Source organism: Schistosoma haematobium, chromosome 4, assembly GCF_000699445.3.
Source record: "Schistosoma haematobium chromosome 4, whole genome shotgun sequence".
NCBI classification, from domain to species: Eukaryota; Metazoa; Platyhelminthes; class Trematoda; order Strigeidida; family Schistosomatidae; genus Schistosoma; species Schistosoma haematobium.
This window is the reverse complement of record NC_067199.1, coordinates 39,421,918-39,552,578: the sequence shown is the minus strand read 5'-3', so window position 1 is coordinate 39,552,578 and position 130,661 is coordinate 39,421,918. Positions and strand designations below refer to the sequence as shown.

At 36.7% G+C, this 130,661-nt stretch overlaps 6 protein-coding genes across 9 annotated transcripts; 4 read left to right on the top strand and 2 right to left on the bottom strand.

The window, feature by feature from the left end:
* The first annotated feature begins 15,479 nt into the window (after window positions 1-15,479).
* On the top strand, window positions 15,480-23,959 carry ELMOD1 (ELMO domain-containing protein 1). 2 transcript variants are annotated; one of them, XM_051216379.1, is made up of 7 exons: window positions 15,480-15,669; window positions 15,703-15,790; window positions 15,831-16,119; window positions 16,155-16,288; window positions 17,400-17,468; window positions 17,520-18,468; window positions 21,183-23,959. In XM_051216379.1, exons 1-3 carry the CDS (start codon window positions 15,631-15,633, stop codon window positions 16,043-16,045), a joined length of 342 nt encoding a protein of 113 aa, XP_051066967.1. In that variant the 5' UTR covers window positions 15,480-15,630; the 3' UTR covers window positions 16,046-16,119; window positions 16,155-16,288; window positions 17,400-17,468; window positions 17,520-18,468; window positions 21,183-23,959. The 2 variants fall into 2 exon arrangements, with proteins under 2 accessions (XP_051066967.1, XP_051066966.1); XM_051216378.1 differs by having other exon boundaries at window positions 15,480-15,790; window positions 15,831-15,960; window positions 15,990-16,119; window positions 17,520-17,650.
* A 6,298-nt stretch (window positions 23,960-30,257) lies between these two features.
* On the top strand, window positions 30,258-31,043 carry SNX13_2 (sorting nexin 13; the record flags this gene model as incomplete). The annotated part of the gene is made up of 4 exons (XM_051219390.1): window positions 30,258-30,367; window positions 30,408-30,570; window positions 30,902-30,991; window positions 31,026-31,043. The coding sequence occupies 4 exons, from the start codon at window positions 30,258-30,260 to the stop codon at window positions 31,041-31,043; spliced, it is 381 nt and encodes a 126-aa protein (XP_051066965.1).
* A 124-nt stretch (window positions 31,044-31,167) lies between these two features.
* On the top strand, window positions 31,168-66,093 carry SNX13_1 (sorting nexin 13; the record flags this gene model as incomplete). Its single annotated transcript, XM_051219389.1, has 16 exons — window positions 31,168-31,227; window positions 33,893-34,034; window positions 35,839-35,933; window positions 36,024-36,126; window positions 43,607-43,662; window positions 45,569-46,129; window positions 49,345-49,663; window positions 51,353-51,393; window positions 53,283-53,355; window positions 54,464-54,600; window positions 57,339-57,443; window positions 59,352-59,459; window positions 60,718-60,948; window positions 62,647-62,811; window positions 64,056-64,230; window positions 65,864-66,093. The coding sequence occupies 16 exons, from the start codon at window positions 31,168-31,170 to the stop codon at window positions 66,091-66,093; spliced, it is 2,601 nt and encodes an 866-aa protein (XP_051066964.1).
* A 4,119-nt stretch (window positions 66,094-70,212) lies between these two features.
* On the bottom strand, window positions 70,213-80,295 carry SSRP1 (FACT complex subunit ssrp1; the record flags this gene model as incomplete). Its single annotated transcript, XM_012941721.3, has 6 exons — window positions 70,213-71,355; window positions 72,629-72,847; window positions 75,816-76,193; window positions 76,229-76,461; window positions 76,494-76,886; window positions 80,232-80,295. 6 exons carry the CDS (start codon window positions 80,293-80,295, stop codon window positions 70,480-70,482), a joined length of 2,163 nt encoding a protein of 720 aa, XP_012797175.2. The 3' UTR covers window positions 70,213-70,479.
* Window positions 80,296-91,719: 11,424 nt separating this feature from the next.
* Window positions 91,720-104,542, top strand: GPN3_1 (GPN-loop GTPase 3; the record flags this gene model as incomplete). 2 transcript variants are annotated; one of them, XM_012941720.3, is made up of 7 exons in its annotated part: window positions 91,720-91,944; window positions 94,687-94,900; window positions 94,940-95,607; window positions 95,905-96,148; window positions 97,522-97,866; window positions 102,155-102,673; window positions 103,945-104,169. In XM_012941720.3, coding segments are annotated over exons 1-7 (2,217 nt in total). In that variant the 5' UTR covers window positions 91,720-91,942. The 2 variants fall into 2 exon arrangements, with proteins under 2 accessions (XP_012797174.3, XP_051066963.1); XM_051216377.1 differs by having other exon boundaries at window positions 91,720-94,900; window positions 94,940-95,856; window positions 97,522-101,492; window positions 103,945-104,542.
* A 2,845-nt stretch (window positions 104,543-107,387) lies between these two features.
* Window positions 107,388-124,631, bottom strand: CUX1 (Protein CASP). Of its 2 annotated transcripts, XM_035732502.2 has the most exons (14): window positions 124,541-124,631; window positions 124,396-124,506; window positions 124,236-124,362; window positions 124,064-124,201; window positions 123,834-124,034; window positions 123,256-123,322; window positions 123,165-123,213; window positions 121,961-122,101; window positions 120,326-120,677; window positions 117,588-117,788; window positions 113,792-113,865; window positions 111,082-111,426; window positions 110,580-110,725; window positions 107,388-108,158 (listed from the first exon to the last, which is right to left on the bottom strand). In XM_035732502.2, the coding sequence occupies exons 1-14, from the start codon at window positions 124,601-124,603 to the stop codon at window positions 108,107-108,109; spliced, it is 2,067 nt and encodes a 688-aa protein (XP_035587190.2). In that variant the 5' UTR covers window positions 124,604-124,631; the 3' UTR covers window positions 107,388-108,106. The 2 variants fall into 2 exon arrangements, with proteins under 2 accessions (XP_035587190.2, XP_051066962.1); XM_051216376.1 differs by lacking the exons at window positions 123,165-123,213; window positions 123,256-123,322 and having other exon boundaries at window positions 110,580-111,426; window positions 113,792-117,788; window positions 123,834-124,201.
* Window positions 124,632-130,661: the final 6,030 nt, after the last annotated feature.

The following is a 130,661-nucleotide window of genomic DNA, read 5'->3' as shown; positions in this document are numbered from 1 at the left end:
TCGATCATACAACAAGCAACCTTATATATGTGACAATCGTTTACCTCTAATCGCCTTTTTTGCACTGACTTTCCGAACCAATTCACTTATTCACATTGTCCAATATGATTTGTAAGAGAGTTTCTCACCCTAAACACGGTATACTTGAATTCATTTCATCATTACCGCTTAGGGATATGAACCATTCACAGGTGGTAACTAATGTGTCCTGTCAGTGCGATATTTTTTTACTTTTACGACTAAAAACAATCTGGACAGGCGTTCTACTCTTCTCGAGAATTTAGGGAGTTTGATTCAGTCTAACGATTAGAAGTAACAGCTGAACTGACAGCCCTAGAAATGAAACTCGTGCCTCCTACTTCGTCTGATGTCAAACTTACTAGGGGCGCATCGTAACTTGACAATTTTTCACCATATTAAAGAAGAACAAGGCTTAATCTAGGAGAATCGCTTCAGTGAAACATCAATCTCTACAAACTATTACGAAGCCGGTTTGGAATGTCGGGTTTCAGGTTCATGAGTTCCTAACTTTTAGCGTATTAAGATAATCATCAATGTCGCGTATTACTTCAGCCAGACAGCGATGAATGAATGGTATCGGTCGGCAATACCAAAAGCCCGAAACGTGATTTCATTCGAAATTGTTTCGGAATTAAATCAAAGGAACTTGAATACCTCACACAAGTAAAATAAACCATTAGAATGCTCTCAGTCGCCCTTGTCGCATATAAGTAATTCAAATGAACAACGCCAAAAATTTCATCACAATACATGACGTTGGCCTACTACAGAAGCGATGTCTACACGCGCCCAGTGATAAGTTGTCACCCATCTTACGGAACCATCTCTTACAGCCATCACATGGCATGCCATCTTCAATAAGGCAGACATAATTGTCGTCATCATCGTCAACCGTAAGCAATCATTTTATCTAGTATGCTATATATAAAAAATTAAGGAGATGCGAATAGCAAAAAGCATAACTATGAAAACGTTACAACATAACTTCCTTTAAAGTCATGAACTGATCAATAGCAGACCACCATTAAAAGTCTGTGGGCACTGAGCAACCGTTTCGTCACAGGTAGGACTCATCAGCGGTGCTCATTCACGACTCTTCACGCAGGACTCGAATAGATGTCATATGACCGCGCGCGATCTCTAAGCCTCTAGACCACTGAGCACAACTTCAATTAATCCCCTATATTGTAGCGTTCTCGAACGTTCCAGAATCCCAAGGCTAGTTAAAACGCCATAAGCACTTTTTCATTTGTCCATAACTAACTAATCAAATCGTTGTGTTGAGCGCCCACGACGATGATCTGTTCTGATGTGTCTGTAAACTATCCCTGTTGCATGTGACCTACCAATTGAAAGACATTATTATCCTATTATATTAGTGTGACGCATAATTTTATTCTTTTTCAATAAGACACGCAATACTGGTCGGTATGTTTGTTCGTTTCACGTAATAACTGTAATTCCCTCAATTATTGTACTTATCTAATTGTTTTTACGTTTAGAAACAGATAAAATATAAGTCCGAGTTTTTCTTAATTTGGCTATAGCTTTCACATAGACTCTCTGATCGCCAGTATCGCGTTTACGATTCTATTATTATATATGAAGGACAAATTAAATCTTACGAGTACAACAGATTTTCTGTGCACAAACTAATCTTGGAGTAAAGCGTTCTCCCGGCAGCAATTAAACGCAACTCAATTTCGTAAATGTGCCCTTAAGCTTAGCAACCAATCAGAATGAGGAGGGAATTATTACATCCGCCATCTTTGTAAGCAATGGCGGTCGGCTTTCTTCGTTCTATGCTTCCTTCAGCTACTTCTTTTGTGTAGCTATGTAATTTAATGTCTCAGTGTGCTAAAATGCCGCAGTTAGTGTAATGTTTTGTATGTTGGTGTGAAGTTTATTTCGAATCAGCGATGTTTTCTGGGTTTTTGCTGCTTCTACTCAAGTTAATGTATTTCTTCAGGCAATCTAGCTAGTCTTGTGTTATAAAATGTCGACCGGCTTTCTTCGTTCTGTGTTTTTTACGCTATTTCTTTTGTGTAACTACAGAATTTAATGTTTCAGTGTGCTAAAATCCAGAAGTTAGTGTAATACTCTAAACGTTGGAGCAAACTTTTTCCTGATTTTGCTTTGTTTTCTGGGTTTTATCTGCTGCTACTGAAGTCACTGTGTTTATTCAGCTAAGCTGGCTAGTACTAACATAAGACCTTATGTTTTTAAACGACAATCGGTTATGTTTTACCTTGTTTTCTAGATATCCAAAGCCGAAGTTCGTTTTTATTTAGCTAAAATAATTGTTGCTGCCGTCTGTGACTCTAGCTGTTCGCATGTTCGTTCCTAACTGTCCTTTATGATGTTATCGGCAAAATGAAAGGGAACAATCTGCGTTTTTTAATTTTCAGTTTTATGGACAACACTATCCCACCAACGAGTCAAACTAATACAGAGTGCCCAGCAGTAGCGTATATCGGTATTGATTTCGAAAGGACCCAGACTTCCGACAACTATAGATGAAGTCACAGATGCTACCAATCTATTGCAGAGGGTTTCTTATGAAAAATATGCCATATAACAGTAATGGAGGGGTTGTACTCATTACTCAGTGCGTTAAAGCAAGCTTAACATTGAAAAGCCGGAAATCTGCTACCAGCGTGTAGCGTATGTTTGCTGTTTTGGCCATAAAAGGAAGCCGAAGTGTCATGATCAGGGAGTAATAAGGTTATTAACTGTTATTAAGCTCACTGTTTTATAGATCATATTTCACCACTCGCAAATTTGTGTTTTCTTACGGTATGATGTCAACTGGTACCTAATGTGTTCACCCTTACGATGAAAAGTACCTGCAAATTTTCACCTTCATATTCGAATTATTTTTGGACAACTGTCTTACAGTCTGAGTGCTTCGTACGACCCGAGAAACTCTATTTCTACAACATTCGTAGTTCTAGTATAACTTTCTCACGCAGTAAGTTCAAATTAGACACTAGTCTTTCTAAATAAGCCTGTTAAGCTAATATCCGTATTCTCTATTTCAGATAATCGATGAAGACATGTACCACGTGCATCTGCTGTATACTGCCATTTTATTCTAATTCTAACTGTTATATCTTACTTTTGAATAATAAAATTGCTATATGCAACAGATACAGAATTATTTGTTTTGAGGTAGGTAGGGGAGTCCATGGGATTTTCAGCAGGACCGTATTAATATTCTCATTAAAGAGCTAAGCGAGTGCGTAAACCAGTGTAAGGTACCATACGGGGTGCATTTGAGTTACTAGTGTTCCACTAGTGCGGGCAGGGGCATTACTTGCTTGTCATATGACATTTGAATTAGAAGCTATAAGATAAGAAGCTGGTACGGTTAGGATGTGTAACGCGTGTTCATCCATCAGCTGCCGTGACAACCCATGGTGGTTAGAATAAGCTATGAGAGGACCCGAGTCTGTAGGTCTCGCAAGAAAAGGATGAAGATATGCACCAAATCACCTTATGAAGAGCGCCTACAATCACTTAACCTCTACTCATTAGAGTATAGACGTCTTAGAGGTGACCTAATGGCTTACAATAACCTTAACACTTCTGGACATCCCCTAAAACAACTACTTAACTTAGTCCCAAAAACTAGAGACACAACATAGCAGAACGGACTGTAGACGCAACTTCTACTCCTTAAGAGTTGTCAAATGCTGGAGTCCGCTGCCCGCCGAGCTAATCCAAGCGACTCTCCAGGAGTCCTTCAAGAGGCAAGTGGGTCTATTCTTAAGGATTAAGGGTAGTATCATACTGTGATTTATCAATTTCTTTCTCCTCTTTCATTGTTGACATACCTAGGTTCCTGCCTGGAGGCTTTGGTGACCCCCTGCTACTAGACATGGAAGCCTGTTAAGCGAAAGCTCCTTCCATTCCGTCCACAACCATTTGAACACATGAACTAAGTGTTGAGAGGCTCGCTTATCACAAGTCTCTTGCAACGATTAGGTAGATAAAACTAAGTAGCATTAGATTCAAAAATTTATTCAAGAACTTCCATTAAGAATCGAATATCAAACAAAGGTTTAAACCAAGTTCCCGTTTAAATGTTGTATTGGTAATGTTAAGCTGCAGTTTTTGTTGTTTTTTCCCAAATGAAAGAGTAAAAGAAGTCAAAAAATACTGGGAGTGGTTGCGAGACTAAAATGGACGTCCAGAATCCTTTTTATCATCTGCTGTTCGTTGGGTCTCCCGTAAACAGTTCCATAGGGCCATAGTTCCAAGGGCGAAACAGTTTTTAGGATCTGTGAAGACTCACTCCTGTTGCATTCTAAATGAAAAAATAGTGATGGATTTAGTCAGAAATGTGGAATAGATAAATAACCAAATTACATGTTTTTTAGCAAAGAATTTATGCAGTTGTGATTTACCTTGAGTTCATCAATATTAGATAAGGTCAGCTACTATTACTTGCGCAAAGCATAACACGGGCTTAGTACCGTATTGCAATGCTTTTATTATTTTGCTCCCATTTAAGTATTCCCATGCATCTGTGTCTAGTTTAACAGGAAAGCATACGAACAGAGTAAGTGTCTGATAAACTCAAAGTCCCAGTTGTCAAAAAGATTCTTAACATTTGTCCACAGCCAGCTGCATTTAATGGAGACACAGAACACTCATCTTCTAAGACTGTGTAGTGTCGATTATTATGCCAAGCCCAAATACCTTATTCTAGCTTTCGGACATCCCATTTTATTTGTTCTACTCGAGCCATACTTTGACCTTGTTATTTATTCGCTTATCAATCTAGACTGTTTTTATATGAGCGTATATGTGTGTGACCTTCTTATTCCATTAATCACATGTCTGTAGCTTTATTTTGTCTGACTATAAATATTGAGTAACGCTTGACAAAGATGGGGTTGGCTTCCCAGCCACCTTCCCTGCGTGTCATTTTGTTCTAATCTTTTATTCGCTTCATATTCAAAATATATGTATTCTCAAGTGAATTCTCGTTATTCGACTTATTTAATTCCGTTATTGACTAACTCGATTTAAGTCGACGATTATATACGAGAATAGGCGATAACAAACATTCGTACGCTCTAAAATGGAGACAGATCACGGGCCACTAAAACCATATACTGCTGTTTTGCGGGCAGCTAAAAGCTCAGACACTTAGCTATCTTGCTACCGATGTTATTGTTGGGGAAATTGTTTAATGACAGTGATCATAAAATATGGTCAGTGATAGATGTACAGATTAGAAATAAACACCAAACATACTTATCGCTATCTTATAATGTATGACAGCGACAGCATCAAAAGCACGTCTTTTCCTATTTTTAATCAGACTGATCTGAATCCGTATACACATTAGAAACAGGCAACTCTACTTACTAAACTGATCTGTTTCGTTGCAGGCTTCAAGCACTATACATAAGTATATCATAATTCTTTCAACTAAACTGAATTATACGACAACCAAGAACACTAAACTAAGCAAGTGTCATAATTATTGTTTCATTTGCACAGACATGTTGCTCTAAGTATTTAAATGGACATAATTAAGCCGATAAAACCAAAACACGAAATATAGACCAGTTGAACTTAAGTAAGAAAAAAAAGAAGGATACATATAGACTGCTTTCATACTGAAGACAACAGGCAGTTGTTCATAGAAACATAGTCTACAGTACAACAAACCTGTATTCAGTAAAATCATGCACTGACAGTCTATCTGGAAACAATCAACTATGTGAATAAACTCACCATGACTTGAGATATCATCCCAGCGTGCAATGGACGTACAGTGTAACGCAGTCGGACGTGGCGAATAAAAATTAAAAACAGAGCAAAATTAACTACATAATCTAGTTATTTAATTAAAAATACATTATGAAATGACAAAATCTGTGGTTACTTGAACGCACAGATGACCCTGTGCGATACATTAAGCTTACATGGTTGCGTTGCGGATAAGTTCACTCCGTTCTCCCAGTATTTTGCGCCTTTCCTCTCATTTTCAAGTTGCCAAGTAGATTTAGCCTGGGTTTACTAGAAGAGCTTAGAAAGCGAAGTCAATCAGGAGATTCATGGGAATGTGACGAATTCTTGATGTGGTTTCAACTGTGATAATGTCAAAATGTTAAATGAAAAGAAATTCAAGTCCTTTTTAGATGCCTTAAACTCATCCTATCCCATAAACATTGAATATACGTCCATTCAGTCGTCATAAACACACAAAAAATAAAAGGAAGTGAAATCACGTTGGGAGATCAAATCAGGAAAAAAGGCAAGCCATATAACAGGACAAATAGTGACAGGCAGAACAATAGTGGACATCGAAAATCCAATTTGTATAGAAGTATCTGTATACATAACTTATGGAGAAATCTAAGACATAACTAATAAATATAATTCACTAATAGCAAATTGGAGTGAATGGAGGTGTAGGAAATTAATGATCTAATAAAATCCCCACATGCTGCATTTTGATCAAAAGAATCCATTTAACTGATTAGATTTCAATTAATAAATTATCACTATCAAATGGTCTATGGAAACTGGAAGCAGTCATTTGAAATAATTGACTGAAAGGTCATCAGTGCTAAAAGAATAAAAATTTTGAATGGGCAAAACCAGTGTTGTACAACAAAAGCATGGATCTAGAATGAATTATGAGGTGAAAATTTAAAATCTTGAATTTCATGAAACACCATACTTACCAATGTGTTAAATAAGTGTGCAATGCTCAATCAATAATAAATCATCATACACAAGGGAATAACACTTTTTTGTAACAACTAAAGTAATAAATATCGTTACTTCTGTATTGAGCTGCAATGAGTTGTATCCCAAGAGAATTATAGTCAGATTAATACTTTATGCCAATAACTGAAATTCATTGTCCCACGCGGTAGTAATCAAAAAAGTGAAAATACAACTTACACAAAATTTTGCAAAAAATAGATTTTCAGTGATGTTAAAATGAACCACCAAATCAAACATGATATAAATCCGTAATTAGATTTCAATGCACAAGTTCAATGAAATTGTGTTATTATGCGAATGAATAGCAAATGTCATTAGTGTTATATATCAAATAATTCATTAAGGAATATCTGTCTTAGTACTTTAACACAGTTGCATCATTTTCGTCGTATTTTCAGTTTGGGGTTGTAAAGATTATTGAAATTGAGGTTTTCAGTGGTGGTCTAACATTCAACGATTCATTATTTCAGTGAATTTCAATGAATTATGGGAAGTGTGGAGATAGGCACGACAAACTTATTTTGTAAATAGTTTTTGATATTGTTTGCATTTCTTTAATTTGTACATTTCAGTTTGTACATTTACCGCAAAATGATTGTACCTGTAACTTGAGTGCATGACCTCGAACTCACATTCGTCCGTTTTGTATCACTCATAGTATGACACGCGTTAACTGCCCGTTAATGCATTACTATACACACGTCTCTCGTCCTGCATTACCTGTGCTTATGATAACAGAACTCTGAAATATCTGTCATCTATATTTATAAACTGCAGCTACATTTCCATTTTATTCTACGTCTGGCTTTATTACTAGAACCATAAAAACCTCAATGGAATTATTAATTAATTATAATTGTGGATTCTGGTGCCAAACGCAACTCGAACACGCACAAGTCTGCCGATTTAAGTAACGTCCCTTAAATTTAATTTGTGTTTAAATCTTATAACTGATATATTATTGCATTAACATTTGGAGGTAATAACTTTATTGCCATTTAGAGTTAATATAATCTTTAGTCCACCACAAAAGCCGGTGCTTTTTTAAAATTCATATTTTTTAAAATTCATATCTTCAAGTAAATTAAAAATCATACTAATAGTAACCAAATATGTGCCAGTTCTGACTGGGACCATCTAATAAAAAGATAAACCATGTATTTTTTACCATTAAAGTGATAATAAAATTAGTGATATACCCTATGAAATGGAAGTTTGAAAAAGAAAAAAACAACAAAATCTGCAATCAATTGATTTTTGTTCGTTCAGATTAACACTAACTTTGTTATAATAATGGCTGAAAGTAAGGCTGCAAGTAAACTCAACCCGATCGTGTCAGCCTATTGAGTAACCGATGGAAATGAAGCTGGAATTATCATATCCACAATTTTTGTAGGCAATTGCATTTGGATTTCCTCGTTCACTTTTTTTCGCTGTTTCTACTGCGTAGCTGTCCAATTTGATGTTTTAATGTGCTGAAATTCTGCGGTTAATGTAATAATCGAAAAGATGCCTCTAACAGAACACTTCCACAATCCGTTCTTCGGTCTCAGTAAGCAGGTTACAGACCCAGAATAGTGGTCTTATAAATGACTTGTCACAACCATTAAAACTTATGAGCTGGTTGAACATGTGGATGACGCCAAGAGACAAGGTGATAACGAAAAATCTTTCAAATTAAACCATTTGCAAATAGATGACAAACCTCTAATCAAATATGTCAATCTCCACACAGATAGGGTGTAGTGACCACATCACAGTGATATTTAACGTGATCAAAAACGAGGTGAAATAGATGAACGAGGATGTTCCTTACGTTTACCACAGTAGGGCAAACTACGTGGCCATGAGGACGCACCCTCAACAGGCTTCATTGTCACAAGACTGTTGAGGGCTAACAGTCGATGACCACTGATAGATGCTCCTCTATTGTATAGTAATTTATGGGCGAGGGTATTGTCTACGAAATTCAGATGACGAAAAGAGAATGCCCGGAGCTTTAACCGGGCCGGTGGACATGAAGAATCCACCTAGGGGAGTTGGAAAAAACTGATTACAAACCAATAGTGTACATGGGCTCCAGTATACTGAAAGAACTGATGGCGTATGAACCATTCGTTGGTCATTGGCAAACATGGGATTGCATTTCTTTACGATGCTCCACTGTCTTGCGGGTCAGACCTTTAGGTCAAAGGCTCTGGGTGTGGCCCTCCAAGAAAACTACCTGCTTAGGTTTAGTCTCCAGAGTAATATCACAGCCCTCACACAAATTTAATAAGATGACAATCATTTCACAAAATGCTATGCTCGCTCCGATTCAGAACTCAGACATTTCATTTTCACTTGATAACATTCATCTTCATTATTACAATTATTATTACTAGTTCTTATATATTACATAGCTTGTCAACGTCTATTCTTACTTCATAAATTCCCATTTTTCAACTTATACAGCAGCTCGCCCATGGTGGTAACTCTGTTTTATCTAGACGATCTCGAGTCACTAACTGGTCGAAAGTTGAATGCTTCCACCGAATACGAATACTGAAGCAGTCTTTCTGGAATCACGTATACCATTCAAACTGGCTTCCTTCAACATTCACACAATAATCCAGATCGGACAACAGATAGGGCTGGCTATGTCTTTAGAAAGACGTAATATCGACGTCTGTTGTCTATACGAGACCCGTATTGAAGACTCTGGTGAAATACTACAAATTCGCTCTCCATCTGTCGCTTCGAAAAGCTTATTTCACGTGCGTTTATCTGGGGACCCTGTGGCATCTTCGTTTGGTTTTGTTGGTGTCACACTAAGAGTTGAAGCTGAGGCAGCACTAACCTATTTGATCCCCATTAACAGTCTGTTATGTGCTGTTAGATTAGAATCCCACTAAAGTGAGAAGAAATCTGCGTAAGCGACGATGTCTTTTCGTCATCTCCGCCTGTGCCCCGACAGATTGCATCCCGGATGCAATCAAGGATGAATTCTACCACCAGTTAACTGTTCTTCAGAAAATGCGTTCGACAGATATTGTAGTACTAGCCGGAGACCTGGATGCTCAGGCCGGACGTTAAGGCACAGAATAGAGTTGTTTAGATGGCCGACGTGGACTTGTTCGTCGCATGACCTATTTGGACTCTGATCATGCCGTTGTTTGCGTTAATCTTACCTTACTTTTCAGCGGCCAAGAAATCCATCGCCCTAAACAAATTGATGTCAGTTGCAACTTCTGCTGCAACAAAATATCAAACCGAGCTAGGTTCAAGGCTAGCTAACATCCCACCGAAAAGTATAGATGGGCATTGGTTCCAGTTGCAAGACGCCATGGAAACGGCGAGTAAAGTCTCTTGCGGCTTCGCGAAACGTCTCGCTTATAAACAGTGTTTCTTTAGGATCCTTACAACTCATCGGGACACATCGGTCTACTCTGGGTGACCATGAGTTTGACCACAAATGAAGGCTGTTACGTAATGAAATTGGACAAAGCTTGTGTAAGGATCGAGAAGCCTGGTTGTTGGAACGTGCCAATGATTTGGAAGCAGCAACTGCATCTGTTAACTGCCGGACGTCCTTTCAACTTATTCGAGGCACTGGCAACAAGAAATCTGGTGTGAGCGAAACAATCTGTGGAGATGACGGGACACAAATCACCAACATCCATCGACGTCTTGGACGATGGGCAGAATTCTTCAAAGTGCAGTTCAACTGACTTGCTGCTCCGGCAACATCGGTCAAACTGTCCTGCCCTTCATGGCCAGTGACGACTGATCCACCAAATGAGGCGGAAATCCGCAAGGAACTCCATCTCTTAAGGTGCTACAAATCACCGGGTTCAGATGACTTACCTCCGGCCCTTTTTAGAGATCGTAGTGACTTACTGGCTAAGGAACTGACTGTATTGTTTACAAAGGTCTGGAAGCTAGAGAGTGTATCTGTAGTGGCATTGGACAATAACCATACAATCTCCAAAGCTGAATACGAGATTGCTCGGAAAATAGATATTCAATATTTAACGTGGAGAAATACCTAACGATGGAGAAGGCGCAGGCAAGGAATTGAATGAGTTGGAGTCGATCGAATGGCATGGCTCGGCCATGCAGGCGTGATCCCTGTTATCTTATATCTTTTAGCCATATTAAATATATTGTCCTATCTCTAGCCTAAGCTTATTCTCCATCATGTATTGGTAATTGTTATGATGCAATGAGTTGGTGTAGACGTTGATGTAACTTCCACGTAAGATTTTATAGATTATGCGGTTATATCATGACAAGTCTATAATTTTAGGATTAGGTCTATTATTAGAGCAGTACTAATATCATAGTAGACCATAATTATACATACCAACGTCATGGAGTGTGTTAATAGTTGTCCCTATCTTTAAAAAGGGTTCACGTCATTTCTGTAACAACTATCGATGGATAGGTCACTTCAGACTGCGTCCAAACCATTGGCTTCTGTCATACTTCGTACACTGTTCAAAACCGGAGAAAAATTGACTCGCGAGGAGCAGGCTAGTTTTCGTTCTGGTCGATGATGTATTGATCATATCTTTACCCTCTGCCAAATGTCCTCTGGGATTGTCTATTGAAAAAGGGTTTGCGTGGAAAGTTTTTTAACATCCTAAAGACCGTATATACAAACACTTCAGGCAGAATGAGGGCATACAACTACATTTCTCCATTGTTCCACTCAAGCAGTGGGGTTAGACAGGGTTTCCCAATCTCACCATTCCTCTTCAACTATGCCATCGATGAAATTCTGGAAACAGCTCTGATGGATGTAAGTAATGGCGGTGTGGATCTGTTGCCTGGAGAAAGACTTCTCAACCTTGAATATGCAGATGATATTGTCTTACTGTGTGATAATACCCAAGCCATACAATCCGCACTTAATCAGTTGGCAATCAGTGTCCGTAAGTATGGTATGTGCTATGCACTTTCGAAGTTCAAAGTACTTCTACAAGGCTGGCAGGATTCTAATCCTGTGCTCACCCTGGATGGTGAGCGGATAGAAGTAGTCGAGAAGTTCTTGTATCTGGGTAGCTGCATAAGTGCTGGTGGTGGCGTGAGTCATGGGATCAATACACGTATAGTGAAAGCCAGAGCGGCTTATACCAATCTGGGCCATCGTTGGCGCCTTCGTGATGCTAGTCTGGCTGTAAAAGGCCGGGTCTACAACGCGTCGGTGAGAACAGTTTTGCTCTATGCTTGTGAAACCTGGCCTCTCCGAGTTCAGGATATTAGACGACTCTCTGTGTTCGATCATCGCTGTCTCCGAAGGATTGCTGACATCCATTGGCAACATCATGTTAGTAATGCAGAGGTTCGGCATCGTGTGTTCGGGCACAGAGATGATAATCCAGTTGGTGTCACCATCTTGAAACACCGACTTCGGTGGCTTGGACACGTTCTACGAATGTCTTCCCAGAGAATTCCACGTCGTGCATTGTTTGCTAACTCTGGGTCTGGCTGGAAGAAGCGGAGAGGTGGTCAGTGTATGACATGGTGTCGTGGGATGAAGAAGAGCTGCAAAAGACTGGCTTGTGTTAGTCCTTCTCGACTCCCTGGCTAAGGTCCGAGAGATGGTGCGACGCAGTGGCTAGAGACGTTATCAGATATGGCTCAGAATAGAAGCCAGTGGCAATCCTGCTGTAACTTTCTTTTACTTTCTTCATAAAAAATGGTTGTTTCTTCCTTAACTGAAAGAATTCTTCCGATTGTACTTTTCCATTTCCCCCATTATTACTATTATTATTACACTACCTTACACTGATCTGTAGTCGTTATTGTTCTTTTTTCTTTCTACACGCACCTTGTATTTTTTTTATCTCTTCCTATTCTTATTATTATCACGTGGCGCATATGTATCTGGTGCCTTCTTATAACAGTATTTGTGTTCAAATAAATAAATAAGCTGATGGATAGTGAAGGATGTTATTAAGAGTGCTATCCTTCACAACGTACCTCGAGCAAAACTCACATCTGGAAGGGGAAAGCTTTAGCTTAAGCAAGGAACAAAATGACTGTTACGTGTAGAAAAGATAGTGTGGAACATTGAAGGTTTCAATGGAGGATTCTGACTGTATCGTTTACTTGGTATTAAAAGACATTTGCAACGCCACAGATAGAAAAGACAAGAGATATTTCTGAAATAAACCACCAGCTTAAGTACAAATTTATTCAAAATTTATAGGTTCATGACTCAACGAAAAAACACAACAGGTGACTTGTGCTGCTGAGTAGGATAGAGGTTTCGGACTTACCAACCTAGAGATGGGAGAAATCTTTCATGTCAACTCCACCGACTAAGTAAGCCAGGAAACCACTGGTGCGGAATACTTCTTAAGTGTAGTCCTAGCTGATGATGCGGGGAATACTTATATAACTCCTAAGCTAGCTACGAATAAAATAAAGTACCTCTTGTAACCCTGAGACAGTGCACATAAGTCGCCAGTAACCCGGTGTGTGAAAAGTACATGTTCACAGGAACTTTCGGAAGAATGAAGTCAGGAGATTCCTTCCGATATTCAAACGAGGAGAAATAAAAAACTGGTGTGGATGATTCACCAAATTACCAACACTTTCGAAGATAATGGATGAATGCACCAATCACAGAATGCGGTAACAGATTGACAAATCTGTTCCTTTCAGGTAAGCTAAAAAGTGATTCTGGAAGGTATTTTCAAGAGTTCGAAATCTCTTCACAGCATGATAGAGCTGGACAACCTTTTGGTTTCAAAAACACCGGTTCGCGTAATATTCTTCGACCTCTCTGGAGCCTTTGATGCATATAGGAAAATTTGAACAGATGGGTTACGCTGACATTAAACTTCTCGGGCACGATAATCACACAGAAAACCGTGTGTTGAACACTAATTTGTGCAGAATTCCAAACAGCTTGAAGATCTTAACTTTAGGAGTCACAAAAGAAACCATTTTAATCGCATTTTTCTTCTTGATCTTCATAAATGATCTCACAGACACATTTAGCTCGTCGATTCCCGTACATTCTGACAATACTTAAATGTGAAGGTCTATAAGGTGGTAAACATATCTTCAAAAGGACTATTAGTTGAAATTTAGTCCATCAGAATGTCATGTAGCGAACATTCAGCCACGTGGTGGACTAACAACTAAAGTTTTTAATAAAATTCGCGCGCACTAGTCTCCTCAGAGCGTGATCTTGTTCCAGCAACCACAAAGATCAAGGACACTATTTTAAAATATATTGTGGTTGCAGTCGATGGAAATGCAACACTACAATTTATGAGAAGACATCTTGGTGCAATCACCCCAAAATAGTTTCTCATATTGATTAAAATGTGCTCAAGACCTCAACTCAATTTCCATAAAGTCGCTTCCTCCATCTCTTCGAAACAGACATCAATCTCTTAGGTCAAGTACAGAGATGAGCAACCAAGTGGGTGATAGGGCTAAAGAATAATTATTGCGAAGACCAATTCCGACACAGCATTATTCCCAGTGAGGTGTGGGAGAATTATAGGTAATCTTATGATGGCATCGAACATACTATGTACATCAAGCAACTCTATCACGAACAGTCTACTAAAACACCACTATAATGCTCCCCGACACAACCTTTGAAAAATTGCACATCGAAAGGCAAAATTTCAGATAGCTCCCACTTTCTCAATGAGAGCTGCTTTCACTTGAAACGCTCTTCGGGTCAAAATAACTATAACCCCTTCAGTGAATTGGTTGAAATGGAGACTTGAAAAACTCGTGCTCACCCACGGATCACCATTTCCGCTTGGGTAAGCTGTCTGATGAGTTTTTCGTAACTTACCTACTGTTATCATTATCACATATTATTGACGACTTTCTGTCTCGCCTATTATCAACTCTTGCTATTATCCCCATCTCTATTCCTTCACCTCGGCCTGCTCATACTGTCTGCATTGGCGATCGATCAGCTTATTTATTTAGTTAGTTCTTGAGACAACGGTCTCCTCTTAGTATTGGAGTTTTTATTTTCCACTGCAACGAACCAACCTCTTGACTCGTAAGGTGATACTTATTGCTTACAGAAACCCTGCTACCGTGACACAAACCCACTTGTTCAGATTCGAGGGTACGTAAATCCACAAATAATTACCAAACTAACTAGAACTTGTGAATTCAAGTAGCTTGACTACCCACCACGGGGAAATGTATGCGCATCAATTTAGCAAGATGAGAACGAAAACGTATAAATCCGTTTAAATAGGCTCGTCATGAAGATTTTGGATATGCTTGCTATTCCTTTTGGAGTGTTTGTTTGAGAGTCATCGTCTTTTCTCCTCAAGGTATTGTAGCGGTAAATAAATCCCCAAAATAAATGTGTCATCTTCAGTAGCTTGTTGTCTTTTGAAGCTCGTCGTACTACTTGTTTCAGACGATATGCCCAATTTTCCGTCATACGATAAAGCATATTTCTCGACCTCATGTAAAAATCAAACGAAGGCTGTGAGTTTCACTAGAGCAAATCGAATCACAGATCAAGTTACGAAGCAACAATAGAGCTAAAGTATACACTACAAAACAGAGAAGGCTAAATTAATGCTTTGGGCAGTTGCTTTGTGCTTTTTAACACAGCAAAAAACCACTTCAACATGAGAGAATTTAGTACTCATACAAACCTACAAACCAACGATAATTGAAAAATGGAATGATCACCTCTTGTAAGGTTGTTCAAGGTCGTTGAAACAACGGCGGGCGACTTCGAAAGGATTTGACGTTTTTACTCTGACATCCACTGACTAGTGTATTTCAACTCAAACGTTCATCTAACTTGCTGACCAGATACATATAAATCATACTGAACCGGTTATCACCATCAAACAACTCCTACAAATGAATTTTTTAACATACATATTTGTCTACTTGTTTCAGGTGATATATTCAATTTTCCGTCCTATGATAAAGTATATTTCTCGATTAGTAACAGGGAGGTGTGAACTAAGTCGCATAATTGCTGATTGTCCGAAAGGAGCACCCAGAACTGTCAGAATAGGTTGGTTTAGCTTGAGTGTTGTGTTGATTGTATATAAAAGAAAACTCGCTGAGGAATTCAAAAAATAAATCTATTCAAAATGGATTGCTTTTGGGAAAATGTACAGATGCTAAGTCACATGTGCAGCTTGTCATTAGTGCTAAGCGTATCGATCTAAAAGATCAACCAAAGTATTATCATATACACAAACTTATGCCAGTTTTCCTACCGATTATTTGTACTGCATCAGTCAAATCAACTCTTATCGGGAACTAATAAATACATTGGATGCCTCGAAGTGTACTGCGTTTAATTCAGATGATCACTATCACTCCGAATTACTTTCAAGGGTAGTTTTTCTCATAAGTGACTTGAAGTTTTGTAGTTATGGATTTGTCTTGATTCTCAAAACGAATTGTCATCCCGTAATGGAGAGAAATGGACTCTTCTTGGATTTCAGACGGAGAACCCCGAGACGGATTTCCGCGGAATGGGTATACTGTCTCTTGAAAATCTTGTGTAAGTCGTACTTAGTTGGTCAAAACTAGTCATAAATTTAGTGATTATATTTTTTCAAAACTCATCTTAATGACGTTTAAAGGTTCTTCGTGTAAAGTAACTGATTTGCTCATGTGACACTGATATATGTGAAAGCGATCAACGTATGACGATTTTCAGTCTTATCATTCAGCATTACTAATCCCTTATTTTTATGTAAAATCTACACTTATGTAGTCCACATTAGATTCGACAAGTTAGTCATAGGTATCCAGAGTCACAAGGTCACGTTCAAGTGTATGGCAGGTTCTACGCTGATAATAATAGACTAAATCTTTATGGTCACCCACTTTTTCATTAGGGTTAGAACTCTTAATTAACATAGTAAGATTAGCATTCGCTATCTCCATCTATGGGGTGAATAAGTTTTTTTCTGTCGTTTCTGCACGTAGTGATTGTGTTTTTTAAACCCGTACTACAAGGTTTAAAATGACGAAAGTAAACAATTGTTAAAACTGAATTGGGTTGGTGGACATGAGAGATCCATCTAGGGGAGTTGGAAAGCCCTAATTCCAAACTAATAGTGCATATGGACTCCCGAATCCTGAGGAAACAAAAGCGTATACACCTATTGTTGGTCACCGACTACCACGGGCCTTGTGGATTAGACCTCTAGTTAAAAGGCTCGGGGAGTGGTTCTCCAAGAGAACCAACTGCTTCGGTCTGGGAGTTCGAGCAGTACCCTAGCCCTCACACAAATCAAATGATTTGTGTGGTGCATACATATTTGGTGCCTTCTTGTACCAATGTTTACGTGTTCTAATAAATATTGAAGATATGGTTGATAGAATCTTTTCCAAATTTATTTCCATATACCATTTAGGACCTATAGTATGGTTAGAAGGCTTTGTGTTATGTTCTTGTTCAGTCCAGTTATATTCCTCATCATGAATATATATCCTAGGAAACTTGCTACATCATTGGCTTCATTTGTTATTACTGTTTCATGTTTCAAGTAAAAACACATACCATAGAGCTTAAATCAGTGTAATAACACTGCCTAAATCCTTACTATTAATTGTGCTGTACTTTTCTTTGTATAGTATTTTCTTTTGAATTTATACCTACATAGGTACTTCGCAGAATCACACACAAAATTAGCGCGAAGTATGTTATCGGCATCACATCGTCCTAACAAATGGTAAATTCTAAGAAGTTATTTGATTACACTAACTCCTTTCCAACCAATCAGGTATCCATTTGCTGTAACTGGTATCCACTTGACGAAGTTGTCGTACAACTTAATGCTGAAGGGTTATCTAAAATATCAATTCTATAATATGTCTTCATCAGCCAGCATACAAGACTTCAACGAGTTTTACTGTAGGTGCTACCATTTTAGTTTTCGTAATTTCCCTACATTTATTTGTTTATTTATTTGAACACATAAATATTGGTACAAGCAAGAGGGCACCAAATACATATGCGCCACAAAAAACAATGAGAATTCGAAGAGAAAAAAGGTTAGGAGCGTGAAAAAAAGAACAATAACGACTACAGATCAGTGTAAGGTAGTGTAATAATAATAGTAATAATGGGGGAAATGGAAAAGTACAATCGGAAGAATTCTTTCAGTTAAGGAAGAAACAACCATTTTTTATGAAGAAAGTAAAAGAAAGTTACAGCAGGATTGCCACTGGCTTCTATTCTGAGCCATATCTGATAACGTCTCTAGCCACTGCGTCGCACCATCTCTCGGACCTTAGCCAGGGAGTCGAGAAGGACTAACACAAGCCAGTCTTTTGCAGCTCTTCTTCATCCCACGACACCATGTCATACACTGACCACCTCTCCGCTTCTTCCAGCCAGACCCAGAGTTAGCAAACAATGCACGACGTGGAATTCTCTGGGAAGACATTCGTAGAACGTGTCCAAGCCACCGAAGTCGGTGTTTCAAGATGGTGACACCAACTGGATTATCATCTCTGTGCCCGAACACACGATGCCGAACCTCCGCATTACTAACATGGTGTTGCCAATGGATGTCAGCAATCCTTCGGAGACAGCGATGATCGAACACAGAGAGTCGTCTAACATCCTCAATTTCCTTATGAGAAGAATGGTAGTCACTCCTAAAATATCTAAGTACAAAGGCAACCATGTACTTAACGTAGCACAAAGTACTGCAACCTATTAATAAAGTACGTGTTTATTTACTTGGCGTTAGTTTGAAATTTTTCGGAGTAGGGATATAACTTTACCACTCAAAATAAAATAGCACAAGTGGGGCTTGAGTCTTTGGTACAGGTTAAAAATAATGTATTCTAACATATAGGGTTCCACTCTAAAACTTACGCCTGTTACTCCTCGTGGAGTGGGATATATATATAATTTACACTTTCGATGCCGCTCATTTTTAGTTTACTTTTAGTCGACTGAATAAAACCTGATATGGTTTTTTTAATTTATTTTCTCAATGAAAGCGTTAGATATGTGACAATATGTTAGTAAACGTAATTTTGGCAGTTTTCAGACCGGGTGACATTGATAAATTCTGAGCAAAAAAACCTTTATCTACCTAAGTTCTTCATATTTTGTGACTTAGTAATCACTTATAGATTCGCAGAGTTGCGTGCATTAACTTCACTTTTCAAAAGCTGATATTATTAGTTTGTTGTTCAACTCTTGGTTATTGAAATAAGTCCAAGACCGTTTATGTATTAGTTATCAGTTGAGTTCCTAAACTACGTTTGTACAGTAACTCATTGTCCCACGGCTTAGCACCCACCCAGAAAATCTACGTTTCCAAGTTCGATTATTACGCTTATATGTTTATGGAAAATGTCTGATGACTCATGAAATACCATTAAGGAGCAGTTACTGACATCTTGAACTTTAATGATTATTTGTTTTAGGACATCTGGTTGTTAGTTAACTATTGATCACTCGTTTGCTACTTAATTACATTAGCGAATTAGTAAGTCCGGCACATGCTACTCATAATTCCGAATTTATTAAGACTACATTTGATTAGGTATGGTAGCAAATATTTTTCGTACTTCAAGCAGGTTTTATAGTAACATACACATTCAGCAATTATATTCGATCTATGTGATAGTTTCAAAACTCATGCTGCAACGTATAGTCTTAGTTAACGGGATACCAAGGTATTTTATACGGAGTCAAAGCAGATAAGGAAAATGAATACTTCACAAAGCTAAGCGACAATACTCCTCTCTTTAGTAATCATTTAAAGGCTAATTTAAAAGAGCACAACACTGCACATAACCAAATCTTCTTACACTGATTAGCACATATGAAAATGGTAATGCTAGTCAGTCTGTTTAAAATGAGGTTTGATAGACTAATAGATTCGGTTCCTAAAATCATCGTTGGAAAATCTGGAATTAATAATTACTTAAGTTGAATAAGATTTGTATGTCTAGGGAATATTGCAGCAGTCGAATTAGCGGTTTGAAGTCATTCTATCCACATGCTTTAGTTTTCATTTTTAAAAAAGCATTACACTATGCAATTTTGTCTTGTGTGCTCAATATTCATCGATTATCCTCTAAACAACATATGATACTTCGTGTAAGAAGTGTATATTGTTGATTATTTTAGCTTTATATTACTAGTAAGAACCTCAAAATCCTCATTCTCATGAGATCGTAGTTTTCACCAATGTGACTATATATTGCTAATAAATAGATATCCCTATGAAAAGGCATAACAATGTAATCAAGTATTATAAAAGAGTATCCCTAAGGCTTTTTGACCTAAAGCATACGTAATTTCATCTGTGTATAAATTCTGCAATTTCTTCACAATAATATTATGAAGAAAATATTTAGTGTATTTGGTTACGAAATAACACGAATAATCAATTTAACGTCCTATTGTTTACAGTTCGTACTGTGTAGAGTTTAATTATCCTTGTTTTGGAATAAAGTACTCGGTGATCACTTAGCTTAATTGGTAAAAAAAAGAAAAGCTCTCAATAAGTTATAGCTGTCTAAATATATCGTTTTGAAATTATTTTTGTTCACCATTAATAGTTTTACTAAAAATGGATTGACAGTTAATGTTAAAAGTTTCTGCTTTCACAAAAAAACCGAAGTCAAATCTTCAACTGATAGAAATGAAAAACTACCAAAATATCAAGCAACTTTCTTTAGCTCATTAAAGCTACCTCATTAGTTTTCCTTTCAAAAGTTTTACATCGACCCGTTTGAGCTCACTCTTAATGTTAAGTAATTAGAAATGATTTGGCATATATATATATGTTCAAACCAAGTTTTTGTTCGAAAATCCGGTGTATCTCTCATTGTCACAGTGTTTTTTTTCATACTGTAAGACAACATTGCACAACGCTTGTGTGTGTTGATAGATTTCTTATGTAACATGAAGCTTGATTGTTGTTTGTTCGAGTAGCTATTTTCATCCACTATTTGTTAAAATTTAAAAGGTGAAAATGTTTCACAACAAATCTGATGACATAAAGGTATTCAACTTATCACATCATTGTATTGTATAGTGGTAACAGAATCATTTGATTATGACAACAAGAATTTCGTTTTATATGATCCGTCTATAATAAGTTTTGACGGTTCAAACTAACAAAGTGACTTTATAGATTAATCCTATGATTTGGATAAGTAGTTTTGTACATTTTTCTACAATTGACCTATTCATCAACTGATTTGTTTTTTATTTAAAATCCTTCTTGCTGTAAGTGATAGGTATGTAATGTTTTTGGTATAAATTAATAGAAATGCTTTTACTGGTCACTCTGACACCCTGATTATTGTGCTAAATCCATGAAAATTGTAAGAAGTAGAATCCTTTTATGTTTAATTACAAACCAGCTCATTCTACTATACATACATTCTTTTTCCTATCGTTTTTGAAACAGGCTATACATTTTATTCTTTCCACAAATTCTGGACGAAACACCCTCGTGATATAATGCAATTCAACAAATATTGTGACGATTTCGCGAATAAATTGAAATGTCTTTTATTGGATGTAAACTGTAGATTATGTTTACCGGAAGATAAAATTTAAATGGTTCATGCGTAGCTATTTTCCCGGCATTAGTAAGTAAACCACAAGTTATACGGGGAACTACATGTAATTAATGTGGTGCTAACTATAGTTAATTGTACCACAATATTTGTAATATTCACAAGCGTGATATATGCTATTTTCTTTTCAATATTTTAGTATAATGATACTTTGTAATCCTTTAAAATGTGAAATCGACGAAATGAAATCTGTATTTATTCTGCTCCCATTTCCGTTCCTGTTTTATTCGAAGGCATAATGAAATCCGGTTATCCGAAAGCTTACAGTTACATCTGTTAAGTATTGTCTTTCTTCCTTCAATAGCTAATATTTTATGTTTATTTCTGTTCATATTGATAAAGCACATTTTATTTTCTAACTTTTATGAGTTGTTTTAAATGCTTAAAACAGAGTTGCTACCCATTTTCGACTAGTAAATACAAGTGAACAAGAAGCTACATAATTAGGAATCACAGTGCACTCAGTCTAGAAGACCGATTGGCTATTTAAGCTTTCACTGACCACAGCTCCGATGTTGAAAAAAAGCGAGTTTTATAGAAGGTCCAATAAGCTTCAAAAAGCTAAGCTCTCTGACAGATCAATCATAGAATGGATGGCAAGACTATAATTTATGGACGGACAAATGAGATTTAGAATAACAGGTCTTGGATTTCAGCGCGACATCCATTTAGCTCGAAAGCGTTTTGGCATTTAAGCTGATGTCAGTTCTGGATGAAAACCCTAAGTCTAGTTCTTAACCCTCACTATCAACTGTCAATCATAATCTTAATTCCCCACACTGGCCTATAACCCCCACTCAGCCCTATTAAATAAGTGAACGTCCTCAATGTGACTTTAGTGTCGTTCATCAATTATAGTTTCACTGAATAGGGTTTTCACGTCCAAGTAGAAAATGAAAACCAAGTTGAGCAACAATTGGGCGAGTTCATCAGTGAGGGCCCAAGAAATGGACAGAAGTGACCATCTGTTCCAACTATCGGATACAATACTCTCTACAAATCTGGAATGTTACTTCAGGATTGGCTCGCGTCATCGCCTAAACCAACGATAGGAAGTGTAGTTGAAAGCATCTGCCGCTTCACTTAGCTGCGAGGCGGCTCGGTTAGAAAGAGTACTAGATAAGTGCGGTAGATCGATCGACGAAGTAGTCAATTTTTATCAATTTATGTGGTTGGGATGTGTTACGTATACCTAGCCACCGCCTACCTCGACGGGCGAAGTTCTCTGGTGCAAGGTTGCCTGCAAGAAGGCTAGGGGCGGTCAAGTCAAAACATTGCATCAGTCCGTGAAGTCACTGACAACTGGATTGAACTGCGTTGATAGGTACAGACTACCTGGTTGGGGTTCACGTGATTGTCGTAACCAGTAGTTAGAGACCTTGAATGATATGGCTCGAAATCGTTTGCAATGGCTCAGATGCATCCATTCTTCGTCTTTCCCAAATCCTGAGCTTTTAACTTCCTCATAACTTTTTGCTTTCATTTCATTAATTTATGTTTCCTTTTCGTGAATTCCTATTACCACTGATATTGTAACTACCTCTACTATTCTGAGATTTGGTCTGACTTCACTTTTCTGTGCTAATCGGGTATCGGAACCTGGACTGATGTACATGCGTATAGGTTCTATGTTGTGATTGAATAACCATACACAAAGGACCACTCAGTTTTAGAAAATGAAAATTGTAATCATAAGGAAGGATAATTTCCGATGACCCCCAACATCGACTCAACACAGACCTCGTCTTTAAAACTCGATTCACGACTACTGCTTCTCCAACGCACATGTTCTCACACTCCATCCTGAAGTGTAAACACGCGTTTGTCTGTGACTTGCCGGGCCCATAAAAGTCACAGAAGGAAGACCCTTTAAAACTAATTCTGAAAAAATGGTCAGAAGTACAGTTTACGAACAATAAACTAAGCACTTAGTCGACCGTGTGGGTTAAGTTTATTCTGAGAGGCTTGATGTAATATCCAAACAGTTGTAACAACAGCACTGTTGTGTACTTGTGACTCAAACTAGAAGCTTAGGAAAGATCAATGGAGTTCAGGGGTTTCAAATAAATCAACGGATTCTCGACATCTCATACTAACCGGCACCGAAACACGAGGATGAGAAACAGTTTGAATGCAGACTGACAAATATTTTAAGCAACGATACCCAGTAGTGATGGGGAACGAAAGTCACATAGGCGAAAGGGTAATGCCAATACGTCGCACTAAATTACTGTTCCAAATCGTCGAGAATACGTTTAGTGGAATTCAGCTACGAGCTAGACTATTTCGGAACCATAGTTCACTCATTCCAGGAGGTTAGGTCGGTTAGCAGAACACTTAGTAACAGTTTAACCGGGTGCCAGTTATCCATAATCTTCAAGCAGTGTGGATGGGAAATTGGCACAAGTCCCATAACTGAGATCGAGGCCATTTCCAATTAGAAGGGAGGAAGAGTGGCAAAACTAGATAGGTTGGTTCTGGAAGTCCTTAAGAATGATTATACAGTCTTATATGTTAAGTTGACTGATATATCAGTTAGAGCGCGATCTATGAAATTGGGAGGTACGTGTAGGTTGGAGATCCATGATGTCATCGCAATCAGTTGTTTGCGTACCGTGAGACAGAAGGGTGAGCGACGGTGCAGTTAGCAACTGTGGGGTTGTTATGGTTAATAGCGTTGTCAAAATGCGACCTAAAATATCGTTTTGTAAACTTCGATCGTTAGGTTTGGTGGAGCGTAAAATTCGAAAATATCAGACAAGTGTGGGTGGTCTAATTCGAATTACCTTTCAGCGATTAAGATGCGCTTTGCTTGTCGATTGGATAGCCTGATATGTTGTAGATATTCCTCGTTTCCCTATATGCTATAAGGATATTTCTTGAGGGATATGAAAAAGAGAAAATGAATCGGTAGTAGTCTTTTCAACCTGAAAACGTGATTCCAAGCTGAATAAACAAGCGTTTGAGGCCCGTCATGCTACATTTACGTGACAAGTCTTTGTCGAGTTAATTATAAGATTCTAAAGACCTCTTCGCTTATGATCGGTATCGTTGGATAAGGCAAGGTGAATTAGGACTGAAATTTTTTAACATCTACTTTCCTCTGTAAAAATACTGTCCAGATAGATGTTGGTTATTTGAGAAAAGCTTTAATACTATCATCACCTTGTATTGACAACGGTATACTTTCACCCATGGACCTTCAGCTATGCTTTTAGTTTTACCGACCTATTTGACACGCTAGTATCTAAAGTAACAAGTGTTACAGCATATATAATTCCCTTGGTTCATCATGATTTGGAATCCCTTCTTTAAGTCAAAATCGTTACGGGAGTATCATCAAGTGCATTCAATAATTCATAGTAATGAATAGAAGACTGTGGATAAACTCTAAGTCATCTAAATGTATCATAATAAGTAATTGTGCTTGTTTTCGTTTATCTAGTCAAGCGATTGCATACATTTTGGAATAATTTCTACCATAGAATTAATTGGTAGTATGACTTTCGCTAAGTTGTGACTGTCCTTTCTTTGTCGATGACTGCGCTACGCTTGACACGTCCGTAGCACGACCGAGTGATATTTTCGTCGTAGAAAAAGGTTAAACTTTCCATATGAGCCAGAAAAAGACGATAGAGAACGAAACGGCCTACATCTTGGGTCACGATAGTGTAAACGATGATTCTCAAATCCTTTTGCTTGATCGACATATAAAAGGTCAAACTTCAGAACGATAGTGGGGTTTGTTCTAACCCGGATATCGTGTCACGTATATTTAAAATTTCCACAAAAGGTCGAGCTTAATTCAACTGTCTCAAAAAACAAGGGCCACTAATTCATGTCACATATACTTCCAGAAAAATAAAGTCTACAAAAGTTCATGAGGGAAAATCCTGATTATTTCCACCCGTCTTTCAATGCTACAAAATAATCAAATTCAAGGAAATGTGGAAACTTCTTCACCCATGATTAATGATTGCTAGATTAGAGAAATTCATTGTTGCCAAATTTCCAATATTTCCTATGATATAATATGATGGAAAACATTTGTGGGCCACTGTCTCATTTACTATATTTATACAGTACTCTAGATCTTACAGTCAAAGATCACATGGAACTTAGAAGAACTGTCCACTAATATCAAAGTCAAAAATCTACAATACGAACGTCAAAATAGTTCTACAGTACGGAAATGAAACGTGGAGAACTACTACACCCATCATCAAGAAGGTACAAGTATTTGTAGACAACTGTCTAATTAAGATACTCAGTGTCCGCTGATCAGATTCCATCAGCACCAACCTACTGTGAGAGAGAGAGAGAGCAACCCATCCTCCAGTTGAAGAGGAAATTATGAAGATATTGGAGGTGGATGGGACAAATATTGGGGAAATCACCAAACTGCATCACGAGACAAGCGCTTACTTGGAATCCTGATAGGAAACAGAAAAGAGGTAGGCCGAAGAACACACTACTCAGAAGACATGAAAAGGATGAATGGCAACTGAACACAACTGGAAAGAATTGCCCAGAACATGGTTTCATGTAGAGTACTGGTGGGCGCCCTATGCTTCTTCACGTGGGGTAACAGGAGCAAGTATTCAAGTCTAGATCTACGTTTGATTGGGAGGATCATTCAGTTTTGACACAGAAAATCAGCCTGTGTCCAAAAAATACTATTTTCTACAATCAGAACATTATATTTCTTAGCGTGGGAGGTGGGGTGGCGACATATATTCACAACCACTTTGAGGCTGTAAAACCAAACAGTACTGAACTAACCAAGGTGAAAGAATCCTGCTGATATTGCTCCAATGTTAGCGGAAAGATGTTCTTAATTGGAGGAACACACCAACGACTCACCAGCCCTAAAACCCAATAATTTAAGATGATACTGAGATACTAGAGTTATCACACCTGGTTTTTGACCAAACACTACTTGCCGGAGACCTCAATACTTCCTCTGAACTACAGCAAGTAGGAACAACGTGTTTAGGGCGGTTGCGTAAGTGTCTCTGGAAGTTCAAGACTAACTGAACATGTTGATGGGACTACGAGGTGGGATTTGGATGGAAAACCTTCGAGCTTAGGTTTTTAACTGACAACTGATCTTTTTCTGGCGAGTATGTCCACTTCCCTTCCCCAGTAGGATGTTCTGACCAAGGTATAGTCATTTTCGATGTGATTACAAACTAAATACCTTGGCAAACCGAGAATGTTCCCTAGCTTAGCTAAACTACAGAAGACTACGTGGCGGCTTGGGAGCATCTTTATTACCTCACATGGCTACAAGAATGGTGTGGGCAAACAGTGTGTAACTACTGGGAGGTAGAAAGGTACATCGTTCAGAATCCTATACAACACAATCTAACTCAGGTTAAGCATAAATCCGGGAAGCGAAGATCCTGGATCAAGTGAGGCATGGAACGCTTGCTTCAGGCCAAACGGAGAGCCGGGCACAAGTCAAAGGTTTATTCGATGGAATCTGATCATCACTCTTAAATAGGAACGAGAAACCGATGTGAGACTGTTTCCGTCCTTGCTAGCAGACAAGATGCAAGCTTGCTTAAAATATCACTGTAGATTCATGACCCGGAGAAGGCCCACAAACCGAGTGATACGAGCCCTTAAATGCGAAATGGCGAGGTTCTCACTAACTTAGAGATCGCAAACCAACTTAACTAGGAGCCCTCACATTCAGATTATCTCTCCGTTTTACTACCAGTTGAAGGAGTACTGTAGATACGTTCAGGGACGTGTCTTCATTCCAAATAAAGATCATAGTTCCGACTGAAACCTGGCTCTCTCTTGACATCACGGACGAGGAAATGAATGTACAAAGCATGACAGACTTAAGGAGTAATGAGGGGAACTAATTAGGTGTGATGATCATATTTACTTAGATCCCATAAAGCATAATAATCTTTTCAATGACTGACTCTTAGAAGCCTAGCCAATTTTGCATTGGCACGAATAATCCTAAGTAGCTGGTCAGATGAAAACACGACTCTTCCACAGGCGCTGATAAGCAAAAGGGACACAATGTAGGATAGACCATAGACACACATACTCTTGTAGCGTGGCGTCGAATTGAGATTAACTATGAACACCGCTACCAAGAAACACGTGCCAAATAAATCAGAAGGCGTAAGTTGAACGTAACCAAAGAAACCCATAAAATCTCCGAGAAGCCAAATACCAGAAGGCAATTAATGGACCAAGTCGAGATATTTATTTGCTGGCGATCTCGTGGCATCGAAAGGATACCGAGATCGTGCCAGGATACAACCTTGGTTACAGAAGGTAACCGAATTCGCGCGAAGTTACAATTGAAGTGTAAGTAAAAGAAAGGAAGCAAAATATAGCTGTCATTAGCACAGCCAAACAAAAGCACGTTAAAACAAACACTGGTACAGTTGGTTATAATAATAATTGTTTTTATTAAACCAGTCGTGTTCTCGTGATAAACGTGAGTCACTACAGGAGCCCCCCGCTAGAAAGGGTTTACACTTTCGATAAATAGCGGTTTGAATCGTGGGACTGATCGGCTGACGAGCGATTGTAGGACGGAAGAATTGGCGAACAGGAAAGCGATCGTTGATCGTCGAGTTGCCAACGGAGGTCGTTTTCGGAGAACAGTACCAGGAGCGATGTGTTGTATTTATTGCTCGAGTTGGCATGCTACACCAGAGTGGTTTGTATCCAGAATCTGAAGAGGGCGTTCGTAGAGGTGCGCACCAGAAACGCTGCAGACGTAGGACGAAACCACGTTGAGCCAAAAGACCAGAAGCGAACGTAACGACCAAGTTCGAGACCAAGCGTATGCCAAGCATTCGAAACCAATATATCGACTGAGTACGTTGACAAGAGCATGGGTGGCCAGTCCAGCTTTCGCCAAAGTTGACTGAAGTCGACGGAACCAAACGGAGGTGGTCGAAGGCGTGGGCTCAGGAAACAAAACGAAAATCAAAAAAGAGAAGAGTGTAGCATGCATGTAGCATAGGAATAACACTACACCGTATCGGTTGTTGACTGTGCGACTAGTCGCGGAAGCGTACGGGCAACCGTACTCGGCGACCGGAACGTGAGACGGCAGTCTCGTTCGTATCGCGTGAGCCTGTAATCTCATCCGAGGTCAGAGGCGGCGTGGTCTGCTGACCTGGACGTGAGACTATCGTCTCGTCCGTAGACGGTGCAGATAACGCGTGCTGTTGACCGGGACATGAGAATGAGGTCTCAGATGTATCTAGCGTGGGACCTGAAGATGGTTTGAGGATCCCGCTAGTAGGTTTGCTAGGTCTAGCATTGAATCTCAGGTTACCAGATAGGGCACTGTCATCGACGTGTGCTGGTTTGAGACGATCAATGCTGACGATCTCGACGCGTCCATATCGATCAACCTTGAAGGTGTTTTCGTGACGAGCGATCACGTGAAAAGGGCCTTCGTAAGGTTGTTGCCAAGGTTTGCGTACCGAATCTACTCGTACAAAAACATGTGAACAGGTAGATAACTCTCGAGAGAGAGCGACCTGTCGATGTTGTATTCGAGTTGACACCGGAGACAGCGTTCACATAAATGCAGACAGTCGACGGACGTTGTCTGATTTACCGAAATTAGGTCTGCTCCGTGGTGCGAAGAATTCTCCGGGCAGACGCAATGTCGTGCCGTATACCAGTTCAGCGGCGGGACATTGGATATCTGCCTTCAAGCTCGTTCGAATACCTAAGGGGACGAGCGATAAGGTTTCGTACCAGTTGTCGTTCTCGTGTGCTCGTAGAGCACTTTTAAGTTGGCAATGAAACCGTTCAACTTAACCATTTGGTGCTGAGTGGTAGACGGATATGCTTATGCGTGTGCATTCCGTACCAAGCAGCCGGGTCAGCGAGGAGAATCGTTAATAGGGTAACATTTCTAGAATAAAGCGTGGAATTCATCATCACGCGAATAAAAAGTGACAAGGATTCGGTACACATACGTGTGAGTCTATTATATTAATACTATTCTTATCGTTATCCGTCATGTCACGTATATTATATATTAAATAGTAATACGAAAATATACGACAGACGTGGATAGATAAATCATAGACTCACCGAATTGGCTTCTTTGGAAGATTTGACCAGAAGCTGAGGCGTGTTCCAAAAATACGGGTGACCAATTGTAGCGTGGAGTCGAGTTGAGGTTAACTATGAACACCGCTACCAAGAAACACGTGCCAAATAAATCAGAAGGCGTAAGTTGAACGTAACCAAAGAAACCCATAAAATCTCCGAGAAGCCAAATACCAGAAGGCAATTAATGGACCAAGTCGAGATATTTATTTGCTGGCGATCTCGTGGCATCGAAAGGATACCGAGATCGTGCCAGGATACAACCTTGGTTACAGAAGGTAACCGAATTCGCGCGAAGTTACAATTGAAGTGTAAGTAAAAGAAAGGAAGCAAAATATAGCTGTCATTAGCACAGCCAAACAAAAGCACGTTAAAACAAACACTGGTACAGTTGGTTATAATAATAATTGTTTTTATTAAACCAGTCGTGTTCTCGTGATAAACGTGAGTCACTACACTCTTTACTAGTAATCAAATACAGGAATTCTCTGCAGACTTAAATGGTGTAAGCGATTTTCCAAGAGTTATGGAAGAGGAGACGTAACATTTTCTAAAGTGCTCAGGACAGCATCTAGCCATAATTTACCAATATCTCCTCTTTTGCTCATTATATATACCCAAGTTACTATTAGGAGACAACGAAAATCAATTACTACTAGATACGGAATTCCGTTAATCGAAAGCTTATGTAATAACGTTCATAACTTTTTTATTCATTTGAATATTAAACTGCTTACATTCTTACTGGATATTTTCCCGGAGTTTTGATTACTGGCGTTACGGTTTTAGTTATGCTAAGGTTCAATGTTGTTCTGGGTATAACAGTTATCTGTTTTCTACTGCATCATGGCTTCACATTTATATTTTATGTCGTCATTGCGACTCTTTCCTTTGCTGCTGGGTATTACACATTCGTTTTGATATTTACAACTTGTTCCTAGTTTCTTTTTAATGAATGAACAGCCTGTTGTGCATTTCCGCAAGAGAGATCTTTTATTCTCCAAAGGGATTCCAAAGGTGACGGCTATCATGGATGCTGAGGGTGTCACGAGACCGAATATACGTGTATCTCCTCATCAGGACCTGGACTACGTGCTTAACCAGGTAGTTTTGTAAATGTTTCTATCACCGCAGATTGTAAGCTACATTATCAGAGACTACATAACTCCTTGGTACAACTCTCTCACACCGGACGATTCATTTCCAATGGAACTCCATAAGCTCCTTTTACGGGTTGTTGCGAATGTGGTTAGAAGGTAAACGCCTCTGTAGTTAGTAATTTCACCAGAGTTTCCGACGTTGATTGGGTGCCTTTTTTTACTGAAACGCTTCCTTCTTTCATGTCTGCTCATGTTCGTGTCTACCGAAATATGCTGGACAGAAAGGCAACCTATCCTGACAGAGGTATTTGTCGTATTACCTAGTAAAACTGAAGATTATGCGAAATTATTTTTTGATGTTGAGGCTGAGACAGAGAAAAGTATATGTCACGAAGAAATCTGTAATTCTGAAGATCGGGAAAAAGGCTAGTATAAGGATTGCTCTAACCTTTCCAATAGACCATCTTCGTTTGCTAAGTGATATGTTTTTATTCTTTGTTACCCCTGCTGAGGAATATGGTGTGCCTGGTATACGATATATAACCCGGGTAAGGTACTTACTTTTCTAATGTTGTAGGAGTTGCTGGTTAATTCTGTCCTGATGCCAATGATCAACTTGTTATCGGATCCCGATTTCGTTAACAGAACCATAGCTTGGTTTGTGAGTACACTTTCCTATGCGTTTTGTTAGTAACTAGTGGTTTGATTTCTTCATGTTGTTTATTTCCTCTGTTAATATTTCCTTCATACCAAATATATGTAGTCTTAGGTTGATTCAAATAAAATAAGCAGATTTGTCTATCGTATCTTTCCCCACCTATCATGAATCTCCAACCTACACGTACCTCCCAATTTCATAGATCGCGCTCTAACTGATATATCAGTCAACTTAACATATAAGACTGTATAATCATTCTTAAGGACTTCCAGAACCAACCTATCTAGTTTTGCCACTCTTCCTCCCTTCTAATTGGAAATGGCCTCGATCTCAGTTATGGGACTTGTGCCAATTTCCCATCCACACTGCTTGAAGATTATGGATAACTGGCACCCGGTTAAACTGTTACTAAGTGTTCTGCTAACCGACCTAACCTCCTGGAATGAGTGAACTATGGTTCCGAAATAGTCTAGCTCGTAGCTGAATTCCACTAAACGTATTCTCGACGATTTGGAACAGTAATTTAGTGCGACGTATTGGCATTACCCTTTCGCCTATGTGACTTTCGTTCCCCATCACTACTGGGTATCGTTGCTTAAAATATTTGTCAGTCTGCATTCAAACTGTTTCTCATCCTCGTGTTTCGGTGCCGGTTAGTATGAGATGTCGAGAATCCGTTGATTTATTTGAAACCCCTGAACTCCATTGATCTTTCCTAAGCTTCTAGTTTGAGTCACAAGTACACAACAGTGCTGTTGTTACAACTGTTTGGATATTACATCAAGCCTCTCAGAATAAACTTAACCCACACGGTCGACTAAGTGCTTAGTTTATTGTTCGTAAACTGTACTTCTGACCATTTTTTCAGAATTAGTTTTAAAGGGTCTTCCTTCTGTGACTTTTATGGGCCCGGCAAGTCACAGACAAACGCGTGTTTACACTTCAGGATGGAGTGTGAGAACATGTGCGTTGGAGAAGCAGTAGTCGTGAATCGAGTTTTAAAGACGAGGTCTGTGTTGAGTCGATGTTGGGGTCATCGGAAATTATCCTTCCTTATGATTACAATTTTCATTTTCTAAAACTGAGTGGTCCTTTGTGTATGGTTATTCAATCACAACATAGAACCTATACGCATGTACATCAGTCCAGGTTCCGATACCCGATTAGCACAGAAAAGTGAAGTCAGACCAAATCTCAGAATAGTAGAGGTAGTTACAATATCAGTGGTAATAGGAATTCACGAAAAGGAAACATAAATTAATGAAATGAAAGCAAAAAGTTATGAGGAAGTTAAAAGCTCAGGATTTGGGAAAGACGAAGAATGGATGCATCTGAGCCATTGCAAACGATTTCGAGCCATATCATTCAAGGTCTCTAACTACTGGTTACGACAATCACGTGAACCCCAACCAGGTAGTCTGTACCTATCAACGCAGTTCAATCCAGTTGTCAGTGACTTCACGGACTGATGCAATGTTTTGACTTGACCGCCCCTAGCCTTCTTGCAGGCAACCTTGCACCAGAGAACTTCGCCCGTCGAGGTAGGCGGTGGCTAGGTATACGTAACACATCCCAACCACATAAATTGATAAAAATTGACTACTTCGTCGATCGATCTACCGCACTTATCTAGTACTCTTTCTAACCGAGCCGCCTCGCAGCTAAGTGAAGCGGCAGATGCTTTCAACTACACTTCCTATCGTTGGTTTAGGCGATGACGCGAGCCAATCCTGAAGTAACATTCCAGATTTGTAGAGAGTATTGTATCCGATAGTTGGAACAGATGGTCACTTCTGTCCATTTCTTGGGCCCTCACTGATGAACTCGCCCAATTGTTGCTCAACTTGGTTTTCATTTTCTACTTGGACGTGAAAACCCTATTCAGTGAAACTATAATTGATGAACGACACTAAAGTCACATTGAGGACGTTCACTTATTTAATAGGGCTGAGTGGGGGTTATAGGCCAGTGTGGGGAATTAAGATTATGATTGACAGTTGATAGTGAGGGTTAAGAACTAGACTTAGGGTTTTCATCCAGAACTGACATCAGCTTAAATGCCAAAACGCTTTCGAGCTAAATGGATGTCGCGCTGAAATCCAAGACCTGTTATTCTAAATCTCATTTGTCCGTCCATAAATTATAGTCTTGCCATCCATTCTATGATTGATCTGTCAGAGAGCTTAGCTTTTTGAAGCTTATTGGACCTTCTATAAAACTCGCTTTTTTTCAACATCGGAACTGTGGTCAGTGCTAGCATAAACCGAATCGATGTATAAACTTATCTATTATAAAACTATCGGATGAAATATTTTTATAGTGTGATATTTAAGGTATTTGCGATAAGTTAGCACACTTTAAACGTTATACTTATTGTATGTACATAACTGAAATATATGGTTTCTTACACGTTTGTGTGGTAAATTTTGATTGTCAATTTTTGCCCTTCACAAAGCGTTTTGCTACACCTCTAAAGACCTATGAAGTTTCTAACGGCTTTCGCTATACAGATAAAAAAGTGCAGGTTTAGTTTTAGTCACTTGACCATCGGAAGGCTTTTTGCTGTCTTTACTAGTAACAAAATCGTGTTTCATCTGTCAAATTTTGTACGTCTGATCCCATAATACCTACATTTTATGCTTTGCTTTCAATTTTTTTTTCTAAATAGGCATCAGATAGTGCCTATACGAGTGAGTATTTCTGCCAAGCACTACGCATGTCTGAAAGCACTGAAGAGATAGATGTTGTCATTCGTCAGCTAAATAGTTTCATGGATAAACTTCGGGGTCACGACACTGGTGGTGATGATGGTAAACAGATTTATTTTCGGTTTCTCTACATATTTGTTTTACGTTGTCTAGTTTTTGAATAAATAAAGTACATCTATCAATGCTTAGAAGCAAGAAAAATTGGTTCAGCGATTGTATATCTTCAAAAATGAATTTGCTAAAAAGAGAACTTTCCGTTGAACCAACCTTTCTTGTTTTTAAATGAATACACTACAGTTTTGGTAAATTACTGGGAACATACTCTACGCAAGTTAAATGATTATATTGTCCAATACGGAAGATGGAAGAGATTTACAATCGAGAAATAAATGTATGAAAATAATTTGTTTAAGGTTAAAACGAAAATTTTTGAATTCCATTTGGGGTGAACTATCTTACTATTTGTGATAGAATGTAATTAAAAACTACACCAGGGTCACCACTGCCTTCTATTCTGAGCCATATTTGATAACGTTTTAAGCCGCTGATTTGTACTATCTAAAGGAATACAACAGGAGAATTGTGAGTGATCAACAGATTTCAGTCCTATATAACTGTCTTTCTTAACATGAGGATTTATCAAAATCTTGTCACTATCTGAGCTGTTCTTATTACAGGTCCTTGAACATGTTAATAGGCTTCTGTGATATCTTCCTCTAATAAAAAAATCCGGAATTTCCTGTGCATAAAAAAAGAGTGTTTCTTAGGTTAGATATATAGAGTTGTTTATAATAACATGCAATATCGGAGTGTTAATAGTCGTGTCGAAATTACAATGACAGATTACGTCAAAATGATGACGAAGGACACCAAAGTATGCGAACTGTTACAATAAAACAAGCTTTCAACGAACACACTATAATTGAAACTGCCTTTCGCAAGTATTCAGAAGATACGGTTGCCATAAAAGATATAAATTGAATATCATCAGCTTCTGTAAGTACTCAAGAACATTATTTGACAACATATGTAGGTCAAATTATATCCTCGAAAGTTATTAGAAATGAAACGGGTTACTGAATATTGATAAGTAGTGTAGACTGATACACGAAAGGGAGTGAAGTTCGAAAATAAGGATAGAGAATGTAACTGAGCTTAACATTAATTCCGAAGGTTTTCCAACATTTGACGGCGTTGGAAGACTCAATCAATGCATCCGTAACGCGGACTAAAACCATTCTTCCATAGTTTGTAGTGTATGGCCGGTACTGTACAATTGTCTCATAAATTACGTAGATTCCTTTCAACAATCGCATTTTTCTGATGGTTATTAAGCACACACAAAAGTACATCGTTTCCCACTCCAGCCTCTCGCTTTGTAGCAGTCTCCTAACCTAATATCACACAAACGGCTATTAATTGGAATCTAGTTGATTAATGCTTCAGTGAAGTGGAGCGACATCAGAAGCTGCAAACTTATGATAGCTGGTCATCAAAATGGGTTCGTATACCATTCGTTTCTGCAGATTTCTGCAATCCACATACACCAATGGTTTGAAATCATGACTTTTCAAATTCTCTAAGTGATACTTCCGTATTCACCAACACGGTTTAAACTCGGAACATACACTTTCGTTCTTTTTACTTTTAAAAATCCCTCTGTTTTGAAAAGGCGATGAAACAGTCAAATACGACAATGTTAATTCTACAACTATCTAACTCAGAGAAAACAACACTACGAAAAGTGATTTTCTCTTGATATAAATTTTAAAGTTCTTCAATTTGCCTTGTAGATAAACAGCTTGGTAATCTCAGTAGCATCATTTAATCAATAAAATTGTTATGTTATTTTCATTAATTTGTTCATTTCAATAAATAAGCAGTAGTCTTCTTATTGATTTTTTAGATGCTCTTATTAAAGCGCAACTTGGAAGTCTCGATTATGTCAGAAAAATATGTTTAATTCGTCGAAGGCAAATTCAAGAAGGTGTAGCTGAAAAAGTAAGCTTTTACAATTCTATATTGTATTGTCTACGTATTCATCCTTTGTCAAATATTTTTCTTTCAACTCCTCCTATGTTCTGTTTATAGCCCGGACGTGTATTAGCTTATCACTTACAACCGGATGCACGAATTTATGATATGTCATTTCAAGAATTAATGACTAAAAGTGTTGCAGTTGTTAGCTTTTTAGGTAAGTGTACTTTCTGTATTATGATTCTTTTTATTCTTTTGGACTGTATACTGTCATTTAATTGCTAGAGTTCATCTACTTATACCTATAACATGGGAATATCTGTGCCATATTTCTTTATTTTGACTATCAAGTCTCGGCACGGATTCAGAAAATTCAGTGGGAGTTTGTCAACTTACCTCACTTACGGCGTAATTTAGACATCCGTCTTCCAACTAACTGGTATGTATGGTGCACAGCAGTCCGCTCTGTTTTACTTTATGGCTATGAGATATGATCTATGAAATTAGAAGACATGCGTAGGCTGAAGGTTTCTGATCATAGATGTCCTCGAAGCATTTTTCGCGTTTCGTGGAGCGGCTGAATAAGCAATTTTGAGGTTTTGCGCCATTGAATGTTTAGCAAACGTGGCAAGTCAGTTAATGAGATTGTTAATCTCCATCGACTGAGGTAGTCGACTTAGAATAAGCGAATGACATAGTCCTGTTTGGTGAAGACGCTGACAAAATTCAGTGTCTTTTGGTAGCACTGAGTAATAATGCCAGAATGTTTGGAATGCGCTTCTCTCCCTCTAAATGCAAGTTGTCGCTTCAGGACTGGTCTGCGTCAACACCTGAATTAAGGATAGGAAGTGAAATAATCGAACGCGTTGACAACTTCACTTATCTTGGAAGTCTGATCAGCCCTAATGGGTTGGTGTCTGACGAAATCTCTGCACGGATTCAAAAAGCTCGTTTGGCCTTTGCCAACTTACGTCACCTATGGCGAAGGCGAGATATCCATCTATCAATAAAAGGACGAGTATACTGCGCGGCAGTCCGTTCTGTTCTACTTTACGGCAGCGAAACATGGCCTTTAAGAGTAGAAGACACCCGTAAGCTACTAGTATTTGACCACAGATGCCTTAGAAATATTGCTGGCGTCCGTTGGGATCACCGGGTAAGTAATAGTGAGGTTAGACGCAGGGTATTAGGGAATGATGGTGAATCAGTTGATGAGGTTGTGAATCTTCATCGACTGAGATGGTTGGGCCACGTGTTACGTATGCCCGAACACCGATTACCACGTCGTGCAATGCTAACGGGTGTTAGAGATGGTTGGAAGAGAATTAGGGGCGGCCAAACCAAAACGTGGCATCAGTGCTTGAAGACACTAACCTCTAGTCTGAGCCATGCTGGTAGATGCAGACTAATTGGTTGGGGTCCGCGTGACTATCGTAACTAATGATTGGAGACTCTTGGTGACATGGCTCATAATCGATCACAATGGCGCCGGTGTATACACTCTCTATCTTCCCTTAAACTAAGAGATTAAAATCACTTCATATCTTTCTTTCTACTAACTAATTCTTTCTTCCTGTACTGTATCGTTATATGCAATCTTTCTCCTATATATTACCACCTTTGACCTAACCACTCCTATGAATCCGGTGTCCATCTTTTTGTGCTAATGAGGTATGGCAACCTGGACCGATGCATATATGTGCCTGGTCCTACGTTGTGGCTGACTGACTGACTGATCAACATGGAGCCTGGTACAGATGTGCTTTGTCTCAAGTTAGCATACCAGATTAACAGGACATGAAAATAACAAAAGTGATCGAAATAATATAGTAGCGATGAAAAACTACACTTTCGGAAAATAGGTTTCAATACTAAGGTTGGATTTGATAGCTTTAAATGAATCGAGAGTTAGGTGGAGAGTTAATAATAAATATATTTTTTGCTATATCCCAATGAGTAGAAAAATTGTATCTCGGTTATTTATTTACACTGAAAAAGTGGCTTACATAAAGTCACGAAAAGTCAGAAATGCAATTTTCCTACTCATTAAAATATAACAAAAAATATGTTTAATGTTTGTAATATAGTTTGAAAAGGTAGGACGGAAAAGTATGTACGATAGGGTAGTGGAATTAAACATCGAGAGAAAGATAAAGAATGAACGCATATGAGCTGTTGCGAACATTTCTACGCTACGTTACGTAGTCTTCAACTCCTGACTGTAGTTGTCACGTGGACCTTAACCAGGTAGTCTGTATCTAGCGACATAGCCCAGACCAACAGATAGTGAATTTACGAACTGAATCCACGTCACAGTATAGCCACCTCTAGCTTTCTTTCAACCTACTTCTTGCACTAGCAACCATTGGTCGTCGAGGTAAGTAGAGGTTAGGTATGAGTAATACATGCCCCGACTACCTCAGTCAGTCAGTCAGCCACAACGTAGGACCAGGCACATTTATGCATCGGTCCAAGTTGCCATACCTCATTAACACAAAAAGATGGACACCGGATTCATAAAAGTAGTGAATTCAGGAGGTGGTAATATATAAAAGAAAGATTGCATATAACGATACAGTACAGGAAGAAAGAATTAGTTAGTAGAAAGAAAGATATGAAGTGATTTTAATCTCTTAGTTTAAGGGAAGATAGAGAGTGTATACACCGGCGCCATTGTGATCGATTATGAGCCATGTCACCAAGAGTCTCCAATCATTAGTTACGATAGTCACGCGGACCCCAACCAATTAGTCTGCATCTACCAGCATGGCTCAGACTAGAGGTTAGTGTCTTCAAGCACTGATGCCACGTTTTGGTTTGGCCGCCCCTAATTCTCTTCCAACCATCTCTAACACCCGTTAGCATTGCACGACGTGGTAATCGGTGTTCGGGCATACGTAACACGTGGCCCAACCATCTCAGTCGATGAAGATTCACAACCTCATCAACTGATTCACCATCATTCCCTAATACCCTGCGTCTAACCTCACTATTACTTACCCGGTGATCCCAACGGACGCCAGCAATATTTCTAAGGCATCTGTGGTCAAATACTAGTAGCTTACGGGTGTCTTCTACTCTTAAAGGCCATGTTTCGCTGCCGTAAAGTAGAACAGAACGGACTGCCGCGCAGTATACTCGTCCTTTTATTGATAGATGGATATCTCGCCTTCGCCATAGGTGACGTAAGTTGGCAAAGGCCAAACGAGCTTTTTGAATCCGTGCAGAGATTTCGTCAGACACCAACCCATTAGGGCTGATCAGACTTCCAAGATAAGTGAAGTTGTCAACGCGTTCGATTATTTCACTTCCTATCCTTAATTCAGGTGTTGACGCAGACCAGTCCTGAAGCGACAACTTGCATTTAGAGGGAGAGAAGCGCATTCCAAACATTCTGGCATTATTACTCAGTGCTACCAAAAGACACTGAATTTTGTCAGCGTCTTCACCAAACAGGATTATATCATCTGCGTATTTTAAGTCGATGAGTGGACCTCCTGGAACGAGATCAATACCCGAGAATTCAGTCGACGAGAATGTTATTTCCATCAGTAGGTCTATGATGAGGTTAAACACAAATGGAGAAAGTGGACAGCCTTGACGGACACCACTTGAGGTTGCAAAAGCAGATGACAGTTCGCCATAAGCTCTGACTCGACTAGTAGTGTTCGAGTAAAGAGCCTTTACACGGTTTATATACTTCTGGGGTACGCCTTTCAATGACAGACACTGCCACAGAATCTCGCGGTCTACCGAGTCAAATGCTGCTTTTAAGTCAAGAAAGACCACCATTGTCGGACGTCGATAAGTATGTCTGTGTTCTAGAACCTGACGAATGATGAATATGTGGTCGATGCAGCCACGACCAGGTCTGAAGCCAGCTTGGTTCTCTCGTGTTTGCAGTTCACGAGTTTTAGTTAGGCGTCTGATGATTATCAAGGCTAGTATTTTAGATACTATATTAGTTAAACTAATCCCTCTGTGGTTGTCACAAGATGATTTTGACCCTTTCTTATATATTGGGACGATAAGTGATTGCGACCAGTTAGATGGGATAACGTCTAACTCCCAGATCTTAGCTAAAATATTAGTCAACCTAACCGCTAAAATTGGACCACCATCCTTAAAGACTTCTGGAGCCAATCGATCTGGACCAGCTGTCCTTCCTCGTTTCAGATTAACTATAGCCTTTTGAACTTCTGCTAGTGTTGGGGGATCTACTTCAATGTTCCATTCACACTGTCTGGGAATGGAGGGTAGTTGTAGAGTCGCTGAAGGCCAGCTGAACTGTTCTCTGAAATGTTCCGCCCATCGTTCTAAACGTCTGGACTGGGAACAGATGAGAGTATCGTCTTTTTCCGATATAATCTCACTTACACTTGACTTATTAATTCCAGTTTCTTTCATTAGTCTGTAAAGCTGTCTTGTGTTCCCTATAGTCGCCGCCTTTTCCATCTCTTTTGCTTTCATTGCCCACCACTGCTCACGGTCGTTTCTTAGACTTTTTCTTAACCTAGATCTGATTTGTTGTCGCTCTTCATCATGTTCGGAACCTGATGGGACGAGTCTGCGAGAATCCATCAGTGTGATAGACTTTGAAGAAATCCACTGCTTCTTTGTAACTCTGTGGTTTAAGTCACTAATAGATTTCATTGCTGTTTCCATAGCTGTTTGTATATCTTTCCAAGCAACATCTGGGTCAGCCTCGTTTTCAGAACTACCTAAGTGTGACCTCAGTTGTTCCTGGAACCTACTTTTGGTTTTCTCGTTACTCAACTCAGTTCTAATGGGTCTTTTTAATGTGGCTTTTTTGCGCCCAGTGAGGCGCAAGCAGATGCGTGCCCGTATTAGGGCGTGGTCGAAGTCCAAGCAGGTACTCCAGAATGAGCGACAATCTTGTACCGACCCTCTCCAACGATGACTGATGGCAATATGGTCTATTTGAGTCCATCGTTGGCTTGGTGCAGGCGGTCGCCACGTTAGACGATGTCTCTCCTTATGCTTAAAATTTGTTTGCTAAAAATAAACGATTGTCTGAGCATAGTTGCAGCAGACGATCACCATTATCTGTTCGTTGTGCCGGTATACTAAAGTACCCACCTAAATGCCTTTCTGTTTGGTTTAAACTACCTATCTGGGCATTAAAGTCACCTGCTACGAGTGCTATGTCTGAACGTTTAGCTTTCTGAAGAAGTTCAGAAAGCTTTCTGTAAAATTCATCTTTCACATCATCTGAGCTGCAGTCAGTGGGAGCGTAAGCAGAAACGACAAAAAGGCAACGACATGTGTCCCTATCCTTCCGAGTTCTTACGGAGCCGTTTAGCCGAACAGCACATAGACGACTGTTGACGGGGATCCACTCTAACAGTGCTTGTTCCGCCCTTATGCTTAGTGCTATGCCTACACCTGCCAGTCCACGAGAGCTGGCCATCGGGTCACCAGATACACGGAGGGTGTGTCTCGTTGGCTCTCCGTTTTGCCGAGGTGAGGTCAAGTGAATGACCACACTGGGATCCTGTATGCGTGTTCCGGAGACACAGCATACATCAATGGTACGAGATTCTAGGGTTTTAGCCAAGGAAGCCTGCTGACCGATTTGACATAGGGTGCGTACATTGAAGGCTCCAATGTGTAGTGTGGAGCGAGGTTTCAGTAGACCTGGGACACTGTTTTGAGCACTAGAATCATTGGCTATGGTGACACTTGAGGGGGAGGCCGAAAAAAGAAGTTTAGAGTTTGAATTTGATGTATGAGGAATAATAAGAATTGAAGAGGGAGGTTGATTATGAATACAGTGGTCTTGAGTGCTGTTAGAGGTATGAGGGCGGTTATCACTTCCCGGTTGCCCACACCGTGGAAGGGTTGTTCTGGAGGTACCTGAAAAGGAAATCGGATTAGAAGTGGTCTTAGTGACCTGGGAGCGTGACCGCAGTGCCCAAGGGACAACTGCTTGAGGTCGGTCACACACGACCTTTTTATGGGCAATTTTTGTGTTAGCTCCGTACTTGTTGAGACCTTACCGCCGGAGACGGATATCCGTGGGATAGGGCGAGGTGTGCATTTTCAGGGTCGACCTTTTCTAACCACACCCCTCCTTGTGGAAAGGCAGCATCGCTGTCATACTGGTTGTCTGAAGGAAACACCTTACTGCTGTCACACCTCTGTACAGTCAGCAGTATGACTTCGCCTTCGGACCTTGGGTTTGTTGCATTTAGTCTTACCGCTCATCAACCGACCTGTCTGACATGGTAGGTCCTTGAGGAACAGTTGTTCCAGCCAGTATAGCTCGGTTGCTTCATCACGATAGGCAAGCCCGACCACCACGTCAAGGTAGCAACAACGGTTGATGTCTGTCTGTCTATATTTTTTATTACAGTTATAGTTAAAAAACTGTAGATTTCTAAACGCCTTTATTTAATTATTCAACACCCTATAAATCACTGGTATTTTGTTTTAAGTGGATATTGATCACCAATAAAAGCATATACTAGAATATTGTAGATTTATGAAACTTCTATATGTGAACCAGTAGTTTCGTAACTTGTCTAAGCAAAAACTTCAAGTTGTCAACGAGTAGCCACCGTGTAATAGTAAAATATAGCTTTTAACCGCAATAGAAACGGAAGACATTTTAAGTGGTGAAAGTTAATGCGCAAATACAGAAAACAGACATTTTTGAGATACTACGAACAAGAGAACTGTATGTTTGTATCATTGTTTCACACTCTTGGTTAGTGTATATACCTGTTCATATTTCCAGTCCCTAGCAGAACCTATAATTTTCATCCACCAAGTTGGAACCCTGTATTTTCCATATTTTATGTTCAAACGTATTGAAGTAGTACTGAGAAACTATCATCCAGTGTGATAGAAAACAATGTATTGTGGCTGTGCTAAACTTAATTGTGGCCATGAATTAGGTCTGTCTGTTGATTGTGTGATGGCCAAGAATTAAGCCTACTATCCATCTTTTATTTTATCGAAGAGTGAAGGATGTATAAAATCGTTGGCGTCATTTAATCACTATTTTTGTAGTAAGATTTTGTAAATAAGTATGTTCTTTAGATAGAGAATCTATTCTTATAGCTGGTAGTCTTGTCTTTAATATAATTTTTAATGAGCGGGCATGATTAGTTCAATAACCCACTGTCGGCAACATCGCTGTATTCTATTGATCTGCATTGTATTCGTTCACTTTAACTACCCAGATCTCTTTAATCAAATCTTAACTCAAAAGTGCGGCGAAAGTTTAAAACCAACTTGTATTTTTAGCCTTTGTGAAATGAATATGACTCAAGCTCTGGGGCCTGTAATTTTCAATACTCAACTTCACGTCACCCAACTCCACATCAATTCCTCTTTCGTGTTTAATATATTTGCTATACATTCTTCGATTCAAGCTTCACTTGTCAGTTGAAAATGTGCTTCAAATTACATGTTAATGTTTGTTAGTGTTCGAGTTTTATGTTAATTTAAACCTTAAGCTTCACTGGCTGAAACTCTAAATTCTGATACTATGGATAAGTCCTTAACACGCTTGCAGTTTGAAATAAAACTGACTATTCATTACTGTTGTAAACAGTGACCAAGATGCTTCACTGACATATATATATATTTCGTGTGTTTTTCTTGGAGTTACTTATTATTCTATTGTTATTATCTATTTGTTTGTTGTCTGCTTCTTTCTGTAATTTCAGATTTTCTGGCTTCCATTAATAAACATTCATTACTTCGATTGTATTTAAATTGTGTGGTAAGCAAGCTCTTATTAATGCATTTTTTATTCAATTTAATATATATATATATATATATATCAAGTCAATCGAAGCGTCCATATCACTCAATTGAGATACGCGCAACATTGAAGTTCACGAAGCAACGATTTGTCTAAAATAGCGATTATTTATTGAACAATATACAAAAATTAGTTACAAACCTCAAAGTATAAGGTGTCTACGGCGTTTGCCGCGTCCTACTGTCTGAAATAAAAGCAGCTTGCTGTAATAGTAACATAAAGAGTAATTGCAGTATACGATAGTGCAAAAGACAGTTGTTAGTTGTGCCTAAGTTGGTAACTGTTTATCAACGAGGAAAAACCGAACTAAGAGCGAAAAATGTGAAAACCGTTGCGTTTAAACAAGGGTTAGAAAAATACACAAAATTGTGAATAACTGCTAGAATGATTGGAATAACCTAATTATGATGATAAATACAATAAATGTTATAAGTATACGTGAATATTTCAGAATATTACACAACAAACTTGCGCCACAACATAAGCTCAGAGATTGCGAGGAATACAACTTTTTACTGAATATTAATAAGTAGTATAAAACAATATGCAAAAGAGTGTAGGGGAAGTGTAAAACAGACTTAACAATATATAATACGATAATTCAAGAATACGGGCTGACAATCCTGGTTACTAGATTATCCATTCACAATTATAGATAGGGCATACATATTCACAATGTCCAACTAACACGCTTGAGAACGGAATTTAACTAGACAACAATTTGTTGACACAATTACTAGGAATTTACGCACAATGAATTACAAAGTAGAGATCGATAATTATATGAATTCACAACATAATATGTTCTTTATGCACTTCCTATAAACGACTGTTTGTCTTCGCTGAATAACTACACTTCAGAAATAGATATAGACAAATTTTTTGGGACATTTTATATTTGAAAAAGGTTGTTTATTGACGTATGTTACCAAAACAAATTCATACCCCCATGTCCTCACAAAGAATGGTTTCACTTAGACATGAAAATTTATGTTGATTTCTTTTGATTAACTAAACTGATTTTCGTATCATAAAATTGTTTTATCACGTTAACTTTGATACAAGTTAGTGAACAATAGTAGGTAGGTGGCTAAGCATTCCTCTTTCAATCATTTTATTGCAGGTTGAAACTCCGCTGCATCTATTTCGGTTTATTCGATGTAGTTATATCATAAACGTTTACACATAAAGTGTGGTCCAGTACCAAATACAGAAACATGTACTTAGTCATTCAGTCGCATTTTAATGCAATTTGAAAAAATTTGCTCCAAGATGCTTACTATGGTGAATAATTAACGACTGATTACTTATTCTCTTTCGTACAGAGATGTGTTTTAACGGGAAAATAATTGAATTATTTAGACTGCTAACATTAGACACTAGATTATGATAGTTAATTGGATGAAACAGTTTACTCAACGATCCGACCGTTCCATTGAGAAAAAAAACAGACTGGAACAAAAAATTGTTGACACAGCTAGTAGGTAGTCTGTAATTCGAGTGAATTTTACAATATAACATAATCTATTGTATATTTAGTATAGATGAATATGTCTTTTATCACTCCTTAATAAGTAACAGGTCACTTAATTTGAATACATATTTATTTGTGCAAGAGGTTCATTTATCTAACCGATTATAGAACCACAAGATTATATCGTATGCATATAAAAATGTATATTTACAGTGTTCTTGTTAAATCCGATAAATAGATAATCGGATCATTTCAAAATACACATTAAAATGTACGAATTTTCACAAAAAGAGTAATATAATAAGACACTTAATAGGGTTGTAACAAGTCATTTTCTAGATAAAAACCGTGTTGTATGATAAATTGCACAATCCTTCTTTATTCTTTCAGAGTTTCCGTGAAGGCGTCAGTAAATTAATACCCAACGCAACTCTTAATCAAAATATTGACCCTTCAGTGTTGGCTCTTGCCGAAGCTTCACGAATGGAGGCTATTACTTCTGATATGTCAACTAGCACTATAACTGAAGATTTATGCTTAAATCCTACAAATCCAATTGACATTATTAATACCGATGAAGAATCTCTATCAGTCTCAGATTCTCCTAATTTTGAAGGCACACAAACTGAAGTTGCATCCAGTTTGTGTGACAATGAGAAAGATCTGATTGAAAAAGCAGATTCAATAACAACATCTTTAGATGAAGGTGAACAGCAAAACACAATGGTCATAAATGAAGATGTTAAGAAAAATATACTAGAAAAAAGTGGAGAAGATGAGATTGTTGATGATTCTATTGAACAGTTGCGTGCATTTGGCATAACAATATGCAGTAATTTATTGCACTTTATGCCTTTATCAGCTGAACCACTAATCCAACGTACATTAAAGGCACTTACTGGTGAACCGAATTCATTAAATCCTAATGCATTCACTGAAATTGAGGCACATGTAAGTAATAAGAATATTAATACCGAAAATTTGAATATTTTAGTCGTCTGATAAAGACTAACTTCTAAATTTTTCTTGTTAATTGATAACAATATCTGACACTAGGTGATACGAATTGCGAATCCCTTGTGGAATATACGTCAACTTTAGCTCGCAGCTAGTCTGTATGGGGCCGCGCTAACTAAGGATTCCTCGATGTTTTGTCGAACGGTATCTTTCAATGTGGTCTCTCGCATAAAATCTGGAATCAAACAGGCGATCTGTAAAAATATAGGACTACCTTCAATGACATTTAAGTAAAAATACAATCTACGCAATTGATATCACTAGGTTAATTTTATCTTTACTGTCCAGTGTTTTTCATATACATCAAGTAGAGGCAGTGATATGTGCTAACATTGAAGACGTCTCCACCTTCGTTTACTGAAGTCTATAAATTTACACTATGAAATTTAATACGATTATTCTATCGGTTCATATTTTAATTAACAAAATTACAAATTCGTATATGCACTGCATTTGATGAAATTTGCGAAATGCGTCCGACTTTAAATCCATCTCATTATCATGACTGATCACGAACATTCGCCTTTAATTACTTTCCAAGTAGATTATTCAGATGCGTTACAAAATAGTTACTTATTCAATCCAACTCAATATATGTGACGAAGGCTAAGGCAAACAAGTTGTTAGAGTTAACCTAGTCAATAACCCACATTCTTAACACGTCTCAAATTCGGAAAGTTGTACAGTTTTTCAGATTTTTTTAAACCTTTGTTTTCCTTTTTTTGTCTTTGTTTTTTTGTAAAAGAAACTTGTTGAAATACCTTGTGCTGAGAATTCTAAATTGTACCAAAATATAATAAAGCCATTAATAATAATAATAATAATAATAATAATAATCAGCAAACCTTTAGCAACGTTATACGACAGATGGAAGTTTCGCTTTACAGATTTATCATTCGGAAGCATTAATTCTGATGCTGGTCACGGATATTATAACTCCATTTGACTGTCACCATTCTGCATAGAGATTGGAGAAAATAAAAGTACTAACAAATTGTTTTGATGACAGGTGCATCTAGAGACCTACAGGATCCGGAGACAATAGTGATCCGATTTTCTAAATTATGTGGTGGGACATTCATAGTTTCATTGTAGATGTCCTAAGAAAATCATATTGTCATTCAATTTTCGTTAATAAACGTTAAACTATTACTGATAACAATAACCGCCAATATTTCTTTCTAGCTCGAATCTTCTCATGATCTTCGCTCTCCTCCGCTTAATTACCACTACTTTTCGTTTGCTAATTTTCTGTGTTCAAAGTTTCTGTTTTTATAACTATATATGTGAAGTTGTACTATTTTAATGTACGTGCTTGAGTACTACGTTTTCCCACACTCTCGCCTTCTTTGTATGTTCCTTCTCAACCTCGTTTATTGTTGAGGGTTATCGTCAGTTTTTATTCTATGGAATCCGTCATAGGACACGTTCGTATTAAAATGAACTCAGTCGTTCCTCAGTTACCAAGATCCGTGGGTCAAAACGAATCTCAATCAAAACAGACAACACTATCTTCCTAAAACGAACACTGTGGTGGGAAAGTGATATAGAGGCTTTAACCAATCCATTGGTCCTGTTCATCTGAGTTGGATCCTTAAATACTGTTACTACCTCTACTACTTGGGACTTGCCCTGACAATTCCATCTCACTGTGCTAATCAGGTTTGACAACTCGAACTAATGTACCTATATGCCAGTTTCTACTTTGTATATGACTGACCGACTGTTTAGTTAACAAATAACAATAACCTAGTTTTGTTAAAGTAACAATCAAAGTGTATCAAGATTTTAACTCATTCTTCATGTTATAGTGTGTGATGGTTGAACAGCCACTAATAATAATTGCCATTTAAAGAAGATGTAGTACATTGATTAAGTGTATATATTCATATTTATTTTTGTATTTACTACTTCGTAAATAAACGTTTAGTGGATAAAACTTACCTCCCTGCTATTTATCTCTTGCCTTTCAGCATTAGTTCATTTTAACCGTTACATCGATAGTTCGATGTCGTTAGAAATTATCGCTCTGCTACACCGTATCATTGCACATCATCGTCTATTGATCATCATTCGTCTTATTCCCTTATTAACAGACATAAACCGTCCATTGTCAAAAATCATAGAATTTGTTTCCATAAAATAAATACTGATTTCAACTATAGGATGGGGAATTTAAATCCGGATTTCAGATACTCTCTTTCTGGTCAAACCAAAATATTTGAAATGGTGGCTGCATTTGTTACAATATGGTTGAAAATGATATGGTTTTGGGTATCCTGCCATTCAGTACTCGTGCGATTTATTATAATAATCAATAACTTGCCTTAGACTCTGGTCATAAATTTGACTTTGCAAAGCAAGATCGTGGAGCTTGGATTGTTAAGCAAATGAATCTAAGTAGAAAAAAGATTATAATAATGATTCAGTAGTTTAGTGTATCTCAATCTGATGTTACAAGCATAACGTCACTTGGTTAGCACGTTCATACCTATGCATTTTAGCTTAGGCCTCTTGTGATCAAGGCTAGTGATACCGTAGTATCTAGTACTATATCAAGCCCACATGGGTTATTCTAGCTTCCTGACGGACCAATTTGTTGATTGTTCTTGAATCACATTTTGACCTCAATTGTTGGCTTATTAACCTTGACTGTTTTTACATGAGCGTATGTGTGTGTATCGCGTACCCTATTCATTACATATCTAGTTTATTTTTGTTTGGGTATAAATATTGAATCATGCTTTATCAAATAGAATCAGCAAACTGGCCTCCGCTCTTCATTCTTAATGTCTGTTTGGATAAACGGTCTCTTGAAATAAATCTATCCAACGCAACCCGTATTTGACTTCTTATTACCACCGTCACACAATCGGGGTTAGCCTAGGCAATATACGAAGTTAAATGGCAGTTTTATGATCATAACATATTAATACGTCCATCCAAATCGTTGTCAGATCAAGGATCATAGAACACCACCCAAATACCCTGACTAAACTCGCTAAATATACCGTCTACACCTTAATAGCTGAGAACTCCCACGTCTAGCTAATGAGTTCCTAATGAAGCGAAACATGTTTTCTTTTACATTACTTTATCCTTATTTGGCTTCAATCAAGGTTTCTAACCAAACGTTTTACATTTAACAGATTGTTAACATTCTCTCAGGTCCCGATTGTTTTGGTGCATTTAAACGTAGTAGTCAGTATATTCATCTTTTGGCTGAGTTAGATTTACTCAAGGAACCATTAGAACAATCTTCATCGTCTAATTTTATATCTGTCCCTTCCATTTCAAATGATACATTACCTCAAAGTCAATCTCAATCATTATCTCAACCTGACAAAATGACTGTTTCAAGCGATTCTGTAATTCACAATGCTTCTTCCTTATCTCAAATGTCATGTTCTGCGAATTCTGTTGAAGATTGTACAGATTGGAAATGTATAGAAAATGACTGTTCTAAAGGTAATATTTTACATTTTTCTCAATAAGTGGAATAATCATAAATAAGCATTTACAACAACGACAAAAAATCGACTCATGAATTAAACTATTAAATTAGCACAATCCCCCATTCTGATAACAATTATCGTGTACTCACTAGTGACTGGCTTCAAGATGCATTTCCTGAAGTTCTAGTAGAGTTCAACCGTGTCTGTCATGAGGCGGTTACTCACTAAAGACAATAGCGACCTGTCGCGCAATATCGTAGATCGGTTTAAGTCTGGCCTTAACTCCGTTGGATGCCGGCTGAATAGTCTAGAGGTTAAACATTTGTGCTCGAAACTAAAGGTCCTGGGTTCGAGTCCCATGTGCGGAATCGTAGACCCGCTTTTGAGGAGTCCCGTACTAAGACGAAACGGCAGTCCAGTGCTTCCAGGTTTTCAATGGTGATTTGGCTTAAATCGACTCATGAATTCAACTATTAAACAAAAAGGAGATAAAATTATACTATTTATTCAAGAATCTGTCTGATGTTTATCATATTTATGAACGTTAGGTGTTTAATTCACTACTGATAAATTAATAATGTCATGGTGAGAATTCCTCATATTATAATCTCTCAACTGGAAAAAGATTCAATTAAAAGTACTACTATTTGTAATATTTGAATGGTTGGTCGATTTTTACAAATGTTTTTTTAGGTTAGGAAATAAAATATACTAGGGGGTTACATTATATATTGTAATGTATTAACTAGTTTCATAGTATTAGATTCTCTTCAATAATTCTTATGTTTGAACTATTTACCTCCAATAATGCAACATCGCTGAAATCCCGATTTACGACTTTTTTTCTTATCTGAACATATAGCAACCAAGTTATATTGTTGAATCTATTGAATTGTGTATTAACACCACAATTTTTACCAATTTAAAATTTATGAATCCAGTGAATATTAATACACTAAGTTGGACATCTGTCCCCTCACCATTGAATTCTATACTTTCCGCAAGATAGATTCATTAGAGATGTTCATTAAAGCTTCTGAATAAACAGAGTTTTGTCATCAAATCCCAATACATGTCTCACCAACTATATCGTATCTTGGCTTACGTTTATTCTCACTGTGTGAACTACTCTATTTAGTCAAACAATCTGAGATGATGATTAGTAATTAGTTGATTGAAGAGCTATGAACCAACTTAGCCGGTTTCTCTAATCAACTATAGAACTTAATCATGCCGGTTTTTCTGTTAATAATTTGCGTTTAAGTATGCTCGTTTACTCAAAGATAAACTTATTTTTCAGATTAGTGGTCTTGTATTTGATTTCATATACAGTCTCGTGAGCAACCATCACTCAGCTATATCGTATTATTCCATAGAATTTAACGACCAGAATTCATTTACTTCATTTTAACAATCGAAGATTTATCACTGATATTCAAAGAGTGTGAAAGCATTATTCTCTAATGAATGAGTTTTTACCGTATTTCTTTTATTCTTTGGAGGGATATATAAACTTTAATAGTTTTGTTCCTCAGTTCCTCACTTTGTAATGTAAACAACGAAACTCAACAATCTCCTCGATCTCACATACTAATAATATTATAGCTTTATTTATCAGTTAAATTACTATATATTTTCCCCTAAACAATTTACCCGTATGAATTATTCATTTGACGAATATTTACTGACTTTTTTTCTTCAGAAACGAAACAATCAGGGCTGCCAAGATTATCGGAACCTCCTGTACGTGAATGTGTTTTGCTTAATTACATTTCGACTTTTCTGTTATTCATAATCAATCAAATTTTTATTTAATATGCTTTTCTAATATCTGATTACTTCGTAATCATAGGATCAGGACGGTATCAATGACATTTTGCATAACTAAATGGGTTACAAACTTTTCGTCAAGTGCTCCCATCGATTTTGTAGATCTATTAAGAACTAGGTGGCATTGGATAATAATCTTGTCCCAGTTTGAAACTTCTCGACAGTGAGAGCACTCATGACTCTATGAAGACGATCAAATTAACAACTGTCAGATCTTGTTACGGATTCGACCTTATTAGACCACTGTATCGTAGTTCAGTGTTTACATTTTCAAATTTAGTCACGATTTTTATCCCAGTGTCATCGGTTAGTTGCTAAGGTGCTTTCAAATTGGTTAACTCCGCTTGTCATGTGTTCATTAATTACTTACTGCTAACGGCTACTGAGCTTCAGAACTTGATTTTTGGTTGTCAATGGCTGCACCTCTATGATGCCAATCAATAATAAAGATGATCTTTAAAAATTATTTCTTTTGGATACTAGATCCCCGGAAATCACTTGCTTAACGTTTTATTTTCGTAATTTTATTTTTGAAATTTGAATTTCTCGTCGTCGCGCCAAAAGCGCTCAATTTTTTCCTCCAGATTGTATTTTTCACTTGAAAGGACCCTACATGTCATTGGTTGGTTGCCTCTTTTAGTATATATATATAGCACACACAACAAGTATATATATATATATATATATATATATATATATATACTTGTTGTGTGCTTGTTGTTGTTCGTGCTTCTAGTTGCTTGTGGAATATACTTTCCTTTATCTAAACCTGGACTTCTCCCTCTAGTTAGCGGAGCTGGAACGCATTGTAATAGTTTGGCTTGTCTTGTCGTTGTGTCGCTGATCCATCGTTTCGTTCACTGATTTAGAGTGATCTATTCAAACGTTGAATTATTGTTGTTTTGTTTGCGGAGCATAATGTTTAATAAAGAAATAAATGCAGTTTTAACCAATGTGTTTACCATATTATATTCTCCATGGTTGAAATAGAAAAATGACATAATTCGCTGAATTCAAACTACAGAATTGATCATTCATTCGATTACTAATTCTTTCTCAGTTTTACTTCACTATGTCAGTCATGAAGTTTACTGTGATTTCGTCGATTTATGTGTATAGGTTGTTGCCGTAAAACGTTTTTAATTTATAAATCACTTTCCAGTATAAATACTCTGAAGTTTCGTATACTAACTTAATAACACAATACACGTTAGTTGAAATAAAAGTTTTAAACTTTGTCTCTGCTTCAAATCAAGCTCATCGTTAGTCCATATCAAGTGGTTTTAATTGTTTATGAAATCATATTTTAAATGTTTGTATAGTCGTTAGACAGATAGCTTGGGTAAAAAAATTTAATCATTGCGTGTGACATTGTAATTTTCAACCTAGTACATAGATAAATACCTGGTTATCATCTTATCTTTCTTCAGTATCGTGTATCATTTAAAAGTATTTTTTGGGTTAAATGATTTACTGGTTAGCAATGTTAGAAGCCCTCAAATGCCTTGGTACGGCCGAGGGTGGGGAGAGTCAGCTCTCCCTCTTGAAATGCTCTCACATGACCACGCGTATACAGCCACTGACGGGGAAGTACTACTCACGGCTTTCTCGCGGCATTACTGTTATTTACGAAATTAAGAGGACAAAACAATTATAATGTACAAGGTGGTGGGATTTTTGGCAGTAAAAATATATACTTTAATGAGTTCTGATATATTTTCATTATTTGGAAACTAAACATGATTCTTGTAAAACTTGCTAACTTTTCTGCTACATTTCGTTTTCCTTCTTTGAAAAAAAAGATCATTTCAACAACAAATAATACTGGATGTGGGGTTTTTGATGATGCTTACACAGCTGTCATAACTCGGGCAGGTAATTTATATGTTTCTATTGACTAAACTAGATTATTTAAGCCTAAAATTTCATGTATATGGTAGTCTTTGTCTCGGTTATACGTAGTGTTTGTTCATTAGCAGTTATGTGTTATACCGTGCTACTTTTTACGCAGCTGTTGATTCAATTGTGTTATAATAATTATTATTTACCTCATACTACAGTCATCCATAACTAACTGTAGCTGCTACATGGATGTGGTTATCGCGATGCCATATCGCTATGACTTAATTTAGTTGTATTGGCTAAAATACATGTTCATTTAAGTCTTATCATGTCAGGCAAGTTGGTTAGAGAACAGTTAGGCCAAAAGCAGCAACTTAAGGTCCAATCGTGCTACCGACTGTACCGGCAATAAGATGTTTTCCTCAAACAACCAGCATCTGCAGCGATCATCCTTCCTCACAACGAAAGGATAGGGTTAGAAAATGTTAACCCTAAAATTAGTCCATCTCATCTTCCTCCAATGATTTTCTTTATAGTTAGTAAGAATTGCAGGTACATGGTTAACACATCATAAACAACCCATAAAAATCCTGTTTGATCGGCCCTAAAGAGTTTATCCTTGTGTATTGTAGTGAAGCTACCAGGTTGCTAAGACCACTACTAATCCAACTCAAGAAACGTCTTTCCATGATGTATGCAACCTGGAAGTGACAACTGCTTTTAACAGCACTCGAGTGTTCTTTATTTACAATTTGAACCCTTCAGTTATTACATTTAGATGTATATTTAAGATTTTGATTGTTGAATCTTTGCGCAAAATTCAAGATGCAATGAAGATTAGCTTGTATTTAATCAAGAGCTAAATAAGAATTAAGTTATGATAACATTTAAAACTAATAGACATAGGAAAACTAAAGAATAGCGGACATGATTCATGAAGCCTTAAAGGTAAATTAAAGGCTCTTTATTTTTAAAACCAAAGAATTAGCTGAATAAATATTCATCTATATCCCTACAATCATCATGAATAAAGCATATTTCTACCGAAATTTTTAATTAAAATACATTTTACATTTATAAACCAATTTAACTTAATAAACATCAAACTAACAAAGTTATTTGCATTCATTTTTTTCTCTAGAAATAATGCATGATTCTTATGTAATTTATACTATAAAAGTTACACGTACTATACTATCTAATGCTCAGTCAGAATGTTGGAATACTTTACGTCGTTTCAGACATTTTGTTGAACTGCACTCGTTTCTTACAAATAGAGTAAGTTATAATAGAAAAATAAAGAAATTAATGAATTTATTGTTTTATTGAAATCATGAGTCCATTGAAGCTAGACCATCATGGAGAACCTGGAAACACTGGACGGCCGTTTCGTCCTAGCATGGGACTCCTCGGCAGTGCGCACCCACGATCCCGCCTCCCGCAAGATTCGAAACCAGGACATATCAGTCTCGTGCGCGAGCGCTTAACCTCTAGACCACTGAGCCTGCCAGTATCCAACGCTGTTAATGTGTAACTTCAATCAATCCACGAAATCGTGCCACCGTACACCATTGTCTTCAGTGAGCTGATATATCACAGCAGACGTGGTTGAACTTCACTAGATTGGTTGAAGTTAGATATTAACACCGTTGGCTGCCGGCTTAGTGGTCTAATGATTAAGCGTTTGCGCGCCAGACTGGTAGGTCCTGGGTTCGGATCCTGCGAGGCGGGGTCGTATATGCGCACTACTGAGGAGTCCCATACTAGGACGAAACGGTCGTCCAGTGTTTCCAGGTTTTCCATGATGGTCTAGCTTCAAATGACTCGTGATTTCAAATATTGAAATTACTAAAATCTTCACAAAACCCCTTCTGATTATTGTTTTATTGTTTGTTTTTGTGATTGGTGACTAAAGTCATAATTCAAATACGTTATACATTCAATAATGATTTGTGTTCCTTAATATCTATTAATATGTAATCACATTTTCAATTAGTAAACATAGCCATATATCTTTTGGTAAACAACAATGAATATTTATTCATACATATAGTTCCCTTTATTATCTTAAAGAGAGCAAGAATGAAGATTAGTGCAGAATAATATGAATGCATTTTATTTCGTTAGGTTCCCATCATTCATCATATTATTCTGCACCAATCTTTGTTCTTGCTCTCTTTAATATTTATTCAATAAATTATACATTAATTAATGTTATACACTACTCATTTTAATCTAATACAAACCTGACTATGAATTACTTTATTCAAATATAATTTTTAATTTATTTTTGAAGTCAAATATATCCTCATCAATCATCTTCATGTTTTTGCTTAAGTAATCGAATTCTTGATATTCAGGAGTATGTATCAAGTCAGTTAAGTATTCACTCGAAACAACATTTATTGTTTATGCACTCTAAGTGTACCACCTAAAGTTGAGCAGATATTTCATTTCAATTTGACAGTTCATGAATAATAACTAACTTCGTTTATTCTTCACTTATCTTGGGAGTCTATCAGCCCTTGTGGTCTGGTTTGTGACGAAATCTCAGCACGGATACAGAAGGCTCGACTAGCTTTTGCCAACTTACGTCATTTATGGTGTAGGCGAGATATCCGTCTACCAACCAAAGGACGTGTTTACTGCGCAGCAGTTCGTTCCGTCCTACTTTATAGCTGTGAAACATGGTCGGTAAGAGTAGAGGATATTCGTAGGTTACTAGTATTTGATCATAGGTGTCTTCGAAATACTACTCGTATATCCTGGGACCATGGAGTAAGTAATGCAGTTGTTAGGAGACGGGTACTAGGTAAGGATGCCAAATCAATTGATGAAGTAGTGAAACTTCATCAGTTGAGATGGCTCGGACACGTGTTACGTATGCCCAACCACCGACTGCCTTGACGTGCGATGTTCAGTGGTATAGGAGTAGGATGGAAAAAAGCTAGGGGCGGCCAAACCAAAACATGGCACAAGTTCATGAAGTCACTGACAAGTGGTCTGAGTCATGTTGGTAGGTGTAGACTACCTGGTTGGGGACCGTGAGATGATAGCAACCGATGGTTAGAGACCTTGAATGATATGACTCGTTTGTATTGGCGCAGGTGCATCCACTCTTTGTGTACTCCCAAATTATAATCTTCTGAATTCTTCATGTCTTTCTTTTTTCTCTTTCCAAATTTGTTTCACTGGATTATACTCTTTAAATAACATCTTCAAACCCGAATCTTTCCGATTACTGCTGATACTCTAACTACCTCGACCACTACGGGATTTGAATCGACGACTGCATCTCTGTACTAATGTGGTGTGGCATCTCGAACTGATATACATACGTACGAAGTTCTACGTTGTTACTGACTGACTGACTGAAAATTGTGTATTGAGGTAGGTATATGATTCGTGTTTAGATCTGAAACCCAATGGTTGAAATTCGAATGATTTAGCTATTGAGTTGCCACTTGTCGATGGTTGTTATTAAAACTTGGGATTTTTCTTTCCAAATTTACAAAATTGATATGTGGGAGAGGATGATAATCATTGATTGTTTGTTTAGTCAGACTAGTAGTCTGGCAGGTACTAGATTAGTTATATATTCCCTCACCCTTATAATTACTGTGATTGTTGTCGGTTTTTGGGTGTGGAATTATATTTACGTTCTAGTCAGGCTAATTACGCGTTCTTCATCTGAGTTGTATTGAAGTCCTATAGAGCAGACACTGGGACCGAGCGTTATAACAAAAACTAAATTGTTTATCGTTGATTTATGGAGCGATAATGCAATGGTTCAGTTTTTTAACTTTCAGAAACTTGTTCTGTCTACTTCTGTTTAAGGCACCGATTAATAGTATCATTATATCTTACGTACTCCGAGTATGACTCAAAGTTAAGTATACGAACCTGTACACCTATTAAATGGATTAATATAATTTAAACATTGTTCTCTATATCATTGTTAAACATTATGTAAGGAAAACGTATACTCTTACCATAACATTTTATCAATTTTTTAGTGTGGTCGTATCACTGAACTCAAATTACCATCGAAAATTGCATTTAATAACATGAGCCCTGAATTTTTAGCACAACGTCGACGTGGACTTAATGTTTATTTGAATGTAAGTTTAGCTTTATGTAATCCCAATAAATTTTAACTGCTATGAGTTGGGTGTTTTGAACTAATGCACTAGAAAAGCAAATCAAATACATTAATTACAATTCTACAATCAAATGTAAAATCCAGTATTACGATTATGGATGACCACTCAAATATTTAAGGTAAAAGATCGAAATAGTTCAATTCCAATTTAGTAACGTAGTACACATACATTATTAACTAGTTTTTATCCTTTTGTAAAATGGAAAACATCGTTTTATCAAGAGAACCAAACATAGTTATAGTGGTACTTTATAGTTTTATACATTTTTGATATATTTGCCAATCAAAATAAAGAGAATTCAGAAAAGAAAATCTTTGTTTTCAACGAAATCATTGACTTAAACTGTACATCTATATATAGTTATATGGATAATATATGTCATAAATTTATTCGAGACTAAATATCAAATGAGGTTACGCACTAATCAAGGGGTAAGAAAAGAATCTAAGGATGATTGACAGATGTAAAGAAAAACTACAAACATGAAGTTCATGATAATAAAAACCGTATAATAATGAAGAAAACTTGTGGTAGGATGGAGGTTAGGGGTAGTCAACAGGATACCCTGAACCTATGTTTCGTGCTATTAAGTATTCGTTCAAGTACCGAATCTACTAATAGTATGGCGGTGTTGGATAGCCAGAAGTAAATGGTGATTGGTTGTTGTTTCCAGACAATTTGAAAGATGGTTAGGCAGATATCTGATTTGTCATTTATATTTTTCTACTCACTGTATTTGTCATGTTGATCAATAATGTATGTGCTAGTTAGGTGGATAACATATCCTTGATTTGAGTTGCATTGATATTTAATTGATTAGTCACTGGCTGAGTATCTAGTGGTGTGAGTTAATCGTATACCTATTAGAATCGTCCGATTGTTCGTTCCAGAAAATACATAAATGACAAATTTACTGCCTTAGATACAATTCAGTTAGTCGTCCACTGTTTATGTCTCCTATAATATTTATTTCCAATTTCTAAATCTGTTTCATCGTTACATTTCGACCTCCCCAGCCACTCCAATTATTTATTCTTCAATTGAGTTGTGATAACAGTTAGATAATCCTTAATTTACTAAATGAATACTTTTGTATATAATGACCTTTTATTGATATCACAGTTGGATATTAAGTCGATTTACTTGTTTGCCTAGTTCATGTTAGTCATAAGCAGTGTAAAACCTGACACATATCCTTTGGTGTAAGTCGCCCCATTGTATATAGACATAAATTATCAAAACAAATATCAGAGTAATAGAACTAGTAAGAGTATCAATAGTAGTGGTAAAATTTCGACATAGGCACTATGAGTCGAAAGGAGATAATAAATTAATACGATTTTGAAACTCAAGAATTAAGAAATGACAAAAAAGTGAATGCATTCACGCTATTCCGACTGATTCTGAGCCATTTCATTTGTAGTCTCCAACAATTAGTGAAGTTATTAATGCGAATCCCAACCGGGTAGCCTACAGCTACTAACTTGTATTAGGCCAAAATTCACTAACTTTATAGGCTGATGCTACGTTTTAATTTAACCGCCTCAAACTTTCTTCCAATTTACTACACCAGCCAGCATCCCACACTGATGTAGACGATTGTTAAACATACATGACATCTGTTTGTGCAATGAATGACCAGACTGTAGCAATAGTCTGGTTAGATAGTTTCGTTCAAAGTACTCATTTTTATTTTTTAGATTTATCCATTTCGATAATGCTTAAGCTGATTCACATTAGGAAACCCTGCTATTTGTAAGGATACGGTGAACACTAAAGCTAAAATGGCACGCAGTGTTTAAAAAAATATAACACTATATTGCTAATTTTCTGTTATTTTTATTATTATTTATTTATTAATAATAGACATTATGTAGCAGTGAATTTCAGAATAATCATCCAGGTAGTCGTCCTTTGTGCGTTGAATTTCTACAGCCTGATAGCTGGGAAAGAGGTCATGTTGAAGCACGTATTGTAAGTTCTTAAAATTTATTGTAATTACTTTGCATGGTATATATATATATCTGTAAATATATTAGGTTGGTTGTTAACACGCTAAATAAATTTGTCTTACACAGTAAGATTAGAAGCAAAATCTTCCGTGTTACCAGTTATGCAACTCACCACTTTATAAACTTCTAAACTAATAGATTACAAACTGTTTATACAAATTATACCACGATAGTGGCTTAGAACTTAGCTATGGTGTTTGTATGAACCAATGATTCCCTTGTACTTGATGAATGCTTGATTTCGAATTCCAAATACAATACGTTCGTTAGTACTCACCTAGTTCTGTCTACATAGATTGCGGTATTTCAGGAATTCCTAATTTCAGAATGGGTTTTGTGGAGATCTTTTTTTAGAAATTTCATAGGTTGAAATCATGAGTCAATTGAAGCTAGACCATCATGGAGAACCTGGAAACACTGGACGGCCGTTTCGTCCTAGTATGGGACTCCTCAGCAGTGCGCATCCACGATACCGCACCCACGCGGGATTCGAACTCAGGACCTATTTCGGGAATTCCTAATTTGTACAATAATTCAAATACTTTTAATCATCACATTAACCCCATAGTTCACTTCTTAGAGTAACCTTATTTGAACAACCATTGCAAACTAGGAAGCACTGGACTTTTCCCAGCAAGGGAATTCCTTACTGTTTGAATCCGCAATCCGACTGGGATCGAACCTAGGACCTTCATATCGCAGCTAGCGCTTAACCTCTAGACCATTAAATCGGCTCCCAGTAATTTGCATTTCTAACTTTATGGTTTTCAATGGTTGCTTAACTAAGGTCGGTATTAAAACAAACAAACTCATTATACTGGTAAATAATAAGCGCCAACAGAAATGAATGAATACTTTGGAAACAGGATTAATAGTTTAGCAGTTGAAACACTTCGGTTTTGTTTGCTTAATCTGCAGGTACAACTTAGCTCCACCTTCCGTTTAGGCAGGCGGTTTTTATTATTAGTAATCACATATAAAAATCTAATTCACAAACTTCTACTAGGTTATCACTGAGTTGTATTATTTTCTTAAGAGAGAATCAAACTGATTAGCGATGATAATGGTTATAATAGCATCTTGAAATCATACATTCCGTTATTATTATTAAAAATTTGAATTATATGTATGTATACTTCCTTCAATGTTCAGATAAACATTATTTTCTCATTTTATCTTGCGATACAAGAAAATAAATTCTGTTTCATTATTTGTCATAGGTCTCTGCAATTTTAACACCTTTTCGTACAGTTAGCAATGCTATGATGTCTGTTCCAGATACATTAGCTGATGGTTTAAATAAGATATTCGCAAATAAAAATTTTCCAACATCTAATTCACCTATTCTTTCTCGTAATGATGAAATGATGAAAAAATCCAGTGAATTTGAATTACAAGAATCATTGGATATGTCATTAGAATCATCAAAGAGTTCTGATTCATATGATTATGTAAGTATAGAGTTTGTTTATACTAATTTTCTATAATTTTCCATATATATATATATATATATATATATATATATATATATATATATATATGTTTGTGTTATGTCGCCGCGAGTTTCGAACTATAAGTCGTCATCAGATTTCTAGTCTACCACTCTACAGTTATGTTAATGGGCTTTTCAACTAGTATTCAGTTTCATTTCATTCACAAATGTGTTTGACCTGATTGTTACGTGAATGAAAGTGATTTAATTAACTGTACTTCACACTAATTATCGAATGAGATGTTTTCTTCTCAATCAAAAATTGAACAGAACTATTTAAAATAGAGTGAATGTTTGATTCATAATTAAAGTGTCCCCATTTGTCCTAGTTGTAAGATTCCGTTATTCGTTTAGAATCTATACAAGAATTCTAATTCAAATATTAAGCTACCTAAAAACTAAAAGGCAATTTGTCTAGAACTACGTTATTATCATAAAAATAATAATTGAATAAACAATCGACTTGGAGAAGTCTGACAATGAAGTGTCATAGTTTTAAATCACATTTCCGAACGATAACTCCAATCCCTGATCTGTGCCTTTTAAATTAATGATTAACAGTAACATCATAACATTACTGCAAAGTCGAAAATAGCACATGACTTTATCAGATAGAAAAACGTCAACAGTTAAATATGTAATAAAGAGTCTAAGTATTCCTACCGTTAGTGAGATGGTGGAGAAGATTTGTAGCTCAGGTGGATGATTTTGATGGAGTTTTGTTTTCTGATTTGGATATTTTGGTCGTGGAGCTTTCATCGTTCTTACTGTTAATCTTAAGAACTGTATTTGATGAGTCTTCGTTGAAGCGAAACATATTGGGTTCACGTCCATGTGTGAACACTGGGATTTAATAGATGTGTCCTAAATAGAACAGAATACATATCATGTATTTTACTGCTAACCAGAATTCAATTGTACTAAATCAATGAGTTAACAAAACGTACGTAGGAACTGTGTTTGAAAAAATAGATGGACTAAAAGTGGACAATAAGATTTCAAAAGAAATGCGACTGTCTTAGGATTGATATTCCCTTCTCCCTCATTGACATAAGCCATCATTTAGAATAGCTGTGTTTTGTAAACCTAGATCAAGTACACAACATTCGATTAGTGAATTATGACGGTAACTAGTTCAATAATTTTTCTCAAAATAATTTATCAACCATTTTAATTTGTCATATGTTATGTGTTGATCGAAGTAAACCATGACTGGCTAATATGTCCAAGGACACTAAATATAATAGAATAACTTATGTATAAAGCTGATTCCAGTTTTGTTCCATTTTGAGTCCATTTTTTGACTGCTCCGTACTGTGTTTTCACGTACTCCTATATTCTGACCTATATCTAACTCTTGATCATTTGATTAAACATTAGATTTAAGTGTCGACTGTCCTACTTAGATAGTGATGTATATATCATATGCTTCATCAAGTGATAATAGGATTAGAAATATAAATCTGCATTTTTTTATCGTGACAATATGTTGTGCAGTTTGTATTCTATGTATGATTATAAATCATCCTAACTTTGTTCCGTTTCGACAAAAATATCCATTTCCGTATCATTGACTCATGTTTACCCCACATATTCGCATTCACTGAACTTCTTGAAATTTTATTGTTTGGTTATTTTGTTTTAATACTTTTTGTAGAATGTTCGAGATGAAACACCAATTCGAATTTTATTCTTATTAGTTGATGAAATATTTGATTTACATAGAGAAAGTCAATTTACTAGACAAGGAAATTTCGCTATTTTACGCAAAATATTCCAAACATTTTTTGGTATTCGAGTCAATAAAATGATCATTGCTAAAGTGAGTTGTAACATACGCATGTGCTCTCGTTCCGGGACTGATCTTTATCGTACTGTTTAAATATCTTATCGTATTACTTATGCATAATGGCTGTTATATTTTAGGCTGGTGAATAATCAGCTATGAGATATCGTTATTACGTGTGTATACTGATAAACAATGCACACTGCAGCAGATAGGCTCTTTATAGTTAGTATAAGATTTAAAACAAAAAAATTTTATTGAAGCTCAGTTATTTATTGTTTGAACACATAAAAATTGGTACAAGAAGGCATCAAATATATATGCGCTACACAAATCTCATTTGATTTGTGTATGGGCTATGATACTGCCCGGGTGCCCAAAACGAAGCGATTGGTTTTCTTCGGGGGCCACATCCGGAGCCTTCGACCTGAAGGTCTGATCCACAAGGCAATGGAGTATCATGAAGAGATGCAGTCCCATGGTAGCCGGTGACCAACAATTGGTTCATACGCCATTTGTTTCCATAGGATACTGGAGCCCATGTGCACCATTGGTTTGGAATCAGGGTTTTCCGACTACCCTAAGTTGACTCTCCGTGTCCACCAACCGGATTAAAGCACCTAAGTTTCGCTTTTCGTAAATAACAGTAATGCCGCGAGAAAGCCGTGAGTAGGACTTCCCTGTCAGTGGCTGTATACGCGTGGCCATGTGAGAGCATTTCGAGAGGGAGAGCTGTCTCTCCCCACCCTCGGCCGTACCAGGGCATTTGGGGGCGTACATATTCGAATATTTTGCTTTATGTTTCACTTTATATGAGTTATTGTTAAGCATTACCCTAATAAGTGTTCTAATCAATGTAGAGTAGTGAATGAGTCTCAAATATACGACTCAGTGATCAAAAGTCGTGTACTTTCAGCACTGAACTGATTTCTGTACAAATAAAGGCTCAAGAAATAAGAAAAGTAGACTTGTTGAAATACTTTGTGCTAATAATTCTATATTGTACCAAAAATATAATATTGAATAAAGCCATTAATAATAATAACAATTGATTACATCATTATTGGTATGGGTTTTGATAATTCCTTTGTCGACACATGAGTATCGATACATCCAGTTAACGAGTTATAGATAGGACGAAACAGGCGTCTTTGATTCCACTGTTAGCCATTATTCATCTTTTAAGAATACTGATCTGAATGATTTTTATGTCAATTTATACAGGAAAACAAAGTTGCTTATCTTTTCCAATACTCAATATTTTTGTTGTTTTAAAAAAGGCTTGTGAATGGACAAGTGCACCAAAAATCACCCAACTGATTACTTATTTACGTGATTATTTTTGGCCTCCCAAAAATAAATCATTAAATTCTACAGCTTTAACTGAACGTGACAAAGAGATGAAATTACGTACTCGTGTTCTTTGTAGAACTGTACTACTGGGGAGTGTTTCTGGTAGGTGAAATGTCTGTTGTCTTTTTGTTCTGAGTATTCACATAGTTGTAAATGTACGGCCAATATTTCTCTACTTTGTTCAACCTTCGAACTTACGCATTAAAATATCCCTCTAGTGTGACTGACTGCATCTGAACGTTCTACTTTTTGGGGCATTATTAATAATTTTAGACCGCTTAATTGTTCTTAGTTCAAGATGGAGACCATAAATCAACGTCGAAATTTGTTGTAATTCTGATGCAAAGGTTAAAGTTACAGCCCATATTTACACTATCTATATAAATTTATAGATAGGTATTGCTAACTGTTAATGACAAGTATTCAATGATGATTGTTGCTGTGAGGTGCGGTGTTCGAATTCTGACACCGATACACTGTGTGCTGTATTAACCCCCTAACTTAACGGGTTTTTTAATATAACTTTATTATCAGGCTCTACAGTTATAATAATCAAAATCAAAGCATGCCAGCGACCCTCTCAATGAAACATGTACCTAGACAACAAATCAGGGATAGAATATTAATGATGAGATTTTACAGGTGTGTATACTAAGCCACCTGCTCCTGTGTAGTGGTTTACGTAGCCCTACTCAGGTTTCAACCTTGAGTGCTCTATAACATTTACTAGTATGGTTTACGTAAAGGATTTACAAAATCTATTAACAAAACCAACCTTTCTCATTTGATAGATAACAAATATCACGTTAAATGGTTGAAGCTTTCTCAACTTTGTATTGAGTCCTGAACAGGCTACTTAGAGAAGCGAGATTACGACTTATCTTACGTAATGTAAGCCATTGCAATCAAGTCCAAAAGATCTAACTTCAGTTTCCAAAAGAGGTATTTTCAACCACTGTGTTTACTTTGGTTCACTATTGAATCACTAACCAGATGTTGTAAACCCTTACCTTTCCCACTGTGATTCACTTTACGTTTATCTTCTTATTGTCCCATTCTTGATTCACATATGATTTTATTTTAATTACCCTGGTAATGTTATTTTAAAAAAGTTGTTTTCAAATATTTTACGAGGACCTTCAAATATTTTCATATCCTTCCCATTTATATCTCTTATGTTATCTATTTTTCCATCTGTTGCCGATTTTTTCTAAATCACTATAGATTGAGTACTTCGGTCACGCTCCTATGTCACGTAGACCACTACTACTAACGTAATTTCTTTTTAGGCACTTGAAGAAAGAGTATTCTTTCTCAGTGTTTGCAACAGAGAAGTAGAGATTGCCCATACATCACCATTAACAAGGTTCGTGATAACCTTATTCATGATTAAAAACCGCTTCTGTTTATCAGCCTTCAGGTATAAATATCCAACATTCTCTAATGTACATTATCATGTGTTAAATCTCACATTTTGAATTGTTCTATAAAATTTCAAAATCCACTAGCATCATCTGTAGAATCATTGAAGACTGGAGTATGCTAAATAGTCTGTTGTGTTTACATTCTCAACTTCATGCATAATCTAACTTAAGATATTTAAGCTTTATCTCAAGCATAATACTATTGATTTAGTTAGATTTCAATTACAGTTGATTTGTGACTTGATGTAATTTTCATTCGCAATCATTTTACTACTGTATTTCTAATTCATTAATATTATAAAATTTTCTAGAGGAATTTGCACAATTTCTTGGTAATGAAACTACTCGTCGTGGTGTATCCTGTGTATTTAATATGCTTCAGGAAGAACGTTTCAATCGTAGATTCGTGCATACAGTATTAGAAACATTTCTTTGTCAATTATTTCGACCATATCATGCACATTGGGAAGCTATTTATGAAAAAGATTTATGCCCATTAAAATGTGGACGAATATGTCGTTTGCATAAATCATCTGTTTAGATAAAATGTATGCTTTACTAACGAAAAGAATATTTGCTTAGAAAAATTGTTTTTCTTAAAGATTCTACTTCTTGTTTATGTCAAGAAAATATGAAATTCATCCAGTGTACATGTGTTTAGTGATACAGTCTTATTATATAAATTTATATTAATTAGAGGAATATTTAAAATCTGTTCACAGTTTTGCTGTTGAGTGTATGGATTAATTCTCCAGTTACTTACTTACTCCTGTTACTCCTAATGGAGCATATGCCGCCGACCAGCATTCTCCAACCCACTCTGTCCTAAGCCTTCTTTTCTAGTCCCATCCAATTCTTGTTCACTTTTCTCATGTCTATCCCCATTTCCCGGCGTAATGTGTTCTTTGGTCTTCCTTTTTTCCTTTGACCTTGAGGATTCAATATGAGGGCTTGTCTTGTGATGCAGTTGGGTGCTTTCCTCAATATATGTCCTATCCACTTGCAGCGCTTCTTCCTAATTTCTTCCTCCGTTGGGATCTGGTTTGTTTTTCCTCACAGTTGGTTGTTGCTAATAGTGTCCAGCCAACGGATCCGAAGTATTTTGCGTAGACAACTGTTAATAAACACCTGTATTTTCTGGATGATGGCTTTCGTAGTTCTCCAGATACAGTCTCATTATCTGTTTATTCTGCTTGCTCTCTTCACTGTCATTCCCTGATTTGACTTTGTCTAGTATTTATTATAATATATTACTTACTAATATTCTATTATGGAAAGAACTTCCTTGGACTACATTATGACATGTATAAACCTTATAGATAACTTAAGAACTAAATGATATGAAATGTATTACTTACGTGTTCATGAATAACTCTCAGGGTCTATTTGCAATCGAATCGTTTTGATCTGATTTCTTGGATTGTATTGTTATATACAATTAAACTTATCATTAGTTTAACAAATAATAGTCTATATTAACTGTGATCAATATGATTTTATATATTCTGTTATAACTTACTCCCTAAATAACTCATATTATAGATCCATTGTATAGAGTGACTTATATGTTTGTTTTTATTTTAATCTTCTTTCAATATTACTTATTATGTTGTATACGTTATAAGTCAATTTAGCCTATTTAACATCATTATCAATCGGTCAATTAATTCTTTTCACAATCCATCTTATTTCAATTATCTATTCAATATATGAAAAGTATTGTTTGTAATATGTTCTTCTTTATATATGACAATTTATTATTCACAATGTATGATCTTAAATCATTTGTACAGTGTGTTGAATATTTCCCGCGTTTTTTCTTTTGGTTTCAATGACCAATCTGATTTTTGTTGACTTTGTGTATATGACTGCGGGGGGTGGTGGTGAAAGGAAAGATGTTACGTCATCTGTTGTTTTAATTTTGGTACATGTTATTTATTTGAATATGTTAGTATTAGTTAGTATTCAATGGTTATTTTACCATAAAGACAACTGTGTTATTTTTCTTCTATTTTCAATATTATTTAGTTATCTGACTGATTTATTCTTGAAGTATCTTTCAGTCGGTTGAATTAATTTTTGACTACATGTGCAATAATAAAAATGTATTTTCAAAGATAAGCTAAACATATCAAGACTTTTTTTATTGAGTAATCAGAAATCCAGGATGGAATTATTTAGTTCCTGTTATATTTCTCTCTTACAGTTATAACCCAGCTATTCCTATTGCTTAGTATTTTTGGACACCGGTTCACTCGACAAGTCCCCAAATCAGAACACGGTTGAACAGGAAGAAGATTATATTCCAAATAACAAGGTTAGATGGAAGCAAGTCAGAATCACAATAGGGAAAAACGTCAGTATATTTATAGTTTTTACCTGAGAAGATTCTAGAGTATTCTCCATGTATCGACTAGTGCTGATTGGATAAAAGATTGGCCAATCAGCGTGCACCAAAGCAATCGTGCATTGAGCATGCTTTAATCCAGTCTATGCCCACTAACAGTTCCTTTGAGTAGTGGGTAACTTTTGCTAAGTTTAAAATATTGATACCTTAGTGTTATACATAATCTTTTGAAATGTGAAAGTTAATCTGCACGACGATTTAATCGTAAAAATTAACGTTTTAGTTTGTTTTGTTTTTTTTCCACAGAAAATATAAACTGTACAAACCACTGATTTTACTGCTGTTGATTAATGAATAATATGTTGCTTGTTTATGTTATCATCTCTTGATTAGAAAGTTATAAATTGTACACCACTGAGATCAATTTTGATCCATCTCATCTATAGCTTTCAACCATTGATCAAGCTTGGCATATAATTTACATTTCATATGTCTACCCTACTATCGACCATATCAACTATATAGAAACTGAAATTCTTTTACAAATACTTAGTTCTACACAAAAGCTCTAAAAAAAATGTTATTTCGAAGCTAGATTGACAAACCCTCTAAATAGAAACTACTTCGACAATGAATTTTTTCGTAAAGTTGATTTATGTGGAAATATTTAGTTATCTACAGATTTTTACCCATCAATAAAATATCCATTACCTAGATTTATATTCTTAACGATAACAGTTATTCATATTCAACATAGGGTCTGGCATAAATATGCGCCAGCTCAAGTTGCCTTACCATATCACTACAGCGAGAAGAAACTAACAAGGTGAATAGAAATGGAGTCAAGATAATCACCTGAATGCTTTAGTTTTCTTAAATGAATTATAGATACCATTTATTGTTCTGAATCTGGATGGCCAAAGACGCCTTGATTGAGTGATTAACCTTGGGCTGTGGCCGAGATAATTTAACTCGTCCCGGTCCAAGTATTCAGTCCACAAAAGAACATAGCAACAGACAAGCTCCTATCCTTGTTAAGTCAATCAGTCATTAACCTAAGCACTCATGAATAATCAGAGCACCATACAAATCAAATGGGAAGTTGTAGTTTATACATAACTGGCGGAGAACGGAACAAAAGGTAAATAATTAACTCACAGTAATTAAGGGATAGTAAAATGTATAGCAATAAGTGATGAGTCCAACGGGAGTTTACGATACGGGGAGTGCAGAAATAAAATGACAGTTATTTAATAATTGTAAAATAAAAATCTAGATAAAAATTATCCGGGAAGTAGTTCCAAAAGTCACCACTTTCCTAACATTCTCTGAGTTACAACAATAGTAGGAGTATCAATTAAAGGGAGCAAGTGAAGAACACGGTCTGAGAAGTAATAATGAAAACGTATGTAGGAACGGATACCGACACTATCCAGAGGAAGATAAAGAATGAATGCATCTACAACGAGCTCTGTGCCATTTCACTCACCCACTAATCGCAAGGTATGGGAATAAGATATAGGCCAAAAGAACTTGAATAAACACGAAAATAGGAGTTTGTTCAGTTTTTACAAGAGATAATTCTATTATTTTTTTATAAGTCTACCAGCGTATGGTAGATCGACTGGTGAGGTTGTGAGTCACTGCGTGTTACGTACACTCAACTAAATCCTACCTTGAGGAACGTTATTAACCGGGGTAGGAGTAGGGTAAAAAGAAACTGGGAATGGCCAAACTGAGACGTAGCATCAATCCATGCACTCATTAACTATTGAAGTTATGTTAGTAGATGTAGACCAGCTGGTTTGGGCGGAGTCGGTAGTTGGAAACGTCGTATGACATTGTTCAGTGCAATAGATGCATTTACTTCTATGTCCCTCTAAATATTAAGTCCCAGTATTCCTTCATGCACACGTTTTTATTGTTAGTTTTTGGACTCTATTCTTTACTATTTAGTCCTGCTCACTATTATTGGTGGTATATTATTTCGACTACTTCGCTATTCATCTTGGTAATTTGTTTTTACTATGCTGATCTTATTTGGTGTTTTTGGGAGACGTACGATTTTTACCTGATGTGTGACCAGCGAAAGTAAGATGTGACTGGGCACTAAATGAAAACAAAAGCCACCGACTTTTTCTAAATGTTGTGATACTATCAAGTGTTGTGGATTCCTTTCTATGATTTAGTTCTACTGACTTAACTGTGGACTAAACTCTGTGTGAATTGCTAGCATCTATTTTAAAAAGATGATTTTCTGGTCTGTTAGCTAATTTTCAGTTATTGATCGTGAATTCTATAGTTGGATATAACGTTTCAAGTCATAGTATTATCCTATTGTATGCTGAGTATACAAAAAAAAAAATTTTCCGAAACAACAGTATCAGGCTCTGTATCTAATATAACCAAATGATTGTCAATTCTTTTATGGACAGTACCGAGATATCTCTACATAAAACATAATTCAGTCTAATAACAAAATAATAAGAAATGGTGAATATATATATAGTGTACATAGTATATTAAAACAATAATAAGTTGATATTTTATTTCACAAGAATTAATTAATTATTTCTGGACTTAACTACTAGAATCTGGTGATAAATCTGGTTCTTTAGAAGACGCTAAATTTGATTGATATATACGTAAATCTTCTTGATATTTCTTTTTTAATTCATCAACTCTTGATTGATAACCTGATTTTTCTGTACTATCCATATTTCGCCAAATCTCTCCAGCAGCTTTAGCTACTTCAGCAACAGAATTTTGTCCATCTAAAGTTTTTGCAATTTTCTCTCTATTCTCATTAAACCATAAGAAATAAGCAGAAAGTGGACGAGTTGGTGCATTAGGATCTTTAGGTTTTTTTTGCTTTTTTGTTGTTTGTCGTTTTGTTTCATCTTTACGGGGTTTAGTTGTTGATTTCTTTGGTTCTTCTTTCAATTTTTTTTGTTTTGGTTTAGGTTCACTAGTACTGCTTACACTTGACAAGCTGTCTTCATATCCATCACTATCATTGTCTCGTTTATCTTTTTTCTTGTGTGTAGTAGTATTCTTACTACTAGTGTTACTTTTGTTCTCCTCCGAATCATCATCATCATCGTTGTCTCCAGATTCATCTTCACTTGTTGTTGTTTGAACATTACTATCATATTCTTCTGCAAGTTCAGAACCATCAGATTCCGGTGGTTTGAAATCTTCATCATCTTCATCGTCGTCATCTTCATCATCCATTTCAGTTGTTCGTTCTCGAGCTTCTGTCTTTACCTTCTCCATGTAAGCATCATGTGATTCATCAGATGATGACCAAACGTCATCACCAGGATTAGTAGTTTTGTTTTCTGAACTGATATTTTTAACACGAAGTTTTTTAGCAGTTACAAAATCGTACAAATGATGATATTCATCTCTTTCGATAGAAGTGAATGTATGCGTTAAACCATTACGAGTTTCCACCTATATATGGAAAAAGTATATCAAGACCTTTGATTTTTTTGGAGAAACATAAAAATTAAACACTAGTGAAATATCTTGATTAAATCGATTCTTTTAATGAGACGCGTTTTCGAAGAATGGATCAAAACCAACTTTCGGATAAACTACTTGGTTGATTGTACGGATAATTTTCACAAACTAATCATTTTCTTTCCTAAAACGTTCGATTGGGTTTAGTGATATACTCGAAGTTTAGTAATCATAGATAATAAAGTCAACACAGCAGAATATAAAAGCATTTTTATATCTTTAGATTGAATTCGTTAAGGGTCTACGGTAATTGCTAGTTAAGGAACAATTAGGCCTATGAGATTTATGATGGACTCGATAGAATCTCGACCGACACACAATATTATGACAATAATACTCACTAATGTAACCCAGGAAGATTAGTGTTGGGGACAGTTGGGAGAAAATTAGGTGCAACCAAACCAAAACGTGGCATTAGTGCTTGAAGTCACTAACTTCTAGTCTGAGCCATGTTGGTAGATGCAGACTACTTGGTTGGGGTCCGCGTGACTATCATAACCAATGGTTGGAAACTAGGTGACATGGCCTAGAACCGATCACAATCGAGTAGGTGTATACACTTTGTTTTCCTTTAAACTATGAGATTAAAATCGCTTCGTATCTTTCTTTCTACGAACTAATTCTTTCTTCCCGTACTATGTCCTTATACGCAATCTTTCTTTTACACATTACCGCTATTGAAGTGACTACTTCTATCAATTTGGTGTTCATCTTGTGCTACTGAGGTATGGCAACGTGGACCGATGCACATATGTGCCTGTTTCTACGTTGTAACTGACTGACTGACCGAATGACAGGTTACTTTTAGCATTCAAATAAGGGAACTATTTTGAGGTTAGTAAATTATTGACTGTCGAAAAGTATGGTGGTGTAATGATATAATGACAACTGAATTAGCTATGTATGTTTGGATACCTATGGAAGGTATCTCGTGTTTTGTGCATGTTGATAACAACCCGCCCTGAGAAGTTTGCGCATTAGGTTGACCAAGTGTTTTTCAAGTAAAAAATAATTCCTACATTTTAATTCTGTCATATATATATATATATATATATATATATATATATATATATATATATATATATATATATATATATATATATATATATATATATATATATATCTAACAAATATCGAAGCAGACTATCTGTTGTGTTTTTTTAACTGGCCAAACAAATGGATTTGAATATGATAGTCAACGTACCTCAAAATCAAAAGACCTTTGAGCACCCGTCCCGCGGGAAAATTGTACAGCTACTATTTCATCGAAACGTATAGAAATTGGAGGACGAGGAACGAATGTAAAACCTCTCTCTAATGGATACAACAAACCAACAGACGCTTTATAACTGCATGCAACTGCACAACCACCGCCTTTTGCAGAGAAGCTTCCTGGGACTGTAACTTTCTGATCAAATAGAACCTGTGTATAATGAGATAATCAAAAGAAAAAAACATGAGGTAAAACGCTGAGATAGAAAGCTACAACTCAAAAATATGTGTACTATACGTGACGTGTATCAAACATTCCACCAAACTTCGTAAAACTATGTTGGCTTTATACATCATTGTTTTACATTTTTAACGCTAACAAATGGTTGTCTGAATTAATATGAGACCCACTCCAATATTGGGCTAACTGATAATATAATCACTTACTATTAACTGTAACTGTTTGGAACTAAGTCACTGGTTCTCTATACAGCACCACACTCTACATTTGACTTAATTACCATATAGCTCCTTCCTTTTGAGTCTGAGATGCGTCGATTTCAAAGACTATAATAATGGAACTTTAGGTGAAATCAGTTAACTGTTCAAAAAGTTAGCAGAAAAGCAGGGGGACAATTCAGTAAAACTACAGGGCGAAAAGTGGGGAAAATCAAACCAGAGTAACCACAAACATCCAAGCGCTTAAGAAACTAAGAAATGCTGACTGGTTAATGGAGAAAAATATCCATCCTACTAAATTTGAGTAAAGTAGAATCTAAAGACATAATTTTAAAGCCGATAGTTGAGTTACTACATCATTGCCATTGTTTTCATTTGTTTATTTACAGCGTAAAAATCCTGATAAATAGGGCAGTAAAAAGGTATGGGCCACATAAATAGTGATAATATCGCGAAGAAATAAAGGGAATGCTAGTAAAATCAATGTCAATGGTATGAAACAAATTACCATTTATTACGAGGTATAGTTCAATTAAAAATACAACTAAGAAAGACTTCTTTTATTTAGGGGAATTCCTCATATTTTTATGAACCCAAAAGGAAATTACAGCTGGATCCCAAGTGGATTTTGCACTGAGTAGTGTCTGATAACGTCTCAGGCCACTGAGTAAAATTGTGTCTAAGATCCCAACTAAGAAGTCGTGATGGACTGGCAGACACCAGTCCTGTTTAGCTGCCTCGTACAATAACGCTACCATAAGCCGACTACCACTTTGCCTTTGTCAACCAATCTCAGCGTCAACGAATAATGTATAATGTGTGAACCGCTGAGATGACATTCATAAACTATTACTAAACTCCCGAAGTTGATGTTTCAAGATGTCAAAATTGATTGAACTACTGACACTTTAGTGAACATACATTGTCAAACCCTAAGGTCATTAACATGATATTGTCACTGAATGTTAGCAATCCTTCGGAAATATTGACAACCGTTGCATATTTGCAACTCGGAGTTAGATTTCACAAGCACATATTAGAACTGTCCTCACTCAACCTTTTACAACTAAAGTAGTATTGTGAAGGTATCAAAGATGGCTCGGATTGGAACCAATCGCTCTGGCTTACAAAATACATAGAGTGGTCTCATCTGAAATTCCATTACTAGCACTTAGGCAAACTATTTTACTATTACTAACGGTTGGCCACAGTTATTGAACATATACACAAGCACTTGGCATTCTTGGAGCGGTACCTTGAACTTCAAAGGGGCGAGGTACATGATTTACTTGCGGAAATTAGTTGTCAACTGATCAAGTTCGATCTGGATAGCCCTAGTACCACTGCACAGTAAGCCACTGTCATTATTTACTTTTTTCATAGGTAAATAAAGAATTTCATTGATGGAACAGTTAAGGAAAAATGGTGAGATTAGGCAATCCTTTCTAACCCCACTGTTGCAACAGAAAAATGGAAAGTTGGTTGTATGTCCTTGATTTCCCTGAGGTGTTTAGTACAGACCCTTTAGGAGTTATCAAACTAATTAATCACAACATCCTCTAGCAAACAATCCAAGGGCACAGTCGTCTCACTGAACAGAGCCAGGTTAAGACTGATCTAAATTACTAGGAATGACATCATGGAGAAGGGAATTAAGGGCGAGGAAGGATGGGAGGTAGGACGTGTAACTTTTGCACACAGAGATCGAGCTTGAATTGGTGGATCGCCAAAGCCTTGACAGTGCATGCGTTTTTGATTCAAACTTCCTGAGATCCAATTCTTTTGACTATATAGATTACACTAAAGGACGGCTCCTGTGAAGCAACGTGTCCAGAGTTAGTTAGGTGCTGCTGTACTGAGATTAGATGGTGGTTGGAGGTAGTCAACAGGAAACCCTGGACCCGGGTTTCGTGCTACTTGGCACTCGTCAGCAAGGTGGCCACATTGCAACATGATCGATAGCATTCGATCTGCACTAATAGGGACTAGACAAGCATGAGATTGATCACCACCCAGTGATCAATCAATTGTGGCTGCTGTACTGAGTTAGTGACAGCTCTGGACTCCCCTTTTAAGTTACATCTGGAAAGTGATTGCTTTGTGCGACCAATGTAACCTGCCTCACAAGAGCATAGATACACATCGATGTGGTTAGAAGCGGAGGGTTAGCTTTAAAACATCCGTAAATGATAGGTCGGTTTGAAAAGACAGCACAAGGCCTAGCTGGATAGGCTTTATTCATGGGTTTTGAAATCCGTTTACTTAGGATTTTGGCAACCGTATTGCCTTTAAATTCGACATTCGCAGTTTTATCTTGAACAATCTGTGCTTTTCCAGGATCCAATCTGTGTCAACGGATTTGTGTGGATAGCCATTCCTCATGAGTAGCAATAGAAGTTGAAGTAGTTCGTCATCTGTGTCATAAGGACATATTCGGCTAACCCACGTGTATAAAGGCTTTTCCCAGCAAAGAATTCAGTACGACGGAACTTGGGTTGATTTTACGCAAATTGATATCAATTTCAAATCCTCACATAAATTCTCGCTACCTAAGTGTTTCAATTCATAAGCATGTACTCCAGATACCTAGGAAAACCAGTAATCATATTCAAGAACTGTTAGTTTAAGAATATTTTCAAGCAGAACCTAATAATGCCACGGGACTTTCCGATGGCAGTGAAAGAGATTTCTAGAAATTGAGAACATCAAGGCAAACTCACCTTGAACACGCGAGCTACAACTTCATATTCAGGTCCTGAAATATTTCGAGTTAATTTTCCATTGAACTGCTCCTGAAGCCAGTCTTCTGTCGCAGCCATTTCCAAGTTTATGTGCGAATCCTTGTCGAAAAGGGAAATCACAAAATGATATCTGGTTTGACCATGTTTGATCGGTGGATCAAGTTGAACTGCAAAGAATATCTGCCGATTATCGGGATGAGGAAGCACCATCAACCGAGTAATAGTATTCTTTGGGACTTTAAAGTCGTAAGACTTGCCATGCAAATGGATAAAACTTGGATATAATTTAACATCATAACGGCCACGAGGTTGAAGACACTGCAACTGTTTGAATTCGACCAAGAAATCTCCCGTAACCTTAATTGTCGTGATAAAGTAAATAACTAGCTTACCTGAATAATATCTGCCTTTTGAGTAACCTTGGAATATATAGAAGGGGCTTTGCCTTCCCTATCAGCTTCAGTTCCCGGAGTGTACAGACGCATTTCAGATAAGCAAACTTCAGCTTCATCATTTAGGTGAAATTCGAAAATAATCTCGTTTTTGTTCAAAACAGCATTTGCAACATTGCTTAGAGGAACCTCGAAAGCCATGGCGTTTTTAACTGAAAACTCGAGAACATCGCCTTAATCAGTAGATAATGCAAGTTTGAATTACCATCGAAATCCACGTCTCCCCAATTGTAGCCTTTGTAGCACAGTTCACGCTTTACAATTTCAACGTCGAAATACTTCTTGAAAAAGCTCCCGACCTTTTCCGCTTCGATTTCACCAAAGCCATCATACCGATGCAAAGAGTTATTTTTTAACTTTATGCTTAATCCTAAACCAGTAGCACGGACTATCCATTGGGCTGACTCTATATCTGACCGGGAGAAGTGATCCACCTTTCCAGTCTTTTCGTTTTTATACATAAACTCATCTTCTTTGAGTCGAAGCTTACCCGGATATACAGTACCCCTAACCTCCTGAGTTATATGATCGAAGGCTATATCCGCCATCTGCTTGAAGCTGATGACCTTGAGAAGAATAAGCCTCCACTTCAGTCCACCTCAGACAATAGAACAATAAAAGTCTGAAGCATATCTATTTTATACTGGAAACAAGACTCATTGCTTGTATCTGATACACTAAGTGTGGCCTCGCATTCGCATATGCTAAACCGTTCTACTTCTAAGTTTCGGATTGATTCATGAATAGCCCAAAAAACCATATTTATTTGGTGATAGCAGCCTTAGAGCAACCTTTTGTTTTGGTCTTTCTTAAGTATGACTTAACTCTTTATATATAGTCATTTTCTGTGACGTCGCTCCATTTTGTTATGCAGTTATGTTAACCAACATGACCAATTTAATTTACTATAATTTTGTTAGAACTCACTTATAGTGGCCTATACTGGCCTTATACTGGTTCTTTATTCTCATATTCTGCAAAAAGTATCTCATCAGTCATACCTTAAGTGAGTCATCATATCTTCATGTAAACCATTGGAAACAGAAAAGATTTTGTAACTTAAGGTCGATGACTTATTCAGAGTAACAAAGGAAAAGTGCCCGTAATTCGCTCTTGTGTAACTCTCTTCTCAACAGATTCCTATGAGGATAGTGTTATTCACTTACATGTAAAATAATGTTATGTATTTCTGCCATAACAGGTACACGACATTTTTACAGGCATGATCTATAACTTACAACATTGTTCTGCATACAGTGTGCTTCTTAAGTAAGATTGTAAATAAATGAAATCAATGATGTTTCAGAAAGTTGATGACTAGGTAATGTTTTAGGATGGCACTACAGTCGCAGTTCTATATCCTTTTTCCAAAATGGCATCGCGTTCACGTTACACATCAGGTCCAAACTCAGCATTATTGTGTTAGAATTCTGGTCCTGATAAGTATTTATGCCATAAAAGTGTTTAAGATGTTTTTAGTTATGATGCACATTTATGTAGTGCTTGGTGTAAGTTTTAGTCTTGAAAAACGCGTACATTAAGTTTGTTTCACTCGTAAGAAGCTCCATTGCCGTGCACTGAATGTGATGCTGAAAAAGAGAAAGGAAGAATCAACAAGGCATCTGAATTTGAATCCTCAATAATACTTAACAGTTTGTAGTGGAACAAAGATAAGAACTCTGAAGCTTCAATGATGTACCAGAGCAGACATTTTGATCAACAAACCTGGGAACGGACTGAAACTCTCATTCAATGTTTACCATGGGAAACTTATTTTACCACAAATAATGTTGACATTGCGCTTTCCAATCTCTACCACTACCTGATATATTGCCTTGACTGAACTGCTCCTGTTATTGACCCTGTGGCTTATAATGCTAATAGGAGCCAGAATACTTTTAAAAGAAAGCTGAGTAAATTAAAACGTCGCTACTACGAGCACAATGACGTGTATGCACTTCAGGGTATACTTAAATTCATCGACAGAAATACTTCATCTAAACGCAAGTATTTTATGAATATAGAAAATAAAGCCCTAGGTAGCAAAAGCCAAGAATTATCAGTACTTCGGCTTTATAAATCTCGTGTGAAGTCAAATTCTCTTGGCACGACTAAATTCTTCATAATTAACGGAAACGTTGTTGACGACCCTGATATTATTTGCCAACAATTCAGCAAGCACTTCTCGCAGTTCTAGATCTTTCTTATTTACTGAACATCGATTTTCATTCTTTCTCATATATGTAATAGTCCTATCATTTAACTTCAAACAGCAGCTCATTGATTTAGAAATAATAAATTCCATATCTCTTCTACCTATTAATTTGTTTCTGCTGACGTATTTTGTTTCAAAACACACACTTTATCCTACGTTGCCATGCATTACCGTTTTCGGTTTTCTAACAACGATCTATTAGCTTCAACTACCTGACATAACGGTCCTAGGTACCTGCAGAATTTGTGCTTTCTAACACAGTGTGGAACATAGAGCTCGGAGGTAAGACAATTACAATCCAACCACTACCGTGAAAAAGCCTAACGTCGAAAAGAAGGGAGAGTGGGGTTACCGACCAGCAAACGTATATGGCGGGTGCAATTATTTCAATTCACATATATTTGTGAAGCACAATTTATTGGTTTCCTGCAATCCTTTGTGACTGGTAACCCGTCAGCTGTTAATAGATATTGAGGTCGTTATACGATTTTTGTTGCTTCTTAGATTCTTTTTTCTATCTTGGGTTGGTTTCTTATATTTTATCAAGTTTTTAGATTATATATACATTTTCAGACGCCTTAGCACAGACCAAATGGTTTTCGTTCGATAAAGCTATAAATCAATCAAAACGCGAGAAAGAAATAAAGGATGTCGTGATGAGGTTTTATGGTAATATAAAAAACTGAGGCTTACAAGCGCATTGAGTTCAGTTAAACCTGTTTCAAGTCGATCGCAATCAACTAATGTTTTCGTTCAACTTGACTTAAGATATAGTACGCATGTCTTCCTACATCGAGACTCACATCGACGACCTGCTGAATTAATATACGAAGGACCCTTCATAGTTCTTCAACGCGAACTCAAGTACCATATTGTCGGTAAAAACGGAACCAGCCATAGCATCCGCATCGATCGCTTCAAAGCAGCGTATTTACAAAAAAATCCTATTCACGTATATTTTCCTTAGGTACAATCGAATGATACGGTTCCTACACTTATTATACCTAATTCGACAGCCAACATGCATGATGATACTTCGGCAGTATCCGGAAATAAACTTAAAACGACGCGTTCTGGAAGAAGAGTAAGAATTCCAGAACATTTGTACGTTTATTGCACGTGAGATACTAGACATCTTATATCATCTCGATTTTGCCTTGTGTTATATATAAAATTAAAAAACATTTTTAATATGCTTATACATTGATGTTTTTATTCCAAAAAAAACAGACGAAAAAAGCCGTTAAAAAGTCCTTCTTTACGCCAACACATGTGCAAGAGTTTATTTTACTTTTTTCGCCCTCTCTGTGTTTTTACGCAAGTACAAGTATATTTCGTTATGAACTTACATATTTTCTTCTTTGCCAGTACGGCTGAAAAAGACAAAAAAGAACGACGAAGTTTATGAGGAACCAAAAATTTCATTATATTTCCCTTATAGTAAGGAAAGACGACCAGAGGCTGCTAAACCTAGCAAGCGGTCCAGTGCTTCCAGGTTTTCCATGGTGGTCTGGCTTCAATTGACTAATGATTTCAACCAGTGAAATTTCAGGAGATTGTTTACCAGTGACAAACTCGTTGGGTTTAAGCTTCTGGTTGGCCACGTCTTAGGGTCATCATTACTCCACTAGGAGAGGAGTGATCAGTAGCGGTAAATAATTCCCCAAAATAAATAGCTCATAAGTCTCCGAAATTGGATGCTGACCATATTAGTTTTAATTGACTCACCTAGCTGAAGGAGCTCGGTCATGCATCCGCACCAGGTCACGAGTGGAAACGCCTTGTCCAACATCCTTTGCAATCGCTAGCCAGATTAGATCAGTCGATCCTCGATATATTGATAGCCTATCAAATATATCTTCGAACATCCTTGCTTCTGTCTTTTGATTTCACTTGGTGGGTACGATTTATATAGAGTGTTACTGTTCAAAGTGTTGTCAAACTTCAAATACCTGTGGCATCTTCATCCCCAATACAACGCATCACATCAAAGGTTAGGATCGAACAATACCTAAGCCAAATTAAGTCCTTATTAAACAAGCTACCCCGCGGAAACTGTAGTAGGAGTTAGTAATTGTGAGCTTCGTAGGACAGTAGAAGTGAATTTTGAAATGACAAAGAAAAGATGGCATATAGATCATACCGTGAACCCACTAACGAAAGAAACATGATGGTGGGAAATACGCTCAAAACGGCTTTGGTCTAAAACACATTACCGTGAGGTACTCAGTCCGCTTGATCGTGCCAGAAATCGATCAATAGAAATGAAGAAAATTTTACTGAACCGGGCTAACTACACCCATAAACACTGAGACAATTTGCACAACATATGGCTACCTTATGGGATACGATATACGACACGTCACTAGGCCAAGGTGAGTCACCTATCAACTGGAAGGATGCAGTCGTCACTCCACTAAGTAAAGTAGGATCGTGAAAACTTCCATCAGCTTTCACAACTGTCGGTCTTACCAGTGTCGTAGTTAAAATAGTAAAGGGAATAATCAAAAAGACCATAACGACATTTGTGGGAACCAACAACTGATTAAACAGAGAATAACACGGTTTCAAGAAGGGTTTATTTTGATGATTATTTTGAACCTGATATATCATCTCTTTTTCCTACCACAGAAACAAAACGTCTTAGAGGACATGACAGTCTGGCACAAAAGCATAAAACAAACTGAATACATGTGACGTACAGGTTTTCATACCAAGTCATTAACTCGTGGAACTTGCTACCCGATAAAGTGTTATCTGCAGTTTCGAATCGATCATTCAAGAGAATTAAAAATACTCAGAAATCTACTAGGAAAGGACTAACATAAGCTATATGTCTTTTATCTTCGGGACTCAAATCTGAGTCGGAAATCTGAAATTGGGTACTTCGGCGCTCATTTCAAAAAGGGCAGTGATTTTTGTACTTGTCGTGATTATACTTGTTTTGTGTACTTTTTGCACCAAAAAACATTCTTGGTTTACTTTAACTAAAAGTACTTTGGTTAGGGTTAGGGCTACGAGCCTGTTGGTTTTGGCCTTTAGGAAAAACGACGGCGGTTGCGCTGATAACACGGTATCGGAAAAAAGTTCCACTGCATGTTAAGACAAGTCTCTCTGAGACGTCAGTCATTTTTTATAAGTTAAGAGAATCTACCGATAAGGTACCAAAGGCTAGATTTGATCACGATCTCAGTGATACTAAGTCTTTAATAAGCAAACTACTCCCAGATGCAGTTCCAGGATTTAGTATTCGTAAGCCTTATAGAATAGGACAAAAGGAGGATTCTGAATGTCCTCAGAAAAACCGCCTCTTGACGGTTACATTTGCCACGGTTGAGGAAAGGAACCTGATTCTAGGTAACTCACGTAAACTGATTTGGTCCGGAATATAGGTCCGTGAGGATCTCAGCCTAGCTTATCGTGTTAAGAGACGAACTGCAGAAGCGGAAATAAATGAGCGTCGCCAAAACGGTGAAAGAAACCTTGTGTTAAAGGTTTTCAAATTGTAAAATTTCGGAGCAAAACGACCTCCAAACCACTCTGGGTGGTAATGAACAGTTCTCCACGGACTTAAAGGTGTGCTACACAAGTGCTCGCAGCCTACTGAATAAAATGGCGGTGCTCAAGTCAGTGATGGATAAAGAAAAACCGGATGTTATTGCTGTCTCGGAAATTTGGTTAACGTCAGAAGTACTAGGTAATGAAGTTCAGTTGACTGTTTTTTTAACCAGTTGGGCTGATAGATTTAACTGTATGTGGGGCGATGTTATCTTGTACACGAAAAGTACCCTAGCCATAAGAGTAGCTGTGACAGTGGCACAGGTTTCAGGGATATGTGAACTGGTGAGATGTAAGTTGAAATGCCGACGGCAAGATATTGAAGTGGTTGTAGTATATCGCAGTCCAGAATGTGTAGCAGATGATTTTATCCTAAGTAAACTTAAGTCCTGGTGCAACAACGGTAATAGCCTTGTAGTAGGCGACTTTAATGCACCATATATAAACTAGGTTAACTTAGAATTAGGGTAATCGATATCGTCGTTCGACTGCAAACTGTTAGAAACCTCGATTAGATTAGCATTAGCACATTAAAGATCCCACAAGATACGACTTAAGAAACTCTTCGTCTCTTTTAGATTTAGTTTTCACACACGGTGATGACGTTGGTCAAATGGCTTTTCTCCCACCACTTGGGAGAATTGACCATGCAGTCATCTTATTCAAATTCATGGCTGAAATTGCCTGTCAAACAGCTGCCCCGGCCCATCCTAACATATGGAAGGCAGAGATGCAGGCAATTAACTCCGCAGCATCGGCTGAAAATTGGGAAATCGACTCAAAGGCATCAGTACAAGAGGCATGGACTCTATTCAGGCAGTTATACAGTCGGGTAACTCAACCATACGTACCCTGGACTGTCCCAAAGTGAAAGAAGCACGGACATCCCTGGATAGGCGGGATATTCGACGTTTACCAAGACAAAAGAAGAAATGCTGGGATGTTGCCATCCGCCTTGGCACAGCAGGTACGATGGAAAGCTACAGATCGGTAAGAAACAAGTGTATAGCAAAAATTCGAGAAGCTCAAAGAAAATATGAAATGCAGTTGGCACAATCTGCACTCAAGCAGCCCAAGAGGATATTCTCGTACATAAACTACAGAACAAGGATTCATCATTGGATTCCCAACCTAATTAAAGTAGGAAGTGAATCTGAAATGATAGAGGAAGATCAGGAAAAAGCTGAGGTTATGGCTGACTACTTTGGGGCAGTTTTCACTCAGGAACCTCCTCTAGAGAAAGAACCAGATCCAATTACAGAGTCAACAAACCCGCTGCTCACCGTGGACTTCGACCAAAACGATGTGCTTAAGGCTCTTAGCACCCTAAACATGGAGAAGTCAACAGGACCAGATGAACTACACCCTAAAATCTTGAGACATATTGCCGAATATATCGCAGCCCCACTGACTGTGATATTCAAAATGTCACTTGACCAAGGTGTGTTACCTATGGACTGGAAGGACGCAATCGTCACTCCCATACATAAAACAGGTCTACGACAAGTTCCATCAAATTACAGACCCATAAGCCTCACCAGTGTGGTAATTAAAATACTGGAAAGAATAATCAAACGGACTATAACGGCGTTTATGGAAACCAATAACTTGCTGAACATGGCACAGCATGGTTTTAGAAAGGGTCTATCCTGTACAACGAGCCTCCTTATAGCAAGGGAGCTCTAGATTAATGCGCTAGACAACGGAAACTCAGTGGATGTTGTCTACATAGACTTCAGTAAGGCTTTTGACAAGGTGTCAACTAATAGACTGCTATTGAAGTTGGTAAACCTTGGTATTGCCAAACGCCATTTAAAATGGATTAAAGATTTCCTAGTAGGTCGTAGACAGAAAGCAAGAATAAATTCCAAGTGCTCCATCTGGAGACAAGTACTTAATGGAGTACCTCAAGGTCCTAGGTCCTTTACTTTTTATAATGTATGTTAATGATCCTCCAAGTATAGTACAGTCTCCAATGTTATTATACGTTGACGGTGTAAAGATCTGGCGAGTAATAACTGGAGGCACAGACGCTCTTCCGGCAGACTTGAATAGTATGGTTAACTGGTCTTAAGAGTGGCTGATGCCTAACAACTCGGCAATGTGTTTCTACATGCACTTTGGGGATTCAAACGTTACTAGGTACAGTATAGGAGAAGTGCCACTTTCGTGTCTATAGGTAACCCTCGTGCTATTGATAGAAGAAACCAGACAAGTAGTGAATAGGTCTTTATTTCGATCTTAGCGCAGTCACAGTGGAGCGTGGGATTATCTGTTCAGACAAACAAAGGCTCTCAACATTCAATATAAGATAATAGGGAATATAACGCTTATACAAAACAAGGAAGTGAATGAATACTTGAACAATACTGTTTTGGCATATACTTGGTTGTTTGGGGTCAACTCTTAACCAACCAACCTAAGCTGTTACATTAGCTTCCCCCTAGAATCGACTTCCGTAGGAACGTCGGCTCGATTAACCTATCTATCGAAAACACCTTAGTTCTATTTCTCATCCCAAGGGAAAATTATCAACTCCCTCACTGTTTGACTTACAATCAGTGACGACTGACGCTGTCAACGATAGTCCATGGATGTCTCTTCTTTACTAGCTTGTCATCTTATTTTGTAGCATGTGATTTCTTCTACAACTATCGACGACGGTCTGCTGTGTGCTTTCAAGAGAAAGTGTGAGAATGTGGAATAAGAATATCTGAGGAAGTGCCGCGAGCGGGCTACCCAACACCATGTTGGTGAGGTACGATTTTTCCGTGCTCAGACCGGCTATCAGGTGTTTACTCACCTGCCTCTTGAGTTGCCCTCAAGTAAAAAGTAAAGAAGAATCTACTTCAAAGGTAATGGTGAAAATCAAGCAAACCTGAAGAACTGCTCCACTGCCTGCATAAAATAATAAGATACAAAATGGAAATACATAAATGTAATTGATAGTTGTTCGGTTCCATGTAAGTGCCTGGTCTCCAGAACGGATTGGTATTCTGGAAGAGATTAGACATAGTGTAGATATCTTGTTCACGAAAAACCATGAAAACAAAAAAAAATACTTTTTTGTAATGCATATATGTAAAAGGGTAAACTTGCTAGAAGTTGGACTCTTTAACAAAATCGATCAAACGCGTGACCTTGAGCCTGTGACGACCGCGTTTTACAACTAGGTGCGTAACCAAGGGTGCATCAGAATACTCCACGAAAAGGAAAGGAATATACGGTTAAGAAGCAAAAAAAATTGTGTAGAGTATGCGGATCAAGTACAGTTGTGTCAAATACCCTTTTCTTGTTTGATTTAGGTATGCATGATATATTGAAGCAATATATCGTCAATTCATCCAAGTAACGAATTGGTTTGCACCTCAGAAGTGTGTAAGTCCTATTACTCATTAGTATTATGAGTGATTAATTGGTGTAAGGAAATATTGAAGTCACTTTCTCCGTGGTCTGATGTGGCTTAACGGCTAAGCACGCGGTCTAGCATTCAGGAGGGCAGAGGTTCGAGTGCGTGTGTAGCCTGCGTTTTTGTTCACCAGGCCCACCTTCAATACGATGTTTGTTGCCCGTAAGTCGCGCACATATGAGAGAAAAATGACAAGAGGACAGATTGATATATCAAAGTGCCATATTGGAAAAGTATAAGTTCTTTGTTTACATGAATATTATCACCATAGAAAAAAAACTGCAAGTTTAGTAAATTTCCATTTTACGTTATATTTAAACTAACGAATATATATATATATCAGTTGTTGACATAAAATGTCTTTTTTATAACGCTAATGTTAAGTTCCAGGACTTTGTATGGGCCACTAATAATAATTGGTTTAACGTTAGCATAGTCGTGATATTCATATTGTCAGTTCAATGTTATAATTACTAAACAGTTCCCTTATAAGTTGTTTAAAATTAGGTATGTGGAATCAATGCGGCTGACATAGTAACCTTACAGTAACGCACTGTACTATATCTTCACGGTTATTGATTCTTAAATGTCAGAAATTAAAAAAAAATCTGAATATTGCCAATAAAGATGGGTTATATGATCACACTAAAAAGCATGCTGCAGGGAAACTGGTTAAGTCATTACGTAAGTCTCCTAAACATGAAAAAAATGATGAGAACTTTAATAAGTACTTGACTATGGTTTAATCCAAAATGTTTTGTCTAGAAAACTACTTATTAATGGTAGTATTAATCGTATCAAGCTACTAAACATATCCTCAACCGAAAACTTTTAGAAGTAATTCATATGGTATATATGTATAGCCAGTCTACGTGAAAATGTATATAAATATATAAGAAGTACAGCCAACATAGTTAATTAACCAGAAAAAGAAATTATAAAACTCGCCTGGGTTGCTTTTTGAATTCGTTGTATTTGCCAGTGTTAGTTGTATGAGTTTGATTAAAATCCTCAGCCATCGTTGCGGAATACCTAGCTCATGTGTCCAGTATTTTAAAAAAATATTTAACATAACACGTATATATCAAAGGTAAAAGGTCTGGGGAGTTGTCGGTGAGACGGAATGAGGAAAAAAATTATTTTTAAGTAGATGCAGGGTGTGATTAGCTGCGTGGTTAGATTTTATCCCGCAGCCGAAACTGTCAACATCCTTGACTGACTAATTGGATGTGCCCAGCGAACCGTTTTAGTCATTTGTAAAGATTTATTATCTTTACATTTCGATTCCGTAATGGATTTGTCAGTTAAACGATCTAACAACACGTATGGTGGTTCATGATCTAGATAAGCCGGCTTTAGCCTATCAATACTTACTGTGTCGATGTTTCCATGTTTTTCTATCACGAAATATTTAGATTTTCTTGAGATGACTTTGAAAGGACCTTCAAATGGAGGACTGAGTGGTGCTTTTATTTTGTCACATCTTATCCAGACGTGCGTGCAATTGCTTAGGTCTTTAGGTATATATACGGCGCGCGATTGTTCACGAGTATTAATCGGCTTAATTTTAGACATGTGGTCCCGTAGTTGATCTACATAATTTTCTAAATTAAGTTTTTGACTGTTAGTATTAGGGTTAATAAATTCACCTGGTAGTCTCAGAGTTGTTCCGAAAACCAGTTCCGCAGCTGAACACTGTGCGTCAGTTTTGACAGATGTTCGTATTCCCAACATAACTAACGGTAGGAATTCTGTCCACTGATTGGGGTTTGAGTGAGATATAAGGGCGGTTTTTAGCTGACGGTGAAAACGTTCTACCATCCCATTAGCCTGAGGATGATATGCAGTGCAGCGTATCCTGTTGGAGCCTAGAAGTTTAGCCAAGTTATTAAATAGTTCGGATTCGAATTGCGCTCCTCTATCCGTCGTTATTGTTATGGGTGTACCAAAAATGGTTACCCAGTTCTGCATGAAAACTTTGGCTACTGTTTCCGCTGTGATGTCCGCTATCGGGATGGCTATAGGGAATCTGGTAAATCGATCTATGCATGTAAACAGATAATTGAAACCGTTTGAACGTGGTAAAGGACCTACCAAGTCGATATGCACATGGGCAAAACGTGCATCTGGTTGCGAGAAAACACCTATGGGTGAATTTGTGTGACGATTAATCTTTGATTGTTGACATGCTGAACACTCTCTAACCCATTTGTGTACATCCTTCTGTAAATTCGGCCATATATATCTGGCATTGATTAGTTTTGTTGAAGCTTTTGCGCCAGGATGAGACAAAGAATGAAAGTTATTATATATCAACTTTCGCATATTTTTGGGAACGAAAGGTCGCGGCATTGCCTTGGTCGTGTCACAATAAATTAGAATACCATCGATAGGTGATGGGAATTGTTTTAAATTAAGACTTGAATTGTTTGTTTTAAGTAGGTTTTGTAATTCTAGGTCCTGCTCTTGTTCGTTTCTCAACGTTTCGAAGTTTACTGTAGACTGCTGTAGCACGTTCATTTCTAGTCTGGATAAAGCATCTGCCGCCTGATTGTCCTGACCTTTGACATGTCGGATATCGCTTGTGAACTGTGATATATAGTCAAGGTGTCGGACTTCTCGAGGTGAGTATTTATCGGCTCTCGCTTTTAAAGCATTCGTCAGAGGTTTGTGATCCGTAAAGACTATAAATTCCCTACCTTCTAACATGTGTCGGAAGTGTTTAATGGTCAGGTAGATTGCAAGAAGTTCTCGCCCGAAGGTAGAATACCTTGTTTCGGCTGGAGCGAGTCTTTTCGAGAAGAAAGCAATTGGTTTCCAGGCGTTTTTAACCAGTTGGTTAAGGGTACCGCCTACTGCTTTATCTGAAGCATCCACCATCAAAGCAAGTGGGGAAAGAGAATTCGGATATATCAACGTAGTTGCTTGAGCCAGTTTATCTTTAAGCTGTTTAATAGCTTCGATGGCGTCAGAAGACAGTTTGAATTCTTTTGGTTTTCCTTTAAGTGAATCTGTCAAAGGTTGCATTAATTGTGCACAACCTGGTATGAATCTGCGATAAAAGTTAATTAGACCTAGAAAACTTCTCAGTTGTGTTAGAGAACTAGGTATGGGGTATTGTTTGATGGTATCCACTTCTTTTTTGATAGGTTTAATCCCTTCTGGGCTTATTGTGTGACCGAGAAATTCTAAAGTTTGAACACCGAAAACACTTACTTTGATGTATGTTTATTCCATGTTCATCCAGTCTTTTCAAGACTGCTTGTACATGCTGTTCGTGTGATTGCAAATCGGGGCTGGCAATTAACAAGTCGTCTATATACCCCTGCGCAAATGGCATATCTCGAAGTAGGTTATCTATGAATCTTTGAAATGTCTGTGCCGCATTTCTCAGGCCGAATGGCATGCGTACAAACTCGAATAAGCCAAAGGGTGTAGTAATAGCTGTCTTGGGAATATCTTCATCAGCCACCGGGATATTGTGATATGCCCTGACTAAATCAATTTTAGTGAATATGTTCATACCCTGTAAACCGTTTGTGAAATCTTGGATATGAGGTATTGGGTACCTATCTGGTACGGTTTGACGGTTGAGGGCTCTGTAATCCTCGCACGGTCTCCAGTCACCTTCATTCTTCTTTGGGACCATATGCAAAGGGGATGCCCATTGACTATCAGAGGGACGGATAATACCCAATTGTAGCATATAATCAAACTCGGCCCTAGCGATTTTGAGCTTATCTGGTGCTAGTCTCCTGGGTTTTGCAAAAACCGGTGCACCTTCGGTTTTGATGGTGTGACTTACTTTTAGTTTGTCTTTGGAAGGCTGTGGGTTTGGTTTAGTTAAGTTTGGAAATTCCGCGAGTATATCTTGGAATTTCGCTGTTGTTACTGGGGAAGTTTGAATCAAGTTAAGAGAGCTGATGTGACTTTCTTTGCCTTTTGTGTAATACGAAGTTTCTTTTAGTGTTAATCGCCGTTTCTTGGTGTTAACTAGAAATTCGTATCTCTCTAGAAAGTCCATCCCCAGTATTGCCAGATCTAAGTCGGCTACCGTGAAAACCCAAGGGAATTGCCTCCTGAACCCCAAATCTAGGGTTAAAGTTTTCTGCCCAAATGTCGCGATTTTAGTTTTATTTGCAGCTTGAAGTGTAATTGATGATGTTTCTCGACTAATCTCAGTTTTATTTTGAGGGATGATGCTAAGAGCAGCGCCTGTATCCACCAAGAAATTCAAGCCAGAGTTTCTGTCTCTAACATAAAACAAGCGACTGTTTAGGCGCCCCTCCTCAGTCGTCGCGACCTGGGGAGGGGTTACTCGTTTCCCGCTGCCTTAGGATTATGCTTAGGCCAGGCGCATGGTTGCATGCACTTGGTTGAGTTGACACCAAACTTCCAGTGGTACCAACAAAACTGCCCAGATTGTCTGGACATTTGTGACCTGTTTTGTGACTTGGATCGTGGTCGTTGTGGTGACCTGCTCCTGTTTCTATGACCCATTTGCATTCTGGTGACAGCCTCAGTGAGACTCTTAACACTCGCAATGAGTCCTTCTATTACGGGGTCTTTTGCTGATTCTACTTTTTGTGTGTGATTTATTGTGCCTGATCCAGTTGGAGGACCTCTTTCCATTATTCTGTCGGCTATACGCGCTAAATGAGATAATGAGGTTTCAGGATCTTGTGCATCCAAACAGTGTTGGACGTAGCATGGGAGAGCTTGTATCCATGCTTGTTTTAGGACTGCTTCACCCACTGTGTTATCACCCACTAAGACTTGGAGGTGACGTAAAAACTGTGACGGCGACCGATCACCTAGTGTTTCACCTTGAAAAAGTCTTTGAATTCTTTGACTATCTGATAATGATAAACGGTTCATTATCTCTCGTCTTAAGATGGTGTGTGGTTGTGGTGATGGTGGATCTAAAATCAAGTCACGGACTTCTTTGGCGACTGAAGGAGGAAGGATAGAACATAAATCTCTATAGCGAATCCCTTCCGATTTGATATTGTGTCTCGTGAAATAATGCTCTAGTTGAGCAAACCACAACTCAGGATCACTACGATCAAATTCTGGAAGTCGGGATTTCGTAGTCATAACAGTGTCTATCTCCACTGGTGACAAATCATCCAGATTATGGGTTTCTATTGAGTCTGACATGAGGTATGTGACAAATATAGCAATAAAGTTAGCACGAAAAAATGGTTTCTATAACACGAATAACTTAAGGTAATTAAAAAAAAGAAAAAAACTATTTATATATCCAACTTAGTTTACGGATAATCAGGTCTACTTTTACGATTGAGTACAAAAAATATAATATTAATAACAAAAATGAGGTTAAATTCGTGTTCAAAAGGGCTCACCAATTTCGTGTCTATAGGTAGCCCTCGTGCTATTGATAGAAGAAACCAGACAAGTAGTGAATAGGTCTTTATTTCGATCTTAGCGCAGTCACAGTGGAGCGTGGGATTATCTGTTCAGACAAACAAAGGCTCTCAACATTCAATATAAGATAATAGGGAATATAACGCTTATACAAAACAAGGAAGTGAATGAATACTTGAACAATACTGTTTTGGCATATACTTGGTTGTCTGGGGTCAACTCTTAACCAACCAACCTAAGCTGTTACACCACTACCCGTGGTCTGGTCTCATAAGGATCTAGGGGTGACGGCGAGTCACGATGTTAGGATGATGGCCCATTTCCGGGAGGTCGCAGCTAAAGGGGTTTCGAACCCTCTGGCTTTAAGACGGACATTCACTAAGTTAGATACTACCATGTTCATCACAGTATACACATCCTTAATGAGAATTAAGCTTGAGAACTGCGTTCAGGCTGCAAGCCTCTGTTTAAAAGGTGACTCGGATATCCTAGAAGAAGTACAGAAGGCAGCTATCCGTGCGATTTCAGAACTCCGGGGTTCACCATACAAAGAGCAGCTTGAAAAGCTGTACCTCTTTACTCCGCCCTATCGCAGATTAAGGGAGATCTGATTTTGATGTACAGGATACTGAGAAATGATTTTGAACCTAACTTATTCTCTCATTTTCTTCCCAATAGATTGAGACACCTCAGAGGACATAGCAAGCGAGTAGAAAAGCCAAGAACGAACAAAATACCCGTGGCATACAAGTTTTCACACCGAGTCATCAATACTTCCCAAGCTGCCAACTTTGGGGAAAGTTTGGTTCATTTTTGGGAAACCGCTATAGCAAATTTTAGGGAAATTTTATGGGAATGAGACGCAAACTCCAAAATTGGCAGCTTGGGTTGGAACCTGCTGTTCGAAGCAGTGGTGTCTGCACGTTCAGTTGACTCTTTCAAGAGAAGACTGGACGCTCACAGATGCATATTAGAAAAGGAATAACAAAGACCGTAGGCCTTCTGTCCTTATTACACAAATCTGAAATCTGAACTCTAAACTTGCGGGGTTTTCAAGCTATACGTTACATATAGGCAAGATGAGATGTCTCCTGTTATGTTGCATTTTAATCTGTACCACTCCCTCCTGTCTTCCACGTTATTACTGGGTCAAGTTCACTATTTGCTCATATTATGAAGCTTAGTAGTGGACAAGCAAAATCAATTATGGAAGTTTATAAACGTTGACTGAAGTACTCATAAATGCACCCGAGCTCCCAAGTTTGGGGAAATTATGGGGTAATTCGGGGAAACTCCCGAAGTCAAATGACTTTCACCAATGTTTGGGGGAGATTTCGGGGATATCCCTAAAGGTAACTGACCTTGAACAAGGTCAAAGGGGAATTTCGTGGAAATATTGGGGAATTCTCCTAGGTCTGGGGATATTTTGTGGGCTTTGTGCCATTTCTCCAAAGTTGACAACGCTTCTACCAGTAACACCTTCTAATATATTTCGTTCCCACCAAGAGAAATCAAAAGACAGAGTCGAGGAGATCGGAAGAGTATATTTGGCGATGACCAATATATCGGAATTCTCTGATCTAATCTGGCTAGCGATTGCGGTTGATGTTGAGCACGGCGTTACCACACGTGATCTGGTGCGGATGCCTGACCGAGCGCCTTCAGCTAGATGAGTCCACTAAAACATATGGTCAGCATCCAATGTCGAAAACTTAATGCTATTTATTTTGGGGATTTATTTACCGCTACAGCGGCTTTCCTGAAATTTCGTTAAAATGGGCCAAATTCCCCCCGAAATTAGGAGTTCGGACGTTTATAAACATATTAATATCTTGTACTGCACTATAATTGATGGACGAAGCAATCAGATTTACAATAACAAGTCTTAGATTTTGGCGCAAATTCATTCACACATTTGACTGAGTAGAGTTTTGGCATTATAGCTGATGCCAGTTCGTGATGAAAACATTATAAGTAATTCCTAACCTTAACCATCAACTGTAAATCATAACCCTTTTTTCTTCAAACTGCTTTATAACCCTCATTTAGCCCTAGTTAGTAGGTGGACACTTTCAAGGTTAGTTTAGTATCGCTGAAAGGTCGTCCATAAATTATAGATGCAAGACTGCAACGTGAAATCAAGAAGCAAATGTAAAGGGGTCAGATTATTTACATTAGCTCATCACAAAGATGTTGATTACTTAATTAATAGTATGTAAAATTTAGGAAATATGAGCAGTTATCGTACAATAATTTTATACCGTTGTGAAGGCTACTTGTTGATATTTGGTGCTAAGAAGTGGTCTAATAGAAAAAGAAATGATATGTAGTGGGTTATTGGCTATCAAAAATATTAATTCTTTCACATGTTCAGCATTCCATGGCTTCTCTAAAGAGTCATTGTATTTGCTTTATATTGAATATATTTACTTGATAAGTTTTACCTTATTACCTACTGTTTAAGTAAAATGAAGTTGACAACTTTGAATCGAGCATTTATCTTGCAACCCAAATTAAATAACATAATTGCGTCATATCAAGTCTAGCTTAGGATTAAAAAACATGGTTTGTTGTTACCTGTGGCTGGTCAAATTCTTTTTCTAGTTATTAGCTTGTAGTTATGATTATACATGGAAAGCAGTGTACATAAAATACAAATTTGATGCACCCACTTATTTCTATTGGTTTCAATATATCCCACAAATTCCCAGGCGTATTTTCTCCAGAATAGTTAATAAGCATGGGTTTGCAATCGGTAGGTTTAACATGTAAGAAAATAAAACCTATGGGTAATTAGTAGTAATCATTCAGTCTTTCTAATATATTTTTTTTGAGAAATCACTCGATTTTTAAAGCAAAAATGTTCCCCGTAATACTATGTCCCTTCAAGTCCACCATGTTTTTATATTATTACACTTACTATAAATCACGGTAATATGACTTATCATGTTCAAGTTTATGTGCATTAACTGAGCCATATAGTTGTGGGTATCGATACTATGCAGCTATCGAATCGAACTTGGAATGTCGGAACTTGAACCTACAATCCATCAGTCAAATTAAAAAGGACTTTAGTCACCAACATACTACTCCACTCCAATATTCACATTAACAGTTTAATAGGGAACACGTAGGTAAACAAATAATGAACCGTCAATCAATGTGATGTACCAGTCATGATTTTAGCTCACACAAACTGTTTTGCGAAATGTGTTCCGTAAAGTTGTATAATAAATTTAGCAATCTAGTTACATCTAATGTAGTAAAAACGTGTACTACATCTAGTTCTACACTTCACATCACAGAAATTGAAAAACTAAAACCTAAATGATAAAGGAGTGCAATTGTCCCCAATAGTGATGTAAAATTGCTATATAACACACGTGTCCATAAAATTAAGACCAACGTGGTACATTGGGCTAATTAAAAATTGATCCAACGATAGGTGCAAGCGACTGGTCAAGAAATAGCTTGCATTTCTAGGGAATGAGACGTACGCCGTTGGTGGCTTAATTTAATCTAATCTTATATATATATATATATATATATATATATATATATATATATATATATATATATATATATATAATAGTGTGAGTACGTTCGAGATTCCGTTTAGTCTATAAACTTCCTTCTCACTCTCGCTGCCAGTTGGACTTGTGCACAGGGAGATTTCGTATCTATGTCGAAATCAGACAACAAATCGTAAATAAAAAGCTAATTATTGTTTTTATGTATATTCTTTAAAGTCTGATTTTATTTTCCAAGTTAGTTCACCTAAGTCTCACGTTTTTGCCGTATTTGAAAATGATTCTTATTTCTTGCTAGGGCATATTGGTTTCTCGTGGCATATTTATTCAAGATAATGCCTAGATTTGCCCAGCTGGTGATAGGGCCAGCTGGTTGTGGGAAATCAACTTATTGTAGTACAATGCAAGCTCATTGTGAAACATTGAGGAGGAAAGTTGATGTGGTCAATTTGGACCCTGCAGCGGAGTTTTTTGAATATACTCCACTAGCGGATATACGAGACCTTATTCATGTAAGTTATTTAATCTGAATTTTTCTAGGATAATTTTAGTTAGATGATGTAATGGAAGACGAGGCTATACGTTTAGGTCCAAACGGTGGACTTATTTTCTGCTTAGAATATCTTCAACAAAATTTGAACTGGTTGGATACTGCACTTGGTGATATAGATGGAGACTATTTATTATTTGATTGTCCTGGTCAAATTGAATTATACTCACACCTACCGATTATGCCACGAATAATTGAATATATGCAAAGAAAATGGGATTTTCGTTTTGTTACAATATTTATTTTGGATGCTAGATTTCTCGTAGATTCATCACATTTTCTAGCTGGTGTATTGTCTGCTCTCTCTGCTATGGTATCCTTATCAACTGCTCATATAAACGTAATGTCTAAACTTGATTTGTTATCTGAACAAAAACAAAAATATGTCATGGCTCGTTATCTAAATCCTGATATGGATTACTTTTTTGATCTGGATCAAGTATTTGATGAAGAAGACGGTGGGGAACATCACGAAAAGGAAGCCCCATTTAATAAACTTACTCATGCACTAGCTGATTTGATTGAGCGTTACAGTGTAGTTCATTTTGTCCCATTAAACAGGGATAAAGAAGATACTATAACAGACTTACTAGTTCAAATTGATCAATGTTTACAGTATGATGAAGAAGTTGATCCTTCAAATCGAGCGTTTGACGATGCTGAACAAGAGTTAGTTAGATTTCAAGGTGAAAATGATGGTGACGAGGATGCTTCACGGAACTCTGGATAAACAGACTATTATCAAAAACTTTGTATATAATCATAAACAATAAATCGTAATTTTTGTAACACTCCGTTTTTTTCGTAAACCAAAATAATAGTTTTACGTCCTCATACAGATTCTTTTTAGATTATTGAAATAAATTATGAAGTATTCCTAATCCTGACTGGTTCCCTTTCATTATGGTTACTTGAAATGTATGTTCATCCTTGTAGTAATTATGCATCGATCTAATTACGATTTAGATTATGCAAATCAGTCAACTCAGGTTCTCATACACATTTGTTTTTGGAAACTCTTACCCATGGATTAACTGGTTCAATGTTTTGGCTATGTTGTTTGATTAGTATAAATGGTAAACTAGATTTATATACCACAGGTTACCGAAAAAATATAATTATGACTCTTGAGTCATGTTTTTGGGCAGCATTCGGTGCAATACTACCGGATATTGATCATTTTATAGCTTCAGGAAGTACAAGCATTGAAGTACGTGTCGTATTGTCACGTTTAAATGACATTTTTGGTTTCATGTGGCTGCTCATTAGGTTTTGTTTTTCTGTTATCGAGCCTTGCTAACGGTTATTTATAAGGTACTTAAGTAAATATGGTGCGTATTACTAGGCTTTTTTTAAAAAAACTTATATATCTTTACTTTGAAATGCATCGATCTGCATAGTTAACAGGAATAAGGTATCGCCCTGGTATGGCCGAGAGCGGGGTGGGTTCGCCCTCCCTCTCGAAATACTCTCACACGGCCGCGCGTATACAGCCTCTGCCAGGGAAGTCCTACTCACTGCCTTCTCGTGGCGGGGGTGTTGTTTACGAAAATGAGAGGACGAAAAGCGAATGTCCGGCGCTTTAACCGGATTCCAAATCTATGGTGCACATGGGTACCAGTATCCTGCGGGAACAAATGGCATATGGACCAATTTTCGGTCACCGGCTACCATGGGACTGCATATCCTTACGATGCTCCACTGCCTTGTGGGTTAGACCTTTAGGTCAAAGGCTCGGTGTGGCCCCCTAAGATAACCACCTGGTTCGGTCTGGGCACCCGGGCAGTAACGCAGCCCACACGCAATTAATGAACTGAAATTGTGTGGCGCATATATATTTGGCGCACTCCTGTACCAATATATATGTGTTCAAATAAAAACACAAGTGAAGGTCATACTATTATGAATAGAAATGTAAATACAATGTTTTATTAGAATACATGAGTTGTGACTAGTAGTAAAATCTAAGATGTACGTTCCGTTTTACGTGAGACTCGTCATCTGGATAAACCACCATCATAATGTTGGTTTTCACACTGGGACTCAGACCCAGCACCTCTCGTTTCAAACGTCAACTGGTTACCCACTTAGCTACTAAGACAAGACAACCACTTACTTGTTCAATAGAGAGTTGACTTAGTAATTACGGCTATTAAGTCATAGGTTACATCATATCATCAAGTGTCATCTTTCTGCCCATTCATAGAACAACATGGCCATTCTTTTTTCACTTGTACGGTGATTCAATCACTGGTCTCATGTTCGAACTATGCTAGACATAATTCGATTGAGGTACTCAGATACTATCACTAGCCTCCTCTCCCTATCATTAGATTTATGACTCAATGACCAATAGTTAAATATGTATTTGATTAACAAATTTGAATTTCATTTCTTTGACACTGATTGTCATAGACATATTCTATCGCTACCTTCTTGCACAACATATTAAAAAACGGCAGAATCATTGAGTAACAGACATAAAATGTTTGATTATATCAATCACTATTCTTATATTTCTATAATCAAACTAAAATTATAACAGTTTCTCTTTTAATACTTTCTATATATACTTCTTTTCAGCTTGCACGTCAACTTCCTGGTAGACCATTTTTACATTGGGCTGGTTTATATCTGCTTATTTATACTCTTTTAATTATTGGTTTATTTTTCATATCTTATCCTATATGTTTAAAATTCAATAGATTTTTCACTATATTTTGGTGTTTCATATTTATTCCATTTATAAGTCATATTATACGTGATGCAAATAAACGTGGTTTATGGTTATGGCCTCCACCAGACTTTTATACATTAATGAATCTATCAAATTTTACATATAATATATTATATCCTAGTAACCCGGGAATGATTCATTTAATTAGAACACTTTTATTGTATTTAGTTGTTTTAATGTTTATCATTTTGGTATTCCGTCAATATGCCTATTCTTTTCATTGGGATATATCCAATTTTGCACCAATAACATCTTATCTTATTGGTAAAAGTAATGAATTTTATATAGACCATACATTTGTTGTATGAAACATAATCTTTTGGATACAATAAAACTATCTAAATAGTACATTATTAATAAGTGTGATATTTTGTATATATCTATATTCTATTACCTAATTAATATAATGAAATATACTGTCTTAGTGATATCTTAGTTTCTTGATTTCATTTTAATGATGATGATTTAACCCTATAGATAATTGTATGAGGTGTTGTTTTCTGTTAATGTTTGTTTAGTTAGTTATTTTCATTGCTCAATCTATATCTTTAGCTTCTAAAGAGCTCATACGTTTCTAGATTTATGAACCTTCATTGTTTGGTGACATCATTTAGCGACCGTTGTCTAATGATCAAAGGATACATCGCAGGTATTACTTAAAATAACAGTGTAGATGACACTTTATGTGTGTGTGTGTGCGAATAAAGTAGTACAAATTCAATTAAAACAATAGTATTTTAATAATGATTTGATCATAAACGTATATCAGCTAGAGAACAATTGATTTCAAGAATCTTTGGCCACTTCGTGTCTTCCTACTGTAGGAGACTCTTCAACAATGCGCAAAAATCTAACCCAAGACCATTAATTATTGTGTATACTGCAGTATTACTCAATTAGTGAGTCGGAACCTAGTTATCACCACCCTAAAATTCAATCGATTTTGAAAGACAGCGTCACGATTGTTCATTATACTCTGTATGTATATAGTTCTTTTCCAAGCCAATTGATTCAACAGATCATGGCTTCTCAAAGGAACTATTGTCGATCCACTTCAGTGTAATTAATCATAAATGAGAACATAGTCATTCTTTACATCTTGGTAAGATTATTTGTCATCTATTGATAGTTGGTTTGGTGATGTAAGTACAGAATAAAGTATCGTTAAATAAAAATCTTTCTAAGCCCTAATACATCTATGTCTTATTCAGATCTCCTCGAAATAACCGAATTATTTTTAATTCAGTGTCTATAAGGTCGAAACTATTTACACATGGATATTTGGTGATGTTAGAACTTTCAAAAGATAAAACAAACGAAGCTTTTACGTTTTGAAAATCTCTAAAGAATTATAAGTCACTGACGCTCTGAAATTTCACATAGTCTTAGAGTCTCATGTGACATTCAAATTAATTGTTGCTATAGTGTATGATAAATATATTTCATTCATTGTCACAACAATCGATTGAAATGTAGTTGTTCAGCTGCAATAAATTAAGGAAATATTCGAATTTGTTTCTGCTAAAACGATTTAATTCACTTAATTCAACTTATGTTTGTGACTCCATATACAAATGAATAGTCCAAATATGGAACCAGATCTTATCGAGTTGTTGGTACAAAAGACTAAGATAAATGTCATTTCCATCATAAATCAAATCAAAGGGATTTTCAGACTGATAATAAATACTAGTATAGGGGTTGTGGAGATTATTAAGTTTTTGATTGAGATCATGAACCGACTGGTGTTAGACCACCTTTGGAAACCTGGAAACACTGGACGGCCGTTTCGTCCTATTGTGGGACTCCTCAGCAGTGCGCACCCACGACCCCGCTCGCGGGACTCGGACCCAGGGCCTTCTGTAATATTAATGATAATAAATAACCAAAAAATTCATTAAAGTTGATTTATCATCTATTAAAAGTTGTGAAATAGAAATGGTGGTTATTATCCGAAATTATTGATTCTATGTGTATTCTTTCCACTTAAAAATGTATCACTGTCAGACAAATTAGTTACTGGACAGGATACTTTATATAGAATTTACATTTGGCTTAGTTTGCTAACAACTAATGACTTTCCACTATGTAGCGTGAAAATTTAGCAAGAGCGACAAAAGTTCATCTAACTGAATATAAGTTTGGACGATCTCCATGTATATTCAACATGGACAAAGCGTTTGTGCCTTTTTTTAAAAACATCTTATTCCTTGAAAGAGTCAAATGTTAGTAGCAATTGTAAATAGTGTTAAATATCATTCAGATTTCAAAAAGTACAAATAACCATCATCACTCGATGACAATCAGAAATGCCTTGAATGACGAATGCATATCATTGACTAAGAGATTGATTCATTTTTAGGGGGTCGAAATATGTTTATATAAATAAGTATTTATGCATGTTGTTCAACGGCCCAAAAGAACTTCTCTTTCATTGTTGTCTTCTCTCGTAAGTAGTCAATTTTTGGGGGTTAGCGCACAGCAATTTGTGTATCAGTCTCAGATCTCGGACACCCCTGTCATAACGTAAGTGTTGTACTTTGCTCAGGTACATGACTTACACCTGTTGTTATAAATTCAATTTTGATAATGAAATTGGTCGTTTATGGCTTATTTATCGAAATCAAATTATAAGAAATCATATAGTTTACTTGACGAACTGATCTTAGTTACAGAACTAACGAAAATCCGGAAGCACTGAACAGCTGTTTCCTCTTATTATAAAACTCCTCAGCAATCCGCATTTACAAACCCATCAGGGACTCTCATACCAAACACCTAACCGTTAGATCTTATTTTATTTATTTATTTGATCACATAAATATTGGTACAAAGGGGTACCGAATACATATGCGCTGCCCAAGTCACTTAATTTTTGCTTGGACTGTGATAATGCCCGGGTGCCTAGACCAGATCAGGTGGTTTTCTTAGGAGGCCACATCCGGAGCCTTCGACCTAAAGGTATAATCCACAAGGTAGTGGAGCAACGTCAGGAGATGCAGTCCTATGGTAGCCAGTGACCGACGATAGGTTCGTACGCCATTTGTTTCCTCAGGATCCTGGAGCTCATGTTCACCATTGGTTTGGAATCATGGTTTTCCAACTCCACTAGGTGGGCTCTCCATGTCCACCAACCCGGTTAAAACGACGTACATTCGTTTTTCGTCCTCTCAATTTCGTCAACGACAGTAATGGCATGAGAATGCAGTGAGTAGGACTTCCCTGGCAGAGTCTATATACGCGTGGCCATGTGAGAGCATTTCGAAAGGGCGAACTGACTTTCTCCACTCTCGGCTGTACCAGGGCATTTGGGAGCACCCTTAGATCACTGAGTCGACACTCATTGGTTTACGTCTATGACTTCAGTCAGTTCACGACATTGCGTAACCATTTTCCACTTGCTAATAATGTGTAACTCCCAAATACCCCTTATAGTTACAATCTGCCGGTCATGGCTTCCCACTAGAACCGTGGGAAATGCATTTCGTTGCGAGACCTGAAGGTTGTAGGTTCGTCCGCGAGTGGTTTGTGGTTATGCACTGCCGAGGAGTTTCAAACTAGGATGTAGGAACTATCAATTGTTCCTTGGTTTCCAATGATTCTGTAACTAAGGTCAACGCGTAATGTAAACTATAAAATTCAACAATCTTCACAAGCCATCTATCATTTATAATCGAACACTAATCTATTAGGTTTGTATTTGTTCATTTAGCACTCACTCTATTGGTTGAATTCAAGGAGTTTGCCATATTGCTTAACGAATCAAGCATTATCTTGTTTAATCATTAGTATTCGTTCAAATGATGGGAGCTCTCAAGTTAGTTTATTGTAAATTAGTTTTATGTATGTGTTAATGATCTCTACCGGGAATGTTTTTATCATTTTATCTAGTGATTAAACGAAAGTTTTTATAACTCAATAGTATCATTGAATAGTATCAAACAAAATCGTATTTTTTTTGTATATACTGCATAAAAACGATTTGAATACATTGAAGATACTTGTAATTAAAAAGTTGGTACAGATCCTGTGAGATGAATATTGGTTCAATATTGTTTGAGCTATTTAGTTATTTTTGACAGTTTTGATATCAATTTATGACAAGATATGCTCGTTACATTCAGTTATCGAGAATGGAATGTACATCAGAACCATATCCTACATGTTGATAGAACTCAGGATCCTTTGGATATTGCAGCAGGCACAATTCCATTCAGTTACTGAGTTCATTGGACATTAATGTGTTGTATAAGGGGACTTATACTGTACACCATATTAACATTTTAATTACTTAAATAAAATCACTCATTTTAATCCCAGAATTGAAGTATACATTATTAATCAAAACGCATTTCCCATAGATACCATTGTCATGCATTTACTAGGAATTATCACAGAAAATAAGATGTAGATATGTTTCTAATGTATTCAGTTACCTTTATCGAATCTATCTATATATATATCCTTTTTTTTGAATAGAGATGGATTGCACGTCAACGTTCAGATCCTTACGTAAAACGTGCTCATCTTGAAAGTTATAGATGTCGTAGCGCATTCAAATTATTACAATTAAATGATAAAATTTCCGGTGGAATTTTTAAACCTGGTGATATTGTTGTTGATTGTGGTGCTGCACCAGGATCATGGTGTCAAGTAGCTTCATCTTTAACCAATTGTAATAATAATTTCAAAGCTTCAAATAATCAAAATAAAGGTTTAGTAGTTGGTCTTGATTTGTTAAACTTCGCACCATTACCTGGTGTTATTACATATTGTGGTGTTGATTTAAATAATTGGTCTGAATGTATAAATTTAATTAATCAATCAATTTCCAATCATTTTAATAATAATGATAATGGCCGTAAACCGTTACAATCCGAGAGACAGAAATCACTGCCGGGTGTTGATATTGTCCTCAGTGACATAGCTCCAAATGTGTCAGGAATGCGTGAAATCGATATACCAGCTATGATGACATTAGCGTATAATATTTTACGAGTAAGTTAGTTTATCAGAATGTAATTTATTATCGTTGTGCTATGTAATAATTTATTTATTTTATTTAACATATAAAATTTAGTACATCCAGAAACTAAGAATAGAATATGCCATATAAATTAAAAACAGATAACATCGTGAAGAAATAAGGGATGGGATCAGGGTTCGGTCTAAAAATGAAGAATGGCATCGGCAATTAATGATGTGTGCTAGCCCGTGGGGTGACATTTATAGAACATGTCAACTCCACTGGTGCCAGTGTGTCAAGATGACAACACTAATTGAATGATAATCAAAGTGCTTGAACATACATACACAAGCCTCAATATCAGTAATGTAGTTTCGTCACCAATGCTCCGGAGAAAACGGTAATCGAATGTAAAGTCACAGAATAAACTCAACATCAAGGGACTAGATTTCACAATCATAAGGTAAAAATCTCTCTCACCAACGCGTTGTAAACTCAACATTTTATAACTAGACTAACACCAAGATGGTACCAATGATTAAGATGCTTATTTTTGGCTTTCATTTATACATAAAGGGATTCCGCATATCACGTCACTGTCGGCGTTCACACAACTAGTATGAACCTAAGGTTATGTGTGTATAACGATTTAGAATAGGGAAGTTGAGTTATTTTTAGTCCATAACTGACATCGAGTTTGAACTTTGAGACAATCTTAGTGTATTGTTGTTTGACTAATGACCCATTCATTATTACAGTCTGAATAACAGGCTATGCTGATTGTATAACTTGTTGCTTGAAACTGCATTACACCCAGTAGTTTTATTTCTGTGTTATTGAAGTGATGAAACAACTATTCTCGCCTGCAATGGTAAACATGGCTAAATCAGTTTAAATGTCTAATATTACTGTATAAAATAAGGTGGTGAGCTAGCATATAATGGATCTTTCCTTAGGTTTTGATATAGTATAAATGTTACTCCAGTAGTACAGAAAAAGTTCAACTCCCTACTAGTTGTTTTGCATGTCGTTCATTAACTTAGTGCATCTCAACTAACTGAAATGGTCCGGTTTTTTCTACGAATGTCCATTAATAACTACTTACAGACTGAAGATTATACGTAGTTGTAAACTTTTTATGATAGTTTAGTGTTTACTACTGTCCCTACTGGTTTGGAAATTGATTCGTCTATTGTACTTAAATGTGTCGTGATTTGTAATTGCAAAAATACTGTCACTAAGATACATATTTAAGATATCCAAAAAAGATGTTGATCTCTTGTTCGGAAACTTTTGTTTCTAGGTAGCAATCAGTGTTTCAAAAGAAGGGGCCAGTTTCGTGATCAAATTATTTGAAAGTGCGGAAGCTGAAGAATTTAAACAAACAGTTTCACAGTTTTATACATTAAATTCAAAGTGTTCTTCATTTACACGTTTTATTAAACCGGAAGCTAGTCGAAAAGAGTCATCAGAAATCTATTTAGTTGCTAGAGGTTTTCAACTTCCTCAAAGTAGACAGGACAGTTAAATCCTACTTTCCATCGTATATACATATTTACCATTTTAGCATTGTACATTTGAAATACAGTAAATAATTGCTTTTATCTCATACAGCTTTATCATTGTATAGATCTAAAAAGAATGTAAATACCAAGATTTGCCGAATAAAATAAATTCTTTCTATTCCAAAGCTTCGCATTAACCGTAAACAGCTTAAAATTACATTGAGTAATACCGTTTATAATAAACTAACGTTCGGCAGCCTTTAGTTATTGATGTTAAACTGAATACCAAAAATGGAACCAAGAATTTACCTAGGACACAAATACGTGATTAAGTATATTTAAAATAGACACATTCATGTGTCAAAGAAATTAGTGATACAAAGTAGAGAAGATGAGGTTATAATTATCAATAATTACGAATGATTTACCTCCATCTCAATTCTGACAGCTGAACCCAAAAAATCATACTTATCTTTCGGCCTAATTCTAATTGGCTCAAGGTGGACACCACTGGCTAAGACTTGGTTTCATTTTCTAAGAAATGACACTATATCGATTGGAGATTTGGCTTTGTTTTTTTAAGGGAAAATTATATATAATTGTGAATGAGTGTATATATCTTTTCGGTTCAATTGTCGTCAATAAATCCTTCTTTACATTCAGGTAGCTAGTCTAGGCTTTCAAATAGGAGGTTTTGTTATCATCATCAAACGTGAACGACTGCACAATACATAATCTTAATGAAAGTAGTAAACGACTAGAGAATTAATTAACATGACTTATCACACTTTCCTTCCGTATAAATAGCCTAGGCTAGAATGATTTGATAGCAGTCGCCTTTAAAAAACGAAGCAAAATTAGCGTTAGTTGTTAACTCATTGTCTTGAATACTCTACAGATATCCACTACTCATCGAGAGCCTAGCAATTATACTTTTAAATAACTTACCGTATTTTAGGCATACTTTTTTTAGAAACATGTTGATACACATATTAATTTGTTTCCGGTTGCAAATATATTGATTAAGCCTTGAATATAACGAATTCATTTTGTTTTGGCGATAGAAGTTTCTCTACTTCATATTTTAATTAATGCTGCCACATGGTCTAAGTAATTCTACTGAATACTTTGTTCGGTTGTTAGATCAATCAGCATAAATCGTCTAACCGTCTTCACATTTTAACAGCGTATAGAAAATAATATCTTTTGGCCAAATAAGGGTTTCTTCTAGCCATTAGCTAGGTATCATCTTTATACTGCTCAATGTGATATAAACTACTTCGAGTAATAGCCAATTCGTAGTGTTTAGTGAAATATATTCTTCATGATCTTTTTAATTCACTTGGCCATATAATGATTAATTTAAAATATTTAAGTTTTGTCTTACACTTATTCTTGATTGCGAAAGATTGTTATACTCTGATACGAAACTGGAGCTATACGAACTTGATAGATTGGATAATTGATATACAACACTTCAACAACAATCCACCAAGCGATGGAAGAAGCTTGATATTAAGGAAGTGTAATTTGTAGTGAAACAAATGTGTATACACAGTAATAAACATGATTTTGGGTCAAAATAGGATGAGAAAACTGAAAGTGGGAATAACCAGTCAACTGACAGTAGGTGTCACTACAAAGATGAGTTCGAATACATGTTATTCCGGTTATCTGCACACGTAATAACAACCACTTTTTAAGAACTAGGAAACCTGGTCTTACTAGTGGTTTAAGGTTGAGAAACAGTAAAAAATACCCACGCTGAGTGATAATTGAAAATACGAGGAAAATATTGTATATGTTCGACCATTTGCAACATCATATGACAATAGGTATCCAAAGAAATGCATGGATAAGTATGAGGAGACAGGACGAACCCTTGAAGTGCGATATAACTAAAATACAGCTTATTAACTATGGCCTGACTCCGAAAGGGTTAAAATTATTGCATTAATCAAACGCAGAATGAATGATGCGCTGAAGATTATTCATTCAGCGAGAAGACTTATTACCTTGTATGAGATGAACTCCGTTAAAAGACAAAAATCGACAAGTTTCCTTTCCTTACTATTTCCTACCACATCAATTTACAAGTGTACGTTGGAGTACATACACTGAAAAAGAATAGTGTATTCCAGTATCTTCAAACACGTTCCAAAGAGCCTGAGACGACAGTCAAAAAATATCCGGCAGCAGATGTCATTAGATACTTAAACCAAACTTATATGCTCAGGAAGAAACAGATGTCAGTATATCACTCCCATAATAATTTTGACTAGATCCTCATCAGTTATTATTATTACTATTAATAGTATTATTTGTGTTATTCACAGTATTTACTATTTCGTCTTTCTAAGAGTACTAGTACCTTGAGATACATGTCGCTAGTTTCAAATTATTCTACCTCTAGTTCACAAACCTTGAGTTCGAATTCTACAAAATTGACAGAATTTTATAAATTAGGCCATCACAAATAGCTAAATTACTATTTGGCCAATTATTTACTTTATATAAATGTTCATTCAAACAAGCCACATAATCGTGATTCACTGAACTAGTATAAACATGAAGATTGATAACTAGATATAAATGGTGACACCATGTTTTTTTAAAATTGAATTTCGATCATGATCCCCAATTAGTACCGTAAAGAACATTTAGGAATAGCAATAAAAATTCACTATTTCAACATTTGTAAATTCAAGTAGATTGTTGGGTTGTCTCTGATTAGTTTCTTAAGATCCAAAAGTTATTATTATTGGCTTTATTCAGTATTATAATCTTGGTACAATATAGAATTCCCAGTACAAAGTATTTCAACAAGTTTCCATTTCTTATTTCTTGATCGACCCTTACGATAAAAATTGGGTGGTTGCTAGTTAGATATTAGCAGTTCAGGAATTGACATCTGATTAGTGTATATTTTTTTGTAACTTGTACAGCGAAATGTCGTGAACTTTTCACAAACGCACCTGAATAAGTTATGCGATTAATAAAGATAATGATGTGTTAAAACAAACAAGCAAAAAGATAATTTGTTGAAATATCCAGATGGCAAGAACAGGTAGCCCAAACATTTAAGAAGGCCGCCTGACAACATAACACTATAAATCTATCACAATTGATTGATCACTGGGTTTTGATCAGTGTCATGTGTGTCAAGTCCTTCTTAGTACAGATCGACTGCTATCGACCAAGTTGCAATGTGGCCACTAGTCTAAGTGACTCGACATTGCGTGCACTATGTTGAGACTAGATGGTGATTGGAGGTAGTCAACAGGAAACCCTGGACCCAGGTTTCGTACTACTTGGCACTCGTCAGCAAGGTGTACCTGTGATCTTGTTGGAACTGGTGCTCCCTGACAGACTCGATCCTGTGACACCCAGCTTCACAATCAGAGACGTTACCACTGGGCTATCCGGTCCGCGACCGACCTCCTGTAGAATTGAGATGTAATCACAATTGATTGATCATTGGGTGGTGATCAATGCCATGTGTGTCAAGTCCTACTTAGTACAGATCGACTGCTATCGACCAAGTTCCAATATGGCTACTATAAATCTATTTTCTTTTTAAATCATTTACTTTTAACAATATAATAAAAGCCAATTGAGTTTAATTATTTTCCCCTTAAAAAAGAATCTTGTATACTCAGAAAAAAATCAAGTGTAAATCAGTTTTATTTTTAACAAAAAAGTTTCATCAAATAAAGTACAATTCTAATGCAAAATAAATTTTCTAAAATTAAATTAACTTTGTTAAGTTCCCCCCCCCTTCAATATACACACGCACACACAAAACATGTGGACATTTTTCATTAAAAAAAAGGAACTCAATATCACATAATGAATATAACCACATTGTTTATGTTGGCTTTATATTCACAGAATAGTGTTACACTTGAAGGTAATAAAAAAAAAGAGGAAAAAAAGGTAATAATTGAAGTATGACGTGTGTTATAGATTCCCACCACCCTGATTATGAACTTCTTGCATATGTTTTTCAAAGCTAAAATAGGCATGGAAAACAACAACATATAAAAATAAACAATTAAATATAGAGAATTATCTCTACCTTATATATGTAGAGAGATAGTTATTTTACAGAACAATTATACGAAAAAAAATTCCTTTTTTTAATGGGGTTTTGTTCTCTGAACTAGATGGTTTAGTCGTGGAGCTTTCATCGTCTTTCAGAAGAATGATGACAGCTTCATGACTAAACCATCCAGTTCAAAGAACAATACTTCATCAAAATCATCCACCTGAGCTAAAAATCTTCTCCACTATCTCAAAAATATTCTTCTACTTCAATTAGCTCAGATAAACGAGAAAAAAACCGACAACAATTGAATAGTAAACTGTAAGCATTTTTCATAAACTCTTTAACAAAATTAAGGGTTTTACAGGAATGTGGTGTTAGCAGTTTAGTGTTACTTACTATCGAGGGGTTTGTCAGATTCGTTTGAGTAAAGGACCCCAGGTCAATGAAAGTTAGAAAACTGTCTTAGCTTCTGTAAGCCTCTATCGTTCTACAGTAAATAATAACAAGTCTAGGCTAAAAACCTGAAGGTGAATAAATATAATGTTTCGAATTATTTGAATTATAGTACGAAATAAGAGTCCCAGAAATAACGCAATTGAATTAAGAAGTAAGACACAGGCACAAACGAATGTATTGTATTTGGAATTCAAAATCGAGCATTCAACAAGTACAAAGATATCATTAGTTCATTCAAACACCACAATAAACCACCATAAAAACGGTCCATAATTAGTACAAACAGGGACAAAATAACCGAACGGATAAAAATAATAAAATGGTCAGCGAAATATGGGTAAGATATTCTGCAATGAAATACTATTTACTCATAAGTAATATTTATTTATTTCAACACATAGATATTGGTACAAGGGGGCACCAAAAAGATATGCGCTACCCAAGTCACTTGATTTGTGCGTGGGATGTGATACTGCCCGGGTGTCCAAACCGAAGCAATCGGTTTTCTTAGGGGCCCACACCCGGAGCCTTCGACCTGAAGGTATGATCCACAAGGCAATGGAGCATCATGAGGAGATGCAGTCCCATGGTAGCCGGTGACCAACGGTCGGTTCATACGCCATTTGTCCATTCAGGATACTGGAGCCCATGTGCACCATTGGTTTGGAATTAGGGTTTACCAACTCCCCTAGGTGGACACTCCATGTTCACCAACCCGGTTAAATCGCCCGACATTCGCTTTTCGTCCTCTCAATTTCGTAAACAACAGTAATGCCACGAGAATGGAGTGAGTAGGACTTCGTTGGCATAGTCTATATACGCGTGGCCATGTGAGAGCATTTCGAGAGGGAGAGCCGATTCTCCCCACTCTCGGCCGTACCAGGGCATTTGGGGGCCATAAGTAATATAATTTGAAACAATATAATTACAATCTGACCATGTCCAAATTGATGTGCCCATTTACTTGCATCAAGAACGGTCAAGTGACTTATATTTCTATTTTGCCTCTTTAATGTGTATCTACCGATTTAGCTACTAATTTGTAGAGGGATATATGTGGTGTGCCATTGGGTAATTTAACCAGCGGATGAGTGAACTCCCTGTATTGTTCGTAAACGGTCAAAGACAATACGTAGTTCCGAGTTAACACACTTGGTCAGCAATGGTCAAGTGGTAAATAGAAACTAATCGTCCAGAGTGATCTGTATATCTTTGTAGTTTCCCAACACGGTTTGAACTCGTTTACTACATGTAGTAGAGGTTATAGGTATTTGCGCCTACAATCCTAGTCTGAATGTTTAGAAGAACTTTTTGAAATTTTCTCATATATCTTCTGAAAACACTTAATAGACAATTGTGCCAATTATTTAACACTCACTTTTGCTACTTTCTACACTCTCTTCTGCCCATATATTTATAGAAACTATTTGATTACGCAATCTTAGTGACTTTTAATGGATGTTATTTCAATGTTTATTTTCCAAAGGTTAATCTACTTTCGATGTTAAAACACTTATTCAAGCTGTTATTATTCTTATCACTGCTACCAGACCTATCGTCTTAATATCAATTATTATCCTTTACTGATTATGGTTAGTTATATAATCCTGTTTAATCGTTATTATTTACTCAATAAATACTTATTCGATTGGTTTATAATTGTTCACATATGAATAGATATATAACTGTATAATTAGAGTAGAGCCTAATGAATATCTTATTGATGACGATCTTTCTACAAGGTCTGAAGATCAGGAGTTCGAGAGTACATGCACTATTAATAAGTAATAAACTTGTTGAAAACAGATATTTAGTGCCTAAGGGTTTAATTACAGCAGTCTTAAGTGTTACTTAATATGAGCATACAGAATAAACACCAGTATAAAGGATATGGCATTCCGGTTTGATAACTTATTAAGAAATACTTACCGAGAATGACAATTAGCTTCAGTTTCTAAAGCACTATGCTGGAAATGAGCTGCTTTATACAGTGCAATAAATATGAATAAATGTAAAAATATTGCATACAAAAATACACCCAAGCGAAGTCTACGATCGGAACTAACAAAACGTCCCTATTGGAAAAACAACAACAAAAAAGGAATAACAGAAACATTGTAAAACAAGTACTGTTCAAAAAGTGCCTAAAATATATATACATCACATTAAAAAAAACACATTTATTCATTTGTACGTTGTATTTATCAGACTGATCTCAGTTGAAATGCCACAGAAAAATGGATATCGCTGAATAATATTCACTGTGGACCTGAAAGTCATGGTTTCAATCCTTGACAAGTAAGCACTGCTAGAGTCCTTCTACTAGGATAAAACAACTACTATCCAGTGAATTTTTTTCAATGATTGTCTACAAACTAAGACCAGATCCATAATGTAAACTATGAAAGAAAGACAAATAAAACCAACATACCAAATGTAACATCAGTTTTTCATATGGTTGTAACTTTTTATACACTCGTTGTTTCTCATATCGACTAAATTGATTGAAAGGATTTAACTGAGCTTCATAAACATGTGAATATTTAATGATAGTTGCATCATTTGACTCATGATTTTGACAAGATGATGGTGACAATGATGTTGTCACCGATGATGAAGAATGCTGATTAGATAAATTATTTTGTCGATTTTGTATTACAGGACTACCATATGAGTGTAAGAAACGTATTTTCTCGTACAATTTAACGTTATCAGCTCGTACTGATTCAACTTCACGTTGAAGTGATATCAACTGTTGGCGTAAATTTATTTCATTCTGTTAAAGAAATTAATTAAAATAAAATTTGTATTACGTAATTGGAAGATATTCAATGCTTTATTTCAATCTGTTGACAACATAGTGAAGTAATTGCATGTTTAGTACACGAATAATATAGTGCCTTAAAGTTGTGCAATTACATCTGTATGGAGGAACCTTTTGTAATTGACCCAAATGAAATAAAAGTAGTTCGAAATTCATTTCTTTATGATATGATGCTTTGGAATAAATGAAAAAAATGGTCGAAACGGGCTAGTTTCTAATTTGCCACATAATAATTGATTTCATTGATTGCTAAGATTATGTAACTAGTGGGGCTATGAGTGCTAATAGAAATGTCTTTAATCTTTATTTTGTTTTTTGTTGTTGTAAGTAGTAGAAAGAATATAAATTAGAAACAAAATTCTAATTGAATATTTATGGCTGAGATTGTTAGTTATGTCCATAACTAACTAATCAAATTGTTGCTTAAATGCTCATCACGTCAATCTGGTCTGTGGTGACTGTAGACTATCCCTGTTACATGTAACCTACCAATTGAACGATATTATTATGCTGTTATCTTAGTGTGACTCATAATTTTTATTCACTTCGATAAGACACACAATACTGGTTGGTATAAATAGATAAAGTTTAAAGCCAAGTTGTTCTTGTTCTGACTAGAGTTTTCACATACGCTGAGATCGCCAGTATGGCGTTTACAGTTCCAGTAGAATATCTGTAGGACAAATTAAATCTAACAGAAATTTTTCCGTTACGATTATTTATTATTAAATATAAATTCCACTCCTTTTCTTCTATCTTATGGTCAAAATATCATGCAATTCAGGTTAATTGAAGAGTAAGTTAGATTGAAAATAACAAATTTCAAGTTCATGAAAGAATTCCAATTATGCTATTTCAATTACAAACAACGTAGAATCTGGGAAATATATGCATCGATTCAAGTTACTACATTATATTAGCACTGCCAGATAAAATTATCAAAACAAACGTTAGAGTGGTGGAAGTGGATAGGACATACATTAAAGAAATCACCAAACGGTATCACGAGCCAAGCGCTAACTAGGAGTCCTTAGGGTAAACAGAAAAGAGGAAGACCAAAAAAAACACTATGCCGAGAATTGGAAACAGACATCAAAAGGATGAACAGTAACTGGAAAGAATTATCCAGGACAGAGTTGGATGGAGAATGTTAATGAGCAGCCTATGCTCCTCCATGAGGGATAACAGGCGTAATATATTATCGATTATGTATAGGTGCACACTAGTGAGGAGCCCCGAACTAGGACAAAAGGATTTTTATAGTACTTTCTGACTTTTAATGTTCGATGACACTGACGTCAATTCTTTTCATATCTTCTACACTATCACTGGTACTACAGTATTATACATCATGAAAATCTCATCGCGATATGGTGACGTAATGCAGAAAATTGTGCCAAGTTCTAACTTGCTTATTGACTGACTGATTGATTAAGTTCATGACATATTAACATTTTCAGATGTTTTATTTAATTTAAAATGTATGTGTGCATTAGGGTAATTAAAAGTCAACCAAGAGGATATTAATGAAAAATATCTAACAACAATAGAGAAGAAAAGTATATGAAATTGAATTATTACAAATCTCAATAATGGAAAAATAGGGAAGCATAGTGAAAGAAGAAATTAATACAATGATATACACTAGATAAAGAACATAGGGTTGCTCCGCATGTAACTTTTTCTTGGTTCAAAATGATTAATTTCATTTAGGGTCTGATATGTGGGCGAGAATGATAATGATTGGCTGTCTGCTTAGTCAGACGTGTAGATAGTCTGACAGGTGTCAGATAAGTTATATATTCCCCCTATGCTTATAATTATTATCGACTGTTCATTGTTGTTGGATTGTGTCGGGTTTTGGTGTGGAAATATATTTACATTGTGGTCAGGCTAATCACGTATTCTTGATCTGACTTTTGTTGAAGTCCTGTAGAATAGACACTGGGAGGGAATCTAGTGTAGATATTCGTCTAGGGTAAATTAACCTCCTATTCGAGTAAACGTGGAAACCTAACCGTTATAACCGTTAGACGAAGTAAAACCGAGCGTTATAACAATTGGCCACGGGGTGAGCAACAAAGAACCAAGGATACAAAACCACAAGTTATAACACGGTCAATATTATTACTTAGTGATTTTCAACATGTTCAGGACTCTAGCTACAAAAACGCACTCTTTTTGTATAATTCATTCAAACTTTATATTATGTTTATTATATGATAGTGTACTATAGAATAACTTCTATTGTAAAACAAACTAACATAAAAGAGTAAATCACCTGAGAAAAAAAATTTGACTGTTTTCATTGACTAACCTGTTCTAATTCTTCAGCTCGTGTTCGAAATCGATCACGTTGATTTTGTACAATGTTTAATAATGACTGATTGTCTACAAATGCATGTGTATATTTGCAATTAATTGGGACAATTAAAAAAATCAAACTAACACGGGTTACATATAAATGACAAAGTTTAATAAACGTCAATGACACTTCGAAAGAAACCATAAACACTACTATCGTTAAGATATATGGCCAGATTTTACACGTACATCATATTTTATGTAAAATCAAATTCAATTAGTCATAAACCACGCAGAGAGCCTGGTACATTTGTGTACTGACTGGATTTGTTATACCACATTAATACAGTGAATTGAAACGAACATCATAAATAGCAAAGGATTCTAAATTAATGTAGTAGCCATGATAAGCCCCCAAATGCCCTGGTACGGCCGAGAGTGGAGAAAGTCAGTTCGCCCTTTCGAAATGCTCCCACGTGGCCACGCGTATATAGTCTCTGCCAGGTAAGTCCTACTCACTGCATTCTCGTGGCATTACTGTTGTTTACGAAATTGAGAGGACGAAAAGCGAATGTCAGGCGATTTAACCGGGTTGGTGAACATGGAGTGTCCACCTAGGAGAGTTGGTAAACCCTAATTCCAAACCAATGGTGCACATGGGCTCCAGTATCCTGAATGGACAAATGGCGTATGAACCGACCGTTGGTCACCGGCTACCATGGAATTGCATCTGCTTACGTTGCCCCACTGCCTTGTGGATCATACCTTCAGGTCGAAGGCTCCGGGTGTGGGCCCCTAAGAAAACCAATTGCTTCGGTTTGGGCACCCGGGCGTTATCACAGCCTTTACACAAATCAAATGGGATTCGCGTAGCGCATATATATCTGGTGCCTCCTTGTACCGATATCTATGTGTCCAAATAATAATAAAGCCATGATAATGAGGAGTGAACATTGGGAATTTAGTTCGAAAAGACAATGAAAAGGGACGTATTAAAAAATTTAAGGTAAAGCAAAAAAGAATGATGGATTTGCGTTATTGTGACTGATTCTGAATAACGTCAACCTAATGTTTTTTTACAAATCCCACTCTTCAGTTTAAATGGACTCGATTTGAGAAGAATAAAGTCTAAAGATGAACATGAGACTATCAGGTTCTAAGTTAGCCATTAATCTTTATATGGAAATTGAAAGTAACAAAACTGACAAACAGTAGTTATTAAGAACAGTTACCGCAAGTACTTTAATTTAACGTTGTAGTCTAATGATTTGTATATTTAACTGTTGGATGGATTAAGGAACCAAGAACTAAATCTCGACGCTCTTTACAATCTACCACATGGAGTCATATATGTAACTGGTAAATTAAGGTGTTTTTAAAAAAATCAACTGTTCGAAATGAACTTTGAACATAATCACTTTGATGATTGTTATCTATAAACATTATGAAAATAATAAACGAGAATAAGATGAGTGTAGTTTTTGAAGTCAAATGTAAATAATTTAAACTCCTAGCCAATAATGGAAAAAGTTTTAATTTTGTCATTGAGAAAAGAATCATATCAAAAAGTGTGTAGTGAATGATCAAAAAGAAAACGTACATTAACTAATGTACAATAAAGACGCCTAGTTTTAGTTGTACAGTATAATATACCGTCACATTTTTGGTATAGTTAAATGTGATGGTCTACAATGTGTAATGAACTGAGAGCGAGAAAATAATGTATTAAATGCGCTATTGAAGGAGCAACACGTTAAGCAAGATATGTTAATAACACTGAAACAATATGCACCATATGTTATAAAGGTCATCAATAAGCAAGTATTTAGACATTTGAATGGCGATGATAATGATATAACAGGACTAAACACTCCAAGACTAAATAAACTAATCGATAAAACCTTATAATCTAACCAAGTTAGCTTTACTATACAAAGCAAATTATTCATTATTGTAATCAAAAATCTCTGAATGTATTAACAATTAAAGAAAAAGCAGTGAATACATTAGATTCTATGGACATATTGATCAGTTTAGTACTGCTGTTATAAGTGTGTGCGAAGTTGTTATTTAACAGTTACCTACATCGTGGAACAATACTTTCGAAACATCCGGAAAGTTCTCTTGGAACGCTAAACTTGTAGCGATCTTGGTGACCCGTGAACGCTAAAACAGTGCTCAAGGAACAACTGTTTAAACTTAATTTCATGTGACCATTTTGTCAGTAGTTCTTGATATATTAGCTCCATATTTTAAAGGCCTTACTACCAGCAACATAAATCCATAGGTTAAGGTGGGGTGTATTATTTTTAAGGTCAGAATTTTCTAAACTCTGCAATTATGGGAAGGTAGCATCGGTGTGAATGTTAGCTGTCTGAGGAAAACACGTCACTTCCACCACACCTCAGTACCACCGGCAGTGTGACTTCGCCTTCAAACCCCAATTTGCTTCCTTCAGTTTAACCATTCTCTAACCGACCTGCTCTGAATGATAGTACCTAAAAGAACAAGTGTTCAAGTCAATATCACTCGACTGTGTTATCGCAATAAGCAATTTTAGCCATTACGTCACGTTAGCAGCTATGTTTGGGAAGAATATTGCAATAAATGAGTGCTTGATAGAACGAAAGATAAATATTTTTAGTACTACCTGCTCCTGACTTGTGGTTAATACACCACAACGTTAGATAAATGATCCAAAATACTTCGCAAAACAATTAAAATGTGAAAAACCACTTAATTATTTTTAAATTTACCGAAGTTAGTAAACCCCTAAAAACATATTTATATGTTTAGAGAGAAACAGTCATTAAATATGTCGGTTCAGATTTGCGCAAAATAAAAACAAATCTCCCATCATCAATCCTTAGATCCTATGAGCAAACTGAAATCCAACTTCACAAAACAATGCTTCAATGGCTGGTACTCCAAGTGACACTAAATTACTCCATAAATATATCAGCTCATTTTCCGACTGTATCAACACTGATAGTAGAACTAAATAAACCCTCTCATGTTTACTCGTGTTCTCAATCGTTGGTATATTAAAGAGAGAATAACTATTTAACTTAAACGCTTAAAAAGATTGATAGCCTTTCACATAGTATGTATGTAATTTGCAATACGTCAGCCAGTTATATGCAACAGAGAATCTGTCAAACATCAGTGCAAGCTGCCATATCATTTCAGCGAAACGAGGTGAGATCACTAACAAATTCCAGAGACATAACAGTATTAACGGACTCACTAGTAGTAAGAAACACCAATAATGAACAATATGATTCGAGAATGAATCCGTGGAACAGAAAAGTATAAGATAAATTTAAAACCTAAGATCTGGAGGGAAACGAAGAGTGAATGCATTTATCCCATTGGAACCAATCCTGATTCACATCCCACAACGTCCTTAACCATTAGTTACGATAATCAAAAGGACTCAAACCATGTAATATGCACCTGTCAACATGATTCATACCTACAACCAATGAATTGATGGATTGATGCCACGTCTTGGTTTGGTCACCAGATTTCTTCCACAGACTCCTAAACCAGTAAATACCATGTGTTGAAGTACGGAACGATTGGCCACACATCTCAACCGTATCACTCGTTAAAGATCTACTACCTCACCAATCGATTAGTAATAAGTAGGTGGGAAACAATAAATTCATTATTATGGCATTTACAAGCTAACTATTCATAAGTGTTATTCTAAATAGTACAAATGGATAGAAAAAAAGTATTTTTACAATATAGATAAAATAACACGAAATTTTCTAACAACAATAATATTAACTATTGATACTTACACTGACTTGGTTTTTGGTCACCGATAACTTCTGCAAGATGGTGACCTTCCAACCGGTTCCTTGAATCATTTAACTTTAATGATTCATCCAAATTTGTCTGCAAACGATAAAGATCAGATTCTAACAATTTTATTAATTCTGTTTGCTCTTTAATTCGTTGATTGGCTTCAACTTCATTTGATTGGACTTGAGTAAGTTCAACTGTTGCCAAAAAAGCAACAAAAAGAAGAAACATTTACGAAAAGTAACCTTAACGATAATCGGGAAAAATAAAGAGAAATCCCTCAAAGAAAAGTCAAATAAAAAAACATATCAATATACAATAACAGTATAAGTTTTAGTTAAGAAAGTTAAATGAGCAGCACATAGGCTCCAGTATCCTGAATGGACAAATGGCGTATGAACTAATCGTTGGTCACCGGCTACCATGAGACTGCATCTGCTTACGTCGCTCCACTGCCATGTGGATCAGACCTTTAGGTCAAAGGCTCCGAGTGTGACCCACTAAGAAAACCACCTGCTTCTGTTTGGGCACCCGGGCAGTGTCCCAGCCCTCACACAAATCGAATGATTTTTGTGTCTCATAAACATTTGGTGCCTCCTTGTACCATTGTTTATGTATTTAAATAAGTAAATAAAGAAAAATATTCGAGTTCCCATTCATTTGCCTTAGGGTTAGACAAATCCCAACCATTCGATAATTGACAATCACCAAAGACCCGTACCTAATCTCACGACCAAGTTACAACGGTAACAATGATCACATTATTAAGCCTTGTGCGATGAATATCGCTGCTTTAGGGTCGAAAGCTAGAAATTAATGTTGGGTGGTCGAGTGTAGTCGGCAGGAATCCCTGGACTTTATTTTCGTGCTATTTGACACTCGTTTGTCTAAGACTTTGCAATCAAGTATATCTCAATGCTGAAGGAAGTTAATCACAATACAAATCGCTAAGTGATGACAGCTGGGACTTTGAAGTTGGATGACGCGGGCTCGAATCTCACTGAGGCATCAAATGCTCTCAGACTGCAAGTACACCATAGTGACGAGTCCCAACTAATAAGAAACCTAGATTCAATGTCTCCTATTGACTACCTCCAACCACATTACATTAAAACAGTGCACACGATGTCGTCCCAGTTAGACTAGTGGACAAACTGCAACTTGATCGACAGAATCCGATCAGCACAATAGACTAAACAAAGATTACATTAGTCACTACTCAGTGACCAGTCAGTCAGAACAGATACTTTTTTTTATCCTTTTACAGTGTTTGCATAAGAACACAACTGCAGACATAGAGTATGAAAGAAACTAACCACTTCAATTTTTCCTTTATGCGTAGAGTTATGGCACTAAATATCATAAATAATTGCAAACACATTGCAACTTGGGTTTTTCTACATAACCCGAAGATATCGACATGGTAGTGAATTCAATGGATGAACGCACGTAGTTACCCTTCAGCAGTGTCCTCTCAATATACTTGACTCGGGCTCCCGAAACGAATCTGACCTACTGCTCCAGGGATTGTATATATTTTATGGAAAAGTATAACCCTCTATGTACAATTTCTTCTTTTCAGTAATTACTAATTACATTTAAATAATTATCACACACAACAGATTTTATATTGGAAAAATATCAAAAAGTGAGTAAATTTATAAAAGAAAATGCCAGAATATAACAGAGTATTATGACCAAATTTTGCACAATTCGATTTAATCTTAAAAGGAACATTTATCAGTGAATTACTTCATAATCTTACGCTTATAGATATACATAATATAAACTCCAATTGTAAATAATTTTTGTCATTTTTTAACTTCTTTTGTAATTTCTTTTAGTTTATACATTGTTTTGGACAGTAGATTGTTGTTTAAATCGACCTTGAATTTCCTCAAACACTATTTGGATGCTACACTGATTATTATACAAAACATTAAGTCGCTTCATACATCACTTATCATTCTTACTCATTTTTCGGTCTTATATACCTGTAGTATATATTTATGGATTGTAACTTTCAACATTACTTGACCAACTATGTAACGTTATCTTGGACTATATCACGCTTTTTAGAATAACCGATTATCTATTATAATTGTGAACTTATTTTTGGAACAGTTGACCACACAACCATTAGCGACTTAGAAACAACTCTAACATAACTTATATACATGTCTATAGTTTTCGTACCTCAGTAACTCATTTTACACACTTATTTTTGCATGACGTTTCTATTTATTAAGTATTTGTGTTTTTGGTCCGCCACAATTTAAATCTCATTTTATCGGGATGATCTGCCGAACCATTAAAAAAATCCAATCGAAGGATAAAATTTCAATTGAAGTCATTTGTCAGGTAAGTTGGAATTCCGAAGAGAAGTCCAGCTACATTCATGTAGTATAGTATAAAGATTATTTGTGGAGTGATTTCAGATGATTTTCACAGAAACGTTAGCATTATAGAATTGGATTCCAAAGAGCATCGCGATCTATTTATATGGATACACTATAATAAAATGAAGTACGAAATACGTATCGTAAAACGGTGGCTTCAGGGTTGTACAACCGCCTTGTTTCGGCTAGAACAGCCCAGTAGTAGCAGTGTTACTTCCTACATATAAAGTGTGTTTTAAGACTGAAAATATAAACCCATAGTTTGTAAATGATTTACATCGATTAACTGATGAAATGAATGCTAAAAAATTAAATCTAACTCTTAAAACACCTACTTTGTAACTTTTCACGTAAAGTGTTTGCTTCGGCCAACTGATTCTCCAATGATTTATTCTTTTTTAAAATAAGTACTTCCAATGGAGCACGATTAGATATATCGTCTTGAATAAGATTATCCGATTCATTTGGCTGAACATTTTCAGGAAATTCAATTGAGCGTAAAAGAGATAGTTCGCGTTTCACTTCTTCGTAATCAGATTGATTGTCAATTTTAATATTAGCCACTTCCAGAGAAGCTTTAGTCTGACAAATTGTTGTTTGCAGCTCTTGAATACAATTTTCTAGATTCTTTTCGTTGGATGACTTTAAAGATTTGAGCGATTCCAACTGATCGAGTAATGACGATTTCTAGAACCGAAAATAAAAAAGTAATCTTAGCAACTACTCTAATACACCAAACGGCGTTTACCCAAAAAGCTCAGACGTAGAAAAGGATTTTGTTCTATCCTAGTGAAGATTACATTACGAGTAATGTCTGAAACTTAATAATGGACTCTTATTATTTATATATTCTCATGGTATATATATTCGGCAACTAGATTATGTATATCTATATTTCCCTTGTTATAAGCTTTATTTTGACCTATAATTTATTATTGTACAATTTACAGCTATTAAGCTATGTTCAGTTTATCGACTACTGCCTCCCACGTTCACAGCCACTTTTTGGCTTTATTGTGTACAAATGTTATTTCCTATTTTATGGTGCGTTGTGGTCTGTTTGATTGATATATAAACCCAGTATGTCTGAAATAAATTATTCGATTCGATTCGCATAGTGGAAGCTGGTATTGATGTTCTGGACTCAAGTGGACGGGCTAGGCGGACATAGGACCAATAAAGAAGCTAGGCTACCCATACCGGTCGAACGTCATTGGTTTGGCACAGTGCTAAGATTGTATAAGCCGTATTTTGATTGGTGGATAAATCACGTGATAAAAAGCCGACATAAAGTCATAACAGATTTCCAAAATCCTTTCAAAAAACCAAGCAAAAGAGTGGTTGATGGTAAAGTAAAAGCAGTTATTGGAAGCGAAAGTTATGTGTGTAAAAGTGAAAACATCAGGTTTAAGCTAAGAATCAGTGTATACTAACTGGCCTTTGTTATGAAAGAATCCAAATCCCTCGTTCATGCAGCCCTAAACTCCTAGAAACTCATATTTTAAACGATTAGTTATCATATCACATAGAAAGCATAGATACTGATTCGATCATTGACAGTATTTTTACTTAACTTGAATGTTTGGTACGTAACAATGTTTACACAGAACTTTAGTACGACAACTACCACAACCTTGACGTGATGGTCAGAATTGCTTATCGTGATAACACAGTCGAGTGATATTGACTTGAACACTTGTTCTTTTAGGTACTATCATTCAGAGCAGGTCGGTTAGAGAATGGTTAAACTGAAGGAAGCAAATTGGGGTTTGAAGGCGAAGTCACACTGCCGGTGGTACTGAGGTGTGGTGGAAGTGACGTGTTTTCCTCAGACAGCTAACATTCACACCGATGCTACCTTCCCATAATTGCAGAGTTTAGAAAATTCTGACCTTAAAAATAATACACCCCATATATATGGATTGATATCTAGTATTTTTAAACCTGAAAACAAACCTTATTGGACTTACTTGTTGAGAACAACTGGACAGTTCAAATTCAAGCTCTTCAATGCGACACTGAAGTCGACTAATGTCTGCGATGGGTAACTTTGGGATGTCCGCATGATCCTCACGTAATTTGGCCAGCTCTGCTTCAGCAGAAGCAAGTTTCTGAAGAGTTGCGAAAACAAAAAGCCCGAATATGAATTACTAAATTTTAAACAAAATATAATTTAGTAGGTACTCAAACTTCCGGACCATTTAAACTTTTGAACTATTGGGTAAGATCGGATTACATATATATTTACAGATTCTATACCATATAGAACATTAATAGAATTTAACATTTTTTTAAAAAAAGGAAGTGGTATTAGATTCTATACATTTTAGTGCATGAATTGTCAAAATCACTAGGTAAAAAGTTGATAATCAGCCACCGGACTAGAAAAAGATAGGTGGATATATCAAACAACACATTATCCACAGTGCATACATTTCTCTCTAACTGATAGTTGGTAGATGTAGATTTAAAAAAGTGTGAGGATAATGATAGATGGTCACACCAAAAACGCTCAAGTTCCTTTGAAAGACTTAGGTAATAAATTGATTCTATTCATTGTATTTTTCTTATTAGCGTTTTTCTAGCGAGTTATTTTTCATTGTATTAACCATAATTTTAGTTACATCTAATGGAGGAAACATAAGAGAAGAAAAACACGTATCTCATATAATTTCAACAAATTTTCACATTACTAGGACTTTCCCCTAGCTAAAAATTCTATATGAGCTTTTTTACATTCATTAAGAAAATCCTTGCTGAGACCATGTTTGTGGAATGATGAGAAATATTTATTTACATTGCTTATACTAAAATACCAAACCACGAATACATGAAAAAACTGCATAGCGGAATACGTAAAAATGATTTCAGTGAAACAAGTGCAGTTTTTGTATCTTATATCAGCATAGATTTAGATTATTTAACACAAAACAAATCCACCGATGACTGGAATCGCTGGTAAGAAGTAAACTGTGGTCGATTGCGCTTAAAAACTTTCCCAAAACTTGCTACGCTAGGTTCACCCCTAAAATGACAAAACTTACAAATAAGACTATTTAGAAACGAAGCTATTTACTACGAGATAATTGTTTCGTAATATCAAAAATTCCCACTGAAATCAATACGAATGTTAACAAAAGACAATTTGAATACAAGATAAGGACTACTACTTACTGCATTTGATTTTTCAAGATCATCCATAAGTAACTCAAGTTCGGAAGACCTATCAAAGAATTAGTGTTCGAACATAAAGTATTAAATTAACCTGCCGGTTTCGGTAGCGTTCGCTTCTGTTTTAAGCCTAAATAATTCAGATTGTGCCATTTCCAGTGCTAAAATTTAAAGAATAATATTTTAACATGCGAGAGTTGTGCCAAAATAGCTCATCATAATTTGTGGACAATATTTGAGTCGATGATAAATTGTTTCTCCCAATAGCTTAGCGGCTAGTGGATACAATGTCAGTACCCTACAGTTGCACAGCTGTTTTTAAGTGAGTGCAATATGCATGTACTGAAATGTAATTTTATGGATTATATCTATGACAAACCTAACTAAAACTGAGGAAGGTGGGAATAGCTTACGAGTATTGTAGGAGGCAACCCATACCGATAACTATTCACCATAAGCTTTCAAACGACTAACAGAAGTCAAGTAAAGACTGTCTACACAGTTAATGTAATTCTGTCTGGTGCCCAAATTATTGATCCGACTTGCAAAATTACGGATGATGAAGCATGAGGTAAGGCGTGTACAGTAGCAGCTTTGTGATAACTGCATTCAAACTGAGTTATGTCACAAGTACCGAGCTAATTAGATCGATAGTATCCAATATCAACATACCTTTGGAAATCGCTATATTTTTAGATTCAAAGCTACCAAGCTTTTCCTCTGCTTCAACTTTAAAGATGGCAAACTCTTGCTCTTTGAAATCCAACTTCCTTTGATATTCATCCACTATCTTCGAACTGTTCAGCTGGATTTGAGTTTCCAAAGAAACCGTCAACTCGTCAAGACGTTTCTGCAAGCGTTTATTTTCGCGTTCTAAAATAAACTTTTAACTCAGGAAATACCGTAATTTTTGAGCTCCTGAACTTTTATTTTTAATTCGTCACAGCTTTCCTTGTATTTTCGTGATTCGAACTCAAATTCTATAGCTTTCTCAGCTCGTTTTTGTAAGGATTGAAGCTCTCCAAGTGCGAATAAGGGATCTATAAGGCATATCATCTCAGTGGAGTTCCAAACCTGGGAGATCAATAAGTTGTTTGTACATTGAAAGGTAAGCTTCTTCAGCATATCTACACCTCTTCTGAAGTGCATCGAATTCCGATTGATAACACTTGATAACTGTCGAACAATATTTACGTACATCCTAAACTTGAAGTAAGCATAACATTTTCCGTACCTCGGAGGCAGATTTTCGGAACTCTTTAGTCTGATTTACTAAATTAGTCCTTGAAATATCGTTTTTCTCATGATTGGAGGTCAGTTCACATGCTACTGACTCCAAGGTTTTCTAAAATCTAACTAATACAAATGCCACGAAGTACTTGTAAGTCACCAAATGCAACATCGCGCCAGGAATTATAAACTGAGGCTACGACACTTTCCATAACAGTAACGCACACTTCAGAAAGTTCGGTTTTCAAAATCAGTTTTCTGTAATAGAGTTAATAGGTCAATGGACCTATGTTAATCATTACAGCTTTTTCTCCAGCGAACTTTTAGCTTTTTTTAAAAAATCACTGGAGCCGATATCACTTGTTCTCGTAATGTGTTTCAGTTACTGACTACTCGATGTGAAAAAGATTTCTCAGAATTGTGTAGTAAGTTCAGAATGCCTATGGCCTGCGTTAGTCTTTTTCTAGTAGGCTTCTGTGAGTGTCTAACCTCTTTTTAACAGAGTCAGTTGAAGGTGAGGACACCACTGCTTCGAAAAACAGATTCCAAGAATTGATTCTATGTGAAAACCTGTCCGTCACGGGTATTTTATTCGTTCTTGGCTTTTCTACTCATCTTCTGTATCTTCTCAATCATCCCGATCTGGTAGAAAGAAAAATAGACGATATATCGGATTTAAAATCACTTCTTAGTATCCTGTACGTCATAATCAAATCACCTCTTAATCTGAGGTAGGACAGTGTAAACAGGTCCATCTTCTCAAGACGCTCTTCGGATAGTAAACCTCAGAGTTCTGGAATCGCACTGGTAGCCGCCCTTTGTAACTTTTCAAGGATATCCGAGCCACCTTTTACACAGTATCTTGCTGCCTGAACTCAGTTCTCAAGTTGGAATCTCACTAATGTTGTATATAGTGTGGTGAACATAGTATTTAAATTGATAAATGTCCGACGTAAAGCTCGTAGAGTTATTAGCATCATACTTGCGACCTCATGGCAGTGTGTCGTGTCCTTACGATCATGGCTAACTCTCGCTACAAGATCTTCGTGAGGCCGGAATATTTGCATCGTCTCTCCCCCTACGCTGTACCTATTAGGCGTTGTACATCCAGTTTGCAAGTAGATAATGATAGGTACCACCCATTTTTAGACTGGCCAATCAGAACATTGAAGTCCTCATGAAATGCACGTGCATCAGCTTCAGCTTGACAAAGATTATAAAATTCCTGGACTTTCTAGCTTCAAAAGGGGCCTATGATTCGGCGCCCTATCAAATGTTTGCTGGTCTGTGTGGTCAACATCCACTGATTTTCCCTTATCTAGAGGCTCTATCTATTCGCATCTCGCAATAAGGTAATTTTTTGTGCAAGATAAACCTTTTCTGATATGTTTTTTTCACTTTTCTACAAGTTGGTTTCCACGAATGTCATTATTGTCTTTTTGATTATTCTTTCTGCTATTTTCGCTACGATACTGGTGAGGCTGATAGCTGTGTTGCTTGATGGAAGTTTTCATGATCCTGCTTTATGTAGTTAAGTGACGATGGCAACCTTTCAGTTGGTAGGTAACTCAATTTGGCCTAGTGGCGTGTTGTATATGGTAGTTGATAAGGTAGCAATATACTGTGCAATTTGTCTCAGTGCTTTAGGGTGTAATTAGTCTGTCTCGGTTGCTTTTCCGTGTCTTATGTGCTAAGATCCTTAACTACATCGTCTCAATCGAAGTTCACAGTGAACAGATGATTTTTTGACCTTGTTTTTAGTCTAGTACTTCGTCTTGAAGAGGCTCCTTAGTGTAAATTGTCCCTAAATAGTTTGCCATAAACTCTGTTTTGTCTTGATCACCCTCTGTGATTTGATATCTATTCTCTACCATGGTTGGGTTGCGAATTCAATGTTGCGTCCCTGTTTTGTAATTTATGTACGATGATAGTCCCTAAGGCTGTTTGACTACTGATTTAGACAACTACCTTCCATGTTTGCTTTAAGCTCTCCGGACTGTTTTTACGTACTTATTTCGTTCCGAGCTGTAGCGTTCCATCGTACTTGCTGTGCCAAGGCTGATTTTGGTTTTGCTAGCATTTCACCTTATTATTAGAAAATTTCGAATATCCCTCCTTATGTGAGGATGGTCGTACTTCTTTCTGGGACTGTTCAGGGTATAAATGGTTGAGTTACTTGGCTCTAAAACTGGCGGAAATGGGTTCATGCCTCTTCTACCGATACCCTTGAGTGAACTATCTAGTTTTCAACCGACGCTGCGGAGTCGATCGCCTTTATGTTTCCTCCATCATGTTAGGATGGGCCAACGCAACTGCCTGGGAGGCTATCTCAGCTATGAACTTGAGTAAGGTGACCACATGATCACTTCAAACTGGGAATAAAGTTACTTGACTGACATCAACACCGTGAGTGAAAACTAAGTTTGAACGAGATGAATGTTATAGGTCATATCTGGCGGTATCTCTGATTACTGGTATAAAGCCAGTGTGACTGAGGCTTCTAACTGTTTTTAATCAGACGATGTTGTTGATGTCCGTATTCCAAAGTCACCTACCAGGATTTATTATTTATTTATGAGGGAGTTATATGCTATGCATTTTGGACTGTGGCACACTGCGACTAAGTTAATATGTTGCCCTTTATAATTCAGCCGGCAGCAGACCAGTTCACATGTCCCTGAGTCGTATGCCACTGTCTCAACAGCTTGTAGGGCTAAGATAATTTTCGCGCACAGGGCAAGCCCGCCACCCCTACGGTCAACTTAGTCAGCCGTAAAAAGTAAGAAACCAAGCGACTGAACATTAATATCATACACTTCTGACGTTAAACATGTCTCTGAAGTGGCAATAGCATCAAGATTTTCTGTGCTCACCACGTTCCTGAGCTCCATCAAATTGTCAAGTGGCTGTGAGCATTTGTGTAGTTTACCTTTAATTCCGTGGAGAGCTTTCCCATACCACTCACAGTGGTTTGAGGACCGTTTAGCCCTGTAATTTTATAATGCGGATACTCATAAGTATAAAGCATTTTTAACCGTTCTTGTGGCGCTCATCTATTTTTACCTCTGCTGATCGTCTCTTTTTACGGCCAACTGGGCTGAGATCTACACCGATAAATATTCCAGATCCAATTAGTTTGTCTGAATTTTATTTCTTCAACAAAAGCGAAAGTATTTGTTAAGTGGTGGTTTTCTTTAGTATTTTCAGAATATACTTTCTATAATATCCTATAAGGCTTATGAACGGCAGCGCTCCAGGGGTATCGCGACACTTTTTTGCGCCACTTTTTCATTTCTGCTTTTCGCACAGCCAAAATTCGAAATCAATTACAAATAAATTTGAAATTTCATTTTCCGTTTTCACATTTAGGTGAAAAGGGGTTTTCTCATTTCGCGGAACATGGTATCGCGAAGTCCTTGAAAATTCATTAGTCAGGTGCTGCTATAATAGTTTTTTCGTATTTGCATCGCAGACTAGCGATTATTTCTACCTAGGTATACACTGATGGTAGACAAATCATTTAGTTTTATATGAAATAGCATGATTCAAGCATATATCGTCACAAAAATTGTAGTGTCGTCAAGGCTACCAAAACTGCGTTACAAGTAACGATACCATGGTAAGATTTATCGTTTTTCCTTTATCACAATTTTGGCTGATTTTCACTGTTTTGTCCGACTTTTATGGCAAAAATAGGTTGATAGTGATAACATTAGGTGTCCTGAGTGTTGTAAATATGATGTTTATTCTATAGATGATAATAACACATACCAAGATGCTAATAACACCTTCTACAGTTAGATATATTAGCCACCAAATGATTATATTGCAGGAAACAAATAATAATCATGCGGAAGAGGTGTAATTATGTGAAGATTTTGCCAGAGATCAAGCTAAGATAGCTTTACCACCTCTTGTGCAGAGTTACAATGTTTTGGCTGCCGGTATTCTTGCAAAAATACCTAATAGCAGAAACAAGTACTAATATAAGGCGGTTACGAGAAAGCATTGACAAGTACGATTCGATAATCAAGGTATCTTGATGTCAGGCGGCCAGATTGTGTGATCTTCGAAAATCAACCAAGGCTGTCTAGGTTACGTGCTGATGCCGTAAATGACAATTACTCATACCTTATGTCGGACTAAAATAAAATAGGCATCAATAATTGCAGGTTACATAGGACGATTCAAAGTAAGTTCACACAGTAGCCTTTATATATGTTCATTGTCTAACTTTCCGAAGTGCGACCTGTCCAAAGAATTAAATAATACAATCCATGTATGTTGCAACCCAGACTTTCCTAAGCAACGCAAGAGATAAAGGAAATAAGCGTGATTGACTATCCAGAGAAAGGGTGTGCTAAATGCAACTTTGATCTGTAATTGATTACTGGTTTGTATTGTCTATCTTATTTCCAGATGGCTTCGCAAGTGTTCACAGACCTAACGGTGACAATTCCGAAGAAATAGAAGTTATTTATTAATGGATCATTTGTGCTAGATTTAAACTTCAATAAACGTTTTCATTTATAACGCATCAGTCTTTTAACTACGGTAATTCTTATCTATCGTGACAAGTCGAAATTCGAACTACTATTATGGTACACCATGTTCAAGGTTGCAGTATTTGGTAAACGGTATACATGACTAATCGCGTGTGCGCCAAACTGGTAATTATTACACAAGAACGCGAAACAACATCCCTGTCTCACAGTCACATAAGACTGCACAGTACACTCTCCCTGCTGTTACGCTATAAGAATAAGTTAATGGCCATATAAATGAATTTATGTAAAACTAAAAAGATTACAATATTAGAACTTCTTGTTACAAGAAGCATAGCTATGGCCTGTGTTAACAAAGGATTCTGACGTTGTAGCTTCACCATTAGCACCGATTGAACTCATCACTTGTGCGTATATGTCTTCCGATGCTTCGAGGCATGAGCGGATGAGTTTACTGGCCAAATGTTCACTAAGAGCATGGATTGAGTGGTAGTTGTTAGTGAACTTCTCTAGCAGATCACCACTTTCTGTAGAGATTGACATGTTGTCCAGCACACGAAGAACCAAGTCCATTATGTATTTTCTTGTCCACCAGTTGCTATGTCGAAATAAGTCTACAAAGCTTATAGAGACAAAGGAACACACACTTACCTCCATGAATTAGATCTTTAGAATGTGCATACAGAATATGACCACAGGGTAGCATTTAGTCATTGAAACGCTCGCAAGCACATCGTGCACGTGAAGTATCAACAACATACATCATACCCTTGACATAGTACCGGATGTGTTCTCCTTCTATAAATTCGTGTCTCATTGTCCTAACACGTTTATAATTTACAACGACAATTTTAGCTGCAAAAGATGTGGACTCATTTAAAAGAGTTTGAAACGACATTGAAACCTGGAATTAATGATACATTTAACTGTTTCTTACCTAAAGAATTGGAAAACGTTGAAGATCCTTTGCAGCGTCATATGGACACAAACGTAGGTCAGTGTCTGTTTAACTCCAAATTTTCCAGAACGTCAATAGTAGGGAATCACCTCTTCTGAGACATTCTTTTAGATGTTTATAAATAATTTGTACAGCTAACATATACCTTCCTGAAAAATGCCCTCAAGCCATGGGATGAACAAAGTACTATGTCAGAATGACTGTGCGTAGACTGCACTGCTGAAATTTCGGTCGCTACCGAATCCGTAATGGAAGTGCGTATATCATAAGTAACGCACATTATGTCTTTAAAACATTCCAATAGCTTTACGACATCATAGCGTCGTTCTTGCTTGCAAAGAGCATACATAACAGTGTGCTCTTGCCCAAGACTATCAACCAACACTAGCTGGAACACTGGAAAACTCCAAGATAAATTTATCACTAATGGTTACTTACCCAACTTTATTGGTCTGATAAGTCGAATCAATGCATATTACCTCCGGGAACGCTCGGCAAACAGCTATTTGCTCCTTGTCGCTGAAGCAAATCATAGATAAATTCCCATTTTCATTGAATACTTTTACTTCAGTGTTCGCTTGAACACGCTGTAAGATGTCATTGATATTTTTAGTGTCTAAACTCGATTAATTAATATGTGAGTTCAACAACCTGGGTATAACTGTGAACTCATTTTGGCGATATCGTCCCTGGTAAGCTGTTTATGGAATTTCCAAGAAACCGTATTCCGTAAGCTACGAGTTGGTGCATTACTCAGTAGAAACGTTCTTAAATACAAGCGTTCACTTGACGTCAACTGTCGTCTCG

Bases quoted from the DNA above. Each gene is read 5' to 3' on its own strand.
- CUX1 (XM_035732502.2), bottom strand. From the start codon at position 124,603: ATGGAAAGTGTCGTAGCCTCAGTTTATAATTCCTGGCGCGATGTTGCA. The intron at 124,035-124,063 runs GTATTTCCTGAG...AGTTTATTTTAG, and splicing joins TCAGGAGCTCAAAAATTACG to AACGCGAAAATAAACGCTTG. The intron at 111,427-113,791 runs GTTAGTCAATGA...TTTCTTTAACAG, and splicing joins GAGCTGAAGAATTAGAACAG to AATGAAATAAATTTACGCCA.
- ELMOD1 (XM_051216378.1), top strand. From the start codon at position 15,631: ATGAATTTTTTAACATACATATTTGTCTACTTGTTTCAGGTGATATAT. The intron at 16,289-17,399 runs GTAAGTCGTACT...ATACCTACATAG, and splicing joins CTGTCTCTTGAAAATCTTGT to GTACTTCGCAGAATCACACA. The intron at 17,651-21,182 runs GTAGGTGCTACC...TTTTTGAAACAG, and splicing joins AGACTTCAACGAGTTTTACT to GCTATACATTTTATTCTTTC.